Raw genomic sequence first — 144,179 nt, forward strand, 5'->3', positions numbered from 1 at the left:
CTCCCTGCTGAGCAGAGAGCCTGATGCGGGACTCGATCCCAGGACCCGGAGATCATGACCTGAGCCGAAGGCAGCGGCTTAACCCACTGAGCTACCCAGGCACCCTTTTAAAAAAGATTTTATTTATTTGACAGACAGAGATCACAAGCAAGCAGAGAAGCAGGCAGAGAGAGAGGAGGAAGCATGCTCCCTGCTGAGCAGAAAGCCCGATGCGGGGCTCAATCCCAGGACCCTGAGATCATGACCTGAGCCGAAGGTAGAGGCTTTAACCCACTGAGCCACCCAGACGCCCCACTAATTCACTTTATTTTAATAGTTTGTTTTGTTCCTTTAGAATCTATCCACATAGTAATTTCATCTGAAAATAATGGCAGCTTTATTTCTCTCATTCCAATATTTATAGGTCTTTATTTTCTTTTATTTCTATAGTGCATTTGCCAGAACTTCCAGTATAATTTTGAAAATAAGTGATAGTGGACCTCCTTGCCTTGTTCCTGATCAAGGGAAAGTGTTTGATGTATCACTATTAAGTATGATCTTATCTATAGTTTTTATAAATATTCCTTATCTGATTAAGGCAGTTCTCTTCCATTCCTAGTTTCAAGGGTTTTTTACCATGAACAAGTCTCAAATTTTTATCAACCCTTCCTCTGTACCTTTTGAGAGCATATGATTTTTTATTCTTCTGTAATGTGGTAAATTACTCTGATTTTTGAATGTTAAAACAACATTACATTTATGAAATAAAACCTTTGGTCATAATGTATTATTGTATTAATATATCTCTAAATTCAATTTGATAATATCCAATTTAGGATTGTTTGCACCTACGTTAATGAGATATATTGTAACATGACTTTCTTTTCTAGTGCTGTCCTTGTCAGGTTTGGCTACTATGTTTAAGCTACCTTAAAAACTTTTGAGAAGTTTCCTTTCCTATTTTCTTTTTCTTTTTTTTTTCATTTATTTATTTTCAGCATAACAGTATCATTTTTTCACCATATCCAGTGCTCCATGCAATCTGTGCCCTCTATAATACCCACCACCTGGTACCCCGACCTCCCCCCCCCCACTTCAAACCCCTCAGATTGTTTTTCAGAGTCCATAGTCTCTCATGATTCACCTCCCCTTCCAATTTACCCCAACCCCCTTCTGACTGCCCATGTCCTCCATGCTTTTTGTTATGCTCCACAAATAAGTGAAACCATATGATAATTGACTCTCTCTGCTTGACTTGTTTCACTCAGCATAATCTCTTCCAGTCCTTTCCTATTTTCTAAAAAAAGTTTGTGTAGAATTTGCACTAGTTCATCTTCAACGGTTAGAAAAACCTACCAGTGAAGTCATTTGGGTGTGGTCATTTTTTTCGATTTTTAAAAATGCCTTCAATTTATTCAAGAGATATAGGACAATTATAATGTTCTATTTCTTCTTAGATCAGTTTTAGCAAGTTAAATGTTTCAAGAAATTTATCTATTTCATCAACATTGTCAAATTAATGGCATAAGGTAGTTAATAGTAATCTCTTATTTTCTTTTTAATGCTTTAAAATTCTGTATTGATGTCATCTTTTTCATTAGTAATATCAGTGGGTTCTTTCTCTCAACTGGGTGGGTCTTGTTTAGGGGTTAATTTTAATCTTTATAGAGTATCAACTTTTTCTTGATTCCTTTTTTTGTATGTTTGGTTTTTATTTCAATGATTTATTCTCTTATATGTATTAGAACCTTACTTTATTTTCTTTAAGTTTAATTTGCTAGGGAGGAGTCAAGATGGCACAGGAGTAGCAGGCTGAGATGACATCAGGTAGCAGGAGAGCAGCTAGATAGTTTATCAAAACATTCTGAACACCTACATATCCAACAGATCGACGAGAAGAGCAATTGTAGAAACTGAAAATGGACCACTTTCTGAAAGGTAGGACCTGTGGAGAACTGAATCCAAACTGGCCCCAAAGGAATGGGGCCAGCTCCCGGCAAGGGGTGGGGCAACAGAGCACAAAATCAGAACTTTTAGAAGTCTGCTCCACTGAGGGACATTGCTCCAGAGGCTAAGCGGGGGTGGAGCCAACATGGGGACAGTGTGGTCTCAGGTCCCACGGGGTCACAGAAGGATCGGGGGTGTCTGAGTGGAGTAGAGCCTGCTGGTGGGGAAGCTAGCTACAGAGACAGAAGCAAGGAGTGAGCTCTCAGCTCGGGGTTACCTTAAAATGTGATCCACAGCACAGTCAAACCACTGCTCTCTGAACAGGGACCCCATAAGTGGCAGATCCAGGGAGACACCCCTGGAAGATCGGCAGGTATCTGCTGGGTTTGGAGACTCCAAATGAAGCTGTGTTCCGGAGACAGAAATGCTCGGTCACAGGCCAGGTGAGCTCAGAGCATGGCCAGAGACCAGGGAGACGGGAGTGACTGAGTGCTTTTCTCTGAGGGCACCCTAAGGAGTGGGGCCCCAAGCTCTCACCTCCTCCAGGCTGGAGACTGGGAAGCTGCCATTTTCATTCCCGTCCTCTGGAGCTCTATGGAAAGCGTTCAGGGAACAAAAACTCCCAAGACTGAAGCTGAGCCGATTACTTAGTCTGGCACCTGGCAAGGGCAGCACAATTCTGCCTCAGGCAAAGACACTTGAGAATCACTACAACAGGCCCTCCCCCAGAAGATCAGCAAGAAATCCAGCCAAGACCAAGTTCATTTATCAAGGAGAACAGCAGAATTCCAGAGGAGGAGAAAGCAAAGCATGGAAGTCATGGCTTTCTCCTCATGATTCTTTAGTCTTACAAAGTTATTTAATTTTTTTTCTTATTCTAATTTTTAAAATTTTACTCTTTCCTCTTTTAATGTCTTTTAACTAGTTTATCTTAACAATACCTTTCATTAAAAAAAATATTTTTGAACCTTCATTATTATAGTTATATTTTATCCTTCATTGTATCTAAGTTTATTTTTTGTATACACATAGGGTTTTTTCTTCTAAAAAAATTTGGGGATACAACTTCTTCTAATAGATCAAAATATACCCTAAATCTAGCACAGAGCTTTGTTCTAGTCTCCAGCCTGAACAAACTGTCTCCACCTTCCTTTTCTTCTTGTTCCCAACCAACTTATATTATCAACTCCATTTTAGAATTTTTTTAAAATTTGTATCCATATAGTCATATTTCATCCCTTCACCATGTTTACCCTTATTTCTGTGTGTGTGTGTGTATACATATATGTATATGTGTGTGTGTGCATATATATATATTTTTTTTTTCTTCAAAATTTTGGGAGGTAGTTTCTTCTAAGAGACCAAAATACTCCCCAAATTAAGTGGGTGGCTCTGTTCTACTCACCAGTCTAATATATATTTTTTTCTTTTCCTTTTTATTTAAAAAATTTTTTTGAACTTCTTTTTATCCCCTTCCTTCCCCCCATGATTTGGGGTCTCTTCTGATTTAATTAATGCACATTTTCCTGGGGTCTTTGCCACGCTTTTAGTAGTTTATTCTCTTCTTCATATATTCTTATCTGGATAAAATAACAAGGCAGAAAAACTCACCCCCCAAAAAAGAACAAGAGGCAGTACCAAAGGCTAGGGAAATAATCAATACAGACATTGGTAATATGTCAGATCTAGAGTTCAAAATGACAATTCTCAAGGTGCTAGCTGGGCTCGAAAAGGGCATGGAACATATTAGAGAAGTGCTGCGTGGAGAAATAAAAGCCCTTTCTGGAGAAATAAAAGAACTAAAATCTAACCAAGGTGAAATCAAAAAAGCTATTAATGAGGTTGCAATAAAAAATAAAGGCTCTTACTAATAGGACAAATGAGGCAGAAAAGAGAATTAGTGATATATAAGACCAAATGACAGAGAATAAAGAAGCTGAGCAAAAGAGAGACAAACAACTACTGGACCACAAAGGGAGAATTCAAGAGATAAGTGATACCATAAGATGAAACATTAGAATAATTGGGATTCCAGAAAAAGAAGAAAGGTGGGGGGAGATATGCTGGAGCAAATTATTGTACAGAATTTCTGTAATATGGCAAAAAGAACAAGCATCAAAATCCAGGAAGTGCAGAGAACCCCCCTCAAATTCAATAAGAATAGGTCCACACCCCATCATCTAATAGTAAAACTCACAAGTCTTAGTGACAAAGAGAAAATCCTGAAAGCAGCCCAGGACAAGAAGTCTGTAACATACAATGGTAAAAATATTAGATTGGCAGCAGACTTATCCAGAGAGACCTGGCAGGCCAGAAAGAACTGGCATGATATATTCAGAGCACTACACAAGAAAAACATGCAGCCAAGAATACTATACCAAGCTAGGCTGTCATTGAAAATAGAAGGAGAGATAAAAAGCTTCCAGGATGAACAAAAACTAAAAGAATTTTCAAACACCAAACCAACTCTATAGGAAATATTGAAAAGGGTCCTCTAAGCAAATAGAGAGCCTAAAAGTAGTAGATCAGAAAGGAACAGAGACAATATACAGTAACAGTCATCTTACAGGCAATACAATGGCACTAAATTCTTATCTCTCCACAGTTACCCTCAATGTAAATGGGCTAAATGCCCCAATCAAAAGACACGGTGTATCAGAATGGATAGAACACCAAAATCCATCAATATGCTGTCTACCAGAAATTCATTTTAGACCCAAAGACACCTCCAGATTTAAAGTGAGGGGGCAGAAAACAATTTACCATGCTAATGGACATCAAAAGAAAGCTGGGGTTGCAATCCTTATATCAGATCAATTAGATTTTAAGCCAAAGACTATAATAAGAGATGAGAAAGGACACTATACCATACTCAAAGGGTCTGTCCAACAAGAAGGTCTAACAATTTTAAATATCTATGCCCCTCACATGGGATCAGCCAACTATATAAACCAATTAATAACAAAATCAAAGAAATGCATCAGCAATAATACGATAATAGCAGGGGACTTTAACACTCCCCCTCACTGAAATGGACAGATCATCCAAGCAAAAGATCAACAAGGAAATAATGGCCTTAAATAATGCCCTGGACCAGATAGACATCACAGATATATTCAGAACATTCCATCCCAAAGCAACAGAATACACATTCTTCTCTAGTGCACATGGAACATTCTCCAGAATAGATTATATCCCGGGTCATAAATCAGATCTCAACCAGTACCAAAAGACTGGGATCATTTCCTACATAGATCACAATGCTCTGAAGCTAGAACTCAATCACAAGAGGAAATTTGGAAAGAACCCAAATACATGGAGGCTAAAGAGCATCCTTCTAAAGAATGAATGGGTCAAGCAGGAAATTAAAGAAGAATTGAAAAAATACATGGAAACAAATAATAATGAAAACACAACAGTTCTAAATCTGTGGGACACAGCAAAGGCTGTCCTGAGGGAAAAATACATAGCAATACAAGTCTTTCTCAAGAAACAAGAAAGGTCTCAAATATACAACCTAACCCTACACCTAAAGGAGCTGGAGAAAGAAAAACAAAGTAAGCCTAAACCCAGCAGGACAAGATAAATAGTAAAGATCAGAGCAGAAATCAATGAAATAGAAACAAAACAAAACAAAACAAAAACAAAACAAAAAAACCACCACCAACAAAGAAAAACAATAGAACAAATCAATGAAACTAGGTGCTTGTTCTTTTAAAGAATTAAGATTGATAAACCCCTGGCCAGACTTTTAAAAAAAGAAAAGAGAAAGGACTCAAATAAATAAAATCATGAATGAAAGAGAGGAGATCACAACTAACACCAAAGAAATACAAAGTATTATAAGAACATACTATGAGCAACTATATGCCAGCAAATCTGACAATCTGGAAGAAACGGATGCATTCCTAGAGACATATAAACTACCACAACTGAACCAGGAAGAAATAGAAAACCTGAACAGACCCATAACCATTAAGGAGACTGAAGCAGTCATCAAAAATCTCCCAACAAACAAGAGCCCAGGGCCAGACAGCTTCCCAGGGGTATTCTACCAAACATTTAAAGAAGAATTAATTCCTATTCTCCTGAAACTATTCCAAAAAATAGAAATGGAAGTAAAACTTCATTTTATGAGGCCAGAATTACTTTGATCCCAAAACCAGACAAAGATCCCATCAAAAAAGAGGATTACAGACCAATATCCTTGATGAACACAAATGCAAAAATTCTCACCAAAACACTAGCAAATAGGCCCCAACAGTACATTAAAGGATTGTTCACCACGACCAAGTGGGATTTATTCCAAGGCTGCAAGGTCGGTTCAACATCCACAAATCAATCAATATGATACAACACATTAATAAAAGAAAGAACAAGAACCACATGATACTCTCAATAGATGCTGAAAAAGCATTTGACAAAGTACAGCATCCTTTCCTGATCAAAACTCTTCAAAGTGTAGGGATAGAGGGTACATACCTCAATATCATCAAAGCCATCTATGAAAAACCCATAGCAAATTATCATTCTCAATGGAGAAAAACTGAGAGCTTTTCCGCTAACGTCAGGAACATGGCTGGGATGTCCATTATCACCACTGCTACTCAAGATAGTACCAGAAGTTCTAGCCTCAGCAATCAGACAACAAAAAAGAAATTAAAGGCATCCAAATCAGCAAAGAAGAAGTCAAACTATCACTCTTTGCAGATGATATGATACTTCATGTGGAAAACCCAAAAGACTCCACTCCAAATCTGCTAGAATTTGTACAGGAATTCAGTAAAGTGTCAGGATATAAAATCAATGCACAGACATCAATTTCGTTTCTATACAACAACAAGAGAGAAGAAAGAGAAATTAAGGAGTCAATTCCATTTACAATTGCACTCAAAACCGTAAGATACCTAGGAATAAACCTATCCAAAGAGGCAAAGAATCTGTACTCAGAAAACTATAAAGTACTAATCAAAGACATTAAGGAAGACAAGAAGAGATGGAAAAATGTTCTATGCTCATGGATTGGAAGAACAAATACAGTGAAAATGTCTATGCTACCTAAAGCAATCTACACAATTTACACAGGGTTTAATGCAATCCCTATCAAAATCCCATCAATTTTTTTCAAAGAAATGGAACAAATAATTCTAAAATCTATATGGAACCAGAAAAGACCGCAAATAGCCAGAGGAAGGTTGAAAAAGAAAGCCAATGTTGGTGGCATCACAATTCCAGACTTCAAGCTCCAGACTTCAAAGCTGTCATCATCAAGACAGTATGGTACTGCCACAAAAACAGACACACATAGATCAATGCAACAGAATAGAGAGCGCAGAAACAGACCCTCAACTCTATGGTCAACTAATCATCGACAAAGCAGGAAATAAAGACCAGTGGAAAAAAGACAGTCTCTTCAACAAATGGTGCTGGGAAAATTGGACAGCCACATGCAGAAAAATGAAACTGGACCATTTCCTTAGCACACACAAAAAGAGACTAAAAATGGATGAAGGACCTCAATAAGAGAAAGGAATCCATCAAAATCCTTGAGGAGAATACAGGCAGCAACCTCTTCAACCTCAGCCGCAGCAACTTCTTTGTAGGAACATCACCAAAAGCAAGGGAAGCGAGGGCAAAAATGAACTACTGGGACTTTTTAAGATCAATAGCTTCTGCACAGCAAAGGAAACAGTTAACAAAACCAAAAGACAATTGACAGAATGGGAGAAGGTATTTGCAAACAACATATCAGATAAAGGTCTAGTACCCAAAATCTATAAAGAACTTATCAAACTCAACACCCAAAAAGCAAATAATCCAATCAAGAAATGGGCAGAGGACATGAACAGACATTTCTGCAAAGAAGACATCCAGATGGCCAAGAGACACATAAAAAACTGCTCCACATCACTCGGCATCAGGGAAATACAAATCAAAACCACAGTGAGATACCACCTCACACCACTCAGAATGGGTAAAATTAACAGGAAATGACAGATGCTGATGAGGATGTGGAGAAAGCGGAACCCGCCTACACTACTAGTGGAAATGCAAGCTGGTGCAACCATTCTGGCAAACACCATGGAGGTTCCTCAAAAAGTTGAAAATAGACCTACCCTGCATCCCAGCAATCACAGTACTGGGTATTTACTGTAAAGATACAAATGTAGTGATCTGAAGGGGTATGGGCATCCAAATGTTTATAGCAGCAATGTCTGCAATAGCAGACAAAGTACGTAAATAACCTAGATGTCCATCAACAGATGAATGGATAAAGAAGATGTGATACACACACACACACACACAATGGAGTACTATGCAGCCATCAAAAGAAATTAAATCCTGCCATTTGCGACAACATGGATGGAACTACAGAGTATTAAGCTTAGTGAAATAAATCAGAGAAAAAATTATCACATGATCTCCCTGATATGAGGAAGTTGAGAGGCATTATGGAGGGTTTGGTGGGTAGGAAGGGAATAAATGAAAGAAGATGGGATCTGGAGGAAGAAAACCATAAGAGACTCTTAATTTCACAAAATACAAACTGAGGGTTGGTGGGGTAACGGGGTAGGGAGAGGGTGGTAGGGTTATGGATACTGGGGAAGGTGTATGCTATGGTGAGTGCTGTGAAGTGTGTAAACCTGGTGTTTCATAGACCTGTACCCCTGGGGCTAATAATAGCTTGTATGTTAATTAAAAAAATTTAAAAAATTTAAAAATTTTTTTAAAGTTTTTAAGATTTTATTTATTTATTTGACAGACAGAGATCACAGAGAGGCAGGCAGAGAGACAGAGGAGGAAGCAGGCTCCCCGCTGAGCAGAGAGCCCGATGGATGCGGGGCTCGATCCCAGGACCCTGGGACCACGACCCGAGTCAAAGGCAGAGGCTTTAACCCACTGAGCCACCCAGGCGCCCCAAATTTTTAAAGTTTTATTTCCTATTCTGTTCTTCAGATTTTTGAGATGAAAACTCAAATAATTTATTTTCAACCTCTTATTTTATAATGCATGCATTTAGAAGCCAAAATACAACTTTAAGCACTGATTTGTCTTCATCACATACACACATGAATGTTGTACATATTATTATTTAGTTCAAAACATTCTCTAATTTTTTTTAAAGATTTTATTTACTTTTTTGTTAGAGAGAGAGAGAATGAGCGAGTGCAGAGACGGGGGAGTGGCAGACAGAGGGAGAAGCTGAGCAAGAAACCCAATGCCAGATTCAATCCCAGGACCCTGGGATAATGACCTGAGTTGAAGGCAGACACTTACATGACTGAGCCACCCAGGCATCCCTTTAATTATTATTTTAATATTTTCTTGGTCCATTAGGTATTTAGAAATGTGATGCCTGTGAGTATTTGGGGACTTTCTAGTTCTCTTTCTGTTATTGCTATCTAGTTTAATTTTATTGTAGCCAGCGAGCATGCTGTATATGATTTCAGTCCTTAGAAACTTGTTGAGACTTGCTTTATTGTGCAGAATATTGTCTGTTTTGGTAAATGTTTGAATTTAGTAAAAGAAAAAAAAACTTGGTAAAAGAATGAATATTCTGCAGTTGTTGAATTTAGTTTTCTATATATATCAATTGGGTCAGTTTGTTTTATTTATTCAAATATTTCTCTATCTTTACTGATTTTTTGGGTCTGTTTTTTCTAGCCATTACTGACAGAAGTTTGTTAAAATATTCAACTATTATTGTAGGTCTATTTCTTATTTTTGTTATGTTAGTATCTTTTTCTTATTAGACACATACAAAATTAGAATTGTGATAAATTCCCATCAAATTGACTATTTCATTTGTTATGCAACATCTCTTCCTTTAAATTCTATTCTGCCTGGTATTGGAATAGTTATGCCAGCTTTTTTTAGTTGGTGCTTACACTATATAGCTTTTCTATTATTCTACTTTCAGACTTTCTGTCCATATATTTAAAATGTGGCTCTTTTAAACAATATATAGTTGAGTTTTGCATTTTTCTTCACATCACACTGTCCTTTAATTGGAGTGTACACTATTATTGACATAATTGATTTAAGTCTACCGCATTGTTATTTGCCATCTATTTGTTCCATCTGTCTTTATTCCTGTATTTCTCATCCTTTGTCTCATTTTAGATTACTCAAGTTTTATGTTATTGTATTTCCACCATATCAGCTTTTTATTTATGCATTCATATATGAATCTTTTAGGAATTAACTATTTATTTTGGGATATGTCTTTCAGAAATTAGTATTTTTACTGCTTCACAAACGATGCTAAAAACTAAAAAGGTTTTTTTCTTTTTTTTAAAGATTTTATTTATTTATTTATTTATTTGAGAGAGAGAGAGAAAGAGAGAGCATGAGAGAGGGGGAGGGTCAGAGGGAGAAGGAGACTCCCTGTCAAGCAGGGAGCCTGATGTGGGACTCGATCCCGGGACTCCAGGATCATGACCTGAGCCGAAGGCAGTTACCTAACCAACTGAGCCACCCAGGAGCCCAAAACTGAAAACAGTTGAATTCTATTTTCTCAACTCTAACCCTCCTATACTAGTTATCATATATTTCATTTCTACATAGGTTTTAAAGCCAACAAATCTTCATCACATAATTGTTTTAAAGATCCAATATTTATCTATATTTATTCATGTATATTTACCCTTTCCAGTATGTTTTTTTACTTCCTGTCATTCTGTGCTCTCTTTGAGATGATTTTCCTCTAGCCTATAGAAATTCCTTTAGTTTTTATTTTAATGCAGCTCTCTGGCAATAAACCCTTTAAGCTCTAGTTGACTGAAATGTGTTTTCTTGCATTTTTGAAGGATATTTTAGCTACTACAGAATTTTAGGTAGGAATGTTAATATTTTTTTCTTATCAGCACATTAAAGAAGACAATTCATTGGCTTCAGTTTCCACTGAAAAATCAGCAATCTATATTGCTGTTACTGTCTTAAATGTAGTATAGTATGTCTTTCCTCCAGCTAATTTTAGATTTTATTTTATTTTATTTTTAATTTCCAACTGGCTTTTCTGTCTAGGTGTGGTTTTCTTTGTATTTATCCTGCATGGTTTCACAACGTTCTTTGAACGTGTTGTTTAACACTTGACAATTAAATTTGAAAGATTTTTGGTCAGTAATTTTTCATATATTTCTTCTACCCCATTCTCTCTCTCTCTCTCTGGTATTTCAATAGCATAAATACTTGACATTTTCATCATGTTCCATATATGTCTTGTGCTTTTCCCTCCCATTTCCATTTATCTTCCTGTATGTTCTTCACTCTGGATATTTTTTAATTGCCTTATATTCCACTTCCCTAATCCTTTTATGTGATATCAATCCCATCCATTTGATTTTTTTTTTTTTTTTAGATTATTTTGAGAGAGAGAGAGGGATGACTGGGTGGCTCAGTGCGTTAAGCCTCTGCCTTTGGCTCAGGTCATGATCTCAGGGTCCTGGGATTGAGCCCCGCATTGGGCTCTCTGCTCAGCAGGGGGCCTGCTTCCTCCTCTCTCTCTGCCTGCCTCTCTGCCTACTTGTGATCTCTGTCAAATAAATAATTTTTTTAAAAGATTTTTTATTTTAGACAGAGCACATAATCAGGGAGAGAGCGGCAGGCAGAGGGAAAGGGAGAAGCAGGTACCCCCTAGCAGGGAGCCGCATGTGAGCTCAATCCCAGGACCCTGGGATCATGACCTGAGCCAAAGGCAGACACAAAGTCAATTAAGTCACCCAGGTGCCCCTCATCATAACTATTTTAAGTTCCTTTCTGATTATTCAGTATCTGAATCACAAGTGGTTATTTCTTTCTCTTGTATGTTTTCCTCCTGTTTTTTTTTTTAAGTTTTATTACTTTTAAGCATGTTTCGTAACTTTTTATTGGATACCAGATATTATGAAAAAGTGTACGGAATAGTGTTGTCTACCTTTAAAAGTGTAGTTTCCTCTGGCAAGCACACAGTTTACCAGCAAATTACCATAGTCCTGTTTAGGTGGGTTAAAGCTGCGCTTTGTTAGAGCTGGATTATTTCAATTCTGACTTGATTCTTGGGTCATGTTCTTATTTCAAGGGAATTGCTGTAAACTGAATTGTATGTCCCCTGCCCCAAATTCATATACTTAAGGCTTAACCCCCAATGTGACAGTATTTAGAGACGGGGACTTTGGGAGGTAATTAGGTTTAGATGAGTTCATGAGGAAAGAAACTTCATGTTGGGATGTGCGCCTTTGTAAGACAACACACTGCTTTCTCTCTCCACAAGTGCACAAAGGAGAGGTCGTACAAACACACAGCAAGATGGTGGCCACTAACAAGGCAGGAAGAGAGATCTTTACCAGAAACTAACCATGCTGGCATCCTGATCTCAGACTTCCAACCTCTGAAACAGTGAGAAAATAAATGTGTATTGTTTTAACTACCCAGTCTATAGTATTGCTTTAGCATTCGGAGCAGGCTAAGGCAAGCATGGTTCTGACTCCTAGGGCCTGTCCCTTCTGTGAGATATTAATAGAAAGCCTGGGGTGTTTTCCAAGGCCCATTTAGCTTGGCAGGACTTGAACTCTAACCTTTATGTCCCTAGCACTATGAAGCTGCTGAAAATCTTGTTCAATTTAGCCTCTGGTCTGGTCTTGCCTGTGGGTTTCTTGGAGTCTGTCCCTACATACATATGGTTTAGTCATCAGCCAATCATTGGAGTGTAATATCAATGGATAACTTTGGGGTCACTTCTTTATAGCTCCCTCCTTTCTGAGATTTTGCTCTTCAAGTTCCAAACTCACGTCCTCAGTGAGACTGCTACTTTCTGCTTAGGTTCTATTATCCCATGCATAGAATTAGATATAACCCCAGAGGAAAAGCAAGGAAATTAGCTCTCTAATGCCTTAAGTCATTTCATGTATTTTGTCCATTTCCATTATTGTTTTCAAAGGCAAAGGAATCATTCTGAATGTTCTGTGAAGACCAGAATAGGAAGTTCTTTGGAGACCAGTTCCATGCAGACCAGAATACTCATATTTTAAGATTCAACCTAAATGTGACTTCCTTTGTGAAGTTTTTCCTGATTCTTTTGATCCAGAATAAAATTATCATCTCAAGTGGAACTTTTCCAGTTGCCATAGAACCTGGAACATACCTCTGTCATTACCCTTACCAGATAACATTTCCATTTTTATGGAACAATTGCCTCTCTAAGGGACTCACCTATCAATTTCACTCCATTTTCTGAAAAATTCCTTCAAAGACCTAATTATATTCACTGTGTCTCATTTTTCTCCCCATCTCCTCCAACTTTTCCTTGAATGTACTCCCAACTTGCTTTTGCTCCCATCATACCACTTAAGTTTACATTACTGTAGTCACTGACCATTTCCATGTTATCAAATCCAATGGTGAATTCTCAGGCCACATCTCACTTGACTTCTTTGCAGCAATTGGCACAACTGATCACTCTCTTAAGGATGCTCCCTTGACCTAGGTTTCCACCACTTTCCTAGTGGCTCCTCTTCATCCCGACCTCTAAACACTGTAGAAGCTCAGGGCTCATTCCTCAGACTCTCTTCTTTTGTATCAACACTCCCTTTCTGGAAGATCTTGTCTCTTAGTTTTAGATACCATCCATGTGTTGGTAACATTCTAATTTCTATTTCCTACCTGGACTTCTTCCCTGAACTCCATACTCACACATATATATGCCTACTTGACATCTCCACCTGGGCATTTAATAGACATCTCAAACTTTAACAAGCTCAGGGTTTCTGATATGTCCACCAACATGCTGTTGTCACTACTCTTTCTCTTCTCCATCAGCAACTCTGTCTTTCCAATTACACTCAGGACAGAAAAGTTCTGGTTTCCTCTTCATTTCTCACACCCTGTTCCTGATCTCCAAGCTAATCATCACTTCCACCTTCCTATTTTATCTAGAATCTGACAATTCCTCACTATCTCCTTTGCTATCACTCTCATTCAAGCCATCCTTATCCTGTCAACATTACTGTAACAACCTTCAAACTTGTCTTTCTACTTTATGCTTGTTCATTTTATTTTTTAAAAGATTTTATTCACTTATTTGAAAAAGAGAACAAGTAAGCAAGAAGGGGGAGGGGCAGAGGGAGGACAGAATCTCAAGAAACTCCGCACTGAGCGTGGAGCCTGATGCAGGCCTTGATCTCTACAACTCTTGAGACCATGACCTGAGCTGAAATCAAGAGTCAGACTCTTGGGGTACTTAAATGGCTCATTTGGTTAAGCTTCTGACTCTTGGGGAAACTTGGGAGATTAAACCTCCCCACCCCACATGCTCTTGCTCTAAAAAAAAAAAAAAAAAAGACTCATGTTTTAACCAACTGAACCAACGAGGCATCCCCTGTTCTTGTTCCTTTTACTGTATTTTCAACTTAGCATCCAAAATGATCCCATTATAATTTGGACCATGATTTTTTCCACACAAAACCCTTCAATGACTCCATAATTCAGAGTAAAAGGCAAACTTCTTTAAATCATTTACAGAGCCTCACATAGTCTTCCCTACTCCCTACCTACCTTTTCTGACCTCATCCTCTATTACTACTTTTTATCTTCTTCCCTTTTAGGCACCTCCTTGCCATGCTCCTATCCTGAGCCTCTGTCCTTGCTTTCCCCCTCACTTCCTTTAGTTATTTACTCAAATATAATCTTTGCACTTGGCCACCCATCTAATACCGTGAATCCACTCTCCATACATACATGCACACTTTCAATCCAACTTTGGTGCTCTTTTTTCTCTCTTAGCACTAACCACTAATGTACCACTCACTTTCCTCACTCATCTCCCCCGCTAGCATGTGATCTCCACAAGGGTAGATATTTTTTATTTATTCACAACTGAGTCTTTAGTGTTTACAAAAGGTGCTCTGCAAATTTATTGAGTGGATGAATGCCTTTTTTGATCACTTCTATCTACCATCAGATATTCTTATATCTAGTACCTGCTTAGTATACATTAGTCAGAAATGTTTGTTGAAGAGGTATCACCTTCATCTTTTTTATAGGTATTTTAAAAATAAACAAGTTTTTTTTTAAATAGTTTTAGTTTCAAAGAAAAATTGAGTGGAAAGAGCAGAATGCTACTGCGTATTTTATTTCTTCCCCTACCTGCAAAGACAGACTACCCTGCCATCAACATTCTGCACCAGTGTAGCATGTTATGTTAATAATCAATCAACCAACACTGACACATTATCATGCAAAGTCCATAGTTCACATCTGGTTTCACTTTTTCTTGTACTTTTGTGGGTTTTGACAATATATAATGTATTCACTATTATGGCATTATACAGAATAGTTTTGCTGCCCTAAAAATCCTGTGCTCCACCTCCCTGCAAACCTGACAACCCCTGATTTTTTCTGCCTCTGTATTTTCACTTCCTCCAGAATGTCATATAGTTGGAATCATTTATTATGTACCTTCTTCAGATTAGCTTTCACTTAGAAATAAACATTTAAGCTTCCTCCATGCATTTTCATGGCCTGATGGCTCTTTTTTTTTTTTTTAAGATTTTTATTTATTTATTTGACAGAGAACACAAGTAGGCAGAGAGGCAGGCAGAGAGAGAGAAAGAGGAGGAAGCAGGCTCCTTGCTTGAGCAGAGAGCCCAATGCGGGGCTCGATCCCAGGACCCTAAGATCATGACCTGAGTCGAAGGCAGAGGCTTTAACCCACTGAGCCACCCAGGCGCCCCCCCCCTTTTTTAGTGAATAATATTCCATTGCATGGATGAACAAATGTTTTTTTGCATATTCACCTACTGAAAAACATCTTGGTTGCTTTCAAGTTTTGGCAATTAGAAATAAATGTGCTATAAACATTCATGTCAGATTTTTGTGTAAACCTAAGCTTTCAACTTATTTGGGTAAATACCAAGCCATGTGGTTTCTGGACCATATGAATGGTAAGATTATTTTCAGCTTTTAATGCCCAACTCTCTTCCAAAGTGGATGTACCGATGTACACACGCACCAATAATGAATGAGAATTCCTGTTGCGCCACATCCTCACCAACAAGTATCATCAGTGTTTCAGATTCTGGCTATTCTAATAGGTATGTAGTGGTATCACACTCTTGTTTCAAATCTGCAATTCCCTAACGACCTGTAATGCTGAGCACTTTTTCCCATGTTTGTCATCTGTGTAAGGCGTCTGTTCAGATCTTTTGCCCTTTTTCTAATTAGGTTGCTCCTTTCTTTATTGTTGAATTTTTAGTATATTTTGGATAACAGTTCTTTATCAGATGTCTTTTGCAAATATCTTCTCCAGCTTGTGGCTTCTTATTCTCTTGAAGTATACATTTGACCCTTGAATACAGGGGTTGGGGCACCAACTGAACCCACACAGTTGAAAATTAGTGTAAAACTGACTCCCCAAAAAGCTTTATTAATAGCCTACTGTTGACTGGAAGTCTTACACTAACAGTCAATTAAACACATAATTTATATATTATATATATATCATATACTGTATTCTAACAGTAAACTACAGAAATGTAAATGTTTAGAGTATCACGAGGAAAATACATCTAGAGTTGTCTACTGTATTTACCCAAAAATATCCACCTACAAGTGCTCCCGTGCGGTTCAAACCCCTGATGTTCAGTGGTCAAGTGCCTACCTTTCTCCAATATGTAATCATGTATGTATGGTTTGCTTTCTAATATAACCCTATGGCACTTCCCATTTTGCTTGAGACTTCCCAATCACCATTCTAAAGGGCTGAAGATAAATATCACATTTCTTCCTTCACAGCGCGATTATGCCCACTTCACGGATGAGGGGAGATAAGAAAATGGTAATTTGCCTAAAGTTGTAGGGCTGATAACGCGCAGAGCTCGGAGCGGGAGTTGCGGGGAGTGGTGGAATCTGCCCAGTGCTTACCCCTAGACCAAGCTGCTTCTCCCCAACGGCGGCGGTTTCTATGATTAGGTAACATGTCCTCTTTTGGCCTCCCGGCTGACTCTAAAACAAAGTAAAGTCACGATACTCGGGGTGACATCTCCGGGAATTTTAAAATCTGGGTGCAAGGCACGGTTGGCCGCGGGGCAGGCGCGCCCTCAGCTTTCCGATCGCTGAGCCCGCGGAGGCGGAGCGAGCAGTCCACGCCCTCTCGCCGGCCCCACAGCCCTCATTCAACACCCAGAGGGCGCGGACACCGGACCAGAGCTCCCGGAGCGCGGCGGTTTTGGCGGGCCCGCGTCTCGAGGTGCGTCAGCCCGCCGTCCCGTGCAAGCAGGGAGCCCGAGCCGCGCGGCCGGACGCGCACTGACCGGCGGGGCCCACGGAGCCGGGCGCGGTGAGCGCGCAGCGGGGCGCGGCCGCTCTGCGGCTCGGCCTTCCCGAGCTTCACGAGCTCCATCCCCGGCGACCCCCGTGTCAGGCTCGGGCGTCCGCCCCCTGCCTGTCCCGGCGAGGCTGTCGCGGCGTCGGAGTAATTCCGGGGCCTCCCACCGCTGTTTCTTTCCTTCCTTACCCAGGCCTCGGGAAGTTTGCCGCGGAAACGAAAGTAAATAACTCGGGGCGCGTCTGCGCGGAGGAAGCAGCGGCCACAGCCAGGTTCGCTCGGGACCAGCTTCCAGGCGGGGGTGGGGTTTCCTGACTAGACCGGCGGGCGGTGGGCGGGGACGGCGCTCACCGGAAGTCCACTCTTGACTGGGCCTTTCGGTTGGTGGGCGGGGCTTGCGGCGGATGGGGAAGTTGAGTTGTGGGAAAGCCGTCGGTATTCCCGGAAGTAGGGCGGCCGGCTAGAGGCGTGGAATTTCCCTGAGTGCGCTGCAGAACTGTCAAAAGCCCAGCTGCGCTCCTTTCTCTCCCACCAGGAGTTAACCCCGTCCGAGGGCGCAGACCTGGCCTCGGGCCAGGAGGACGCTGGTGGCGTTGGGTTGTTGCTATCGTTGTTTCGTAGCGGTGTTGGGTTTTTATTACAGTATCATTAAGATACGGTGGCACGTGCTCTCCTCGTAATAGGATGACGTACCAAGCCTTTGAAAGGGCTTTTACTCTTGCCCTTGGGGTCGCGCGCGGGAATCGCAGAGAAAAAGCATTTTGCAAAGCATTTCCGCATAATCTTAGATGTGAGCTGGCAAATGAGGAAGAGGGATACACTGCCACAACGACAAAAGGGATGAATGTCATAACCCTAAAGACCTCCCAGGTAGTCAGTGGCGTTTGCTTTTACGAAGTGCTGCAAAATCTCGTTAGAATTCGAAGAGGTTAAGCTACGTCCTCCTTTCCTAAGCATCTGACAAAACCCCAGGGGCGGGGCGGGGCGGTTTTTTCTTGTCTCTTGCTGATCGTTTGGCTCCTCCTTGCCCTGAGCTGTTGGGTGTTTTGGCAAAGCTCGAGTGTGTTACAGTCAACCAACTTTTCAGAAGTCCTTGGGTCTTTAGACCACTGTTAAGTCTTCCCTTGATTACACCTGAAGAAATCAAGGCGCAAGTAACCTTTGGAACATAGAGTGACTTAGTAGTTGATCTGCATTTTGTAAACACCAGGTAGATGCCAGAGGAAGGAGGAGATTGTAGTCCGTTAAAAATGTGGTGCCTGGGTGGCTCAGTCCCTAGGCATCTGCTTTCAGCTCAGGTTATGATCCCAGATTCCTGGGATGGAGCCCCAAATCGAGCCTCCTTCTCTCTCATCTACTCCTCCTCCTTGTGTTCCCTCTCCCACTGTGTCTCTCTCTGTCAAATAAATAAATAAAATCTTTTTAAAAATGGGGAAAACTGCAATTCTTTTAAACACAGAAAAGTGAAGACTAAGTTTGTTTAAAAACTTTAGGGTGTATGGGGTACCTGAGTGGCTCAGTTGGCTGAGTCTCTGCTTTGGGCTCTTACCACCATCCTAGTGTCCTAAGACTGAATCCAGCTCTGGGCTCCTTGTTCATCGGTGAGTAGGCTTCTCCCTCCGCCCACTAATGTGCGATTACTCTCAAATAAGTGAATAAAGTCTTTAAAAAAATAAATAAAATTTAGGGTGTATCATTTTAATTATTACTAATAAAACAGTAGTGATTATTTAATTTTCATTTTCCTCTGCACTATATTGAGCAGCAGAGATATGTTGTACTTTTTTAGGAGGGCGGAAGGAGCAGAACAAAAGAGAATCTTAAGCAGGCTCCACTGCCTACTGGAGCCCCATGCAGGACTCATTCTCACAACCCTGAGATCATGACCTGAGCCAAAGTCAAGGGTCGGGCTCCCAACCAATTTAGTCACCCAGGCTCCCCAATATGTTGCACTTTTAGGAATGAATATTATTCCTAAAATATCAGTTTCCAAAATGGCAAATTACTACTGGGTGCTTTTTAATTAATAATATGTTAATACCGCCAATATTATCTGGGACTTGAAAAAAAAAAAATATATATATAGGTTCCCATACTTTGGTTGGATATTTTATTCTGGAAAAATGATTGACTGCATTTGCCTGTAAAATACTGATTTTGAACCACATATTTTGTTATGTTTTAAAAATTTGGCCTATGCATTCCCCATGTTTCTGACTGTAGCTTATTCATTTAATACAGGTGAGCAAGGTTATAAGCTTAAGTCTTTGAATGGGATTTTAACAAAGATTATAGTTCCGCTATCTAGGGAAGCTGTATGTGTGGGCAAATTGATAGCCGAAGTTTGAATGAAGAAACAAAGGTTCAGTGCCAGGATCTGGTACTTTAGGTGAATCATTTAACTCTTCAGATTTTAGTTTCCTTATTTCTGAATTGGGATGATAAGAAAAAACTTATTTCATGGGGTCATAATGTGCTAACTAACATATATGATAATACCTGGTTGAACTCTTCTAGTCCTGTCCTTTACTCTTCTTTTGGTTCTTCCTCACTCACAGCTCTTGTTTATCTGATCAAGCCGTTAAAACTAAAGAATCTTAGAGAATTCCACGTTGAATACTTGAGTAAAATCAGAATTCTGTTAGCAGGGGAAAGGAAGGCAGTGATAGGTAGGCAACTGACATTTTCTAATTCTTGAATTCTTGAATTCAATCATCATTGAAAAATTGAGAAATAGTCTTCTATCACTGAAAGGTAAGTATGAATATTTTTAAAGTCTTTTTAAAACTTTTAAAATTAAAGTATAACAATCAGTGTGAAATGCACATTTCATAATTGTACAGCTCAATGAAGTATCACAAAGTGAACATGACCCAGGTTAAGAAAAGAACATTGCCAGTATTCCCAAAACCTTTTGTGCCTTTCTCTTCTCATTCACTATCTCCTGTTTTCTATCTTATAGTAACCACTATCCTACCTCTTAGTATCAGGAAATAATTCTGCCAGTTGTTCTTGGTATTATTTATTTGTATTTACCCCAGTTTTATTGAGGTATAATTGACAAACAAAATTGAATATAGATGTGAGTATTTTGATATATAGACTATCTGCCTTAGAAGACATTTTAGAAATTTGTGAAATTTTTTGAAATTGTGAATGAATTTCAGTGGACAAAATTTGCTTTCTTGAGTCCCTGAATTAACATCCATTTATGAAAAAAAATTAAATTCCATTAAAATGGGCATGATTACATTACTCGTTGAAATTAATTAACATAAGATGGTATTAGAGGGCAGTGTGCTTTTGTTAATTACTCTGTAACATGGCTTTATAAGGTGGTTTTTTTACCTGCCTACATTCAATGTTTTTGAGACTGTTGGGTATCTAAACCACTCAAGACCTTCCTAAGATATCCAGTGCTTATAAAGTTGAATTGTTTGTGGTGGGGGAAAAGGATCAAAAGCGGTAAAAGCAAAAGAAATCTCTGGGAACCATGCAAGAGGTGCGTAAGATTGAAGTTAGGCTAAACCAGCGAACTGCAAGACTGAGAACTGATTTGGGTCAGGAGCCAGCTTCAAAAAGTGCAGTGGAATCAGCAGGAGGCCTCCTTGCCCTGAGGTCCATTGTGCTGGCAGGAGGCACTGCAAATCCTAGTTGGCCCTGGCAAATTCCAGGAGACAAGATCTTGACTGAAGGAGAGTGAGCAAGTAGAACTCCTCAAAAAAGTTGAAATCTTATACTCAGATGGCATATTTCAGTTTAATTCCTTCCTGTTTCTTTACTCTCTGAGCCTTTTTTAAAAAGGTCATATACAACAGTATTTTTGAAAACTGCTATAGGTATTTCAGAGTATGGATGGGCTATAACTTATTCTCTCTTCTGTGTATGTAAATTGTTTTACATGTTTTTGCCATTCTGTGTAATGTTGCCAGGACCATTGTTATAAATAATCTGTCTCATCATCTCTGATTTGACTAAAGAAATACTGAGTGAAGTAATTATTGCCTTTAAAGAAACAAGTTTTATTATAAAATTATAAATGTAATTAATCTTTATTGTAGGAAATTTGAAAAGGTAGAAGTGTACAGAAGAAGTAAGAATCATCCTTCTATCCAAATATAATCCTTGCTAACATTTTGGTGTCTTTTTTCCCCCTGTATGTATGTGTATATGTATATGTGCCATCTACCTGTAAATATATTTTTTTATTTTTACCTGTAATTTTGAAAGGTTATATGATATTCCATTTTATGAGTGTCATGTAATTAATTTTCTCTATCCTTTATTTTTGGACAATTAAGTGTTTCTTTTTAAAAAATAATTACCCATTTAATGATCGATTACGACATACGGAATCTTCATGGTTTCCTATATATAATATCATGTCTTCTGCAAATAGTGACAGCTTTGCTTTTTTTCTTTCTAATTTTGATGACTTTTATTTATTTTTCTTGCCTAATTGCTGTGGCTATGACTTCCAACATTACTACGTTGAATACAAGTGGCTACAATAGGCATGCTTGTCCTGTTCCTGATCAGTGCTTAGGACAAAACCTGCCATATGTCTGGGCTTTTTTTTCCCCCCCTAGGCAATACAGACAGTATACAAGGTAGTTTCCTGCCTCCTGTGTAATTTATTAGAAGTAATTCTCAAATTACAGCTATCTTAACTGTTTAAAGGAGAAGTTAAGGAAGCTCTGAGAATGTCTGATGGGAAGACCTAGGATGGCTTCCTTGAGGAAATGACACTTCATTGAGACCTGAAAGATGAGCAGGATGAGCCTGGAGAAGAATGTGCCTTTAGAGGGTTGTAGGGGAGAGTGGAACAAATTACTTGATTTCCCCCCCTTTGCCCCTTACCATTCTCACAAGGATGAATCAGTAGAGAACTGCTGAGCAGAGGATCCCAGCAGCACACTGGCATTCTCAAAGTCCATTGAAATGGGAGAAATGGGGATAAGGGAGGGCAGCTGGTCCAAACATAGCCAGAACCTTTAAGCAAGGAACAAATCTGTTTTCCTTTCAGAAATGAGGAAATTGAGGCTTTTGAAGTTACACAAGTCATGGGGCTAATACATTACAGAGCTACAGTTCATACTCACAAAAGAAAGGCCTGTGTTCTTTCCATAGTAATACGGCTCTGTTACCTCTCCATCAGTGCCTGCCTCAGAGCCATCACGGCCCTTTGCATCTCATCCTCCATGCCTTTATCTGGGTAGCCTCCCCCACCCCCATCTACCCATACATAGATAGGCTTCTTTCCAGAGGCTGATTCCTCTTGTTTGGCAATGTCTTGTTACAGAAAGATGGTCCATAGCGTTGTGTACTTTGCTGATATGTGAGCTTTGCTGGAGTGACATGGTCTGCCCACAGCCTTTGTACACGTGCAGGTGGTAACCTGGGCCAGAGTGCCAAAGGCCACTACACAAGACTGCCATCAGGCCAGACATTTTCAGAAATCCCTCAATTACTTTCTTTTTTAAACTTCCTGCTTCCCAGTACTTTATTATGAAAAATTTTGAAGTGAGAAGTTAAAAAGATCTTACACCCACAATTAATATCACACTCAGTAGTGAAAAATTAAAAGGCTTTTCTCTAAGATCATGAACAGGACAAGAATACTTTTATTCAACATAATATTGGAAGTCGGGTACCTAGGTGTCTCAGTCAGTTAAGTATCTGCCTTAGCTCAGGTCATGATCCCAGAGTCCTGGGGTCAAGGCCCACATCAGGCTCCCTACTCAGCGGGAAGTCTGCTTCTCCCTATTCCTCTGCCTGCTGCTTGTACTACTTGTTCTCTCTCTCTCTCTGTCAAATAAATAAAATCTTTGAAAAAAGTGTCCAAAAACCCCCATAATTTTGGAAGTCATAGCCACAACAATTAGGCAAGAAAAAGAAATAAAGGCATCAAAATTAGGAAAAAGCAAAGCTGTCACTATTTGCAGGAGACATAATAATATTATAGGAAACTATGAAGAGTCCATCAAAAAACTATTAGAATAAGTGATTTTTGATACTATAATAGGATATAAAATCAAGATACAAAAATCTGTTGAGTTTCTGTATGCTAATAATGAACTATCAAAGAGAAATTAAGAAAATAGTTATGTTTACAAATGCATCAAAGGAAAAGAAAGTGCCTAGGAATAAATGTAACTGAGGAGGTGAAAGATTTGTGTAATGAAAACTACAAGATACTAAGGAAAGAAATTGAAGAATGCACAAATAAATAAAGAGATATTCCATGCTCGTGGATTAGAAGAATTAATATTGTTAAAATGTCCACAGTACCTAAAGCAGTATACAGATTTAAAGCAATCCCTAATAATATCCCAATGGCATTTTTCACAGAAATAGAACAGACAGTCCTAAAATACATATAGAACCACAGAAGACCCTGAATCAGCAAAGCAATCTTGAGAAAGAAAAGCTGGAGGCATCACACTCTCTGATTTCAGACTTTATTACAATGCTATAGTAATTAAAATAGTATGCTGTTGGCATAAAAGGAGACATATAGATCCATGGAGCAGAATAGAGAGCCCAGAAATAAACTCACTCGTGTGGTCAATTAATATATGGCAAATAGGCCAAAAATATACAATGGGAAAAAGACAATCTCAAGAAATCATGTTGGGAAAATTGGACAGCCACATACAAAAGAATGAAACTAGACTACTGTCTTGCACCATACAAAAAAATTAACTCAAAATGGATTAGAGACTTAAATGTACCATCTAAACCATAAAAATTCTAGAAGAAACTATAGGCAATAAGCTCCTTGACATAGGTGTTGGCAATGATTTTTGGAATCTGACACCAAAAATAAAAGCAACAAAAGGAAAAATAAACAAGTGGGACTACATCAAATGACAAAGCTTATTCACAGCAAAGGACACCATCAACAAAATTAAAAGGCAACCTACTGAATGGGAGAAAATATTTACAAATCATATATCTGTTAAGAGGTTAATATCCAAAATATATAAAGAACTCATACAACTTCATAGCAAAAAGAAAAAAAAAGATTCAACTAAAAAATGAGCAGAAGATCCGAATAGACATTTTCCCAAAGAAGACATCCAGATGGCCAACAGACACATAAAAAGATGCCCAGCATCACTCATCATCAGGGAAATGCAAATCAAAACCACAATGAGATACCACCTCACACCCCTTAGAACTGCTGTTATTGTACAGACAAGATAACCAGTGTTGGCAAGGATGTGGAGAAAGGGAACTTTTGTGCACTGTGAGAATGTGAACTGTTTTAGCCACTATGGAAACAGTATGAAGTATGGAACAGTACGAAGCTTTCTCAAAAAATATTTACTCAAAACAAAAACACTCAAAGAGACATATGCACTCTTAAGTTCATGGCAGCATCAATTACAATAGCCAAGATATGGAAATAGCTTAAAAGTCCATCAATATATTAATATATAAAGAAAATGTGTGAGTGTGTGTGTGTGTGTGTGTGTGTAAATTCAGCAGTAAAAAAGAAGAAAGTCTTATCATTTGACAACATGGATGAACCTTAAGGGCATTATGCTAAATGAAATGTCAGAAAGATAAATACTGTATATGATCTCACTTATATGTAGAATCTTTTTTTTTTAATATGTAGAATCTTTAAAAAAAAAAAAAAAAGTTCATAGATCCAGAGAACAGATTGGGGGTTGCCAGAGGCAGGGGCTGGGAGAAATGGAGGAAGGGAGTCAAAAGGTTTTAAAAAATTAAAAAATCATGAGCTACAAAAAGCAATGTAGTATTCTGGGTCAGATCCTAGAACAGAAAAAGGGCATTTGTTAAAAAAAAAAAATGGGTAATATCATAATCAAGTAGGGTGTTTTGTTAATAGTAATGTACAATGTTGGTTTTTTAGTTTTGACATATGTACAATTAGGAACTGGGTGAGGAATATATGGGGGAAATTAGTAAATAAACATAGAAATGTAGAAACAAATTTAAAAAAAACTTTACAGTGAACTTTTATGTGTCCACCATCAATATTACTTTATTCAGTCTGCTTTATTACAGAATATCTGTTTACCACACTCTTTATCCACAAGTCTGTCTGCAAAATAAATTGCAGATATCAATATCCTTCCTACTAAATATTTTCAGTATGCACACCACTAACTAGAGTCAGTATGTTCACAAATTTTTCTTTTTCTTTCTTTAAGATTTTATTTATTTATTTGTCAGAGAGTAAGAGAGAGGGGACAGGCAGGGAAAGCAGCAGGCAGAGAGACAAGCAGACTCCCCCCTGAGCAAGGAGCCTGATGCTTGGCTCCATGCCAGAGTCCTGGGATCATGACCTCAGTTGAAGGGAGACGCTTAACAGCCTGAGCCACCCAGGCATCCCCCAATTTTTTCTTTTGATGCCAGATTTGCCTACAGTACATTTACTGAGTATTAACAATGCTTATGCCTGTGTAACTCTAACCCCCACCGAGATAGGAGAGCAGTACCATCACACCGGAAAGTTTCCTCCTGCTCCAAAGCATGCAGTCCTTACCCTGTCCCTGGGCTATCTGTTCTGGAAAAGTGCTCCTTTGCCAACACAGATTTCTTTGTTCAAGAGCTTAATATAGGTGGAGTTGTACAGTATGTATTCTTTTGTACTAGGCTCCTTTTATTTACCATCTTTTGTGATTCATCGATGTTGTGTGTGTTGGTAGTTCATTGCTTTTTTTGCTGAGTAGTAACCCATTGTACGAATATACGATCTTTTTTTTTTTTAATCCATTCTCCTATTGATGCATCACTGTTTCCAGTTTGGGGCTATCCTGAATAAAGCTGCAATGAACAACAGAAGTCTTTGGGGACATATGTTTTCATTTCTTTGGGGATTAGGATTGCTTAGCCATAGTTGAGGTGTATGTTTCGTTTTATAAGAAACCTCTAGACCTTTTCTCACAGTGGTTGTACCACTTTATATTCCCACTCACAATGTATGAGAATTCCAATTGTTTCTTATCTTCCCCAGTATTTGGTGGTGTCAGCCTTTTTAACTTTGGATATTCTGGTAGGTGCGTAATGGTATCTCATTAGGGTCCCCCATGGGTTTTTATGCTTCAGTTTAGTTTGGGGAAAATTAATGGAAGAAGGGAAGAATGAGAAGGAAACAGTTGTTTTGGGATTATATACACTGTAGACTTCATAGCACTTATGTACAAATTCTCCAAATCCTCATCCTTTTTATACCTTTCTATTCTTTTTCGATAATGCATTGTTCTTTCATATTCTTCAAATTCATTCTTTGTGTTCATAATTACCTAAAACCTATTATTTTCTAAGAGTATTCAATACTCTGAAATTCTTTAGTGCCTGATACTGCTCTTGTATCTGCTGGATTTGGCTCATTTGAACTTTGTGCTTTATAATTTTGGAATAGGAGCTGATGTTGTTAGAATTTATTTGTGGGAATTCTGTCTGGTCTTCCCTGAGGGTGTTTGTTTGCTTTACCCTTAATTCAGTGATATCATGAGCCTGTAGCCACTTTGTTTTTTTTTAAAGTTATTCGTTTGGGCCATTTCAGCCATAGGAGGAATAGAAATTCAAAGCCCAGATCTATTAGAAGATGGGCCCAAGGTTGTGAATTCACTTCGAGACTTTTTTTTACACTCCATGTCCTATCTAAGACAAGCAATTGCCACTGCTAGTGGACTAGCTTTTCCCCTGTCCATCCTTTCATTGATGAGTGCTGTGTTCAGTACGGGGGGTATCTCTGTTTCAACCCTCTTTTCTTGCATGCCATGATCTCGTCTCCTGTCCCTGGCTGCATTTTAGACCTTGACCTTTGGATGTCAAGATTGGCCTTGCACAACAGGGACACTGTCTCAGTTCAGCAAGTTATTGACACATATCACAAGTTATTGACTGGGGGGCTTAAACACTGGACATTTATTTCCCACAGTTCTGGAGGCTGGAAGTCCAATATCAACGTACCAGTAGATTTGGTGTCTGGTGAGAGCATGCTTCCTGGTTTGCAGATGACTGTTTACTTCTTGTATCCTCACATAGTGAGGGCGAGAGAGAGAGAGAGCGAGAGCGAGCTCTTATATCTTTTATAAGGACTCTGATCTCACTTGTGAGGCTTTCACTTTCATGACCCAATTGTCTCCCAAAGACTCCACCTCCTAAAACTATCACAGTGGAGTTAGAGCTTCAACAAATGAACAAATGACAAACGTTCAGTCCAAAGCAGCCCCCATGTGGGACATTGCCCTAGGCCCAGGGTCTGTTCTTTTTTTAGTCATAGAGTTAATTCTCCTTTCTCTTGGGCCTGTCTGTGCATCTGAATGATGTTTGTGTTATGCTATCCTACACAGATAGGTCTTTTGCAGCAGGGAGGTTTTAAAATTTTTGTTTCTCCATGTTGCCAGAAATGGAAGCTTAAAGGAATAAAACTTGTGGTTTTCTCTGATTCTTGAAAATACGACAAACAGTTCATCTTACAATGTCTGTCCTCAAAAAAAAAAATTTAAGGTACACTAAGCACGTGGTAGAACTTTGCATGTTTTTTGGATAATGACTCTTTGCACTGAGATGCCTTCTTGTTTTTGTTTTGTTTCACAGGGCACAGCTCTGAGTGGGAAAAAGTGGTACATTTCTGAACATTCTCAGGATCCACAAGGAAACCAACCATGTCCTTGGATGACATTAAGATGAAAACTAGTGACTTACTGGAGAAGGAGTACCTGGACAGCGGGGGTTTCGGAAAGGTGTCTCTGTGTTTACACAGATGCCATGGACTCGTAATACTGAAAAAGGTGTACACGGGCCCCAAGCGCACTGAGTGAGTCAGGAGCAGAGGCGGTTGGGCCAGATTACAGCCTGGCCATGGGAAAAATTACTGTGGAGATGCAGGGCAGGGCAGTGGATAAACATGGCCCAGGCGTTAGAGGGAGACAGACCGCGGTGTGTCAGTGGGCACAGTTTTTGTCCAATAACGCTGAGAGCTGGTTATTATTACCCCTGTACTGCTAAATGGGGATTCTGAGGCTGGTTAGCAAGAAGCTCCCAGCTAACAGACAGTGGAAGAGAAGCGAAGAGAAGGAGTTAGAGAAAGGGAAGGAGATGAGGAGTGATGAGGGAGGCAATGAGATAGACTCCTGTACTTGCTGCAACGTTTTGGCGGGGACCAGCCCTACCTATAGAAAAAAAAAGGGGGGGCCATTAATTAGAAGTTCCAGAAGCCCTCTCTTTAAAGCAGTTGGTAGATTTGTTTTACTTCCCTCTTTTCTTTTCAGAGTTGTTACCAAGAGAGGCTGCATTTTCTCTTGTGCCATCTGCTCAGGCTGCCTCTCCTTGTGGCTCTCCATGTGCTTTGCATTCATTCTTTCTTTGCTCTGATGTTTCTCAAACGCTCACTACCCATCACTGGGAAGGACTGAGAAATTCCTCTACCTGTGGATGCCCACTGTCTGGGCCTGGAAGAGATCAGGGCACGCACAGGCATCAACACCAGTGTGTGATGCGTTGGAGGCGTGCACTGCATTTCTTGGGGGCACAAGGGACAGGGGTGCGAACTCTGCCCATCTTGACAGCACCTTTCTGTCCCACAGGTACAACGAGTCCCTCCTTGAGGAGGGCAAGATGATGCACAGGCTGAGACATAGTCGGGTGGTGAAGCTGCTGGGCGTCATCATAGAAGAAGGGAACTACTCCCTGGTGATGGAGTACATGGAAAAGGGCAACCTGATGCACGTTCTGAAGGCGGAGGTAAAGATGGCTTCGCTGCGTGCTCAACCCGCACCGTGCCCTAGGCGCTGCTCTTCTGTGATGGTTCTCACTGTCATAGTTGTTGGTGTCAAATAACCCCCTTATGAGTTTGAATTTTCTGAAGTCAGTACCGGGTGAAAAGGTCTCGAACTTTCCCTGCCCAGAATGTGGTCTTGCTTTCCTGTCAGTCATTGCAGATAGCTGTCTATACCCCTCACTTTGGGGGGGGGGGGTCCTCCCTGTGTCTTAGTGCTGGAGCTGGCCTTGGTCAGCCAGTCCAACATCCACAATTCAGGGGTAGGCACTGTCTTCCAGAAGCCCGTGGTCTGACCCGAGGCAGATGCCTGCTGGGTAGCCAGGAGCTGACCGACTGACTGAAGGATGTATACTAGACATGACTGTCTGTGGAGACAGAATCTTAGTGATTGCTCTTTGATGCCAACTGAGAAACCTAGAGGCTGAATATAGAACATCAGAGGCAACAACACTGGATAAGTAAGACTTACAATAAAAGAAAAATTGTGCATGCAAACCACATCACTTTAATAAAGCATTTTTTAGCGTTTATTTACCTATTAAGGACAAGGCCTCGTGCTAGTCACTGGGGAGGCAATAGCAAATAGAGCAGACACATACCACGGACAGTTGAGGAGGGAACAGTATGGCGTAATGGGGTTTCGGTAGACATCTCCCAGCATGCTGTTGGGAACACAGGGGAGAGGCGCTCGCTTTCATGTGGAATAGATAAGAAGGGATTCCAGAAGGAGGATGCTTGAGCCAAAGCCTGAAGGACAAGCAGAGATTTAGGAACATGTGTTCCGGTGAGAGAATGGCAAAGCAAAGAGACTATGCCAAATTTGGGACACTGCAAACAACTGGATTTGGCCAAAGCATAGATTGCTTGTGGGAATGGTGGGCTGTAGCAGTCTGTAGGGCAAATATCCCCCCCTTTCCCCTCACCCTACAGCTCTTCTCCCTCACCCTACAACTGCCTGAGGTTATGTCCGTTCTTCAGGTCTTCAAAGCCCCAGACATCTCTCGCAGACAGTTGTGGGAAGGGTAACAGGTGTTCACTGATACACATTGTGTTATAATTGAGTTAGACTGTTCTTCTCGCCCAAACTAGGCGAGACCAGCTGCTGCATGAAGTAAGTAGGCATCTTGATTGGGAGATAAATCCTGTGTGACACCAGGTGTCCTGCAGGATGATGTGAAGATAAGGTGGACTAGTTTGGGCTCCAGAGGAATTCAGGAGGGTGTGAGGGAGAAAAGCAGAGCGGGGAATGTGAAAGGGATTTCCTTTGCTTGCTCAGAATTTGTTCCGAAGGTCAAAGTTATACCAAGGAAGAAGGGAAAATCTCTGACTCTTTTTTGGATGGTGGTGATCATTGTGGGTTTTAAATATGGTTTGGGGGGATTCACTTGAGATTCTAACTTCCGCCATTTAAATTTTGGTGTTTACCAACAACCAACATATACATAAATTTTTAGGAGACAGCCCGTTTGTAAACCAGAGACTGCACGTGTGCATGCACACACAGTTTGCACTTTTCAGTGTTAAGCAAAACTAATGTTTTGGAATGCTCTACATTAACATTGATATTTGTGTAACTAGAATAGAATTGTTCAGTAAGAATGACTTGCGAATTTACAAGGACCTGAAGTATCTGATAACAGATTACCAAATAACTAGTAAATTCACTTCCGCATTCTTTTAACATCATGATATCTCGCATGTTAATCTTTCTATGTTTGTAATCAGTGTGAGCACACTGAGAATCTCTTGTATTCTTTTTTCTCAATATTATTTCATTTACACACTGCTGTGACATTGTTCATCCATTTAGTATATAGTAGCATATATTAATGCACTGTGGAAAATGCCTGTTTTTTGTTTATTTATTTATCCCTTCATTCAACAACAATTCTAGGCACTATGCGAGGTAGTAAAGATGCATATATTCTAATCATCATTGTGTTCCTCTCTCAAGAGGCTTAATTAAAAAAAATTTTTTTTAAGATTTTATTTATTTACTTGAGAGAGAGAGAGTGAGAGAGAAAGCATAAAAGGGGAGAAGGTCAGAGGGAGAAGCAGACTCCCCATCGAGCAGGGAGCCCGATGCGGAGCTTGATCCCAGGACTCCAGGATTATGACTAAGCTGAAGGCAGTTGCCCAACTAACTGAGCAACCCAAGGGGCTTAATTTTATAGCATTTTAATATATTACCATATTGGCATGAAAGTTTTATTTTTACATGACAAAACACAGCATTAATACTGTTAGCATGTGGAAGAAATCTTTATTTCAAAGGGGGCCTCTTTTAAAATGATGACATTGTTGCAGATCATGATAGAAGGACTCCTGGTAGCTACAGATGGACCCTAACCTGTGGTTCCACTTAAGATTTTTTTCACTTTATCATGGGCAAAGCAATGGGCATTCAGTGGAAACCATACTTTGAATTTTGAATTTGGATCTTTTCCTGGGCTGGCAGCATGCATTACGATCCTCTCTTGTGAGGCTGGGCTGTGGCAGTGAGCCACGTGATGACATGGGGGACAACTGATATCCTCACAACCATTCTGTTACTCACACAGCCATTCACTTTCTCACCTGCTGTTCAGTATCAGTCAATTACATGAAATAATCACCAGTTTATTGTCAAATAGGCTCTGTGTTAGATGATTTTGCCCAACTAAGGCTAATGGAAGCATCCTGAGTAGGCTTAAGGTAGGCATAGGCTAAGCTATGATGTCCAGTACGTTAGATATATTAAACACATTTTTTACTTACGATATTGAGAATGTATGATGTGTTTATAAGGATATATCCCCACTGTATGCTGAGAAAGATCTGTATATCCTCTAGTTCAGGTCCCACTACTTTGGAATAAAACAGTTGCTTTGGCCCATTTGACTTACCTTTCCTTTTCACAGACTTAATGTCACTTGTTTTAGGTCAGCATCCCCCTTTCTCTAAAAGGAAGGATAATTATGGAGATCATTGAAGGGATGTGCTACTTACATGGACAAGGCATAATACACAAGGACCTAAAGCCTGAAAATATCCTCGTTGATGATGACTTTCACATTAAGGTAAATCGTAATCTGAAGGTTTCTAGAAGATTGGGGTGATTTGATTTTAATTCTCCATTGTAAATCCACTTCTGTACCTGGTAGACCTCTAAAGGAAGACCTTATTCAGCTTAGAGCTGGCAACAGTGGAGCCAGTGGAAGGGTCTGCTGAGCATTGACAAGAAAGTTATGGACTTGATGGAGTTCATATTACTTATTTACTTATTCTAATCTACATTTTTTATCAGTTTTTTAAAATTTTAAACTGTAACTTACTCCATTGTAGTAAAGGGAACAAGGGGAAGAGGTTTTCCTTTTGTTTACTCAAGAGCAAACTTAACTAGGTGGAACGTCACATCTAATTGGTTTTGGCAGCAGGAATCCAAGCATGAGAATCTGAAAGGGGAAGCAGCACTTGGGGGAGAACTCAGGAACTGCTTACGCAGGCATCTTTCCACTACAAGATTCTGCTTCTAACACTTCCTTCTAGTCTTGGACAGATTTTATTCCTACAACATTGAAAGAAGCTTCCTTCTTTACATTAGTAACATCTTTTATGTATCTCCTGTGTTACAATCTTGGGATTTTAGATCATCACACGCCAAAACCCATACCCATAGGCTTGGATTCCTAGAGGTGAAAGTGAAACTCTCATCTTTGATTTCTTCTTAACTGTATTGTTCTATTGTTCCACACTTTTGCCCTTGCCTCCTCTCTCTGTTCTGCGTCTGACCTTTGTATTTTTCATCTTGCTTTCTTCTCTGTTCCCCCCCACCCCTTTCCTATCCCATCTTCTCTTAGGTTCAGGCTACCCACTCAAAACAACTAGCACTGCTGTCCTTCTCAGGACTTTGGAGTCCTTAGAATCTTGCATCCATGGGCTTCAGGACACCCTTTGGGAAAGCTAAAGGTGTGGTATGTTGTCACCATTGGCTGTACAAATTTGCTGAGAAGAAAATACGTTTTCTTCCTAGCCCCCAAAATAGTTGAAAAAATATGCAGAGTAAATGAGGAATTCAAATAAACATGTTTTGCTGTAGTTCATGTCAGAAATGACTTCTGCTTTTTCTCTCCCCTCCCCTGCCCCTAACCCCACTAGCAGATTCCATGGTTTTATTGCATAAGACTCTGAGATACCAGAATTTCACATGGACATTTCTTAGGGGACATTGTCCAACTAGTTGAAGAAGCACAAAGTTTCTATGAATTTGTTAAGAATTAGCTGCTCTACCTAGTGGAAATTTCTGGAAATCCACTCTACCTCCCATCTATTAGTTAACCCCCAAATTTAAAGACAAGTCTGATTTGCCTGTGGCTCTCACAGAATAATCCCATTTGCTCTCTTGCAGATAGCTGATCTTGGTGTTGCTTCCTTTAAGATGTGGAGTAAACTGACTAAAGAGGAACATAACGAGCAGAGGAAATTGAATCGAGTCTCTAAGAAAAACGGTGGAACCCTTTGCTACATGGCCCCTGAGCATCTGAATGACATCAACGCAAAGCCCTCAGAGAAGTCAGATGTGTACAGCTTTGGCATAGTACTTTGGGCAATATTTGCTAATAAGGAGCCCTACGAAAGTAAGACATTTGTAGAGGAGTGAGGTGTTAATCAGACCTGCTGAGTAAAATAGCGGCCTTCAGTGAAGTCGGTTAAGACTTATCATGTCTGTTCATTTCACATCTTTCTCACCCACTAGACCATAAGCTACACAGGGTCTGGGACCATATCTGATTTCTTCAGTGCTACTTTACCAGTATCTGCCCACACAGTGCCTGGAACACAGTAGGTGCTCAACACAATGAGGTTGAATAAAAGTAATTTCAGTTTGGGAATCAGGGATCATAGGACAAGTAGGAGACTTGATGATGTATCTGAGTTCGGAAGGTGCCATAAAATTCCGGGATTCTTCCTGGACAAGAAAGCTTGCTTGCTTCTGCTTATGAGACATGTACTTCATACTTGATTCATTCACTTGCTCCCTTACTCGAGAATCATTTCTTTTCAGTACTTACTGTGGGCACTTTAATTCAAATTAAGAATGAAGAGGTGAGAAAACACATGGTTCATGTAGGAGAACAGATACAGAAGTAGTCATTCTTTAGATTAATGGATATTCTCTGGTCCCATTTTTTTGGGGTGATTATCAGCTCCCCTGGTTTAATGATCACCCATTGCCAAGGCCTCTAAAATCTCTTATATTTAGCCCTGGCCTGGATATCCACTTATCTGTTATGTCCATTACACTTACCAGAGGAACCCCAAAGCAACATCCCCTAAATAAACTTATCTTCTGCATGTTCCCCTTGTAGTCCACTCAGCTTTGCTCTTCTCATGTTCAGAAAATGGCATTACCATCTACCTACCAAGTTGCTGGACCAGAAACCTTATGCATCCCAGTCTCAGCTTTACCCCTTGTTTCCCACATCCAATCAGGCATCAAAATCTATGAGTTCAAGGTATTCATACACTTCTACCCCCACCAAACTCTCTGCTGGCCACACCCTCTATTTCTGCTGAAGCCTGCTTATGCCATTCCCCATTCACACTGCAGCCGAGCTGGTCATCCTAAAAGGCAAGTATGACCATCTCTCATCTATTTAAATCTTTCCAAGGCTCCCTGGGCCTTTAGGATAAAGTTCAAATTCTTCAGTATGGAATACAATGCCCTCTCTGATATGGCTTTTCTGTCTTTCTCTATCCTTATTCCTTATCTCTCTTTTCTTAGTCCGTATGTCCAGTGAGAATGAACTACTCATAATTCCTGGGACACTTCATGATTTCGGGGACTTCCAGTCTATTCATATCCTGCTTCCCTAGCCCGGAATCCTCCTCTCTGAGTCCTCCTTCCTGATTCTTTACGTGGATAAATCCTGCTTATTTTCTTGAGTCAGCAAAGCCTTCTCTGACCTTCTAGTCACAGTTGTGTTAGAAGAACCCTTTGTACTCCTTGAATAGCAGTTAACCACTCTATATTCTCAGTCACTCTCAATAGACTGAGCTCCTTACAGGTAAGAGCTATACCATATTTGTTTTTGTATTAAAATCTGGAGTATGCCTTTGGTTTTATTTATATATTCTATTTGTTCTATCAGGTGGCCACCTTGTGATGAATTCTGTCTCTCCTTGCCAAGGTTAAATGTTGTTTGATCATCTGGACAGTAGACTATGTCAGTGCCTTGTCAGGGGGTCATTCTGCCTCTATCGGATGAGGCATCTGGACTAAAAGCACAGCCTAGGGAGAGAGATTAGCAGCTTTGTCCAAGTTCTGCCACCTCCCTACCTGAGACACAGAGGACTTGAAGAGAAAGTCAACTTAAATCCTTCTTTGCTTTATAGATGCGATCTGTGAAGAGCAGTTGATAATATGCATTAAATCTGGGAACAGGCCAAATGTGGAAGACATCCTTGAATACTGCCCAGAGGAGATAATTAGCATCATGAAGCAGTGCTGGGAGGCGAAACCAGACATTCGACCAACATTTATTGGTAAGGGCATCTTTCATGACCTGAACATTGCCAGTGAGGCGATTTTTTCCTAGGAAGATGTAATCAAGAAGTTGCTTTAAGTTTTCAGAAAACTCAGTTCCACTGGTGATTTCAAATTGATTTTCTAGATTTCAAACATTTTGTTCAATGAAAAGATACCATCCCTCTCAAAAGCATGAAGGCCTACAAGGTGCTCTTATTTCTTTTTTGTTTCATAATTAACTTTTTAAAAATTGTGTTAAGATTGGGGCATCTGGGTGGCTCAGTGGGTTAAGCCTCTGCCTTCAGCTCAGGTCATGATCTCGGGGTCCTGGGATAGAGCCCCGCATCGGCTCTCTGTCAGCGGAGAGCCTGCTACCACTGCCCACACTCTTTGCCTGCCTCTATGCCTACTTGTGATCTCTCTCTGTCAAATAAATAAATGAAATCTTTAAAAAAAATTAAAAAATGAAATTTCTAAAAACAAAAAATAATTGTGTTAAGATATACGTAACATCATTGACCATGTTAACCTTCTCTTAAGTGTACAGGTCAGTGGCATTAAGTACATTCACAGTGTTGCGTGTCTCTCGCCACCACCCATCTCGAAAACTTCTTCATCTTCGCCAACTGAAACTTTGTACCCATTAAATACCAACTCCCCATTCCCCTTCCCCCAGCCCTTGGCAACCATTCTAACTTTTCATCTCTCTGAGTTTATTGTTATTTCTATTATTACATAAACAGAAAGGTACTACTCTGCGTACCTCATGTAAGTGGAATCATACAGTATTTGTCCCTTTGTGCCATGCTTAGTTCAGTCAGCATAATGTCCAAGCTTCCTTCATGTTATAGCCTGTGTCAGAAGTTCTTTCCTTCTTATCACTGGATGGTATGTATTCCGTGGTGTGTATAGACATTTTCGTTACTCATTCATCTGTCGATGGATACTTGGGTTGCTTCCACTGGCCTCTTTGTCTCTTAGCTTCTATTATTTCTTCTCTCTCCCTTTATGTAGCTGACATCATTGGAAATGTATGTTCTCATTTAGATTGGGCCTGTAGTAGAGGAAGAGGAAAAAGGACATGGATGTTTTGTCACATCCTTGCACTTCTTCCCACTCCCCTAGGTTACCTAGGATCTTGCTAAGATCCTAGATGCAGAGGAAACATGGAAATTAGAGGAAAGACAATCAGTTGAGCAAAAAATAAATAGCAAGAAGTCACTTAGGAGCCTGTTTCTGCTATGAGAAAACAGAATTAAAGCCCCGCCTACAACTACTACCAAGGATTAGAGGGTTAACTTTGGTTTATTTGCTTGTTTTCTTACTCTCTTAGTTGGTCAATCTTCTCCTGACTTGGTCTTGTCTCTTGTTTTATGCCTTTTTCACTTTTTTAAAATTAAAGTTCTTATTTTGAGGTAATTGTAGATGTACGTGTGGTTGTAAGAAAAACACAGAAGGGTACTGGCTGCCTCCATTGGTAGAGTGTGGGACTCCTGATCTCAGGGGTTGTAAGTTTGAGCCCTAGGTTGGGTAGAGACATTACTTTAAAATCTTTAATTAAAAAACAAAACAAAACAAAACAGGGGCACCTGGGTGGCTCACTCAGTTAAGCCTCTGCCTTTGGCTCGGGTCATGATCCCAGGGTCCTGGGATCAAGCCCTGCATTGGGCTCCCTGCTACGTGGGGACCCTGCTTCTCCCTGTCCCTCTGCCTGCTACTCCCCCTACTTGTGCTCTCTCTCTGTGTGCCAAATAAGTAAAATAATATCCTAGGGGGGAAAAAAGAAGAAGAAAAGAAAAGAAGTAACATAAATATTCCTTATCCTTTTACCAAGTTTACTACAATGATAACATCTGGTCAAACTATAGTATGGTATTACAAGTAGGATATTGGCATTGATACAGTCAGATACAGAACATCTCCATCACCACAAGATTCCCTTATATTGCCCTCTTATAGCTACACCCACTTTCCTCCCCAGCCCCACCCCCCTTCTTCACCTTTGTCAATTACTGATCTGTTCTCCATTTCTATAATTTTTTTTGTCATTTCGCAAACGTTACATAAATAGAATCATAAAATACTTTTTGGAAACACTTCAGGATTGACTTTTTGCCACTCAGCATAAATCCCTGGAGATTCGTCAAGGCTGTTGTGTGTATTAATGATTTGTTGCTTTTCCTTGTATTGTATGGTGTGAATGTACCACAGTTAGTTTATTCTCACCTCAAAGGAAATTTGTTCCCAGTTTTTGGCTGTTAAAACAAACACTGCTGCAAATATTCATGTTACAGGTTTTTATGTGAATATAAGTATTGACTTCTCTGGAATAAATACCCAGAAGTGAGATAGCTAGGTTGTACAGTAGTTTCATGATTTTTTTGTGTGTGGGGAGGGTTTTTTTTGCCACTGTTTTTCAGTGTTTGTACCATTTTTTGTTCCTGGCAGCAGTGTCAACCACCAGTGATCCAGTTTCTCTGCATCCTTGCTAGCATTTGATATTGTCACTATGTCATTTTAGCCATTCTGATAAGTATGTAGTGAAATCTCACTGTGGTTTTAATTTGTATTTCTCCAATGGCTAATGATATTGAATATGTCTTTTTTTGTGCTTATTTGCTATTTGTCTATCTGCTTTGGTAAAATATTGCTTTACTAACTTTTGCCCATTTTCTACTTACATTGCTTGTTTCTTTTTAACTATTGAATTTTGAATGTTCTTTATATATTCTATATAGTATTCCTTCATTGGATATGTGGCTTGCAAATATTTAATTCCAACATGTAGTGCTTCTTTTTAATCCTCTTAGAAGCATCTTTCACAGAATAAAAGTTTTTGATGAAGTCTAGTTTATTAATTTTTCCTCTTATGGATCGCACTTTTGGTGTCCAACCTAAGAACACTGTCAGGTTTAGCTTTCAAAGATCTTATAATGTGTTTTGTTCTAAAATTCTTAAAGTTTTACATTTAAGTCTGTGTTAAGTATTTTTTTCTATAATTGTCAAGGAAAATTTTTAATTGATAACCAAAGAACAATAGCACAGAACTAAATATTTGATTTGTCTTTCTTACCTGTTACTCAATTTATATTTTATTGGAAAAATAACACAATCCATTTTGAGTGAATTTTTATATAAGATGTGTGGCTTAGGTTAAATCTCATTTCTTGCCTATCAATATCCTCTTGTTCAGCACCACTTGTTGAAAGTCTTTCTTTCCAGGCTCAGTCGGTTAAGTGTCCACCTTCAGCTCAAGTCATGATCCTGGAGTCCCAGGATCAAGCCCCACCTCAGGCTCTCTGCTCAACGGGGAGCCTGCTTCTCCCTCTGTCCCTCACCCCACTCATTTATTCTCTTTCAAATCAATAAATAAAATCTTAAAAAAAAAAAAAAAAGAAAGTCTGTTTTTCCTCTATTGAATGGCTTTTTCTTCTTTGGCAGAAATAAGTTGGGATATTTATATGCACTTATTTCTGAGTTCTCTATTCTGGTCCATTGATCTGTGCATCTATCCCTCTGCCAATACCCAGTCTTAATATAATGGTAAGTCTTAAAACCGAGTAGACTGATTCCTCCCATTTTTTTTTTAAATTTAAAAAGTTCTTTTAGCTATTCTAGTTCCTTTGTCTTTCCATATAAAATTTAGAAAAAATCTTGTCTATAAAGAAATCTCACCCTGATTTTGATAGAAATTATGTTAAATCAGTATATCTATTTGAGGAGAATTGAGATCTTTACTATATTGAGTTTTGTAATTCATGAACACAATATGTCTCTTCATTTATTTATATCTTCTTTGATTTGTTTTATTGGTGTTATATAGTCTTTAGCAGACCAGTCCTATATATTTCTCTTTTTTGAGCAATTGTAAGTCAGTTGTATTTTAAATTTAGGTGTCCATTTGTTCATTGCTAGAATATTGAAATATAGTTGGTTTCTTTGTGCTAATCTTATCTTATGACCTTATTGAACTGACTTATTAGTTCTAGGAGTTTTTTGGGATATCTTCTTTAGATTTTCATGTCATCTCCAAATAGAGACAGTTTTCTTTCTTCCTTTCTGATCTGTATGACTTTTATCTCCTTTTCTTACTTTATCACATTGGCTAGAATTTCCAGCATTATCTTAAATAAGAGCAGAGAGAGCAGACATCCTTACCTTTCTCAGTATTAAAAGAAAGCACTCAGACTTTCAGTATGAAGTATGTTAGCTGTAGATATTTTGTAGATACTCTTTATTACTTGATGAAGTTCACCATATTTATTCTTATTTTTCTGAGAATTTATCATGAATGCGTTTTGAATTTTGTGAAATGCTTTTCCTGCATTGATTGGTATGGTGGTATGTTTTCCCTTCTTTTAATTGTTAATATGGTGAATTACACTAATTGTTTAATACCTAACTAGCCTTGCATCCCAGGAATAAAACCTATTTGGTAATGGTGTGTGATTCTTCTAATATATTGATAAATTCCATTTACTAATATTTTGTTAAGACTTTTCCAAGTATAGTCATGAGGACATTGATCTATAACTTTCTGCTTTTTGTATTATCTTTGTCTGGTTTTGATATCAGATTAATATTGGCTTCACAAAATAGACTGAGAAGTTTTCCCTCCTAATTTTTGGAAGAGAATGGGGGTAAGTGATGTTAATTCCTTTAAAGTTTGGTAGAATTCTCCCAGGAAACTATCCAGGCCTGGAAATTTCTTTCTTTCTTTTCTTTCCCTTCTTTTTTTTTTTTCTTCCTGGAGTTTTTAAATTGAAAAGTTGATTTCTTTAGTAGTAAAGGAGCTATCAAGATGATCTGTTTTACATCAGAGTAATCTGTTTTATATCAAAGTAGTGTATCAAATGGCTTGGTAGTTCTACTTGTGGTAGTTTGTATTTTTTGAGGAAATGACATTTCAATTAAGTTATCAAGTTTATATATGTAAAGTTGTTTGTAGTAGCTCTCATTATTGTTTAGATATCTGCAGTGTTTGTAGTGATATCCCCTGTTTCATTCCTGATACTGGTTATGTATGTCTTCTGTTTTCTTTTGTTAGTCTTCCTGTTGATCTTTTTAAATAACCAGCTTTTTGTTTCATTGATTTCCCCTATTGTTTTTGTTTTCCATTTCATAGATTCCTGTTCTTCATCATTTCCTTTCTTCTACTTTTTGTTTGTTTTGTTCCTCTTTTTATAGGTTCTTAAGGTTGGAACTTAGATTACTGATTTTGATTTGAGACCTTTTCTCTTTTCTAATGTGTGTCTAATGTCCTTCTCAGCACTGCTTTAGTTATGTCCTGCAAATTTTGATATATTGTTATTTTCATTTACTTCATTGCATTTTTAAATTTTCCTTGAGACTTTCCCTTAGATCTATGCATTATTTAGAAGTATGTTGTTTAGTTTCCAGGAGTTTGGAGATATTCTTGTTATCTTTCTGTTACTGATTTCTGGCTTAAATTCATTTTAGTCAGAGAATATGTTCTATGTGTTTAACATCTCAAATTTATTGAGGTTTATTTTTTGGCCCAGAATATGGTGTATCTTGGGATATGTTCTGTGGACACTTGAAAGGAATGGATTATTCTGCTGTCTTTGGGTAGAGTGTCCTGTAAATCTAGATTAGATCCTATTGATGATGTTGTTGAGTTCTTTTATGCCTTGGCTGATTTTCTCTCTAGTTCTTTGAATTACTGAGAAAGAGATATTCAAGTCTACAACTATAATTGTGAATTTGTCTATTTCTGCTTTTAGTTTTATCATCTTTTGCTTTATAGATTTTTCCATCTCTGTTGTTTGGTGCATATATATTTAGGATTGCTGTGTTTTGATGGAGTGATCCTTTTATCATTATATAAATGTCCCTTTTGTATCCAGCAATGATCTTTGTTCTGAAGTCTACTTTTTTGGATATTAATATAGCCACCCTTCTTTCCTTTTATTAATATTTATTTATCTTTCCCCATCTTTTTACTTTCAATTGTGTATAATCATGTGAAGTGAGTTTCTTGTGACAGCATGTACTTGGGTCATGTTTCCTTAATCTGTTCTGTCAATGTCTGTCTTTTGATTGGTGTTTTTAGACCATATTAATTTAGTGTAATTTTAATATGTTAGAGCTCACATTTGCCATTTTATTTTGATTTTTATTTGTTCTTTGTTTCTCATTTCTCTGTTTTCTTTTTGTTGCCTTCCTATGCATTCTTGAACGTATTTAGAAACCCATCTGAATTTTTCAATAGTATAGTATTTTTTTTCTTTCTTTTCTTTTTTTTTTTAGAAAGAGAACATGCATGTATGAGCAGGGAAGGGGCAGAGGGAGAGAATATTTTTTTAAAGATTTTATTTATTTATTTGACAGACAGAGATCACAACCAGGCAGAGAGGCAGGCAGAGAGAGAGGAGGAAGCAGGCTCCCTGCTGAGCAGAGAGCCCCATGCAGGGCTCGATCCCAGGACTCTGAGATCATGACCTGAGCCGAAGGCAGCAGCTTAACCCACTGAGCCACCCAGGCACCCCGAGGGAGAGAATTTTAAGCAGGCTTCATGCCCCAGCACAGAGCCCAATGCGGGGCTCTATCTTACAACCCTGGGATCATGACCTGAGCTGAAATCAGGAGTCAAACACTTAACTTACTGAGTCACCCAGGCTCCCCTGAACTTATCGATAGTATATTTGAGGATAGTTTTTCCAATGGATACTCTAGGTGTTAACATTGTCTGTACATAATTTATCACAGTATATTGATGTTATTTTACCAGTTTGAGTGGAGTATAAAAACTTTACTTCCTTTATTTTCCTTTACCTTCCTCTGTATAAAATTGCCTTAAATATTTACTCTACATATATTTAGAATACATTGACATTGTTACAGTTTTGCTTCAACTGTCAGTGATAGGTGGTGGCTATTATGGAGGGCATGTATTGCATGGAGCACTGGGTGTGGTGCATAAACAATGAATTCTGTTACACTGAAAAGAAATTTAAAAAAAACGCAGTCCTTAAATTAAAACAACAACAACAACAACTCAAAAAGAGAAAGAAAGCCTATTGCATTTACCCATATTTTTGATTACTGTGTTTTGGGGTGTTTTTTATAGTACTACTTCTGACACTAAATGTGTCACAACTAGAATTCAATTAAATCTTGACATTAACCACCTGGAATTATTATTAGACTCCACAGGTTTAAGGGCTTAGCCCAGCTGTAAGATTGTCTCCACTTTAGACACCAGGTGCAGATAGTATGCCCAGGTTACCCACACTTCTGCTCCACAAAATACAAATTTGAGAGTCCTCATAAAACCGTCTTAAGGTTCAATAATTCACTAGAACTCACAGAACTCAGGAAAGCATTTTATTTACATTTACTGGGGTATTATAAAGGATACAACTCAGGAACAGCCAAAGGAAGAGATTCATTAAGTTATTGGTGGTGGGATTGGTGTGCCACATAGCTCCCATGCCACTTTCCCAACAGTGTACTCAACGTAGTCACTACTGGAAGCTCTCCAAACCCCATTTTTTAGAGGTTTTCATGGAGGCCTCACTAGGTAGGCAATATTAATTAAATCACTGGTCATTGGTGACTGAACTAAATCTCTAGTCCCTCTCCTCTCCCTGGAGGTCAAAGAGCGGTACTGAAAGCTCCAATCTTATAATCATAACTAGGTGTTTCTGGTAACAAGCTCCCATCCTGAAGCTATCTAGCCTCTCTACCTCATCCCTCTAGCCAGGAGCTGTCTCATTAACATAGAAAAGACATTCTTACTGCTTAGGGGATCCCAGGGATTTTGAGAGCTCCCTGCCATGAATCAGCTGAAGCTGGGAGAAAGAACAGATATTTATTTTTTAATTACACCACATGTGTTCTTTCTTCCTCCCTGATGGTCCAAGGTATCATTTTTTATCATTTCCTTCTTGTTTAGGAAGTTCCCTTAGCCATTCTTTTTTTTTTTTTTTTAAAGATTTTATTTATTTATTTGACAGACAGAGATCACAAGCAGGCAGAGAGGCAGGCAGAGAGAGAGAGAGAGGAGGAAGCAGGCTCCCTGCTGAGCAGAGAGCCCGATGCGGGACTCGATCCCAGGACCCTGAGATCATGACCTGAACCGAAGGCAGAGGCTTAACCCTCTGAGCCACCCAGGCGCCCTCCCTTAGCCATTCTTTTAGGGTATGTCTGCTAGGGACAAATTATCATAGTTTTTCTTCATTTGAGAATGTCTCGAGCTTACTTTCATTTCTATAGGATTTTTTTGCTGGGTATAGGATTCTGGGTTGACAGTTCCTTTCTTTTAGGACTTAATAAATACTGCGCCACATACTCTGGCCTCCATGGTTTTAGTTAAGAAATCCCTTTTTTTGTCTGGGTGCTTTCACAACTTATTCTTTATCTTTCAGAGGTTTAATTATTATTGGTCTTGGTATGAATTTGTTTGGGTTTATTCTGTTTGAGTTTTGTTTTGATTTTTGAATCTATAGGTGTATGTCTCTTCCTAAATTTGAGAAGCTTTCAGCCATTATCTCTTAGAGTACTTTTTTCAGTCTTTATCGTTTCTGAGATAGGGATAACAAAAATGCTAGATCTTATGTTATAGTTTCACTTGTCCCTGAGGCTCTCTACACTTTTTTTCCCACAGTTTATTTTCTTTCTCTTGATCAGGTTGGTTTATTTCTTTCATTCTGTTTTTCAGCTGACTGATTGTCCTTTTCCCCTTTATTCTGCTGTTGAACTCATCCATTTTGGTTTACTATATTTTTCAGTTCAAAAATCTCATTGAACTTTCTTTTATATCTTGTTTCTTTCTTAAGACTTCCTATTTTTTTTTAAGATTATTTATTTGATAGAGAGAGAGAGCATAAGAAGGGGAATGGTGGGCAGAAGGAGAGGCAGGCTCCCTGCTGAGCAGGAAGCCCAATGGGGGACTTGATCCCAGGGTTCTGAGGTCATGACTTGAGCCGAAGGCAACCACTTAACTGACTGAGCCACCTAGGTGTCCCTCTTTTTTCATTTGTTTTAAGCTTATTTGTAATTGCTTATTGAAGCATTTGTATCGTGGCTGTTTAAAAAGTTTTAAACAGTGAATTTTACTATCTCTGGTATCTTGCCATTGGGATCTATTGATTGTCTTTTTACCTTCAGTTTTAGATCTTCCTTGTCCTTAGTGTGATGAGTGATTTTTCTTTTGAAACTTGTACATTTTCATACAATGTTAGGAAATTCTGGATCTTCTTCAAGCTTTCTCTTTTACCTGGCCATTTCTGACATGGCTTTGGCAATGGAAGGCGCTGCCACCCTGTTTGACAGGTAGAAGTCTAGGTTTTCTACTGAGCCCTGTTGACACCTGAGTTGGGGCGGGGGCTCTTTATTTGTACTGGTCAGGGCGGAAGTTCCAGGGGAGTCCACCTGGTCTCTATGGACACTGCAGTGGATGTGAAAGTTGTGACTCCCTGTGGGGCCTCTCCTGACACTTCTCCATTAGAATGGGTGGGAGTGCCTTATTACTGCAAAGTAAGGTTTTGAGTCCAGTTTACGCTCATAGTCCATTGATACCATGGAGTGGAGGGGCTCGTTACCATCTGGCAGGAAGGGTAGCCCTGGTTTCCCATTTGGCCTTCTCTGACATCACCCTGGGGGGGTATTGGAGTATCCTGTTACTGTTGCATGAGGTTGGAAGTCTTAGGTCTCCTTACTTGGCCTTTGCTGGTGAGTTAAGAGTGGAGCCACAGTGTTTTCTGTGATATTTGGCTGGAGAATGGTTATTGACTAAAGGTCTTCTGTCTTCCTAGGCTACCCCTTGCTTTGTCCTTTGGCTAGAAAGAGCAGGTTTTTGTTAGGGGTTTTTTGTTTGTTTGTTTGTTTTGTTTTGTTTTTATTGTTTTGTTGTCAGCTTCCTTGTCTGGGATCTTAGAGGCAAAAAGAAATCCTGGTGAAGTCATCACCATGTCTTTCCGATCCCAAAGTCCCTAGTTGGTTTGCTCTTTCCTTTCCTCCTTTCAGACTCTTTTTTATGTTTGTTTTCATGTGTGATATCAAGGGGGTTCTTGTGCTTAGAGGGAGAAATGAGGAAAAGTATGTCTACTCCATCTTCCTGAAAGTGGAAGTTGCCTTTTTCTTTTAAGACTAGCAGCTTTTAAGTCTTTATATCAAATCCCTATACTAAGTATTCTGTCCTATAATAATTCTGATTCCAGAGAGAGAGAAACAAACAGTCTGTCCACCCCTGTTGACTTGGAGAGGAATTTATATTAGATAGGATTTTGTGTTACAGCTGCAGAAACATGCTATTAGGCAGCATCTCCTGGTTTCCAGTGTTATTTTGTCCCTCCTTCTGTACCCCTAGTTATTAGGCTTATTAGTCTCTTCATGTAAGTTAGTGATCTGGCATTAAAGTTTTGTTTTACTGCTCTGTCCACAGATTAAGGTAAGTAATTCAAAGATAATAGATTACTAATATTTAAATTTTACTTTAGAAAATACCTAAGAAGTTTAAAGTACTATTTTTTTAATACAGGCCTTGAAGAAAAATTTAGGCCTTTTTATGTAGATCAATTAGAAGAAAATGTAGAAGACGATGTGACAAGTTTAAAGGTAGGTAACCTAGCAGGTACTCAATGCATTAACAACATATTAAAGCATATATATTATCAATCTTGAAAATCAAAGCAATATAATTTGTTACCAAGCTTTGAGGTAAGCGAGCTTGATAACCACGTGTAACAAAATTAGCAATTTTATACAGAAATCATCAAGTTGGCATATTGGACCCATTCACTGGAATAGAATTAAAAGTACCATAGGTGGATTGGTCATTTTGAGGAATTCTTGAATGACAGAAAGCCAACAGAATTATATTTGCTGAGTCATAGAACAGAAAAAGAAAATGCTAACCCGGGAGGAGTCAAGATGGCGGAGAAGTAGCAGGCTGAGACTACTTCAGCTAGCAGGAGATCAGCTAGATAGCTTATCTAAAGATTGCAAACACCTGCAAATCCATCGGCAGATCTAAGAGAAGAAGAACAGCAATTCTGGAAACAGAAAAACAACCACTTTCTGAAAGGTAGGACTGGAGGAAAAGTAAATCCAAAGCGACGGGAAGATAGACCCCGGGGGAAGGGGCCGGCTCCCGGCAAGCGGCGGAGCAACGGAGCACAAAATCAGGACTTTTAAAAGTCTGTTCCGCTGAGGGACATTGCTCCAGAGGCTAAACTGGGGCGAAGCCCATGCGGGGTCAGCGTGGCCTCAGGTCCCGCAGGGTCACAGAAGGATCGGGGGTGTCTGAGTGTCACAGAGCTTGCGGGTATTGAAACGGGAAAGCCAGCTACAGAGACAGAGCCGACAGTAAGCTCACAGCTCGGGGTTACCTTGAACCGGTCGCAGGCTCGGTGAGCTTGGAACGCGGCCGGAGGTCAGGCAGATGGGAGTAGCTGGGCGCTGTTCTCTGAGGGCGCACTGAGGAGTGGGGCCCCAGGCTCTCGGCTCCTCCGGGCCAGAGACCAGGAGGCCGCCATCTGTAGTCCCGTCCTCCGGAACTCTACAGAAAGCGCTCAGGGAACAAAAGCTCCTGAAAGCAAACCCGAGCGGATTACTCAGCCCGGATTACTCAGCCCAGCCCCTGGTAAGGGCGGTGCAATTCCGCCTGGGGCAAAGACACTTGAGAATCACTACATCAGGCCCCTCCCCCAGAAGATCAACAATAAATCCAGCCAAGACCAAGTTCACCTACCAAGGAGTGAGGTTTCAATACCAAGGAGAGCAGCAGAATTCCAGAGGAGGAGAAAGCAAAGCATGGAACTCATGGCTTTCTCCCTGTGATTATTTTAGTCTTGCAGTTAATTTAATTTTTTCTTTTTCATTTTTTTTCTCTTTTTCTGCTAAAATTTTTTTAACTTTTACCCTTTTCTTTTTTAACGTTTTTAACTAGTTTATCTAATATATATATTTTTCTTTTTTATATTTTTCTTTATTCATTTTCTTTTTTTAATTCTTTTCTTTTCTTTTTTTTTTCTTTTTCTTGTTTTTCTTTCTTTCTTTTTGAACCTCTTTTTATCCCCTTTCTCCCCCCTCACGATTTGGGATCTCTTCTGATTTGGTTAAAGCATATTTTCCTGGGGTTGTTGCCACCCTTTTAGTATTTTACTTGCTCCTTCATATACTCTTATCTGGACAAAATGACAAGAAGGAAAAATTCACCACAAAAAAAAGAACAAGAGGCAGTACCGAAGTACCAATACAGACATTGGTAATATGTCAGATCTAGAGTTCCGAATGACAATTCTCAAGGTTCTAGCTGGGCTCGAAAAAGGCATGGAAGATATTAGAGAAACCCTTTCGGGAGATATAAAAGCCCTTTCTGGAGAAATAAAAGAACTAAAATCTAACCAAGTTGAAATCAAAAAAGCTATTATTGAGGTGCAATAAAAAATGGAGGCTCTCACTGCTAGGATAAATGAGGCAGAAGAAAGAATTAGTGATATAGAAGACAAAATGACAGAGAATAAAGAAGCTGAGCAAAAGAGGTACAAAGCTACTGGAACACGAGGGGAGAATTCGAGAGATAAGTGACACCATAAGACGAAACAACATTAGAATAATTGGGATTCCAGAAGAAGAAGAAAGAGAGAGGGGAGCAGAAGGTATACTGGAGAGAATTATTGGGGAGAATTTCCCCAATATGGCAAAGGGAACGAGCATCAAAATTCAGGAGGTTCAGAGAACGCCCCTCAAAATCAATAAGAATAGGCCCACACCCCGTCACCTCATAGTAAAATTTACAAGTCTTAGTGACAAAGAGAAAAAACTGAAAGCACCCCGGGAAAAGAAGTCTGTAACATACAATGCTAAAAATATTAGATTGGCAGCTGACTTATCCACAGAGACCTGGCAGGCCAGAAAGAGCTGGCATGATATTTTCAGAGCACTAAACGAGAAAAACATGCAGCCAAGAATACTATATCCAGCTAGGCTATCATTGAAAATAGAAGGAGAGATTAAAAGCTTCCAGGACAAACAAAAACTGAAAGAATTTGCAAATGCCAAACCAGCTCTACAGGAAATATTGAAAGGGGTTCTCTAAACAAAGAGAGAGCCTACAAGTGGTAGATCAGTAAGGAACAGAGACAATATACAGTAATAGTCACCTTACAGGCAATACAATGGCACTAAATTCATATCTCTCAATAGTTACCCTGAATGTTCATGGGCTAAATGCCCCAATCAAAAGACACAGGGTATCAGAATGGATAAAAAAACAAAACCCATCTATATGTTGCCTCCAAGAAACTCATTTTAAGCCCGAAGACACTTCCAGATTTAAAGTGAGGGGGTGGAAAAGAATTTACCATCAGAAGAAAGCAGGAGTGTCAATCCTTATATCAGATCTATTAGATTTTAAGCCAAAGACTATAATAAGAGATGAGGAAGGACACTATATCATACTCAAAGGATCTGTCCAACAAGAAGATCTAACAATTTTAAATATCTATGCCCCCAACGTGGGAGAAGCCAACTATATAAACAAATTAGTAACAAAATCAAAGAAACACATCAAGAATAATACAATAATAGTAGGGGACTTTAACACCCCCCTCACTGAAATGGACAGATCATCCAAGCAAAAGATCCACAAGGAAATAAAGGCCTTAAACGACACACTGGACCAGATGGACATCACAGATATAGTCAGAACATTTCATCCCAAAGCAACAAAATACAAATTATTCTCTAGTGCACATGGAACATTCTCCAGAATAGATCACATCCTCGGTCCTAAATCAGGACTCAACCGGTATCAAAAGATTGGGATCATTCCCTGCATATTTTCAGACCACAATGCTCTAAAGCTAGAACTCAACCACAAAAGGAAGTTTGGAAAGAACCCAAATACATGGAGAAATCCTTCTAAAGAATGAATGGGTCAACCGGGAAATTAAAGAAGAATTGAAAAAAATCATGGAAACAAATGATAATGAAAATACAACAGTTCAAAATCTGTAGGACACAACAAAGGCATTCCTGAGAGGAAAATATATAGCGGTACAAGCCTTTCTCAAGAAACAAGAAAGGTCTCAGGTACACAACCTAACCCTACACCTAAAGGAGATGGAGAAGGAACAGCAGGAGAAGAGAAATCATAAAGATCAGAGCAGAAATCAATGAAATAGAAACCAAAAAAAGAATAGAGCAAATCAACGAAACTAGGAGCTGGTTCTTTGAAAGAATTAATAAAATTGATAAACCCCTGGCCAGACTTATCAAAAAGAAAAGAGAAAGGACCCAAATAAATAAAATTATGAATGAAAGAGGAGAGATCACAACTAACATCAAAGAAATACAAAGTATTATAAGAACATACTATGAGCAACTCTACGCCAACAAATTTGACAATCTGGAAGAAATGGATGCATTCCTAGAAACATATAAACTACCACAACTGAACCAGGAAGAAATAGAAAGCCTGAACAGACCCATAACCAGTAAGGAGATTGAAACAGTCATTAAAACTCTCCAAACAAACAAAAGTCCAGGGCCAGACGGCTTCCCGGGGGAATTCTACCAAAATTTTAAAAAAGAACTAATCCCTATTCTCCTGAAACTGTTCCAAAAAATAGAAATGGAAGGAAAACTTCCAAACTCATTTTATGAGGCCAGCATCACCTTGATCCCAAAACCAGACAAGGATCCCATCAAAAAAGAGAGCTATAGACCAATATCCTTGATGAACACAGATGCGAAAATTCTCACCAAAATACTAGCCAATAGGATCCAACAGTACATTAAAAGGATTATTCACCACAACCAAGTGGGATTTATTCCAGGGCTGCAAGGTTGGTTCAACATCCACAAATCAGTTAAAGTGATACAACACATCAGTAAAAGAAAGAATAAGAACCATATGATACTCTCAATAGATGCTGAAAAAGCATTTGACAAAGTACAGCATCCCTTCCTGATCAAAACTCTTCAAAGTGTAGGGATAGAGGACACATACCTCAATATCATCAAAGCCATTTATGAAAAACCAACCACAAATATCATTCTCAATGGAGAAAAACTGAAAGCTTTTCCGCTAAGGTCAGGAACACGGCAGGGATGTCCATTATCACCACTGCTATTCTACATAGTACTAGAAGTCCTAGCCTCAGCAATCAGACAACAAAAGGAAATTAAAGGCATCCAAATCGGCAAAGAATTCAAATTATCACTCTTCACAGATGATATGATACTATATGTGGAAAACCCAAAAGACTCCACTCCAAAACTGCTAGAACTTGTACAGGAATTCAGTAAAGTGTCAGGATATAAAATCAATGCACAGAAATCAGTTGCATTTCTCTACACCAACAACAAGACAGAAGAAAGAGAAATTAAGGAGTCAATCCCATTTACAATTGCACCCAAAACCATAAGATACCTAGGAATAAACCTAACCAAAGAGGCACAGAATCTTTATTCAGAAAACTATAAAGTACTCATGAAAGAAATTGAGGAAGACACAAAGAAATGGAGAAATGTTCCATGCCCCTGGATTGGAAGAATAAATATTGTGAAAATGTCTATGCTACCTAAAGCAATCTACACATTTAATGCAATTCCTATCAAAGTACCATCCATCTTTTTCAAAGAAATGGAACAAATAATTCTAAAATTTATATGGAACCAGAAAAGACCTCGAATAGCCAAAGGGATATTGAAAAAGAAAGCCGAAGTTGGTGGCATCACAATTCCAGACTTCAAGCTCTATTACAAAGCTGTCATCATCAAGACAGCATGGTACTGGCCCAAAATCAGACACATAGATCAATGGAACAGAATAGAGAGCCCAGAAATAGACCCTCAACTCTACAGTCAACTAATCTTCGACAAAGCAGGAAAGAATGTCCAATGGAAAAAAGACAGCCTCTTCAATAAATGGTGTTGGGAAAACTGGACAGCCACATGCAGAAAAATGAAATTGGACCATTTCCTTACACCACACATGAAAATAGACTCAAAATGGATGAAGGACCTCAATGTGCGAAAGGAATCCATCAAAATCCTTGAGGAGAACACAGGCAGCAACCTCTTGGACCTCAGCTGCAGCAACATCTTCCTAGGAACATCGCCAAAGGCAAGGGAAGCAAGGGCAAAAATGAACTATTGGGATTTCATCAAGATCAAAAGCTTTTGCACAGCAAAGGAAACAGTTAACAAAATCAAAAGACAACTGACAGAATGGGAGAAGATATTTGCAAATGACATATCAGATAAAGGACTAGTGTCCAAAATCTATAAAGAACTTAGCAAACTCAACACCCAAAGAACAAATAATCCAATCAAGAAATGGGCAGAGGACAGGAAGAGACATTTCTGCAAAGAAGACATCCAGATGGCCAACAGACACATGAAAAAGTGCTCCATATCACTCGGCATCAGGGAAATACAAATCAAAACCACAATGGATATCACCTCACACCAGTCAGAATGGCTAAAATCAACAAGTCAGGAAATGACAGATGCTGGCGAGGATGCGGAGAAAGGGGAACCCTCCTACACTGTTGGTGGGAATGCAAGCTGGTGCAACCACTCTGGAAAACAGGATGGAGGTTCCTCAAAATGTTGAAAATAGAACTGCCCTATGACCCAGCAATTGCAGTACTGGGTATTTATCCTAAAGATACAAACGTAGTGATATGAAGGGGCACATGCACTCGAATGTTTATAGCAGCAATGTCCACAATAGCCAAACTATGGAAAGAACCTAGATGTCCATCAACAGATGAATGGATCAAGAAGATGTGGTATATATACACAATGGAATACTATGCAGCCATCAAAAGAAATGAAATCTTGCCATTTGCGACAACATTTATGGAACTAGAGCGTATCATGCTTAGCGAAATAAGTCAGGCAGAGAAAGACAACAATCATATGATCTCCCTGATACGAGGAAGTGGTGATGGAACATGGGGGCTTAAGTGGGTAGGAGAAGAGTCAATGAAACAAGATGGGATCGGGAGGGAGACAAACCATAAATGACTCTTAATCTCACAAAACAAACTGAGGGTTGCTGGGGGGAGAGGGGTTGGGAGAAGGGGGGTGGGGTTATGGACATTGAGGAGGGTATATGCTTTGGTGAGTGCTGTGAAGTGTGTAAACCTGGCGATTCACAGACCTGTACCCCTGGGGATAAAAATATATGTTTATAAAATATAAAAAATTAAAAAAAATTAAAAAACAGAAAAAAAATAAATGAATAAGTCACAGGAAAAAGAAAATGCTAACCTAACACAGTTACAAGTGTTGGCTCCTCCCCCTGGTTCCCTCACACTAAGCAACAGATGGGAGCCAAATCTACCTCAACCTGAAGCGGATTTGGTGTCTGAGGCCCAAGAGGTATGTCAAAGGTTGTTAACAGCTAAGTAAGAGAAGCAAAGACCTTCCCTACATGCATACTTAGGAAACAAGTTGCTGGCATAAGTCTTACAGCAACATGCTGCTATAATCATGAGGGGAAGACTACAGTAAATAAAACAGACAGGTATATGGAGTTTTAAAATCAAGATACAAAATGAGTCAAGAATTACCACTTTTGAGGGATACCTACTCCAAAAGGAGAGGTATCCAATGGAAACTATTCTTGGGCATCCAAAGGCCATCAGGAAGGACAGATAGTCCCTAAAGCTAAAAAGCATTACCATAGTAGTCAGGAATATTTCATAATGATAAAAAGTTCAATTCACCAGGAAGGTAATAGCAGCTTTAAATATGTATATGCCCTTAATAACATGGTTTCAATATATACAAAACAAAACTTGACAAAACTCAAAGGAGAAATAGACAAATTGGAGATTTTAATACAGATTTCTTACTGATAGAACAAATGGACAAAAAAATTAGTAAGGATATAGAAAATTTGAAGAACATGATTAACATTTGACTGAATGGAAATAAATAAAACGCTGCATTTAATAACTGCAGAATGCTTACTTTTAAAGGCTTTTCAGGAACATACAGAACATACTTTACAATTGACCATGTCTTGGGAAATAAAACAATTATCAACCAATTTAAAAGGATTGTAATCATGGGGCATCTGGGTGACTCAGTGGGTTTAAGCCTCTGCCTTTGGCTCAGGTCATGATCTCAGGGTCCTGGGATCAAGCTCCACATTGGGCTCTCTGCTCAGCAGGGAGCCTGCTTTCTCCCCTTTCTCTGCCTGCCTCTCTGCCTACTTGTGATCTCTGTCTGTCAAATAAATAAATAAAATGTTTAAAAAACAAATAAAAAAATAAAAGATGGTAATCATATAAAGAATTTTCTCTGATTCTATTTTAGTTATACTCTGATTTAGTTATTTAGTTATGCTCCAATTTTATTTTAGTTATCTTAAAATTAGAAAATCTCGTGTGATTAGAAGTTAAGAAATAGGGACGCCTGGGTGGCTCAGTTGGTTGAACGACTGCCTTCGGCTCAGGTCATGATCCCGGAGTCCCGGGATCGGGTCCCGCATCGGGCTCCCAGCTCCATGGGGAGTCTGCTTCTCCCTCTGACCTTCTCCTCGCTCATGCTCTCTCTCACTGTCTCTCTCTCAAATAAATAAATAAAATCTTTAAAAAAAAAAAAAAGAAGTTAAGAAATATATATATATATATTTTAAAGATTTTATTTATTTATTTGACAGACAGAGATCACAAGTAGGCAGAGAGGCAGGCAGAGAGAGGAGGAAGCAGGCTCCCTGCCGAGCAGAGAGCCCTACGCGGGACTCGATCCCAGGACCCTGAGATCATGACCTGAGCCGAAGGCAGTGGCTTAACCCACTGAGCCACCCAGGGCCCAAGAAATATATTTTTTAAATATTTTATTTATTTATTTGTCAGAGAGAGAGAGCGTGCACAAGGACGCAGAGTGGCAGGAAGAGGCAGAGAGAGAAGCAGGCTCCCTGCTGAGCTAAGAGCCCTGTGTGGGACTTGATCCCAGGACCCCGGGATCATGACCTGAGCAGAAGGCAGTGGCTTAACTGACTGAGCCACCCAGGTGTCCCAAGAAATATATTTTTAAATGCCCTGTGGATCAAAAAGGAAATCACAATAGAACTTAGAAAAATTTAAAACTGAAGACTAACAGAAACACTACATATTAAAACAAAATGAAAATATGACTAAGAAAAAAACTTAAAGGAAATACCAAAATGTTAATTTTGTGCTTGAAATGGAGGCAGTAAATGTAGTTTCTTTTTAAATATAATTCTGTATCTTTTCTATATTTTCAATAATGGATAATACCACTTTTATAGCAAAAAAGAATTTCTTTATCTCCTTTTTTTTTTTTAAGATTTTATTTATTTATTTGGGAGACGGACAGTGAGAAAGAGCATGAGAGGGGAGAAGGTCAGAGGGAGAAGTAGACTTCCCATGGGGCTGGGAGCCCAATGCAGGACTCAATCCCAGGACTCTGGGATCATGACCTGAGCCTAACTGAGCCACCCAGGCACCCTCTTTTTCTACTTTTTTATATTTTGGTAAAATATATGTAGCATAAAACTTGCTACCTTACCCATTTTTTTCTTTTCTTTTTAAACGATTTATTTATTTTAGAGAATATGTGTGTGCACATGATGGGGGAGGGCAGAAGGAGAGGGAGAGAGTCTTAAGCTGACTGGGTGCTGACAGTAGAGACTGACACAGGGCTCGATCTCATGCATGGAGATCACGACCTGAACTGAAACCAAGAGTCAGTCGCTTAAAAGACCACACCACCCAGGCACCCACCATCATACCCATTTTTAAGTGTACAATTCAGTAGCATTAAGTACACTCACAATCTTGTACAAACACTGCTAGTATCCATTTTTAAAAATCCCAAACAGAAACTCAATTCCTATAAAATAAGGGTTTCCAGCCCCTGGGAATGCTTAATTCCAGTTTCTGTCTATGAATTTGCCTCTTCTAGGTACCTTACAGACATGGGGATCAGACAATATTTGTATTTTTGTGTTTACCCTGTTTCACCAAGCATAATGTTTTCAAGGTTCATCCATTTTGTAGCCTGTGTTAGAGCTTCAGTCCTTTTTAAAACTGAATAATTCTACATTTTATGTGTTTATCACAGTTTGATTATTGATTCAACTGTGATGGATACTGATTTGTTTCCACCTTTTATCTATGAATAATGCTGCTATGAAACATTGGTGTACAATTTTTTTTTGAGCTCTTCCATTCAGTTGTTTTGGGTATATACATAAGAGCAGATTGCTACATTGTGTGATAATACTATGTTTAACTTTTGAGGACCCATCAAATTGTTTTCTATAATGGCCCTGCCATTTTACATTCCACCTGCAATGCACCAGGTTCCAGTTTCTCTACATTCTCAAAAAGACTGTACATTCTCTGGGTTTTGTCTTGTTTTTGAAATAATAGCCATTCTAATGAGTGTGAAGTCATATATATCTTACATGATGGTTTTGATGAGTATTTTCCTAATGACTCATGATGTTGAGTCTTTTTTCATGTGCCATTTGTATATCTTCTTTAGAGAAATGTTTAGTCAAATCCTTTGGTCATTTTTGAATTGGGTTATTTATGTTTTATTGTTGAATTGCACGAATTCTTTATATAATCTGGATATTCATCCCCTATCAGAGATATATGATTTCAGATATTTTTCTCCTATTCTGTGGGTTATCTTTTCACTCTCTTGATAGTGTCCGTTGATGCACAGAGGTTTTAATTTTGATGTAGTCGCATTTATTTATTTTTATTTTGTTGCCTATGTTTTTGCTGTCCTATCTGAGAAATTATTGTCAAATTGAATGTCATGAATCATTTCCCCTATGTTTTCTCCTAATGTTTATATGGTTTGGGCACTTAAGCTTCAGTCTTTGGTCCATGTGAGTTAATTTTTGTATGTATTAAGGGTAAGGGTCCAGCTTCATTCTTTTAGGTGTGGATATACTGTGCTCTGCCATTGCATGGTCTTGGTACCCTTGCTGAAAATCAGTGGGCTATGCACCGGTTTATTTCTGGGTTCTCTATTATCTTCCATTGGTCTCTGCCTGTCCTTAGACCAATACCACACTTTTTCGATAACTGTAGTCTTATAGTAAGTTTTGAAATCAGGAAGTTTGAACCCTCCAAATTCGTTCTTCTTTTTAAGCTTGTTTTGGATATTTGGGGGGGGAAAGTTTATTTTTTAAAAAAGCTTTATTCCTTGTAAGAGCTATATGAAATCTCTACCATTTGAAAAGATTCATTTTTCTTATAAGAATTTTCTGGAACTATTTTCTACTATTTATACTAAAGTATACATTTATGCTGTTAATTACAGAAACAGTATCCAGACCCAGACCAGAGTTCATTTGTGAAGAGAATGCATTCTCTCCAGATTGACTGTACAGCAATACCTCCAAGCAGGTCAAATTCAGGTAACATCCTATGATTGAAAGTAATGTATTCACTTGCTTGTTCATGCATTCACTCTCTTCTAGAAAATACTCTTCATGACTGTAAAGAAACAGAAGAAGCTATAAAATTTAGGCCCTGCCTTAAAGGAATTTATAATGTATTTGGGAGTAATATACATATATTTGAAATACTAAATAACAGTGTATTCACCAAAATCACAAAGCATCCTGAACCTAAGAGGCCTAATATACCAGATAGGGAGAAAGCGACGGCTCAGGAACAAGAGGGGACATGTGTCCTTGAGGTCCTTGAGGTCAGGGATAATAGATCCAGAGAACAAGCAGAGAAGTTGATCTCAGATTCAAGGAGGGATACTTTTTTCATTATAACAAAAGGAAAAACAGAGTATAAGATATTGAAACCACTTATTAGCTATCTGTTCTAAGGCAAATTAACCTCTTGTAAACCCTGTCCATCAAATCATGATAATAATTGCTCCTACTCTTACAGGGCTTTTAAAGAATAAAAGAACCCATGAGAAGTACTAAACACCAAGCTGCTCCTGTTCTCATTTTGTAGCCCTGCATCACACCAAGGAGACAGCCACCTTCTCTGCTACAAAACAAGTCCCTTTCTTCCTTGGTCATTCCCATGACACTCACGTTTGTTGCCTGTTAAAATTTCTCCAGCACTCTTTCACCACCATGCAGGGACTTCTACAAATTACCTATATAGCTTATAGGAAGAGGACCATCAAGTAAATGCTTTTTTATTTGTTGTCAAAGGTTTCAGTATTTTATTTTGAGATACAGATGTGTGATGGTGCTCAGCTTTTATTTTACTTCTTGTTGCCTTATGAAACTCTTTCCAATGCTGATCATTTCTTTTCAGCCCCAGAACAGCCCAGCTCACTGCACAGTTCCCAGGGACTTGGGATAGGTCCCGTGGAGGAGTCCTGGTTTGCTCCCTCCCTAGAGAACCAGCAGGAGGAGAATCAGCTCAGCTTGCAGAGTAAACTCCAGGAGGAAGCCAACTACCATCTTCATGGCAGCCGCATGGACAGGCAGACAAAACCACTCAGACAGAATGTGATTTATAATAGAGAGGAGGAAAGGAGACGAAGGGTCTCCCATGACCCTTTTGCACAGCCAAAACCTTATGAGAATGTTCAGAATCCAGGAGTAGGCCTTCCTTACTCTAGTGCAACCAGTCCTGGTAATGCACTACACCAACCAACAGGGCCAACCAGCCAACCCCAAGTACTGTACTGGAACAATGGATTGAACAATCCATTCTCTTTTGGAACAAGACCACAGGATCTGGGAGCAGCAAGTTCAAGAGCTTGGTATGGGCCAAATCCAAACCATATGCCAAGTGTGCATAAAACTCCAGTGCCTGAGACCAACCTACTGGGAAACACAGCCACCCTTTCATTCGGCTCCTTCCCATCAAGAGGTAAGCAGTTTTTTAGCTACACCATTTTTAAAAAATGTTTCTGAAAATAAAGCTCTCTTGTAGACTGTAAGTTGACAAGGGTGAGTTGCTTGTGGCCTTCAGCTACCAGATGCAGTATGCAACTATAGATAGTCTCCATGAGATCACTTGGCCTCAGTTTGGGTGGGATTCATTGGAGCTGCCCACAAGTATTGGGTTACAAGTCCTTGTAACCAGTAGGTATCTTCTTCTATAATCTGCATCACAGTTATACCCATTATACCCAATCTCTGATGGAAGTGAAGGTCACTGCTTGAGTTCTTTTACTTGTTTGCTGTTTTCTGAAGGTTAAGAAAGAAGTCTTGGATATTTTAATTTTTATCTTATAGAACTCAAAGACCACCATTTGTGATGAAAGCAAAATGTTGGGCTACCGTCCCCACCATTTATCTCCAGAGCTCTTTTCATCTTCCCAAACTGAGACTCTGTACTCATCAGACACTAACTCCCCATTCCCCTCCCTCTAGCCCCTGGTAGTCAGCATTCTACTTTGCATCTTTATGAATTTGACTACTCTGGGGTACGTCATGTAAGTGGAATCATACAGTCTTTGTCCTCTTGTGACTGGCTTATTTCACTGAGCACAGTGTCCTAAAGGTTCATCCATGTTGTAACATGCGTGAGAATTTCCTTCCTTTTGAAGGCTGAATAATATTCCATTGTCAGTATATAACACATTTTGTTTATCTGTTCCTCTGTTCCTCTGTTGATGGACACTGGTGACTTCCACTTTTTGGCTCTTGTGAATAATGCTGCTATCGATATGGGTGTATAAATATCTGTTCGAGGCCCTGCACTTAGTTCCTTTGGGGTAGATACCCAGAGGTGGAATTGCTGGATCTTAAGCTAATTCTGTTTTTAATTTTTGAGGAACCTCCATACTGTTTACCACACCATTTTGTATTCCCACCAGCCGCACACAGGGATTCCAGTTCATCCACATGCTTGTTACTTTGATTGTTTGTTGTTTTGTTTTTTATAGTAGTTGTCCTGATGGATGTGAGGTTGGTTCAGCTACATTTTAAAGAAGAAAATTTCAAAGGTTGGCATAGGATAAAGAATTTAATATATGTCTGGAGTAAAGCTCTGCCCTTTTACCATGTTGTATTTATTTCTCTTGCTTTCGATCTAGCTATACTTAGCTGTGTGTTTCACTCCTTTCAGATGAGTCTGTGAAATGTTCCATACGCAACAGTGCTGGCATTCAGATTGGAGACCATAATTACATGGAGATTAGTGGAATGAGTTCAGTGCCACTGGACATGAACTTTAAAGAAGAGCCAGCTGCTAAGTACCACGATATCTTTGGTAAGATTTCCTTTAAGGACCTGTTGTCTAGCAGCCTTGAACTTTCGTACTTGTTTAGAGGGGTATTGTGGAATCCTGAAATTTCCCTGATTATTCTCCCTGAAAGTTGCCCCATGTTTTCTCTATAACATGTCTCTGTAATTTCTGTATAATTCCTTTGTGATTTATTTATATTTATTATGTTTATTATTACAATATCTAATTAACTGATTTGTTAAGAAAATTAAATGAGTCAATATGTATAAGGAGCTTAGAACACTGCCTGGCACGTAGTAAGGTCTATGAAAGTGTTGAACTCATCACCATCATCATCACCATCATCATCACCATCATCATCAGGATCAATATCACTACTTAGACCTGGGAGAGGCAGCTCCCTCCGATCTCATCAAAGAAGGAATAGTCTTCTATCTTGTCAGAAGATAGAAGACTATGCCCTCAACAGCACCTCTGTAATAAAAACAAGAGAGCTTTCTCTTAGAGGGTTCCACTATGTAACTTACATGTAACTTATGTAACTATGTAACTTATATGTAAGTCTTATAGGGTTCCACTCATAACATTAATCCCAAAACACAAAGGTGGGGGTGGGAGGGGGGAGGAACACAGGCATGAGGCCCAAACAACAGGATTTAAGAACCTGGTCTTAAGATTAACCCCAGGATTGGTAAAATGTTTCTATCATATTTACTGGATAGTAAATATTTTAGGTTTCACTGGCTCTGAGGTCTCTGTTGCAACTACTCAGCTGACATTGTAGTGAACAGCAGTCACAGACGATAAGTGCATATGTACATGGCTGTGTTCTAATACAAATTTATTTATTTATTTATTTATTTATTTATTTTTTAAGATTTTGTTTATTTGACAGACAGATCACAAGCAGGCAGAGATGCAGGCAGAGAGAGAGTGGAGGAAGCAGGCTCCCCGATGAGCAGAGAGCCCGATGTAGGGCTTGATCCCAGAACCCTGGGATCATGACCTGAGCCAAGGGCAGAGGCCTAACCCACTGAGCCACCCAGGTGCCCTCTAATACAAATTTATTTACAAAAACAGGCAGCAGGCCAGATTTGGCCCACAGGCCATCGTTTACCAATCCCCAGCCTAATCCAATTGAAGACTAGGCCGCCGTAGAGAGGAGGTTCCTAAGTTTTCAGGTGACACAGGTTCCTTTGAGAATCTGATGAAACCAGGGTCCCTCTCCCAGAGAGGTATTGACAAAACTTGGCAAATTTCTTGGGAGGTTTTTGGACTGCTGCCATCCAGTGGTGGTAACAGAAGCTGCATTGTGGGGTGCTAAGAAAAGAATGGGAGATGGTGGTGGGGGAGTAGAGCAGGAATGAAATGTCTTTTTCCTTATATTTGGTTATTGGGGTGGGCTGAGGATCAAGGAAAATGTGTGTGGTGGTGGTTTTATACTTTAGTTTCTTTTTGTTATTTTTATGAAGGCCTAAGGAGAAGGGACCAGTAGAAAGCGAGGGTATGGCTGTAGGAGAAGAGAAGATAGCACTTAGGGTAGAGGAGAGAAGAGTCCCAAAACAGACCTTGAAAAGTAGATACCTCATTCCTTAAAAGACAAGGGAAGGCAGTGTAATTGAATGAGTTCACCCTTGATGGTCTTGGCTTCCCTAAGCGGAAAGTGAATTGTTGGGTGCAGGGGATCGAGAGTTGGATGACCTTGATTCTGGCCAGATATAGGTAGACAATACGAAAAGGAACAAAAATGGTGTTTTTCCCTCTTCACATCAGGAAGGTCTGATATTAACAGGGCCACTGGATAAGGATGTATAGAACAGCTTCATAGCCAAGCTGGGCTTTCATTCCCAAAGCCATCAGCTGTGGCTCAGAGAGGAATCTGCTAGGAGGAAGAGGTTCTCTATTGTCTTCACATAAACACCCCAGATGGGCTTCCAGAAACATAAAGTATCACCTCATGGGTCAACAACTCATAATTAAGAAGTTATCTTTATTTTACTGTCTCCCGATACTCTTTATATGGGTTTTTGAAACTAGAATGTTCAAATGGATTATAGCCTGATACCTTCTTCTCTTTTCTGTTTGGCAGAAAATATCACTAGTCTGACTGACAAACATCTGGACCCAGTCAGGGAAAATCTGGGAAAGCAATGGAAAAACTGTGCCCGTAAGCTGGGCTTCACTGAACCTCAGATTGATGAAATTGACCATGACTATGAGAGAGATGGACTAAAAGAAAAGGTTTACCAGATGCTCCAAAAGTGGCAGATGAGGGAAGGTAATAAGGGGGCCACAGTGGGAAAGCTGGCCTATGCGCTCCACCAGTGTTCAAGAATAGACCTCCTGAACTATTTGGTACATATCAGCCAGAGCTAACTCCTGGAGGGGCTATGGCAGCATGAGGTCATCTCCTCGCCAGTAAGTAACCCACTGAAAGTGTGCTGCCTCCGATCCTGCAGAATTCTTTCCTCACTGATATAGGTTCTCTGCATGAAAATCTCCCGCATTCCATAGCTGGAGAATGGGAAAGAAATCTACAGCAAACAGCTTACTAACCAGGAAGACCTATTAATGGCCAAGGCCCAATCCAGAAAGAAGCCTAATTGGGTTTTGAAAGAGAGAGAGATGTTTGAGAAAGATAATTTTCTTTCAGTTCATTCCATAACCTTCAACAACACCATTCATTTACTTTTCTGGAGTTTTGTTCCAGCAAGAAAAAAAAAAAAAATTCAGGGGACACAAACAAAGTCAACCTTCTTATTTTATGCTCTCTTTTCCATATAGACTCCTGTTATAACCAAAGTATGGTGAAATTGTGAGTTCTCTTCAACTAGGGTTTTTTTTTTTTTTTTTTTGGTTATGTTTGTTTGTTTGTTTTTGTATTCTAGCCACAGTTCATTCCAAAACTATAAGATCTTTTAACTTCAGTATCAAATGTTGTGTTAGGTAGTACAGGCTTCAAGAATTACATATAGTCTCCACTCCATAAATTAACTGAAGGGATTTTCAGTACTAAAACAGAAAAAAAAATAATAGAGAACAAAAATATCAGAATTTTCCAATGGCTGTTGCAAGGAATTGCTACTAATTGTGGTGACTACATCAATTCTTAATGAAGTGTTTAAGTTCTTTCCTAGCATTCTGATACTTTCCCAACTTTTGTGCCCTGCGAAAGGAGCATGTATGTATTGATCTCTTCATAGCTGGTTGTGACTGGAGCCTCAGGGCTGATCACTGTCGAGCAGCTTCCTCAGATTACCCCAGGATATTGTAGAAATATTTTCACTTTTTTCTGTGAGCACCTGTGATGTTTAAAAAAAAAAAAAAAAAAGGGTGCTTCAAAGCCTGATAATTGTGCCCCTAACACTCAACCTTTCAAAGCCCACTCGATACTCAGACTGGAATACTAGAAGACTGAAGGCAAGCAAACCATTCAGAATCATTGCCTGCACGTGGCTAAACAGAGAGGGTGTGTCATTGTCATTGTGCTCAGCCCTTCCAGGAAGGAGGGAGTGATGAATGCAGTATGGTGCCTCGGGATATCCGAATAGATTCTACGGTCTGGTGGGCTGATAACAATTTTGTGGTTCTGATTCTAAAATCCCGCTAGCCCCAGCTGACAAACACATACACATACACACACACACACACACACACACACACACACCTCTACACTTTAAGTGGGACTATAAAACAGAATTTCTTAACTTTGCACTATTGGCATCTTGGGCCAGATAATTCTTTGTTGTGGGGGCTGTCCTGAGCACTGTAGGATCCGGATGTCTGAAAGTGTCCTCTACCCACTAGAAGCCAATAGTGCCATTCTTCCCTCCTCCTGTCCTGGGTTGGGACAAGCCAAAATGTCTCGAGACATTGTGAATGCTCCTTGGAAGCGCCCAGTTGCCCCAGCTGAGAAGAGCACTGCTACAAAGTAATGAAGCTCAGTCTCTTATCCATATATATCCAGGCCCACTACTTTGTTGCCACATAGCATTAGGTCATGTAGACCAAAACAAAAATTGGATGGAGAGAGTCCCAGGCTTTGTTAGAGAGGAGTGGATGGATGACTGCTTTTCTACATGTATCCCTTGTACCTCTGTCCTAAGTGTCTAAATTCTCTAAATTCCAAAGCAATTAGATGATCAAGTTTAGAGGCAAAAATGGTATTTTTAATGGACTTTTAAAAATAAAATTTTGTACCTCAAATACTGAAATGATGTGTTTGTATAAATGAAACCGTTTGGGCTTCTTCACTTAGGTTGGCATTTCCTATATGTATTCTCCGTTTCGCCCTCCTCTGTTAGCAGGCAAGAGGAAGCTGATAGTAAAAAGAGAAGTTTCTGGACAGCTTTTTGGATCTCAGGATGAAATCACACTGCCTTGAGAGCCTGCAGCCCCACTGTCTTTCAAACACAGTCGGAAGGCTTTCCTTTAGCCCCCACTGTCTTAAAACTGGGCTGAAAAGAGCCAAATTTGTATCTAAAGAGTTTCAATACAAGAAAATCAGTTGGGCAGAAAATTAAGTAAGTGAGATGACACAGACTACAAAATGAGAAGACTATCCATACTTGGCTTCAGAAAAGATACTCACACCCTAAGGTTTCTACTGGTAAATAATGCTCACTCCCAGCTCTTACAATCTTGTGCAGTCAGTGGCTTTTCCACTTGGCTATGCTTACAATATGTGTTTGGGGTCCATCATATGACATTAGATCTTCCAGAATAGTTCTTTCTTTCTCAGAAAATGTTTACTTTTTATTTTTTTAACTTAAATATTTTTATAATTTTAAATTTTAAATATTTTTTTAATTTTAAATATTTTTTAAAAAATATATTTTTTATTTATTTGACAGAGAACTAGCAAGAGCAGGAACACAAACAGGGAGTGGGAGAGGGAGAAGCAGGCTTCCCATCAAGCAGGGAGCCCAATGTGGGGCTCCATCCCAGGACCCTGGGATCATAACCTGAGCTGAAGGCAGATGCTTGGACTGAGCCACCAAGGCGCCCCCAGAAAATGTTTTAAATCGTATTTCGATGTACATTTTAATGTGTCTTATTTATAAAGGTTTTTCTCTTACAATAAAATAAATAAAAGTAGGTGTTTACTAAGATAAATGACTTAGCCAGTTGCAGATAAAAATGGGCTATGTCAGCAGCAGGCTGTGACCCTACAATGGAAGACAAGCTCAACCTGACTTTATGTAAAAACTTCCTTGCCAGGAATATTGTTAATATTGGTTTCTCGCCATACAAGCGTAACCATGTCAACAAGATTATTTTAGTCACATCTGTTCTTGTTGGATTAAAAAAAAAAATCTACTAACTGCCAAAACTGATTTTAATACATCACGGTTTAAATTTCAAGTTTATTTTAACCCATTAGGTTTTAGTGTTTTAAGAGTAAGAAGTGAAAGATTAATGATTTTTACCCATTGCAGTCAGGCAGGGTTAATGTGCAATTTCACTGCAAGGGACTTAAGTCAAGAAAACAACAACAAAAGAACAAATCAAAGCAAAACTAGGTGTCTATTTGGTGAAGATTTTAGAAGTATCTGATCACAAAGAAATAATCATTTAAGTCCTAATGTTATTCTAGTGAGTTCCATAACATAATCCAAGTACAGGCTGTGGAGCCAAGCAGGCTCCACAATCTCCTCTGCTACTCTTTTGCTGGGTACAGAAGGCCTGCTTCCTAACCTCTCTTAGCCTCAATTTTCTCTTCTAGAAATAGAGCAATAAAGTTGATGTGAGGACCAAAATAATGCATCATAAGGTGCCGGCAAAAGTTATTTTTAAAACTATATGATAGTGGGGCACCTGGGTGGCTCAGTGGGTTAAAGCCTCTGCCTTCGGCTTAGGTCATGATCCCGGGGTTCTGGGATCGAGCCCCTCATCGGGCTCTCTGCTCAGTGGGGAGCCTGCTTCCTCCTCTCTCTCTGCCTATCTCTCTGCCTACTTGTGATCTCTGTCTGTCAAATAAATAAATAAAATCTTTTAAAAAAACTGTACAACAGTGTTATGCATAAAGGACTAGTTCTCAAGTATGCACTTAAAAATCAACTGTGACACCAATAACCTAAAGCCTCATAGTGCTACCACTTTTGCTTCTCGGTAGGGTAACATGTTAAAATTGTATAATTGTTTTTACTCTCATGATCTCTGACCAGAAATCCCAAATCAACATCTCAGGAAAAAATAAGAATTGTTGACCCACCAAAGGTTTCTAAAGTCAGATGATAGTAGACAGCTGAAATTATTTCTCTTTCCTTCTATGCGGGAAATTGATGTGACACATTAATGTTGAGAGAATATTTTTGCATAATCCATTTGTAGGCCAGCCTTGCCTTTATTGCTCAAGAAACTCAAATGGCCAGTGAGGATACTGCTATTACAACAGCGGGGTCTTGTGGAGGATAAAGAATGCCATATGCAAGGAAGCTATTGCTATCCTGAATAATTGGAGCCAAGGATAAACAGTGATGGTGAAACTGCCAGTTATTTCCAGTTTTTTCTCCACTGAATTGTGAATGCAGGCAATGTTTTATAACCTTTAGAAAGCTTGAATTATATGATCTGAAGAAGAAAAACACTTTGTGATAAAATACTAATAAAATTTACCATCTTAAGTGGATAGTTAAGTGGCATTAAGTACACTCACATCATCTTGCTACTACCACCATTTCCATTTCCAGAACGCCTCTCATCTTACAAAACTGAAACTCTGCACCCATTAGACACTAACTCCCCATTCTCCCATCCCCACCAGCCCTTGGCAAGCCACCTTTCTACTTTGTCTCTCTGAATTTGCCTACTCCAGTTACCTCATACACATGAAATCATACAGTATTGGTCCTTTTATGACTGGCGTATTCACTTAGCATCATGTCTCAATGTTCATCCATATTATGGCGTATGTCAGAATTTCCAACCATTTTAAAGAATTCCATACATATAATTCCATTATATGTATACACACATTTATACCTTCATCCCTCCATTGACATTTGGGTTGCTTTCCGCCTTTTCGCTGTTGTGAATAACGCTATGACCATGGGTGTATAAATATCTTTGAGGCACTGTTTTCAATTCTTGAGGGTATATAACCAGCAGTGGAATTCCTGGATCTTATGGCAGTTCTGGGTATAATTTTTTGAGGACCCACCATACTGCTTTCCATTGCCACTGCACCATTTTACATGGTGCACAGTGTTCCAATTTCTCCACATCATCGCCAATACTTATTATTTTCTGGATTTTCTTCCTTTTTTTTTTTTTTTTGTAATAGCTATACCAATGGGTGTGAGATGAAGAAAAATTTTATGAAGGAAAATTTTAACCCCAACATTCTTAGAAACAAATGCATTTCACCCCACCGATAGCAGCCAGCCTGAGCACCCCCCTTTCTCCACCCACCCCTCCCGAGCCCCGCCTTGCCTGGCCGCCCGCCTCCCGCTCCCCGAGAGATGGGCGGAACGGATGGATGAGGGCTCGCCTCCTTGAAGGGGCGGGTCACCGTGGCAACGAGTAAGGTAGAGCCGACTCGGACGCGCTCCTCGTGAGCCAGAGCTGGCACCCCGAGAGAAGACGATCTGTGTTGTAGTATCCGTGGGACCCAGAGTCCAGTTTCTGTCAAGGGTCAGGAATAACCCAGTGGGCTACGCGGCCGAGCACCCCGGAGTGACAAGACTTAGACTGGCGAAATGTCACCAATGAGAGCAGGTCCCGGCAGAAGTCCCTGCGCATGCGTGTTCCCGGGCAGCCGAACGGAGCGGTCTTCGGCGCATGCGTGTTTCCTAGCGACTACGCGAGTGGGGCGGGGCTCAGGCAGCAAGTGGGGCGGGGCGCAGGCTTGCTCCCCCGCCGGGCAGCCGAGGCTTCCCAGGGCGGTGGGTGGATCCCGGCGCAGGCGTCCTGCGCGCCTGGCGCCACCTGTGAGCATGGCTGCGGCGCTAAACAGTCAGGTTTTGCGGAGGCTGCGGATTCTCCTGTCGGCTCTGAAGCCCGGGAACCAGGTCTCGCGTGCCAGGCCTGCAGCCGCGTTCGGGTAATGGTACCCGCTTCCCTCCGGGAGCCCGCGCGGTCTGGTCCAAGTTCTGCGGGGCGGGGGGAGAGGAGCGCGCTAGCCTGGGGGCAGGCTGGGCGGTGCGGGTGGCGGTCTGGAGCGCCGCGTCTCCGCCTTCTGGCTTTTACCCTGCGACCGGGAGCCTGCCCGAGGTGGGTGCGCGGGAGGCGGTGGAGCTAACGTCCACCTCTGCGCCTCCGGGACTGCAGCCATGCATCGGCTTCAGTTCTGTGACTCGGGAGCTTTAAAGGACTTGGGTGATGGAGTTCAAGCCCTTCACTGTGCAGACCAAAGAGACCCAGGGAGGTAACGTAATTTGCTTTTAGCCGCAGACACTCTCACGCCAGAGATTAGAATTCCAGACGCTTCATTCTTATTCGATGCTCTGTCCAGTCTCTTCACACCTTCATGGCTCTGATCTCTCATGCTTCTTATATAAAAAACCAGCCTGAGGGCGCCTGGGTGGCTCAGTGGGTTAAGCCGCTGCCTTCAGCTCAGGTCATGATCCCAGGGACCTGGGATCGAGCCCCGCTTCCTCCTCTCTCTCTGCCTGCCTCTCTGCCTGTTTGTGATCTCTCTCTGTCAAATAAATAAATAAAATCTTTAAAAAAAAAAAAAAAAAAAAAAAAAACACCAGCCTGAGAATGTCCGTGACCTATTAGCTCTCATTGTCACGGGTCTCGGGTCCGAAGTCTTCGCGTCGTCTTTTTTTTTTTTTTCTTTTTCTTTCTTTTGCTGATTTTGAATTTTAAGGTGCAAAAGAATCCCCCTGAGCGCCTGGGAAAATTCAGAATCCTTGGCCTGACTCTGAGGTTCCGATGTAGCCGGAAAGGCCAAGAATCTGCCTTTTTTTCTTTTCTGACTCTCTGTCCCCCATCCTCACATACTCTTCGAGACAAAACAAAACAAAACTAGATTAATCTCTGGCTTACTGTCTTAAAAATGGGTGCCCTTGGTCCCAGGAGATACTAAGCAGAAAATGTGGCTAGAGCAGCGTGAGGCTTACTCTACTTTATTCCCTGCACACCTACTCTACACTACACACATGGGGACACGGGGCATGTATGCAGTTAACTGGTGAGGGGTCAGTTCCGTTTATAACTAGGAAAAGCCAGATCCCAAATGGGTACCTGGCATTTAGAACTTCAGTTGATCCAATGGGGAAGCGTCTTATTTGAAATTTTAATTTGGAAGGAGAAGGGGAAAATCTGACCAGCTTTAAATTTTTATGTTGTGATCAACTAGTCCCTGAGTTTCATATTTGATTTAAGTTCTTTTTTATTATTATTTTATAACTTTTAGACTTTCAGGACTGTCTTAATACAGGTGGGGAAAAAAATAGGCCAGTGTTCACAGCTGTGTAAATCAACATTGAAAAGTGGCAATTTATCCAGTTTCCTATTTGGAGAAAGATTGAAATAAGGTTACTATGTACCAATACCCAAGTTAAGATAGGTTAGTTAATGGTTGCAGGAAGGCCCCATCGATTCAGTGCAAATCATTCTTCCCATAACTCTGAAAGACAGGTTTCTCTGGATTTTGAACTGCCATTTTGTAAATGCAGTTGCAACTTGATATTACATGTAATCAGAGGAAACCAGCAGTGGTATCGGTCGTCCTGAAATGAAGCTGCAGCCCAATACAAGGAGGAGAAAACACCCCTTTAAAACCTTTGCTTCTGAACAGCCAGTACCCATCCTACACTTGAGTTGTGTTCCGGAAGCTTGTTTTGTCTGTGTTTTGGAGCTCTGACTCTTTTTTATTATCTGTGACTCTCTTTTTTAGTTTGTAGTCTGTAAACTGGTTTGTTCCGGGACAAGGTTAAAAAAAATAATAATAAAATAAATAATAATAATAATAAAATTTTAAAGAAAAAGCCTTTCGTACCTGCAGTTGTATATGGAGTACAGTTCTAGTATTGATGATTTGCAGAACCTAACAACCTGCCAGAAGAAAAATGTCTTCTGAGTTCAACCTTGGGATGCTCTGCCTAAGAACCAGAGACCCTCCTTTCCCTGGCACCTGCCACCACCTTCTTTCTGCTGGCAATCAGGGTAGGTGGGGCCCCTTTGGAAGACTTTGTTCACCCATGAGGTGACAAGAGCATGGAGTCTGGTCTTTTACGTGGCTGCGTTGCCACTTCTAGCTGCGCAACTTTGAGCAAGTTACTTAACTTCTCTAAGCCTAGTGCCTTGCAGTTTTGTTCTGAGCATTGGAGACAATAAATGTGAAGGGCCTGGAATATAATAAGAATTCACTAATTGGTAGCTGCAGTTAGCACTGATATAGATTTGACTATCTTAGTAGTAATGCAGTGTAAAAGGTCCAAAGTAAGTCATCAAAATTCTTTTAATTCCAAGCCCTAGGGGTAGCTGCTACTCTGTTGTAGCTGATGGTTAGTTACTTTGGAATAAGTATACAAAATAATTAGCTCAACATAAGATAAACGGAGAACATGTAGGACTTTCAGAGTGAGGATGTGTCGTATTAATTGGCTCCATTTTTATTTCTTTTTTTTTTTTAAAGATTTTATTTATTTGACAGACAGATCACTAGTAGGCGGAGAAGCAGGCAGAGAGAGGAAGGAAAGCAGGCTCCCTGCTGAGCAGAGAGCCCAATACAGGGCTTGATCCCAGGATCCTGGGATCATGACCTGAGCTGAAGGCAGAGGCTTTAACCCACTGAACCACCCAGGTGCCCCTCCATTTTTATTTCTAAGCAAAGGCAAAATGCCAAAGGTGCTGATGTCAGACACTTAGGTATAAATTACCAGTAATGTGACTGGGGCCAGTTGTTGAAACACTCTAATCCTCAGGTTTATCAACGATAAAATTAGGGTAAGTGTAATGTACATCACACGGCAAAACAAATGAGATAAGTAAGCTCTTAATAGAGTTGGTTACTGAGCTTAAGTAATGAAACTAAGTGTTAGTTTGTTTTCCCCAAGTTGTTAGATTCTTAAAGGAAACTTTCCTTCTTGGAAGGGAGTTAAGGCCCCCTCGGTCAAGGAGTTATTATCATTGTATTGCTTGTGACCTCTGTCCCATTCACATAATTGCTTATCCAGCTTCCCTGAGAAAGAGAGTCAAAGAATAGAAGATAAGGCGATTCTAGATGAGTATGCCCTCCTACAGGCTGTTTTTATTTTTATTTTTTTAAAGATTTTATTTATTTGACAGAGATCACAAGTAGGCAGAGAGAGAAGAGGAAGCAGGCTCCCTGCTGAGGAGAGCCCCCGATGTGGGGCTCGATCCCAAGATGCTGGGATCATGACCTGAGCCGAAGGCAGGGGCTTTAACCCACTGAGCCACCCAGGTACCCCTAAAACTCCATTTTTATGCTCCGAGTTAGTGAACTAATTACTAGCAGGGAGAAAGTGGTGGTAAAGAGGGATGGACACCCCGAAGGAAATATTCATTTTTGGTCTTTAATATCCTCTTTCCTGTGTGACAGTTTGGGAAATTTGGTCTCTTGATTGTGGGTCAAGTAATAATACACATTTCAGGGCCACTGAAGCCTGGTCTCTCTGTAGCCAGATTTTCTATCAACAGACACATAAAATGAGGCCTGACATACTGTCTAAGAGCCCCTTGCTAAGCTGGAGAGAAGAATGCTTCCCTCATTTCAGTGTTCTATTGATGATAAATAAATCATTCAGTAAATGATTTGATAACTATTTTTTTAATTCAGCAACTTTTTTTTAAATAAAATTTTTTTCTTGCATTTGAAATTGATTTGCTTTGATTTACTTTTGTTCATAAACACTTCCCTGTCCTGTTTCCCTAACCTGGAGATCCATGAAAGGTTGTTGATAGCCTCCATTAACCCCATGGTGTGGGCTGATATGACAGTGGGGCAGGTACCTCTGGTATGGGGACACATAGGATGTTGATGACAAGGCACTAGGGACATGTTATTTTTCCTTAGCCTAGCTGCGGACCTCTTCAACATTCAGCCCAAACCTTCCTCTCTGTCTGACTCCACACTCCTGTCAGGCTGAACATTGCCTTGTCCCCACATAAATATGTCCTTTGCTCTGGGCCTTCGATCATGCTATTTCTTCTTCCAGAAAAACTCTCCACACCATATTTTTTTCAAAATTTTACTCCTTTTGGAAGTTCAACCCAAATGCTACTTCTTTCACTCTTCTCCAGTTACCTCTGCTACCCCATATGGTCTCTGTCTTTCTTCTAAAACTATCTTCAAAGTCTTCTGCCTTAGTAACCTCCCTGACATTGAGTTCCTATTAAGCCAAATTCTAGACCACATGGTTTTGTTTTTGCCTTCATCTTGGGCAACGAAAAGATGGGATGGGGATAATTCGGGGATGAATTTTGGAATGGGGAACCAAAACACAAATACAGCAAAACGCAAAGGGAGGTTAGAGGTTTTTTTGCATTAGAGACTTTGGAATGATCATGAAAGCTGAAGGAAAGGATGCCTATTATGGCAGTGCCCTTGCCGGAGACCCGAACACTTGCAGACAGGGAGAGTCAGCAGTGTCCAGCCACAAAATCCTACTGTCTTGGATGTTGAGAAAGATGCCGTGGGGAGTGGGGTTCCTCTCATTGTATGTGCCATCTTCCCTGCACAACAGGATTCCTATATGCATGTCCTTGAATGCGGCAAGGAAGGGGAACCCCTCAAAAATCTTAGGACACGAGGTACAACAAAGACACACATCATCGCTAACATTAGCCATGTGAATACAGGTCATCTCTAGCTAGTTGCTGCCTCATTCCTGGGTGGTGAATATGGGAAATCCTACTAACTAGTTCTAGCCATGCTTCTTGTGCTCCTGGCCTTGGTCATCACCTTCTCTCCCTGGTGGTTTGCAGAGGGAATCTCTTGTCTCTTTATCTTCTCTCCCGCTAGACTGTGGGCAAAAATGAATATGTCAGTTAATGTTTGCAGAGGTGAATCTTTATTCCCGGAGTATTATTTGCCTTTATCTGGATCCTAGAGCCACCTTAACAGTGAAAATGAATGACTCCGAAGAACTTGGCAGTGACAGTATGATAGCACAGTTGCTCAGTGGATTTATTATTGCTCTTCATGATTTTTCTGTAGATAAGGAGCTTATAGGTATGTCAGGCTTTATTACCACCCAATTCTGTTACATTTGCAGAAATTGTGTTAAGACTTAATGTACCCGTATACAACACATTTGTTTCTGCATTCTCATTTGAAACTGGTGATGAGAGGAAACCAAAAGAGGAAAGAGAAGCTCATTTTTTAAAAGAAGTTTTTATTTATTTGAGAGAGAGAGAGCATGAATGGGGGGAGGGGCAAAGGGAGAAACAGACTTCCCGCTGAGCAGGGAGCCCAATGCAGGGCTCAATCCCAGGACCCTGGGGTCATGACCTGAGCCAAAGGCAAATGCTTAACTCACTGAGCTACCCAGGCGCCGAGGACCTCATTTTTTAAAAAATGCTTAATTTCTGTAAGCATTTTGACTAATTGCAGTCAGGTAATAGGGGTAGAAAATACACGAAGAAAAGGGGGGCAGTGGTTCATTTAAATTCCTTAACATTGTGCCAGGAGAAGAGGAGCACCTCCTTCCAGCATCTGTCCTGGCATGCCAAAATGTCCTTTCCGCACGTCACCCAGCCACCTGGGAAATCCGTGGGGAGGCTTTTAGAGCCTGATTCAGGAGTCTTGTGTGTGTTTATTGCTATGTATCCCTGCATAGTCATTCTGGAGGTTCTGGAAGAGCCGCAGAGGAGAGGCTCATCAGAGCGGTACCCTTGATGTGGTCGGTACACGCATCAGTCCAAACAGACCTGGGCACACTCCTATGCCAGCATGTCCAGTTAGATACTAGGTCATGGGTGGTGTTGGGCTAAGGAAGGTCAGCAGTCCAGGGAGCACTCTTGACACGGAAGGTTATGGACCCCCGTGTTTAATCATCAACACACATATTGCAACATGTTAAAAACCAGGCCGGCCGTAGCAGTGCAGACAGGCATTCCCTCCAAGAGCCCTGCAGTGACTGGCCAGAGAACACGACAAGCCATATGCCTAAAGGACTGCCTAGGGACCAAGGCCTTCTCTGTGGACTCCTGAGATCAGACTTGCCCCAAGGAACACTGCCATGCAGCAGAAGTCCCAGGCCACCCCTCTAGATCTGCAAAGGTCCTGACCAGTGACTCCAGGCTCTATGTCCTGGTTGCTCAACCTCGCATGTCATTGAGTGAAGCTAGTGTCCGCCTGCATTCTTGGCACCACTGGCTTCCAGCTCACCAAGTGTGAGCCCTTGAGGGTGTATGGCTATTGATTTCAGCAACCTTTCAGTACTGTCATAGGGTAAGCCCTGGGCTGGCGGTGTAGGGCATTCAAACATGAAGGCATAGTTCAGACCTGCAGTCTAGTGAGTGGTCCCCTGTTAGGTTTGGGAAACTTAAGCACAAATCAAAGGAATCCAAGAAGACTGAGAAGGGTACTGGAGGTGACTCGGGGATAGGTAAGGGCAGTTTGTTCACATTACGCTTATACTGCTAAGTAATCTTTCTTTGGGGGTGGGATTTTTCTCTTGCAGCACCTCAGTAACCTCTGCCAAAGTGGCTGTGAATGGTGTCCACTTGCATTATCAGCAGACGGGAGAGGGAGAACATGCAGTCCTCCTGCTTCCTGGAATGCTGGGTCTGGAAGTTTTTTAATGGAATTTGTGTGCTGTGTAGTCTATGATGCATTCACGTTATTAGATGCCAAATATTGTTTATTGATTTTAGTGCTTTGTTAAATGCTTTAATATTTGCTACAAATTTAAGTGACAGAAAAGAAAGGTAACTTTCTACTATATGTATTCTTTATTCCCTTAAATACCCAGGTGTTTTTTTTTTTCATGCAGTTACACCCTGTAGTTACCTATAATTTGGGAGAATGACAGGAGTCCAGGAGAAGGGTGTGGGCAGAAGGGATCGACTAACTAGATGAGCTACTGACCAACCATCCCAGTGAGCCTGGAATTGAGGGATTCCAGGATGCAAGACTGCCAGTGCTAGAAGGTGGATTAATCCCCTTGTTGCAGTTGATTATATGCTCAATTAAAATAAGAGCTAAGAGCAAGACTTAATTTAAAGCTTTTTGGAAATCAAAATTAGATTGGCATGAATGGAGCATAGTAAAGCCAACTGGATCTCGATTTTATCTTCCAGATAAGTAATTTACCTGTATCCAGCTCAGGGAGATAATATTCAGTGATTCCAGGACACTCAAATTTGGTTTTAAGGCTTTTGGTATTGTTTTAATTTAGTTAAAGAATACCAATATGTATTATTTCCTTGTGATTTATTTTCTTGTAAAAGTTAAATGCTAAAATGCCTTTTCAAACTTATATACACACGTGTGTGTGTAGAAGACATATATATGTGCAAAAACATATGTATACTATGTATATATATACGAAACATTATATACACATATAATGTATGTATTATAGCAACATTGTAGCAATGTGATACACATCTAAGTTTTGTTGTTTTTTTTTCAAGTAGGCTCCATACCTTGCGTGGAGCCCAACACAGGACTTGATCTCACAAACAGGCCAAGACCTGAACTGAGATCCAGAGTTGGACATTAAACTAACTGAACCACCCAGACACCCTCTCCATTTATATTTTTGCCTTAGGTTTTCTGATATTTACCTGATATTCAGAAAGGTAGATCTTCCCAGAAAGAATCGTGGTCCTTGATATTGTTAAATACCATCTTAAAAGACATTTTGTAATAATAACTACTTTATCAAACAAGATGTTTAGTATCTGTGTGTGGCCTGAGCTACAAGCCCTTACCAGCTAAGCAGACTTTAAAAACAAAATGCTGACTCGCCCCTGGACTGGGCTCTTTGGAACCTTCCATGCCACACACGGTAGGTGTTTGCACACAGTGGCCATGACCTCGTGGTCAGGCTGGGAACTGCCAGTCAGCTCCACCACAGCCTCAAGAACGGGGTTCTACTTGTTAACATGCTGTTGTTTGAATGAAACAAGCGAATCTGATTACTCCCCTCCACACCCTGCCCTCCCTCTCATTTTAATGTTTTAGTTGAGTTTTCTGGTGCTTACTTATAACCAGAAAATAAAATCTGCAGGGCTGTTCACATTAGCCTAGTTAAAAAAAACCTGGGAATTTAAAATTCTACTTTGAATAACTTGGATCAAATCATATAAATTCGTTGACAGATCATATTAGGATCTCTCTCATTTGTAACAGTCACTTTTTATTTTTATTTTTTTTTTAAGATTTTATTTATTTATTTGACAGAGAGAGATCACAAGTAGGCAGAGAGAGAGGAGGAAGCAGGCTCCCTGCTGAGCAGAGAGCCCGATGCGGGACTCGATCCCAGAACCCTGAGACCATGACCTGAGCCGAAGGCAGTGGCTTAACCCACTGAGCCACCCAGGCGCCCCGTAACAGTCACTTTTTTAAAAAGAAAAAAAAAAATCACCCAGAAGCATACCGTATTAGTAAGTCAATTTCTATGCAGTTTCATGAATTTCTTTTTTTTTTTAATTAAAAAAATTTTTTAATGAAGATTAACTGGGAATGTATCAAAAGTGCTGAAGTAATAAAGGATCAAATGAATCCTCAAAGTAGCCACTAGGAGGAGACAAAAGGCAAGTCTGAACTCTACCAGGAAAGGAAGTCAGCGTCTCAGGAAATGGATTTTATTTATTATCACAAGGCTACTTTGCTGACTGCATCCTGCTGTCCAACTTTTGAGTAGAAACTAGTTACTTTGTTTTAAGATTGCAGTTGTTTCTGCTTTTACCTTAACATGCTTGAAATAATGAAATCATTCACCTGAGGGTAACCGAGTGGCTATTTTTAGGAAGTGGAGAGACTGATTTTGGACCCCAGATCCAGAACCTGAATAAGAAGCTCTTCACAGTGGTTGCCTGGGATCCTCGAGGATATGGACATTCCAGACCCCCAGATCGAGACTTCCCAGCGGACTTTTTTGAAAGGGATGCAAAAGATGCTGTTGATTTGATGAAGGTGGGTCTCTTAGGGAAGAGCCCAGAGGAGGGAGGAGGGCTGGGCATGTCTTCATCCATTTTTTTTTAATTTTATTTCTGTAAGAGTAATACTGTGTAATTCCTGCAGAAAGTTCAGGGAGTTCAAATAGGTATGAATTAGGAAGTAGAAATATCCCACAATCCAACTGTTTAGAGATACTCTTGCTATGACTTTAAGACTGCCTTTCCAGTCAATCTTTTTTTTTTTTTTTCAATCTAGTTAACATATAGTGTATTATTAATTTCAGAGGTAGAATTTAGGGATTCATCAGTTGCATAAAACACCCAGTGCTCATCACAGTTGTACCCTCCATCGCCCAGTGACCCCATCCTTCCACCCACCTCCCCTCCAGGGACCCTCAGTTTGTTTCCTAGAGTTAAGAGTCTCTTGTGGTTTGTCTCCCTCTCTGTTTTCATCTTATTTTATTTTTCCTTCCCTTTCCCTCTATTCATTTGTTTTGTTTCTTAAATTCCACATTTGGAATCATATAGTATATGAAATCATATAGTATTTGTCTGTATTTTGCTCAGCATAATCCCCTCTAGTTTCTTCCATGTTATTGCAAATGGCAGTGGAATAAAAAAGATTTCATTCTTTTTGATGGCTGAGGGACATCCCATTGTATGTATAGACCACATCTTCTTTATCCATTCATCCATTGATAGACTTCTGGGCTCTTTTCTTATTTCGGCAATTGTGGACACTGCTGCTATAAACATTGGGGTGCGTGTGTCCCTTTGAATCACTGTGTATCCTTGAGATAAATACCTAGTAGTGTAATTCCTGGGTCATAGGGTAGCTCTATTTTTAACTTTTTGAGGAGTCTCCATTCTGTTTTCCAGAGCAGCTGCCCCAGTTTGCATTCCCACCAACAGGACAAGAGGATTCCCCTCCAGGCAGTCTCATTACATATATAAGTACACAGTTTTGTATTGACGGCTTCATCCTTACCCATAATGTTTTTCCAAATTACTGTTCTTTGAACAGTTTGTCAAGGAGATACTTCCATGTAAATAAATAATGGGTTCAAGTAAGTCTTTAATCGTCACACAGTATTCCATTGTGGGGGTGCCCTGTCTTACCTCTCTCTAATGGCAGATAAATACTCAAATTTTTAAATTGCTTTTTTGTGTGATCATAAACAGCAGTGCAGGAAACACTGTTTTATCCGTGGACATTTTTGGTCTCTTATAAACAATGTGGTGTGGACACCCCTGGACCTGTCCCCTGGTGCACAGGTGTAGGAGTTCCTTGCATATCTAGGGGACAGTGCTGGGGTGTAGAAGACACAGATGTTCCTTTTACAAGATAGAGCCAAATGATTATCCATGCTACTTACAGCAATGTATAGTCCCCTCAGCATCTTGGGCTGATATTTGTTAAATCTTTCATTTTCCAAATCATTCTATTTTTACTTCGAGGCAGCATCTCTCAGATGTAATCTTAATTCAGTTTCCCTGTCGAACACGTTTTCAGAGCCTGATTGATTTAAGGATGAACATAACCTCCCCGTGACACCATTCTCCTCCACCCCGTTCTTCCCACAGTTGCAGTCAGTGGTCTTATCAGATGCGATGACTTCATTCCACCCAGTAAATATTAAGTTTCCCTCTCTAATCTGCATGACTGTTCTCAAAGCCTTCGCTCAGGCGTGGGTGTGTGTGCACATGTTACTTGTCATTCCCAAGGACAGCTGATCGCCACTGCTTCCAGAGATTCTGTCCAACCAGAAGATGTGGTTCCCTCATTAATTCAAAACAATACTCTGTACTTAGGGTTTTTTTAAAAAATTAAATTTAATGAATATATACTGCATTATTAGTTTCAGAGTTACTTAGGATTTTACGATACTTATATTTACCCCAAAACTAATTTAGGAAAACACATTTGTATCATCAAATGACAGAGTCTAGCATTTTTCTTTAATTGCCAACGGCTGCTCCAAACCTCACAGCTGTATTGATTTTGATGATTGTCAGTTTCGGGATTCCTTTAGCAGAGAGGAGCAGTCGGCTGTGCTATGTGTTTCGCTGTATTCCTTGCAGACGCTGAAGTTTCAGAAGGTGTCTCTGCTGGGGTGGAGTGATGGTGGCATCACCTCTCTCATTGCGGCTGCAAAATACCCATCATACATCAACAAGATGGTGATCTGGGGAGCCAATGCCTACGTGACTGATGAAGATGAGAAGATTTATCAGGGTAGGTTTCACGAATCAGAGATGTCATGACAATGGCACCTTTGCTCTCCCCTTCTCGGGACTTAACTTCAATGTGTATTGACAAGTCAGTCCTGTCTCATCTGCTTCCAGTTCTCAACTCTGAGTTGGAAAAGTCATGAGGTCTCAGAAAAGTCCTGCAATTCAACCAGTCTGTGTCTTAACACTTTCCACCCAGCTGTGGGATTTGCAGAAGCGACACCTTAGTGACTCAGGAGAAGGTTCTAGAAAATCCACGTTCACATTTCCGACTACTGATAGTGAACTACAAGGAGGGAGGGCTTGATGGAAAGTGTTCTTCAGAACCTCATTTAAAATTATGGGAGCGTAAAAAGGAACATTGTATTCAAATATGAAACCTTATATTTTGATAAAGAAATTTTGTGCTGTTCACATCTCATAAGGTTGTCCTTCAAGCTTATCTTTGAAGTTTTTAGAAGCAAGAGAACGGGGCCTGGCAAATTTCAGCCTGTGGGCCAAATCCAGCCCATCTGTTTTTGTAAGGCTAAGCAACGATGGAGAAGACCAGTGCCGTCAGGCCTAGAGATCAAGCAGGGGTGCCCCTTCCATCCCCGTTTCCTCCTCTGCACCCAGATTTGCTGCCCAGTTCTTGTGCTGGTGGCTGCTTACACACTGGTGACTGCTGGCCATTCCCCGGCACCCAGCTGTGGGATTGCGGTCAGCAAATTGGTACTTGCTTAGCCTCCAGCAGGCTGACCAAACTGAAATTTCTCAGCTCTTGGGAGAAAAGAAGGGCACATTGGAATCTGGAGGTGTCTGGGGCAAAACACAAAACTCCCCTGGGCTACTGCATCACCAGCATCTGCCAGCTTGACCCACCAGGACCCTCTTCTTCAATCTGATGGCTTTTTATTATGAGTATGTTTCTACTGGATCCCAGATGGCCAGGCTCAGGCAGTTGGGGTCAAGCGGGTCAGAGGTCTCTCACCTTAAATCTACCTACCTAATACCTTTGATTTTGCCTTTTGGCTTGCAAAGCCAAAAATACTCTCTGGCCCTTGACAGAAAACATTTGCAGACCCAGGCACTTGAATATGACAAGTCTAGTTTTATTCAGCTAGTTCTGCAAGTTACCTGATTTTAGTAAGCCATGAAATGGCAGTGTTCTGTTACAGAATCTTAGTTCTTTGCACTGTTTGGGAAAGGACAGTGAACCTCTTAAATGATGAGTCTGAAGCAGTCCCCCATCCTAATCAGTACTCCTGCTTGTCCTTGTTGTATCCCTACCAGGTTCAGAGGGAAGAAAATCCTCTAAAGGGAATGGAGATGCCTGTGACAATGCCTGCCTTCTCTGTCTGATAATGCCGATGTCTGGGTCATCTTAGGGTCAGAATTTGCTCGTTGTCTTTTCCCTTGAGAATTGGTCAGATTTGCTTCTTTAGGGGTTGTAGAGTTTCTTCATTTATTTGTTGGTTTTGTACTTTGCTTAATTTGGGACTGTTTTTACTGTACTATGTTGTGACTCCATATCCTGTTAAAACTCTGAGGAACATTGATATATATATATATATATATATATATATTTTTTTTTTTTTTTTTTTTTTTTTTTTTGTGGCATGCAGTCAGCCTAGGTAGGTTCATACTGCAAATTCTGTTTAGCCTTCTGTGGGCTGTAGTTCCAGCATCAGGTCCATTCTTGAGGACTGGGCTACACTTCCTCGTGTCTGCCCCACACAAACCCCACTCAGGCTATGCTGGGACGTAGGTAGTGGTTCATATGGTTGTTCAGTTCTTGACGCTTATGCTGAATCCTTTTTTGCATCTTTCCCAGGCACAGAGAACTCAGGGGTGATCCCAGGACTTGAACCATTTTATCAGTTCATATGCAGAATTAGGGACCCAGCTCCTATGACCAGAAGCACAGACTTCCCTCAGAAAGACAGGTCTCAGCCTCCCCCTGATCCCCTGCTATTGTGCAGTTCATGCAACTGGAGCCATCTTTAGGGAAAAACAGCCAGAGAAAAGAGATAGAAGAAATAACAGGGATTTTGATTACTATGGTCCCCTTTTTTCTGGTACCTTCAATCAGAGAGATAGCGTTCTCTTGGGGCTTTAGGGGCCTGCCAGCCACCAGACTAGTAGTGCAGGCCCATGGACTAGAGTAGGAAGAAAGAGAGAGAGAGAAACAGTTTTCCTCAAGCAGGGGAACCTGGTTCCTGGTCCCTGGCTAGCTCTAGGGGTCTTCCCCTGAAGTTTCGCTTTCAGCAACCCCCAGCCACATGTGTGATTCTCCCCTCACCCTGTGTCTCAAAGTTGAGACTCGAAGGAAGAAAAGGGAAATAAGAAACTCATCCCCTTTCTGGGTCGTTACTTAAGGTTTAACTGTCCAGCCTCCTGCTTTTACCCCTTTTAGTTGCTCCTTGTTCCGTCTGGAGTCCAGCTATAATCTCTGAGCTGGGGGCTCACGCCAGCTTAACCAGCACCCACACCCAAAAGATACTGGGTGCTCGCTGGAGCAGACATCTTACAGCTTCTGCTATGACTAGGGGTGATGTTCTCTAAACCACTCTTTAGCCAGACTCCTCCTGAGCCCTTGAGCCAGACTTATATCTACTGGCTGAGCACCTTCCTCCAGATAGCCTGTAAACAGTGTGTCTGCCTTGAACTCACTACCTCATAACTCTCGACTCTTCCCATACCCCAGCCCATAATTTTTGTCTCATGAGTGGGGTCAGGTCCCCCTGGGAGGCAACCCCTCCTCTCTTCCTGCCCACCGTTTTCCTGCTTCAGACCCTCGGCCTCTGAGGGCGGTTGGTCTTCCACAGAAGAGTCTCCTCACTAAGGCAAAAGCCTGGTCCTTGGATTCTGTGACTTAAATTCCTTCAGTGACTTCAGTGACATCCAAGCACCTGGGCCCGGCCCGCCTCATAGCCAGCTGCTCCTTTCCCCTCAGCCTTCCTGTGCGGCTCCCACGTTGAACAGCTGCCATTCCTGAAACAGGCTTGCTCCTTTGTGCCTCTCCGCCTCGGCGTCTGCTCCCGTGCTTGCCTACGTGCCCTCCTGTCCAGCCCAGTGTCCTCACCACACACGGCTGCTTCAGCCACCATCTGAGCTCTCGCGGCCCAGCGCCAAGCACCCAGTGGATGCTTGTGCCTCTCGGGCTCTGGAGCGCTTCACACATCCTGTCACAGGGCCAATTGTCCTGGGCGCTGTCACCCTATGACACCTTTCCCTCAGTCACTACTGTGTGAACTCCACATGTTCAGTGACTCTGACTTCCCTCCTTTATGCAGACAAATCCTGAGAAGCTCCCTCTTCACCTCCAACTCCTCTTTCTGTTACTTTCTGCTGTGTTTCAACTGTGTTTTGGCTGCCCTTCCTGGCCGCCAGGCCCTTCCCTCACGCCCCACTCTTTCCCTGACTTTTGCCGGGGCTGGGAGGTGGCGTCTGACCCACCAGCCTTGTGGAACCCGGGCCTCTCTGCTGCCAAGCTCCTCGGATGCTTTATGGCCCTTCAGCTCCTTGGTCGTTCTGCGGCATTTGAAAACACACACGTGCTGTAATATTGATCCCAGCCTTCTCCTCCTCCCCCTCCCCCTCCCCCCCCTCCTCCCCCTCCCCCTCCTTCTTCTTCCTCTTTTTTTTTAAGATTTTATTTATTTATTTGACAGACAGAGATCACAAGTAGGCAGAGAGGCAGGCAGAGAGAGAGGAGGAAGCAGGCTCCCCGCCGAGCAGAGAGCCTGATGCAGGGCTCCATCCCAGGACCCTGAGATCATGACCTGAGCCGAAGGCAGAGGCTTAACCCACTGAGCCACCCAGGTGCCCCATGATCCCACCCTTCTTCTTGAAACTTCCTCTGGCTTGAGGTTCTCACCTCCACGTGCGCAGCTTTCCCCTTACCTCTGCCTGTTCTCTGGTTCAACACCTTCCCTGCTCTATCTGCCGGCCACCATCCAGAAAGGAGCTCTCTGTTCCTCTTCCCGTTCTTACAACCAAGAAACTTACCTCGTCCCTTGGCGTCCTCAGACTCCCAAATTCCAGATATTCAACTTCGTGTCCATTCTTCTTACCTGGTTGCCCCACTGGCCCCTTACCTTCAGTGTGTCCAAAGTTGAAGTCATAATCGTTCCTCCACACTTGCTCCTCCTGCTGCATTTCCCACCTTGCTAAGCGACAGTCAGTTGAATGTATTTTTTCTTCTGCAAAAGAATATTTGAATTATGATGCATGGAATGGCTGCTATGAACTCACATTAACATAGCTACTTATGACTCAACTTGAGGCTCAGACAAGCGAAGAAACCTGTGTTGATGGCCCCGCTGGGAGGTCTGCCAGTAAAGCCCAGCGTTTCATGTCTGCAGCGTCGTGTTCCCGTCCTCCGAGTTCTTCCAGCGTTCTGCTGAGCTCTGTCTGGAAGCCGTCTCACCTTTTCCGTTCCTCCTGCCAGGCCCCAGGTCCAGGCCTCCCCATCTGTCTCCACTTAGCTCCACCAGCACTTTCCAACCTGCCCTGTCTTTACTGCCTTTCAGTCTACTTTCCAAACTGCTTGGATGGTAGTTTGCTAAGATGTAAATCTCATTATATCTTACTTGAAAACCCTCCAAGGTCTTACATAGCTTTCCAGTTAAGTAGAGTTCAGACTCCTCTGCTTTGCTCACAGAGTTTGAATGAGCCTGGATACCCCGTCTTTCCAGATCCTTCTGTGCTGCTTGGTCTCCTCTACCCCCACGTGCCCATCCTTTTCTCTGGACACCTGGAAACTCCTGACAGTAGTAGATGGCATGGCTCCCATATTTGCTTGCTGGCTTCTGTTCTCACAGACTTAGACCTCCTCCAGGAAGCCCACCACCACTGCCACTTCCTGCCATTGCCCCTCTGAGCTCACTAACCCTCCACCATCCTCCCCCAGCCTCTTCCATCACATCTATCCCACTCTTCTACAGAGGTTGTTTATAACTCTAGACAAGAAGGCTCTTGAGGGCAAGAGACCAAATCTCATTGAAATTTGTACATGCTGTGACCCACGCTCAGCCCCCTTCAAATAACGTTTACTGGATTAATTCACTAATTAATAGTGAAGGAGTTTTCTTCTGGTGCTTAGCACAAATTATGCTCAAAAAAAGAAATGTATCCATTTTGGGGGTGATACAAATTATATCTATTTTGCATCAACAAATAGTTTGATTCAAATAGTTATTTTAGGAACTTAACTGTGAAACATAATTGCTACTTATTTTTTGGTGGAAATTATGCTTTGGGGTAAAACTGGCTTCCTCTTGAAAAAAAAGTTAACAGAAGTAAGTATATAAATACATAGAATATTTTCGAGTGTTTGTTATGTGCTGGGTACACATTTCATATGTAACTTATTTACTCTTTTTTTTAAAAGATTTTATTTATTTATTTGACAGAGAGAGAGATCACAAATAGCCAGAGAGGCAGGCAGAGAGAGAGAGGGGGAAGCAGGATCCCTGCTGATCAGAGAGCCCAGTGTGGGGCTTGATCCCAGGGTCCTGAGATCACAACTTGAGGTGAAAGCAGAGGCTTAACTCCCTGAGCCACCCAGGTGCCCCACTTACTTACTCTTTATCTCGGGTTATTATAATTCTCATATTTCAGTTGAGGAGACTGACACAGAGAGGTTAAGGAAATTAATTGCTCAGGATCACAGAGGTAGCAGGCACGAGTGCTGGATTCAGACCCAGCCAGGCTGACTTCTGAGCCTGTGTGCTTAACCACAGTTCTTGGGGTAAACATCTGCTTGCCCAGCTACTGCTGGATTTTTCTGCCCCTTGAGATTTAGATAGTAATGTCCCTAAGAGTCTGAAGCCATGCCCCAGAATTTACATACTAATAGATCCCCCTCACTCTAGTGCCTGCTTTTACTAAGTTAATTCACTTGGAGAAATCTCTCGTTATCCTGAGGAGGCATTTACATGTTAGCAAGAAAAATGTCTTCACATTGAACATTAGCCAACTTGGATCTTGAAAGATCTTGGCCTTCCTGTCACAGCAGAATTTTTTTATTTTATAAAAATATATATAATTTTGTGGAAAATGTTACACTTACAGTACAATTAATAACATTAAAATATAATAATAAAACATTGTATTATATTAAATATAGATATATTTACATTAAATATATTTGTGTATCTTATAAATATATAAATTAAACATGAATAATATATATAATACTATATATTATATAAGGCATATAGTATATATTTAAATTTTATTTTGTAATTTATTATATAATATTTTATGTAAATTTATTATTTTATAATTGAATTTTATTTAATTGATTGATACACATAATGCAACACATGTGACCCTGTAACTTATGGACACCCATGAGCCCGCCACACATTAAGACTAATCACTGTTCGTACCTTCACTGTATGCTCATGCTTCCTCCCCAGTCCACCCCTGCCTGTAGCTGAGGCCTATGATCATCCCTATGCCTTTTGGAAAACACTTCTGTCACAACTGTTTATATTCCTAAACAATATGTAATTTAGTTTTATTTGTTTTCGGGCCATACAAAGTGACTTCATACTATGATCATCTTCTGTGACTCACTGTTTTCAATGAATGTTGAATTTCTAAGCTTCCTTCCTGATACTGCTGTATCATATTCTACTGGGCAGCAGTATTTTATTTTCCATCTCTTTTATCAATGGACTGTGGGTCTGTTTTCACTGTCACTGTGAACATTCATGCGCATGTCTCCTGGGGCCTATGAGCCGCAGTGTCCATCTGGGGTATAGGCCCATATGTGAGATTTGCTGAATATTGTCATGTGCAGATACACCATGTTGCAAGTAACCAGCTGTTTTCCAACTACATAAATGCATTTCCACCACCAGCATATTAGATTCCTTAATTTACATCCTCAACAAAAACTTGGAATCATCAGACTTCTTAGCAGATGTGAAATGGTACCTTACTGGGGGACAGAATCTGCATCTTCCTCTTTCTGAGGATTGAGAATCTTTTTTTTTTTTTTTTTAAAGATTTTATTTATTTATTTGACAGAGATCACAAGTAGGCAGAGAGGCAGGCAGAGAGAGAGAGGAGGAAGCAGGCTCCTCACTGAGCAGAGAGCCCGATGCGGGACTCGATCCCAGGACCCTGAGATCATCATGACCTGAGCCGAAGGCAGAGGTTTAACCCACTGAGCCACCCAGGTGCCCCGGATTGAGAATCTTTTTTCACATGTATGCACCACTGTGGTTTTTTCTCCTGTATTGTACCTATTCATGTCTTTTTGTTTCTTCTTGTTGATTTTTATATATCAAAGGTTACATAAAAGTTTTAAAATGGTATGTTTAACAGGCATACCGTGTGAAGTCTAACAACAGGACCCTCCACCCAGCCTGAGACTAGACCACTTCCAATATTATGATGATGTTACTGATTTGCAGGATGTTTGCTGTTGGACAGTCTGATTATCCCCTTGCTGATTAGTAATTGCCTTGGTCCTTAGGCAGCATAGCTTGTGCCTTGTCCTTTCGCTTCCTTTACACACAGAACTAATATTAACATAAAAAAATGTTCCAGCATTCTGTTTTCTCATTAGTTTGGCATGTTTGTGTGTTTTCACTCTTATGGACACATTCTTCAGTTTCTTGACTCTCCTTTCCTTCTTTCGTCTCAGATATTCTTCCCAAGCTCACTTCTCTTTCTTCTCGAGTAATTTTTTAGAAGTTTTTCAAAGGCAGTTCTGATTTTTTTTTTTATTAACATATAATGTATTATTAGCCCCAGGGATACAGGTCTGTGAATCGCCAGGTTTACACATTTCACAGCACTCACCATAGTACATACCCTCCCCAGTGTCCATAACCCCAACACCCTCTCCCTACCTCCTACCCCCAGCAACCCTCAGTTTGTATTTTGTGAGATTAAGAGTCTCTTATGGTTTGTCTCCCTCCCGATCCCATCTTGTTTCATTTATTCTTTTCCCACCCCCCAAACCCCCCACGTTGCATCTCCACTTCCTCATATCAGTGAGATCATATGATAGTTGTCTTTCTCCAATTGACTTATTTCGCTAAGCATAATACCGTCTAGTTCCATCCACATCATCACAAATGGCAAGATTTAATTTCTTTTGATGGCTGCATAGTATTCCATTGTATATATATACCACATCTTCTTTATCCATTCATCTGTTGATAGACATCTAGGTTCTTTCCATAGTTTGGCTATTGTGAACATTGCTGCTATAAACATTCGGGTGCACATGCCCCTTCGGATAACTACATTTGAATCTTTACAGTAAATACGCAGTAGTGCAATTGCTGGGTTGTAGGGTAGCTCTGTTTTCAACATTTTGAGGAACCTCCATGCTGTTTTCCAGAGTGGTTTCTCCAGCTTGCATTCCCACCAACAGTGTAGGAGGGTTCCCCTTTCTCTGCATCCTCGCCATCATCTGTCATTTCCTGACTGGTTGATTTTAGCCATTCTGACTGCTGTGAGGTGGTATCTCATTGTGGTTTTGATTTGTATTTCCCTGATGCCGAGTGATGTGGAGCAGTTTTTCATGTGTCTCTTGGCCATCTGGATGTCTTCTTTGCAGAAATGTCTGTTCATGTCCTCTGCCCGTTTCTTGAATGGATTATTTGTTCTTTGGGTGTTGAGTTTGATAAGTTCCTTATAGATTTTGGATACTAGCCCTTTATCTGATATGTCATTTGCAAATGTCTTCTCCCATCCTGTCAGTTGTCTTTGGTTTTGTTAACTGTTTCTTTTGCTGTGCAAAAGCTTTTAATCTTGATGAAGTCCCAATAGTTCATTTTTGAAGGGCAGCTCTGTTAATAGTGATCTCCGTTTTCACCTCAAAATGTCTTTGATTCCACATTCATTCTTGAAAGATTATTTGGCTAAGTGCAGAAATATAAATGGCAGATTATTTTCTCTGCCATTCCACGGTCTTCTGCCTTCCTCGACTGCTGTTGAGAGGTTTTGCCCATTTAGCTTCTCCCCCTCTGGAGTGATGTGTCTCATCTCTGGCTGTCCCAGGTTTTTTCTCTCCTTGATGTATTGCTGTTTTACTATTGCGCGACTAGATGCGAATTCCTTTTTATTTATCCAGTTTGGGCTACATTGATTTTTGTCTGTGGACCCTTACCTTTGATCAGTTCTGGAAATCATTCTTGCCCATGTCCTCCCTCCTGTACTGCATCTCCTCTGTTCTCATGTGCTATCTCCCACTCTCCCCAGTCCGGGACTGATCGGACTTTGTGGGCCTTGCCTTCCCATCTTTCCTCTCATTCATCTTCTTGTCTCTCTGTGTGGTGGGCTCCATCTTTTCGTAAGCTTTCTCTTCCAATATTCTAGCTTTTTCATTAGCTTTATGAAGATTCTGATTGTTTTGTGACCTGTGATTACAGCGAATATCGGCTTACTCTTAATCTGAAAACACACACACACAGACCATGCGTACAAATTGATGATACTTTCCTTCACAGAGGATTTACATTTGCTACTCTAGCGAAGCACAGGATCATACCAGGTTGGGGCCATTCTCATCTCCATTTAATCTAGAAATCTCATATTTGGCTCTACCCACCCAGTCCCAACTACCAGTTCCATTTCCCTCAAAAGCAACCCTGCCTTTTGAGTAGTCTCACCAGTCTTTGCTCTCTTCTTAGGTTCTCTTTCTCACACACACACACACCTCCATATGATAGTTTCCATTAATTGCTGCAACTCCAACAATGCAACAGTAAATTTGTTTTATGAACAGTCTAGCCATAGGGACACCTGGGTGGCTTAGTTCATTGAGTACTGTCTCTTGATCTCAGCTCAGGTCTTGATCTCAGGGTCATGAGTTCAATCCCTGCATTGCGCTCCACATTGAGCATGGAGCCTACCTTAAAAAAAAAAAAAAAAAAAATCTAGTCATTCCCCAGAAGGGCACGTTGCAGAGGGTGTGGTCTGCAATAGAGCCCAAAGTAGAAATACCTGTGGGAGAGTTCTTTATTGGCCATCTTTATGACCTCTTGCTGGCTCCTCTTTCCTCTCCCCTCTTCCACCTCTCCTTTTTCTTCTTCCCAGATCTCCTCTGTCCCCTCTTAATTTCCAGACTTCTCTGCACCCCTCTGTGAAGTCTTTTCACTCCTGTGCAGAGCAGCTCAGCTTCCCTGGGCTTCCAGGTGCACCGCTGGGCCTACTTCTGCAGGCGGGTACCGATCTGGCGCTGGCTGTCACAGCATCTGCCAGTTGTGGTTGTAAACAGCACTTTCCCCTCCACTCTGTAATCTGCATTCACTGAGTGCATACAGGCTGCGTGCCCGGGTCCTCACGCTGTCGGGAGCTCTGCAGAGGGGTTATTTTCAGTATGAATTCATGTCATTAGTCATGTGTTGTCTTTTGAGGTATGTTGTGTAGGAGAAGCACCATGTTAAAAGCTGACATTAAGCAATGTGTAATGGGCTCAGAAGCATTAGAATTATCAGTGTGTTTAAAGAAATATGGAAAAGGGTGGGCTGAGTAATTGAGTTTGTTCATGAGGTTTTTTTTTTTTAATATTTTATTTATTTATTTGACACGGAGAGAGAGAGAGATAGGGAGAGAGGGAACACAAGCAGGAGGAGTAGGAGAGGGAGAAGCAGGCTTCCCCCTGAGCAGGGAGCCCGATGCAGGGCTCGATCCCAGGACCCTGGGGTCATAACCTGAGCTAAAGGCCAACACTTAATGACTGAGCCACGCAGGTGCCCCAAATTTTATTTTTTTGAATATTTATTTATTTATATATTTGAGAGAAAGCACAAGCACAGGGAGGGGCAGAGGGAGAAGGAGGAGCAAACTCCCCACTGAGCAGGGAGCCAGACCCCAAGATCATGACCTGAACCAAAGCCAGACACTTAACTGAGCCACCCAGCTGGTCTGTTATTTCCTTTTCTGAGAGTGAATCATCCGTAATATAGTTTCAAGTTTGTAGTTAGCCTTTTACACCCATATTTCTTCAGAAACAGAAACTAGAATGAATAATTTGTCTGTTTTTAGTGTACCTGATCACACTTCAGAAAAAAACTTTTTCTTTTATAAAAACTTTTACTCAGATAACTCTAATTGGGGAAAATCTTTTTATATATCTTTAACAGAAAGCATAAAAGCAGATCTAATTTCATTTAGTGGATAAAAACTTATTTTGTGCCTCTTTTGTGCCAGGCACTGGTCTAGGCTCTGGGGGTAAGTGGGAAACAAAACAAAGCCAAGTTCCTTAATCTGGAGCTTTTGTCTTAGTAAGGAGACAGACATTTGGCCATGGACACAGAAAATGCTACAAAGCACTGATGGGTGCTAAGCAGAGTAGATGGAGGGAGGGTGCTCTTTGTGCGTGGGTGTGTGTCGGGGGGTGCTGTCAGGGAAAGCCTCACTGACCTGGGTGAGGTGAGGAGTAAGCCATGTGAGAGCACACATGGCTCTGGAGTGGACTGTATTTGCAATATTTAAAGATATTTTATTTTTTAATTAAAGTTTTAATTAAATTTAATTAAAATAAATTTATCTATTTAAAGATATAAAAGATAAACCTTACTTATCATTAGACTAAACCTGTTTTTATTTTTCTTTAAGGTCTTATTTATTTGAGAGAGGGAATGAGAACATGGGCGGGGGGAGGGCCAGAGGGAGAGGGAGAAGCGAACTCCCCACTGAGCAGGGAGCCCCACGGGAATCAGTCTTGGGACTCGGGGCTCATGACCTAAGCCGAAGGCAGATGCTTAACTGACGGAGCCACCCAGGCACCCCTAGACTAGACCTGTTCTTGTCAATACTTCTATTTTTCAGGTATCCGAGATGTTTCTAAGTGGAGTGAGAAAACAAGAAAACCTCTCGAAACCTTATATGGCTATGACTACTTTGCCAAAACCTGTGAGAAGTGGGTGGATGGCATAAATCAATTCAAACATCTCCCAGATGGTAGGTTATGTGAACTGTTTAGCTGTCCCTTTGCTTGCATTCCTCCCCTGGTGTTCCAGAATTCCCTGGCGATGAGTGCCCTCAGCCACTGTCCTTTCATGCTGATGTGCCAACAGAGGATGCCAGCGATCGTGCGCCATACACGCTCTTGTGTAGTAAATCTGCCTTAGCAATGCTGTACGTACAGCATACACACCTGCTCCATGTATCAGGGTTCACAGTGGGAAGTCTTAAATAGCAGACAGTTCCTTTCTCCTTCTGATCCTTTGTGTGTGTGATGACAGACATTCTCCAGAAGCCTCAAATAGCGTTTGTTTCTTTCTAATTCTGGAGTGGGTCGTCAGAAAACAAACATGCTGTCCTGTGTACTACATTTTTTTTTCACATTTAGGCCCATTACCCTGCTGTATCCTCTGTTCCCAGGACAATAAAGAAGGGCCTTTGTGTCATGACCTTCAGCCCCAGCAGAATTTGCCTGAGGAAGAACGTTCAGTTTATTCCCCACCTTCAGAACTCGGTTATGTGACTGTAACTCCCTGTCTTCGGCTGAAAAATAGCAGGAAGAATTGACATCATTTAAGAGAAATTCTGAAGTAAAGTGTTTTTCAGTAGTTTTACAGTGCTTACCTCTCACTCTTCTATTTTAACTGCTGAAAGAAAAGCAGGGGAACTAAGATCGAATCTGGGAGCACATTGGTGACAAAATGGCGACTGCTGAAGGATCAGTTTGATCTATTAGGTAATCATTTCCAGAGTGAGTCACCTATCAAAACTTTCACAATGAAAAGGACATTTGGAAATGTTACTTTTCTGGTTCAAGCAAATATATCCTGTTCCAGGGCAGTACCCAACCGTGGAAACAGGTCTTTGAAAAATGTGTCTCCCTCAACTCTTAAAACAAAAAAATGCCATAAAAAATGTCTAAGACAATCCTCCATTAAAGAAGGCAAATTTTGGAAATGTAACCTTTTATGCTTTCCTGACTGGGGAGCGGAAGGGGTAGGAAGACTCAAGGGTAGAAGCAGAATTAAATCAGCAGCTCAAAAATATGTCCTATGTTTGTTAAAATTTAAAGTGTCCCTTCTGCAAAAGAGCCTGTTAAGAGTATGAGAAGACAAGCCACAGACTGGGGAAAATATTGGCAAAAGACATGTCTGAGGAAGCACTGTTATCCAAATGTACACAGACTCTTAAAACTGAACAGTGAGAAAAGAACCTCATTAAAAGACGAGCCAAATAATAAGATCCCAGTACTCACCTGTTAGAATGTCCAGAACAGAAGTTTCAGGGATGAGAAGACACTCTGTGATCCTACAGTGATGGCTACATGCCACTACACCCTTGGTTGCACAGAATGTGCAACCACCAGGAGTGAAACCCAACATAAACTCCAAACTCTGGGGGACAATGACGTGTCTGTCCATGCAGGTTCATCAGTTGTAAAAAAGTCCCACTCCGGTGGGAGGTGTTGATCCTGGGGAAGCCTGTGCATGTGGGGAGCTGGGAGACAGGGGAGATCCCTAAACCCTCCACTCAATTATGCTGTAAACCTGAAATTTAAAAAAAATCAAATATAGTTTTTTTAAAAAAGAAAGAGAGGGAAATATGTCAAAACATAGAGGAGTTAGCGGTGTATAGCAGCAAGTCTGTGAATAAACTATTTCTCTCCCCTGCACACATTGATAGGAGGCCTTTTTTTCATAATTGTTTGAAATTATTCTTGTAGCATTCTTGGATACTTGGTTTAGCGTAGGGGTTAAGGAGTCAGGCCTGGGTGTGAGGTCTGGCCTCACCGCTTGGTTGCTGTCAGAGTGACAGGCAGACTCCTCAGCGTCTCCAAGCTGTGAACCGAAGAAGCTAAGAACTACCCTGTAAGGTGCTGTGAGGACCAAATGGGCTTCTGCACATTCAGCTGTGGTGCCCTACCAAGTACAGGGTCAGCGCTTGATGAAAGGTTATTAGGACCCTTATTATAAAAGTACTGGGCCTGCCAATAGTTGTACAGACCCGGTGAGCTAAAGCAGGTGAGGCCGTGTTTCGTGAACATCAAAGCACATGAACAGTGTCTGACCCGTAGTGCTCAGCGATGAGTGCTCTCTCCGTCCTCTGAGCATGCGGTTAGCAGGTGTGTGTCATCCCAGGGACAGAAGAGGGCAGCTTCTGAGTCCTAGAGAAGTGTTTCTCAGGCCAACCCATCATCTCATTCAGCTGGTAGTGCCCCCTGCCCCAGCCACTGAGGGGGAGGGACAGGCCAGGTGCCTGGGCAGCACCCCAGTGAGCTGGCTCCCAGCTTTCTCAGGGCCCCAGTGACCCCCAGGAGGAGGCAGAGGAGGAAGGAGCTCCCTTTATGGAGTACCTGCCCGCTGCCCAGAACTGTAGATAAGACATCTCTTTTTGGCCTCCTGGCCACTGCAGAGAACTAGAATTATCCCTTCTTTGCCCAGGGGGGAGGCTGAAACTCATCCCTGAGGAACCACCAAGATTTCCCAGCCAGGAAACAGCAAGATGGACCAGAGCCGGTTGTTCCTCATCTGCCTTAGAAATGTTGTTACAAATGGAGAGGGGGGTCCTATCGTCCCCAGAGTTGGTCAGTCAGGAACATATGGAGGCAGGAGGAATGAAGAGAAGCCCATTTGCTCTGTGTAAATTATAACTTCCCAGGAGGTACAGAAGCTCCGAGGGCTGGCTGGAGCCTCAAGGACCACTTAGGGCATTATTTAAAGGGAAAACTTTTTTTTTTCTTTTTTAAGATTTTGTTTATTTATTTGACAGAGATCACAAGTAGGCAGAGAGGCAGGCAGAGAGAGAAGGAAAGCAGGATCCCTGCTGAGCAGAGAGCCCGATGTGGGGCTCGATCCCAGGACTCCGGGATCATGACCTGAGCCGAAGGCAGAGGCTTAACCCACTGAGCCACCCAGTTGCCCCTCAAGGGAAAGCTTTTCAGATGCCAAGCATCTGCCTTCTTTTTGCAAACTGGGATCTACTCTCCATAATATAAAGAGTTGTGGGATTTTTTGTTTGTTTATTTTCCTGTCTTGCATGCATTATGCATATAATCAGGCAAAACTTGTTTACTAGCAGAGCTTTCCAAGGGGGTTGGGGGGGAGGAAACCCAGCAGAGAACCAGAAAAGGAGGCCCACAGATTGGGAGAGCTAGAAGACCCCTCAGACCCTGTCTAATGCAGACCACCTCTTTTAGGGACGGGGCACCAAGTCCAGAGGGAGGATGGATGAGCCCCGGCTCTCTGCTGCTCCTCTGACTCCCCTCACGGGATGGTCACAGGGAAGCAGAGTCTCAGTGCTGTTTGTCTTGCAGGGAATATCTGTGGGCACTTGCTGCCGCTGGTTCAGTGCCCCACCCTGATCGTGCACGGGGAGAAGGATCCGTTGGTCCCACGGTTCCACGCCGACTTCATACACAAGCACGTGAGAGGGTCGCGGTAAGTGTGGTCCCTGCCCCAGAGCTCTGCCTAGAACCTGAGGATGTGCATGCATGGAGGGAGCTGTGGAAGGAAAGGAGACCTTTGGGGTGGGGATTTTTTTTTTAAGATTTTATTTATTCATGAGAGACAGAATGAGCAAGCACAGAAGCAGGGGGAGCAGCAGGAGGGAGAAGCAGTCTCCCTGCTGAGCAAGGAGCCTGATAAGGTGCTGGATCCCAGGACCCAGCAAGCAGGACCTCACCCAAAGGCAGACGCTTAACCAACTGAGCCACACAGGTGCCCCCAGGTTGGGGGTTTTTAAGGTCCCCCCCCTTCCCAGTTTCCCAAAATCAGTAAATAATATTGTTCTGTTTAGGGTTCCAGGAAAACACAAGGGCACAAGAAGCCAGGATCTGTGAGTAACCAGAAACGAAAGGAATTCTTAGATGAACCTCTTACAGTTTCTAGGAAGACAAATGTGCTAATAGGTACTAAATTCTATAATACTGCAGACAGTTTAGATTTCTAGCTATCAGTGTTAACAAACAGTTTTATATAATTTGGGGATTTTCAGATGGGTTTATCATTATAAAAGTACTATCTACCGAGGAGAGAAAATGTGTAAAATCAAAAGAAGAAAACAAATTGCCTGCTGCTTGCCACTCATTTAAATAATTCTGCTATTAGCATTTTTTAAAGATTCTATTTATTTGAGAGAGAGCACACAAGCGAGGGTTGGGGGGCAGAATGAGAAGCAGACTTCCTGCTGAGCAGGGAGCCTGGGATCAGAACCTGAGCAAAAGTCAGACCCAGGTGCCCCCTGCTATTAGCAATTTCAATGTGGTTCTACTTTCTAGTATTTTTTAAGCATAAATATAATACTATTCTGTAGTCCGCTCTGAATCCTGCTATTTTCCACTTAAAAATATGTTGTAAACGTCTCGTGTTGTTTCATCCTTAAATATGTACACATCAGATGGGAAGCCTGTATTCAGAATCACAAAACACCAACATATACCAAGCCATGCTGGTGGCTGACTCGATTAGACGGCAGATACCTGCTACTTGCTCTCTGCGTTCTTGTGTCTGCCAACCAGCCTTGGACACTGATGAAGCTTATTATACATGTCAGCAGAAATTCTGGTCTTCAGTCCCGTGCATTTTTGTGTGGAACAGAAATTTGTATTTTAAATACTTTGGCAGATGCAGGACCAGCTTTTGCTGGTACTTATATAGAGACGAAAATTTAAAGTTGAATAAATTTGGTATTCCCTTTCCATGCAGTGGATGCATCCCCTGAAGGAGAAAGTGAAGTGTGACCAGGGGATAGTGACCTGCTTTTTTTTTTTTTTTTTTTTTAAACCAAACATGCCAGAGGATCAACACCCAAGTGAGCCTTTCTAAGGGGGTGTATCAGTTCCAGGGATACTGTCATTATTCTGGCCATCTTTAGAATTCTATGGAATTCTTTTGAAATTGGCTTTATTAATGACTTAAGAAAATCCTCTTTCCCTCCCTCCCTCCTTTTCTTCCTCTCTGCCTCCCTCCTTTTCCCCTTTCCCTCCATGAGCTGATTTCTGATGCCCACCTTGGGCCAGCACTGCCTATCCCTGTTCTGAGAGCTCACACAGTCTGATAGGGAAACCAGACTCAGAAAACAGTTCCACTACTGCTTTGTTTTGTTTTTTAAATTCCAATGTAGTTAACATACAGTGTTATATTAGTTCCGGGTATACAGTATAGTGGCTCAACAATTATATATGTTACTCAGGGCTGATCATGATTAAGTGTCCCCTTCATCCCCATCACCTGTTTCGCCCATCCCCCCACCTGCCCTCTGCTAACCATCCGCTTTTTCTCTATAGTTAAGAGTCCGCTTCTTGGTTTGTCTCTTTTTTCCCCTCTTTGCTTGTTTCTTAAATTCCACATATGAGTGAGATACTGTGGTATTTGTCTTTCTTTGACAGACTGATTTCACTTAGCATTATCCATTTACAAATGACAGGATTTCGGGTTTTTTTTTTTTTTTAATGGTTGAGTAACATTCCTCTGTGTACAATATCTAACTACACTTCACAACAAACTTACGAAAAAAATGTAGTCCCCATATATAGATGAGAAAATCAAGATTGAGATAAGTAATCTTCCAAGGTTGCATAGCTAGTAAATGACAAATCCTAGATGTTTTTACCTCCTAATATAGCACTTTCCCCCCACAGCGCAGCTGCCTCTCATAAACATACTTGTATTTTCATACGATGTTAAGATGCCTGGATTATATACTTGCTGACCTGGTTAATTGTCTTCTAGTTTCAGAAATGACAGGTTTTTGCACACTGACGCTCGTGATAAATGCAGTGTGTTCTTTTAGAGAGCCAGATTCAATAAAAGTCAGTCTGCAAGGAAGTTTAATTTAGGAATTCTGTTCCAAACCCATCTCCTAGCAACAGAATACATCAATATAGGGAAAAAAAATAGCCCCTTCCCGTTCAGATGTTAATTATTTCAGGAGACTATTTGGTGGAAGATCATTTTCTGAGAGCAGGAGCCTTTGGAACAAATGAGTGGAAGGTGAAGTGCTGTTGGCAATGATTGTCTTAAACTGGCTTGCATTTTACACCTGCTGCCTTCCTCTGCTAAAATGGGCCAGAACCCACCTAGAACATAGGTGTTTTTTTTCGGACCCCAGAAGAAGGAGGTAGATGCCTTGAATACCAAAGTCCTCCTGAGATTCAGTACCACAGGTCACATGACAATAGGAAAGCAAGGTAGAATGGCAAGTTTTCAGTGACCTGGGTGTTTCATTACCTCACCAGGTACATTTATAATTAAACTTAAGGATACGGTCTATCCCTTCAAAGATTCTACCAACAAATAGATAATCACATATGAGACCAATGCCTTTCTCTCCTGAGAAGGAGGCCAGCTGAAGGGTGGGGTTGTTCAGGCCTGCCGAACAGGCCTGGGTTAATTTGTCTCTCTTTTTTCTCTTTGTGAGGAACAATGGTAGAGTCTCTTGGACAGAAGAGGCCTTCACAATCATTCAAGTTCAGTGGTTTTAAAGTTTGCTTTTAGGCAGCTGAGCCCTTCCTCCTAACAAACTCTTATGTAGAAGTCCAAGACATAACATAGTCCAAGACATAACCTACAAAATAAGAGCTACTCCGATTAGAGCTGGGGTTGGGGGGTGCACCCCTGCCCCTCTGATTCCAGCCCCTGTGCCTTCTCTGCTCATCCGGCCCTCCCTCCTAGACTGCAAAGCCCTGACGCTGCCCTCCACCTCCTTGGCTAGCTGCCTGCTTCTGGGGCACCATCTCGCGTTCAGAGGATTTGCATTGAGCTGAGGCTGACAACCAGGAGACCCTTTGGGGTTGCAGCAGACAAGCCTTGGGAGGTCGTGGGGCTGAGTCAGCTCAGAAGACGATGTGGCTTCACAGCTGGCCAAGCCACATGTGTGTCACTCTGTGTATGGGTCAACAAGTGCCACTGTAATAAATATCAGCCGTTGAGTGGCTTAAACAGTAAAAATGTATTTCCTCTCTCAGTTCTAGAGGCTCTAAGTCTGAGATCGAGGTATCAGCGGGCTGATTTCTGCTTAGGCTTCTTTCCTTGGCTTATAAATAGTCCTCTTCTTATAAGGACACCAGTGCCATTGGATTAGGTCCCACCCATATGATCTCATTAGTCACCTCTCCAAAGATCTTATATCCAAATAAGGTCACACTCTGGGGTGCTGGGAGTTAGGACTTCAACATATGGATTTGCAGGACATGAAATTCAGTGCATGAGCCTGTGTTTCTGTGGAGGTGCTCAGATCTCAGGAATGAGAGGACCACAGAGACCAGGACCCAGTTCTAGACCCAGCTGCAAATGACCAGCACCATGCCCGGAACCCCTGTCCACAGCCCTCCCCTCCCCTCAACCCCTCCCCCCTGACCCCAGCCATTGCCCAGCCAAGTGCACTCATCCCTCCAGTAGCCACTCAGATGTATCCTCCTGCAGTTACTCATCGTTTGGAGACCTCACGGTCCTCTTTAACAGTTGTGAGCATATGAATTTAATTTTCCTCCTATTGAGCATGTCAACACTGGTCCCAGGATGTGGTTTAGTGCATTTTAAAGTGCTTAGTACATTTTGAAAGAAAGAGAACATGAGAGGCACACAGAGGCCATTGACCGGTGACTCAGCCCCAAAAAGTGTGGTGCGGTGTCCAGCTTCATGCTCTGGGGCCCGGGCCAGAAAGCCAGATCAGGTGGGAAAGAATAAGGGGTAAAGTCCACGTGTGCAAAGACTTGGTGCCAAGGGTTCAGTTGAACTAACAGGGAGCAGTGGGAAATGGAGTCTCGCCTGGAGAGCTGGGTTGGCCCATTGGGATCCTGAGAGGCGTTCGCAGTGGGGTTAAGAGCACGGGCAGGGACTCCAATAGCCCTGGGTTTGAGTGCTGTCGCTGTCCCTAAGTGTGCTCTTCAGCAGCGTGCATGTATTTCTGTACTTCTGTTTCCGTGTGTGTAAGATGGGGATGATACCTACCATTTCAGAATATTTTGTAGATTTAGTAAAAGGTCAATACACGGTAGCTGCCACTGGGGCAGGTGCAGGTGATCCGGGGTCCCAGGAGGCAGCTGGGCTGTTGCCTGATAGGAGGTCAGTGGCAAGCTGCTCTCTGACCTGACTTCCAGACCATTGTCAGGATAGCTGTGGGGGGGGGGGTGTATTAGTGTTCTCCAGAGAAACAGAACCAATAGATATACACAACAGACACATATACACACGAGGTTGATTTATTTTACGGAATAAGGAATTGGCTTATGCAGTTATGGAGGCTGAGAAGTCCGAGATCTTCAGTGGGCCAGCTGGAACATTAGCAAGCTGGGGTCCCAAGAGAGCCAGTGGTGCAGTTCCAGCGTGACCGAAGGCCTGAGAACCGGGGAGAGCCAGTGTTTCTGTGTGACTTTTTCTCTACCTCTCCCCATCCCTTCGCCTGCCCAGTACTGCTGTAGTTCCTCATCCCTAGCTGCTTGCTGCTTCCCTTCAAGGTTGAAGGGAAAGCAGTCAGCTCAAGACCTCACTTTCGGGGGCACCTGGATGGCTCAGTGGGTTAAAGCCTCTGCCGCTTGGGTCATGATCCCAGGGTCTTGGGATCGAGCCCCGCATCGGGCTCTCTGCTCAGCAGGAAGCCTGCTTCCCTTCCTCTCTCTCTGCCTGCCTCTCTGCCTACTTGTGATCTGTCTGTCAAATAAATAAATAATTAAAAAAAAAAAAAAAAAAGACCTCACTTTCCGCCGGAGACCAAACAGGATTAGCCTTGTCCTTACAAAGCTGAGTCCTGAATACTTTAGAGAAAGTGGGGTCTCCTCCTTTCTGGACAAATCTTACCCAGGACATTTGTAAAACCTCTCTTGAGAATCTTCCACTTGGAGTGGATTATTTCAGCCAAACGTAAATAAATTATGATCCCAAATCAGAGCATTTCATACATCCAGAATTAAAATCATTATGAGGATTTTTGCATATTGTAAAGTGTTAACTCAAATAGAATAACCAAATAATAAAAAAAAAAAAAACAATTTATTGCTCACTGTGTGCCCAGAGATCCCGTACATTGTGCTTTATGTGCATTTTATAACTTTGTCCGGAATAACCCTGTGGGGTTAGAAGCTATTTCTTGTCCCCCTTTTTCCAGACGAGAAAGTATAACTCAGGGAGATGAAATAACTTGCCAGCCTGAATCCCACATTGATCAGACTGGACATGTCCTGACCCCATACAGGCCGTGCCTTTAACCCTGTGGTACAACCTCCAGTTACATTCTGCTGTGACTCCAAGCTCTCAGTCCAGTTGGAAGGCCCCAGCGTGGCCCCTGCCATCCCACAGGTTTGGCAAGGCTTGTTTCTCTGTATGCAAGTTAAAAGCATCAATCTGGCAGACCAGGACAGCCCAGAGTTGGCCCCTCCTAGATGTGCCATTGCCAGAAAAGCTGCCGCTGAGACGGTTTGGTTTCTTTCTAATGCTTGAGATGTTGGTTGCATTTGAGAGAAGAAACTTCTCAGAAGTCTACTTCCCTTTCCCAGACCTCTGCTGGGCTCTCAGGCTGAGGGGGAGAGCCTGCTGGAGAGGACACAGGCTGGGAAGCTATGATCTACATGCCCTTTTTACCAGCTTGAGGGGGATTGTGGCCTACCCACTATTACCCTTTCCTTCGATGGGCTTTCTGAAAGGAGCAGAGAATTAAGAATATTTATTTAATTATGTATTTGTTTGTTCGTTTATTTATTTAGAGTGCAACGTGGGGGAGGGGCAGAGGGAAAAAGGAGAAAGAAAATTCCAAGCAGGCTCTATGCCCAGTGTGGAGCCTGACGCAGGGCTCTATCTCACGACCCTGAGATCATGAGCTGAGCCAAAGTTAAGAGTCGAATGCTTAACCAACTGAGCCACCCAGATGCCCCGAGAATGAAGAGTTAAAAAGGGATGCTGTGGGGCCCCTGCTCTGTGGTTTAAAGACTCTGCCTTCAGCTCGGGTCGTGATCCCGGGGTCCTGGGACCAGTCCCGCATAGGCTCTCTGCTCAGCGGGGATCCTGCTTCCTCCTCTCTCTCTGCCTGCTTCTCTGCCTACTTGTGATCTCTGTCAAATAAATAAGTAAATCTTTAAAAAAAAAAAAAAAAAAAAAAAGGGATGCTGTTAGCAACCAGGTCTGGATAGCCTTGGAAGGAATGTCTAAAAGTGACCAAGCCTCCCTGTTAGCGACGTGGCTGTCCAGTTGTCACCGTGGAAGAGATCAAGGTACAAAGAACCCACAGCCCACTTTGGTTTGCAACTAAAACAAAAACGCTCACAGACTGGACTAGCAGCTCGATGGGTTCAGATACCACTAGAGTTTTATCACATTGAAAATGAAGGGAAAAAATGCTATGGCACATCACTTAGGGGCTGCTCCTGTCTGTAGCTCCCACAGCTTAATTTGAAAGCTGTCGAGGGTTAGACTGAGGAAGGAAAGGTTGTATGGTGCAGTCACTGTGTTTGTCCTTGGCCACCTCATCTGTAAGGAGCATCCTAGGAGGACCCTTCCCAAGCCCAGGTAAAGTGACCATTGAATTTACACTGTAAGGTCAGACACATTTTAGCTCCTCAGAAGATCTAGAATCAAATCTCTTCTTCCAAAGGTGCCAAATGCAGGTAGGAACCTGCCCCCAGGAAATAGGTATTTGTATTTGCCCCCACGGAGGCCCCTACATTTCCAGTTGCACCATGTGTCTGATGGTGGGGGACTTGCTACTACTTTTCCTGGAAAATGCGATTGTTTGAAAGCCACTCTCCATGGAGCATGTGATTAGTTCCTTTTGTTGTTTGGGTGAGAACCTACCTCAGCAGTACATCACTACGTTGCCCTGACAGCTTGTCCAGGGGACTGTTCCCGAAGAGGAACACATGACAGGTTTTAAGTATAGTGAATCTTGTGTCAGACCTAAAGAATGAGGATATACTGAGGACCTTGAAATGACCCCCAAAACATATCAAGAAGAAGAGGAATTTTCTTTATAGCCCCATCCATCCATCCATCCATCCATCCATCCATCTACAGTCCATTGCAATTCTAAATGTAGATGCCTGAAAATGGGCCTCCCATATTTTTAATGAAGAGGACCTAGTTTTTTATTTCCCTAAGACCTAGAGATTACCATAGGAATAGTGCAGATACACTGAGGCTAAAAAGAAGAGATGTACAGCTGGTATCTCACCTTCCTTTTTGGGAATTGAGCAAATTGTAGAAATGGGGTAGGACCTGTGATAGCCAGCTTGGCTACCCACAGAGAGGATGTCCAGCTTTGGTAGGTCAGGGTCCCTCTGCTTCAAAGTTCAGCTTAGCACACATTAGGGGACACAGTTATAGCCTAAACATGTCCTTCTGTGAGCTCTCAGTATCCTTGGCAGTTGCTTATTTTCTGCCTTCTAAAAATGGAGGCCCTTGAGCATCCCGACCAGCTCTGCTCCTTATGTAGGGCAACTGGGATCCTGTCTTTGGGGTTGGTGTGGCTGATCCTTTTTTTTTTCCTGAACAACATAAAAATTGACTTTGGAATGTTCCAGCTGTTATTAATGGCATTATTAGCTTTTCCAAGGGCCCTCAGAAAATGCCAGCGATACATCCTTCTTTCAAGTAGATAATCACGTGTCTAGGTACCCCTACCCCACACCCCATGTGGTTGAGTTACAGGGGACCCGACATTGTCCAAGGACAGCTCGAATCCCCCAGCTCCTTGACCCTACAAATCCTCCCTGAAGTTCTTAGAGCTCTCAACCCCCAGTTGTTGAAAGGTATAGTAACCAGCATTTGCCCCAATAGGATCCATTTAATGTCCCATTGTTACTATAGACAAAAGAGCTTGAACTTGTACCTATACCCTAGAAGCTTTGATGAACACTTTGTTTCTGCACCTTTACAGCCAATATTTAAAACACAGAACTCAAATTAGACTGCCTATATTCAAGAAATTGCAAACCAGCCACATTTGACCAAAAGCTTATGAAAGAAGTCTTATGAACACAGTGAGGTTTGCCACAAGACATGTTGTGACAGCTGCAGAACAAAGAGTTGCTGAGGCCGGCCCCAGCTGCCCTCATGGGCCCCAGAACACTTACTTGCCCTTTGTATGTGGCTTCTATTCAGACTTCTTCAATCCTGCAAAAGTGACAGGGTGGTTCTGAACCTTAAATGGCAAGCTGCTGGGAGCTGCAATTTCAGATCTAGGCTTTCACTCTAGGATATCCGAGAAAGCTCACCTGTTACAGTCCAGTGGATTCTGGACATTTCATATTTTTCTTGGCTCTCCAGCCTGCTCTCTTAAAATCAACCTTATTAAAATGGGGTTTCCCCTCTTAGGTAATGACCAGATCACATCCCCTACTCTCAGTCAGATTTAAAGTCAAACCATTTGCTACATGATACAGCTCCAAATTCCAAATACAATGTGTGTGCACTGTTAAGTCAACCCCAATTTGGCTGTAAATGCCCCAAGCAGCTCTTTCCCTCAACATTTATCTATATTCAGGGAAAGTTTAACTTACCTTTCCTCCCTAGTAGTCATCATGAAAAAAAAAGATCAGGCAGGTTTTTACTTGAGACTTTCACCAAATGTTAGAAAGGTTTAGAGTTTTAAATGATGTGCCATTTAATCACAAACTTTTTTTTTTTTTTAGGTTGCATCTGATGCCAGAAGGCAAGCACAACCTGCACCTACGTTTTGCAAATGAATTCAATAAGTTAGCAGAAGACTTCTTGCTGGGAAAACACACCTGAGAACAGCAGGGACCTGGGGATTCCTTACTGTGGGGCTCGAGCCTGTTGTTGCCTTAGAAACACACTGCTGTCCCTCCTAAGCTCACCTGCCTCCCCATGCTTTCTATACCTCCCTGCAAACTGCTCCTGGTCACATAGATATAATGACATATTAAAATGTTTTCTAGTTCTAAGTGCTACAAAAATTAAAGCTGATTTTTTTAACATTAGAGTTGTGAATTTCTACCATTCTGATTCTGATACACTTTCTCTCCAGTGAACCTTAGGTGAAGCCTTTGGAGTATGTAAGACTGTGATTTCAGATCCCTTGACTCTAGAATTATGTTGTCCCTTTCATCTGAGAGGTATTCACTGGTCTTTTTACTTCAATTTATCACATTGTCGAAGTAGAGAAACAGAAGAAAGCCCTTGATACTTCATTTTCACAAGAGTTGCTGGAACTACAGCAAATAAGGTAGGCAGGTTTGCTCTGTCCTTAAATCTCCATTCACTCAACACATTTCCTGGGTTCCTTTACTTTCATGTTGGGCCTGTGAAGATGAAAAAATGTGCCTCTTCATCTGTCTTCCCTAAAAGAGCAGAAAGGCTATTAATTAAAAACATTAAAGCAGAAATCCTAGTTTTGTTAAAGTTACTAAACCCAGAAGCATATTTAAGAAGCATTCAGTGGAAGAATAAGAATTGCCTTAAATGAAATTAAAGAGACTACAAAGTTTTGGACACATGCTTTTTTATTAGTATAGATATCTTAGACAATACTGTAATTTTTAGGAGTTCCACATTATTACATCAACAGTGTGAATTTCTGACAGAGCAAAACGGAGCACCATAGTATACAAATAGAAAGACCATGCTTGATTGAGGACAACAGAAGTTCACTAAAGATGCACGATTTATCTGAGAAGTTCTTAAGCCTCATCCTCGCCCTCCTCCTCCTCGAACTCCCCCTGTTCATCGGCCGTGGCGTCCTGGTACTGCTGGTACTCGGACACCAGGTCGTTCATGTTGCTCTCGGCCTCGGTGAACTCCATCTCATCCATGCCCTCGCCCGTGTACCAGTGCAGGAAGGCCTTGCGCCGGAACATGGCCGTGAACTGCTCCGAGATGCGCTTGAACAGCTCCTGGATGGCCGTGCTGTTGCCGATGAAGGTGGCCGACATCTTGAGGCCGCGCGGCGGGATGTCGCACACGGCCGTCTTCACGTTGTTGGGGATCCACTCGACGAAGTAGCTGCTGTTCTTGTTCTGCACGTTGAGCATCTGCTCGTCCACCTCCTTCATGGACATGCGGCCGCGGAAGATGGCGGCCACGGTCAGGTAGCGGCCGTGGCGCGGGTCGCAGGCGGCCATCATGTTCTTGGAGTCGAACATCTGCTGCGTGAGCTCGGGCACCGTGAGCGCGCGGTACTGCTGGCTGCCCCGGCTGGTCAGGGGGGCGAAGCCGGGCATGAAGAAGTGCAGGCGCGGGAAGGGCACCATGTTCACGGCCAGCTTGCGCAGGTCGGCGTTCAGCTGGCCCGGGAAGCGCAGGCAGGTGGTGACGCCGCTCATGGTGGCCGACACCAGGTGGTTGAGGTCTCCGTACGTGGGGGTGGTCAGTTTCAGGGTGCGGAAGCAGATGTCATACAGGGCCTCGTTGTCGATGGAGTAGGTCTCATCCGTGTTCTCCACCAGCTGGTGCACGGACAGGGTGGCGTTGTAGGGCTCGACCACCGTGTCGGACACCTTGGGCGAGGGCATGACGCTGAAGGTGTTCATGATGCGGTCTGGGTACTCCTCCCGGATCTTGCTGATGAGCAGCGTGCCCATCCCGGACCCCGTGCCGCCCCCCAGCGAGTGGGTCAGCTGGAAGCCCTGCAGACAGTCACAGCTCTCTGACTCCTTCCTCACCACGTCCAGGACCGAGTCCACCAGTTCGGCTCCCTCTGTGTAGTGACCCTTTGCCCAGTTGTTTCCCGCACCACTCTGGCCTGCCAGACGGAAAGGAGAATATTAGGCACTTAAACATTAGGAATTCTGAATTCTGTCATCTGACTGTAGACGAATCTTAAGTTTGAGATTCATCTCTTTTAGATACCCTTTTTTGACTATGGAAAATTTTCTAATACATCAATGATCCTCAAAAACACTGGACATCATAATAAGATAACAAGCAAGTTTGGTTCAGATATGCAGTTATTAACTGATCAACAAGATGGTTTAGCAAAACCCAACTGGGTGTTTTGTTTTGAAAGACAGATTGAGCTAGAGAGAGAGCACAAGTAGTGGCACAGCGGGAGGAAGAAGCAGACTCCCCGCTGGGCAGGGAGTCCGACTCAGGGCTCAATCCCAGGACCCTGGGATCATGACCTGAGCTGAAGGCAAACGCTTAACCAAGGCATCCCAAAACTGGACTGGTTTTAAAATTAGGAACAGGAACCTTCTGTAAATATTTACATTAGGTACCCTAAATGGGCAAGGGCAAGGGCACATTATGATCCGAAGAGAACATGGGCTCCAAGCCGCTGGTCCCACTCTGGTCATAACCTGTGCCTTTGGCCTTTGGCTTCCTGACATGGTTACTTGCGGGCCCTGGTCCTCTGACATCACCAGCAGCCCATCAACCCCTGCAGCAAGGTTAGCCACTGCTCTGTATTCTTCATGGGTCACAAGCTCCTCTGCAGTGGTGGTGGTGGGGGATATGGGCCCTCTGCAGGCTGACACTGTTCCTTGAGCTGCCCAGAGAAGGAGTTGCCCCAAGATTCGGTGGAATCAGGCCAGGACTCAGGGTTCCCTGTGGACACACAGTCTCCACCTTGGCATTCAACCCTAAGAGCGGTGACTCAGTGAGGGAGACTCACTGAGCCAGCTGCCACTGATCACGACTACATACCGAAGACAAAGTTGTCTGGCCTAAAGATCTGGCCGAATGGCCCAGACCTGACGGAGTCCATGGTGCCCGGCTCCAGGTCCACCAGGATGGCCCGGGGGACATACTTGTTACCTGTGGGGAACAGAGGCAGACTTAGATGTGCAGCCGCAAAGGCATCACAGACAAGGCTGTGCCTATGCGCCTTTCACAGCAGTATCATTAGAGAAAAGTCTAGCATCTGACACAAAAGTGAGCAAACAGAGGTGCTTTTCTGCCTCAGAAGAGGGGATAATGGCATGCTTAGTCATGGCCAACATGCAGGAGTCGTGAGGAACTATCTAACGTGTCGTTTTTAGCAGTTGACATTTAAAACGAATGCAAGAAGCATCTCTTTGTCATTTATCTGTTCCTCATCCATTCTGTCTGCCACAGTATGCAAAGCAAGCTTGACTAGGCAAAAACATTCAAATAATCACCAGCAGCTTCATTGTAGTACACGTTGATTCTCTCCAGCTGCAAGTCACTGTCTCCATGGTAACTGCCAGTGGGGTCGATCCCATGCTCATCACTGATCACCTCCCAAAACTGGGGAGAAAGAAAAAAAAAAATCACATGATGGGCTGACATCCTAAACCTCAGTAGGGATGGCCCTTCTCTCCCTCTCTTGTCCTTGGAACAGCGGCCACTGTGGTCAGCCAGTGAAGGAGTCCTAGAGCTGCACCCCCATTCCTCCAGGGGCTGCTGCAGAGGGGCTTGGAAATCCGCAGAGCACTGGCCATAGGATGGCGACAGACTGAAAAGCTGGGAAGGGCGCGGAGGGTGGGCACAGCAGCTGCCCTCCTCCAAAAGCCATGGATGCTGGGGAGGCCAGCAGCCCCAGGCAGGGTGAATGTCACAACATCCCAGCTGATGGGTGGGTCCTGGGAGGATCCAGGACCACTTGGACCCCGCCCCTCGACTGCCTCCAGGGATCCAGGTCTCCTGGTGCAAACCCCACCCAGCCCTCCAGGCAGAGCGGTTTTAGACCACTGACATCCACAAAGTCTGCCGCCCCTACCCAGGGGCAGGGGTGGGTGGGGAAGGACAGGTTGGAGCAGTCTGGGATCCCCACCGGGGACAGTGGGTAGAGCTGGGCACGGTGAGGCACAGGCTTCATTGTGAATTAGTAGCAGGAAAGGGGGCGGGGAGGTCGGGGTGGGCAATATGGCGGTTGTGAAAGAGACCACGTCCTTGTCCAGGGGCCCGCCCACACCCTTGCACCAGGCTGGCTCCTGCCTCACCCACTGTGGTCGGCAGTCTCAGCGCCGGGACGTCACCTGCCGCCTCTTAGACAGGAAGCCAGACTCCGACATGATGTCTCATCATGTCGGTGGTGCTCATATTTGGGAAATTATCTAACATCCTCGACTTTGAAACCCAACAAGAAGTCTCTCTACCATGTCACCTCAATGACACTGCATATTTTTCATTCAAACTACAGAGGAAAATGTAAAAATTAAATTCTACATAAGGCCACTGGATTAATATGAGCGTTCTCCCTATCCAAATTCTAGAGAGTAATACACCCAGGGAAATGCCGACTACCTCTCGCATAACGCATGTGTCCGAGGAAATTTCAAAGGGCCTTGATTAAGGCACACACCACTGCGTTGCCGCGCGCATCGTGGCAGGTTGTGTGGTTTCCTGGGCCCCGCCCGGCGGCCCCGCCGAGAATGCGCCACCGGGGCCGGCGAGAGCCGCCGCCACCTCCCCGCAGCCCCTGCTCTGGCCCGCGTCCTGGGGTCCCGCCACCCCCGCCCAGGTCGCACCCTCCGGCCCTGCCTCCCCTTCCCTGGCCCCTGCAAGGCGACGCGCCCACCTTGGCGCCGATCTGGTTGCCGCACTGGCCCGCCTGGATGTGCACGATCTCACGCATGGTGCCGGCTGCGGAGGGGGTGGTTGCGCTGGCCCTCGGAGCTGTGCGCGCGGCGCGACCGGCGGACTCCGCAGCAGAGACCAGTCGCCGCCCCCCAGCCCGGCTTTTTATAGCAGGGAAGTCGCCCCTCCCCGGCCTGGCCCGCGTTGACGTAATGGAGGGCGGGGCTGGGGGCGGGGCCGCGCGGACTGCGGCACCACGAGGGGGAGCTGGGGCGCGGTGCGAGGTGCGGGGGCGCTCGGGCCCGAGTCCGCGCCTGTAGGCTCGCGAGAGGGCTCCAGCCCCCGCGTCCAGCCGCCGAGGGCGGTGTCCCGGCCTCCAGCACCGCCAGGCCGGGTCGGCTTGAACCACGGACGCGGCCCCGCCCTTGCACTGACTTCTCCAGTAACACCGCATCCCCACCCACCCTTCCACTCTGGACACCCGAGAGGGGCTGGAATCCTGGGTTCTGGGACGGAGGCGGGGGGCTACCTCCAAAAGGGTCCTCGCCTCCGGGGGGAAGGTGAGACGCAGCCAGGACCCTCTTGGAGTTGGGAGTCTAGAATGGTCCGTGGGCCCTACAGCTGTTCCTTAGGTTTCCTGACTCCCTTGGGCAGGGGTCCTGGACTCCGGGCCACGTTCTCTTTCTGTTCTGGGTGGGAATAGTCTAAATGTGGGGAGGGGATGGAGGATGGGGGAGGGGGGGGCTCCCGGTGACGGCAGATGGGGACTATGTTTGAGGAAAGCGAGGGTGGGGGAGGGGTCAGCTTTTACTTCCACTTGTGAGAAAGATGGTCGGTTTGGAAGATGCTGGATTTGTCTCATGTCTGCTTTGGGCTCTTGGGTCCTTGTAAAGGGCATCTAAATGTGGAAAATGCTGCGTGCGTACGTGTATGTCAGAGAGGACAAAACAGCGGCACTTCAGCCCCGACGTACCCTTACCTTACGTTCAATATGTCACCTAATTCTGAGCAGCACAGTCCCTTCAAAGGCGACTAGACACGTGTAACTACTGAAGACTTGAAATGTGGGTAGTCTGAATTGAGATGTGCTCTCAGTTTAAAACAGTCACTGGATTGCACTGGATTAACTTAACTCAGTTAAAAGGCTGTAAAATACTCCATTACTAATTTTGTATATTGATTACAGATCAAAATAACATTTTGGATATATTTTTAAAATTAATTTCACTGGGTTTTTTTTGTTTTTGTCTTTGTTTTTTACCTTTTTCAATGACTTCTACATTAGTAGTGACTACTGGAAAAATTTGTTACCTGTGTGACTCACATTGTATTTCCATTAAACAGTCCTGCTCTAGAGTATACATAATTACTATCCCAGTTTTGCAGCTCAGAAAAGGAGGCTCAAAGAGCTGACTAGCTACAAAGCTAGTAAGTGAAGGCATCTAGATTCCTTCTACAAAGACAAAACCCAGGTGAATTTTAAAGGCTTGGTCCCAGTGAGGTAACACCCAATCTTAATTGTTCTCCAAGATGATGCTGAACATTGGGCTAGGTGAGCGGGGACCCGGGGACTGTTTTTGTTTGCTTCACATACTCCTTTTCCTCTCTGGGGCCAGTTTCTCCAACTATAAAATGATGATAATTATAGGTGCCCTGCAGCCAGCTTTGTGAGTAGGAAATGAGAAGCTCTCTATGAAAGCAGGTCAAGTTTATGGAGCAAAAGTGCCCCCATAAACCCAAAGGTGATGCTGTCGGAGGTGGGCAAAGTCATGGCTTCATCACGCCAGCTTAAGGGAACCAGTCCATTGGGGTCCTTTCAGCTCTGGTCAGGTGCCTGATTCCCTGTCTCAGCAGGGAGTGGGGGCGTGCTCCGGGATGGGTAAGGTTTCCTGGCTCTCTCCTCTTCTCTCCCCTCCCCATACAGCTGGGCCCCCAGTCCATCCCACTGATGCTGCTCCCATGTTGCGAGTGCTTGGGCCTCCACCCTCTCCCCATCTCTACCTCCAGTTCCTATTTCTTGGGCTGTTCATAGCAGCTGGAGCCTTCTAGTTGCTCTCCAGAGAATGGCCCTGCTCCAGGTGACTTCACGGATAACATAGCATGCATGCCATAAAGATTTTCTGGAGGTAATTGCTTCTTAGTCTTTGTTGTTTCCTTCAAGATGGGGATTTGGGACCAAACAGGCGCAGAAGATACGACCTGGAAGGGATGATATTAGGATATTAGGCGGGCATTTCCCTACCTGTGGAAGGAAAAGATCCCCTTCATGGATGGTGCCCACTCTGCTTTGTTCTATTTGGGTCCTTAAGCAAGTCACTTACCCTCTCTGAGGCTCTGTTAGCACATCTGAAACATGGAAATCTGGTTTTGTTATGCGGTGAGCCTGAGAGACATGTCTGTGAACTGGACATTCGGTACACACGCAGTCAATAAATCAATGATGGCATTGATTACAGCAGGCCCGGGGACAGGAGGCCCACCCAGGGCTTACAGGCAGCAGATGTCCTTGCCATGGCTGCCTCCTCCTGCCTTCCAGTCTGCACCAACCTGCTTTCTCATCTGCTCACTCCTCCCCCAGTACCCACCCTGTTGTCTGTTGGAATATAATCAAAGAGGCACACAGGCAGATTTTAAATAATGCCTGCCCAGCCTAAGGTGACTCATCCGACGGCTGTGAGCTCCTACTCCACTCCATGTGGGCTCTGCCAGCACCAGCCCGCTGTCACACAGCAATGCTCTGGGGCACAGCACCTGGGGTGGGAGAGAATAGGAGGGAATGGGGCCGGCGGATCCTCCCCTCCCCTAGAATAGGCTTTTGGCAAGCTTTGGGGAAAGGTGGTCCCCACCCCCCCACACACACCCCCTGCACGCCTGTCCAAAAAGGAGCAGCTATCCTGGCAGGGTGGCCAGGGGGAGGGGCCCCAACATCCTCCAGCCACATGTCATTTCCTGCTTTGGACCTGATGTCACTGACATCACGTGTGTGAGCCCTCCCTTCCCAGAAGGCACTTTGGGGTGATGATGACAAAATTCAGACCATAAAGGAAAGGAGTGAATTCCCGGTAGAAGGCTGGGCCTTGCCTGCATTTTATAGACGGACTCAGGATCTTCCTTTTCGCTCTGTCTGCCCTTCATCTCCTGCCATCTGTGAGAGGATTCTAGCGAAAGTGCCCTCTGGGATGCCCTTTCTAATGGGACATGTGCAATCAGGTTCAAAGAAATTTCACTGGGATCCTGACATTTTGAAAGTATCAGTAGGTAGAATGATGAAAACCCAGGAACCATTCCAGCAATCAAGTTGCTTGAATTATTCTGGAACAGTCTCCCAACCTATTTGTGCCCCCAAAGAGGGTCCAGCGGGCAAAGCACCTCAATTTTTCTTTCCTGTGAAGTTCTTTTAGAACAGTCCTGCCTGCTCCTTCGACTGTGAGCAAACATTTTCAAGCTTTTAATAAAAGCATCTCTTCATGAAGATGAAGGAATTTTATTTAAAGCATTAAAATGCTTTCTTTTTTAAAAAGACTGCTTAAAGTACAGTCTGAACCCCAATTTCACTTACTTTGAAAATATCAATTCCACTAAGTTATAGTTTGTAAATTTTTGCACCAGAGAATAATAATTTGGAGTAATATATGGTAATGTTTTTCAGCCCCCTTCTGGAATGTTTCATGTCCCAGTATGTGTTATTTTTACCAGAATTGTCAATCTGGGCCTTTCAAAATTGAAAACAACAAATTGTGTGTGTGTGTGTGTATTATACACACACATTATATATACATACATATTTTATTATGGTAATAAAATTTATTTTATATATATATATATATATATATTTTCTGACTATGAAATCAGAAACTTTAGAAAATACCAAAGAGCATAAATATGTCTTTCTACTCTTCCCTGTATGTACTTTTTTTCACTGTTTATGTTTGATGCATTACCTTCTTTTCTTCTTCCTTTTCCTGGTCATTTGGATGTTTTTGTTTGTTCTTTTTTACCATCATTTCAATTACGTTTGCCTTGGACATTAAAAAATGAAGAAATACTGCATTTTCTTATGCCATTAAATTTTCAAACATGTGTAACCTTGTCCCAACTGCTATCATTTTCCCTATAATCCAGAGCATTTGGAATGTACCATATTCTCTAAACAAATGCTTCATACAGCCAAGGCTGTTCACATGACCAGAATGAATGTCCCCCCATTCAGCCCACTCCCACATTCGCTGGATGGAGTTAAGAGCACAGGCCGTGGATGGAGTGGGTGCAAATCCTGATTCTGACACTTACTAGCTGTGTGAATGAGAGGAAGTTACTTATGTCTCAATTGCTTCATCTGTAAAATGGTAATAATAATAGCACCTACGTCCTAGAGTTGCTACAAGGACTGGATGAATAGATACGTGAAAACACTTAGAATACCACCTGCTCTGTAGTAAGTGTTTCATTAATCTTAGCTATTGAAATTAGTATTATTATTTCCTTCCTTCCTTCCTCCCTCCCTTCCTTCCTTCCTTCCTTCTGGGGGAGCTCCTCTCCACAAATCCGGTCTCAACTCCAATGTCTCTTTCTCTGTGATACTCCCTCCTTTATACCTCATCATATGGTGTACACACCTTCATATTATAATCCCGACCCTTCATCCCTGAGATTAATTTAGCAAGGAAAAGCACTACTGTAGAAAAAAACATGTAGAAGAACTGAGCAGGCAGTGAGCTGAGACTCTGTTTGGATGCTCTCTCTCCCCCTCCCAGTCCCAAGGGTCTGCAGGTCGGTGGATGTCGCCACACTCTGCCAGAAAGTCGGACCTGAGCACCCCCACGGGACTGGACCAGCTCCTGGAGGAGGCGTGGAACCCAAGAGAGCCCAATTCCCATCACTTTCCAACTTTCTGGTTTCCTTGCTACCTATTTTCTGAATATAGGTTTTTTTCACCCTCAAATCTGAGTTGCAAAGAATCTGGGTGAGGCCAACCACACGGACTCCCTTGAGGCCAAGCGAGGTGCACAAAAGGTGTGAGTCATTTTCTTGGAAGCTCCAGGGCTCAAGTGATGCTCTCTTTCACTGTCAAGGCGAGTGGCGGTTACGGAAAGGTTGACGTCAGCATTTTCCTCCTGGTGGTGAGAAAGCCATTAGGTTGTGCAGAGCCTAATAATTCTGCCTTCTGCCCCAAGTGTGCTGGGGAGAGGCTTCCAATGGTGGCCGGTGGGGAGTGGCAGGAGTTGCTGCAAGTTCCTGTTGCACAGGAACTTGTCCCGTGCATTCTCAGTGCCCCGCCCCAGACTGCCAGTGTTTTAGCCCATAATGTAGGAGCCACCCCTTCTCTGCCCACCACCAGCATGGTCTGCCCAGCTTGCTCGAGAACGGGCTTGGCACTAAGAGCAACAACCACCACCACTCATTAAATACCCAGGGTGAGGGGAAATGCACTCAATGTATGAAGTGCCTATTTTTTAGCTGTAAAATACTACTGAGGTACATTTTTGCCACGTGTTTATTGGATCGAGCTCATCTAAATTGTGGAAAACTACAGCCTGCTGGGGTCTGCTACATTATATAGCTGGGACTCTTCAGAGAAACCCTGAAATTGTTTCTCATTCCTGCTGCCCTCTTTTTTCCCAACTAAGTGCCAGAAGTGCTTAATTTGTCTGTACAGAAATATGGTCATTTATTTGTAATCAGTTTTGCTTTATTTTATTTTTACTGGAAGCCTGTGTGTGTGTGTGTGTGTGTGCGCGCGCGCACATGCTCGTGCACGCGCACGCTCACATGCCACATCTTCCTTATGCATTCTTCTATGAACCCTCAGATTGCTTCTGTATCTTGGCTGTTGTAAGTAATTCTGTAATAAACAGGGAAGACCAGTGTTTTCATTTTCTTTGGATAAATACCTAGTATTGGAGTTATTGGGTCGTATCATAATTTTATTTTGAATTTTTTGAGGATCCTTCCTACTGTTTTCCACAGTGGCTGCACCAATTTACATTCTCACCAGCAATGCATGAGGGTTCCTTTTTCTCCACATCTTTGCCAACATTTGTTGTTTCTTGTCTTGTTGCTTTTTGCCATCCTGACAGGTGTGAGGGGATAGGTCATTATGGTTTTGATTTGCATTTATCTGAGGATGAGTCATGTTGAGCATCTTTTCATGTGTCTTCTGGCCATTTGGATGTCTTCTTTGGCAAAATGTCTATTCAAGTCCTCTGTCCATATTCTAATTGGATTTTTTTGGGTGTTGAGTTTTATAAGTTCTTTATATGTTACAAATATTAACCCTTTATCGGATATCTGCAAATATCTTCTCCCATTCAGTAGGTTGTCTTTTGGTTTTGCTATTTCCTTCACTGTGCAGAAGCTTTTTAATTTGATGTAGTCCCAATGGTTTATTTTTGCTTTTTTTTCTCTTGCCTCAGGAAACATTTCTAGAAAATATTTTTGCAGCTGATATCAGAGAAATTGCTGCCTTTGCTCCCTTTCCGGTTTCAGTCTCACATGTAAGTCTTTAATCCATTTTGAGTTTATTTTTGTGTGTGCTATTAAACAGTGGTCCAGTTTTACTCTGTTATGGTTTTCCCAACACCATTTATTGAAGAGACTGTCTTTTCCCCATTGTATGTTCTTGTAATCAGTATTCTTTATGTCTAGTTGTCATGTAGCACAAAAATAGTAATAGCCTGCATTTCAAATATGTGGTAGATTAGGTTTGTTAAATTTAGTATTTGACTGTACCAAATTTCTGGATAACATGCTGCCAATATTCTTTGGTTTTTCATAATTACAAGGAATATTTATTTCCACTCTTTTAATCTCCCCAGCAAGGCCGATTTTACCCATTTTACTATTTTACCCCTATAAGCATTGCACTTACTAGTTTTCAAGACCTGAGAAAATGTTTGAGATGAGTGTGGGGGGAGATAAAACTCCAAAATGTGAATATGAAAAGAAAACTGCAGTAGTAAAATTAGTAAATGTTCAAAGACATGTCTATCAAACATAGCATATCAATTAATCAAATGCAATTTAACTTCTATATTATAACATAAATTACAATTAGTGTAAACGTTTTACAAAATAGATTATCTTCTGTAAATAACTGATTATTTACAAAGAAATAATTAGGGTTTGTTTTGATAGCTAGAAGAAAGAAGGAGATTAAAGAATATGGAGGAAAAATATGTTCGAAAAGGCATCCTCTGAGAGAGATCTAACAGAGTTGTGAACATTGATAGAGGAAAGGGAGGAAGGGGCATCAGTTGGTTAAACGCCTGCCTTTGGCGCAGATCATGACCTCAAGGTCCTTGGATGGAGCCCTGTGTCCAAATCCTTGCTCAGTGGTGACTCTGCTTCTTCCTCTCCTTCTGTGATCTCTCTTGCTTTTGCTGTTTCTCAAATATATAAGTAAAATCTTAGAAAGAGAGAAAGAGTGAGAGGGAGGAAAAAAGAAAAGCAAGAGAAGCAAGAAAAGCAAGCAAACTAAAAAGGAAGGAAGAAAGAAAGGGAAAGAAAGAAAGAGAAAGAAAGGAAGGAAGGAAGGGAGGGAGGAAGGGACATGTTGGTGCACAACGACCTTGGTGAAAATAAGGATGTGTGATCCTTGACCAGTCATTTCCCCTCACTGGTTGGCAGGGGGCGCACTGGCCAAGGGTAGCTTAGTTGTGGGGGGTGTGGGGAAAGAGGGGAAGGTAAGCCCTTTGGTGAGTTGTAGGATGAGAAGCAATGTGTAACCAGAAATTCCTATGTATTGGGTGTTTCAAAGTCAAATTTTTGTTAACTCAGGGAATACTGTACTGATTCACAGATGACTTCTTTGTTGTTGTTGTTGTTAAGATTTTATTTATTTATTTATTTATTTATTTATTTGACAGACAGAGATCACAAGTCGACAGAGAGGCAGCCAGAGAGAGAGAGAGGAGGAAGCAGGTTCCCTGCTGAGCAAAGAGCCTGATGCGGGGCTCGATCCCAGGACCCCGAGATCATGACCTCAGCTGAAGGCAGAGGCTTAACCCACTGAGACACCCAGGTGCCCCTCACAGATGGCTTCTAAGGTTGGATAGTTTTGCAATTAATGAGGCATCTGGATCCCATTGAGATACCAATATTGATAGCAGAGCAAGGAAGCTGAAAATCGGGCCGCGGTGGAGAGTCTCCGCAGTGGGAGAGCCCCCCATAGGCTGAATACAGGAACAGTAAGAGAGGGAAAGGGCCCGACAAGACCGGGAGATAAGTCAACAAATGAACTGTCAAGTCTGACGGCATAATGCTGGGACCAGAACCTGCAGTCCAGTCTGTAGCTGGAGCCGAAAGGAAGTGATGGGAAACCCAGACAGGGAAACAGGGAAGTGCATGTGAGAAGAAAGAATGGGCTCTCGACCTGCAGGGCTGCCGCAAAAAATCTCATGTTGCTACTCTGAGCCCAAGATAGAAATTTCCACGGTAGCCGCCTGCAGTTGCAAATATAACTTACTGAATTGGAACTAGTTCTAAGGCAAATTATAAGAGGGATTAGGTTTCTCTTTTGATTCTTTCTCCACTTCTTGCTACTCTTTCCCAAATTTGAGCACATGGGCTCCATCCCCTTCTGAAATTCTGTACCAAAGAAATGATTTAATACTAGTCAATTAAGGCCTTATTTTGATGCGTATATTAATTCTTCCAAGAATATTCACGTAGATCCATAGATTTCCAAAGGGACCTGGTCAAAAGGGACCTGAAAATCACATATACTAAAGTTAAAAAATATTCCAAAATCTATCTATCTTGGTTCCCCCTCTCCTGCAGAATTCCGAACAAGAAGTCATACAGTCTATCCTTGAACACCTTCGTTAAGGGGACACTCATTACAACATCCACTGTTGTACTGTTGTGTGACAAGTACTTTCTAGTGGTTACTTCATTTAACCCTTACCTTGACCCTCTGAAGTAGATACTATTAGAACCATTTGTTTGGAAAAAGAAGCTAAGGCTTGGAGAGATTGAATACTTGCCCAAGGCCATACAGCTAGTAAATAGAAACATCACTCAGTCTGCGAACATAGGTTCAGATGTTGGAACCCATTTCAAAGACCACGTGTTTTCAATTCCCCCAAACGGCCCATTCGTGGTACGCAGAATTCTAACACAGCCCTGGGAGCCACCCAGCCCTGGTGTGCACATAATTTTCCCAGTTGTTCTAACACTCATATAGGTACCCCGGTGAAGGGATTTTGCAGATATAACTAAGATTCCAAGTGCGTTAGCCTTAAAATAGGGAGATTATGGGGGTGGGCCTCCTAGAATCCGATGAGTGCTTTTAGAGCAGAGAATTTCTTTCTGGCTGGTGACAGAAGAGGACATCAGAATTTCAAAGCAGTAGAGACACTCTCCTGCTGGCCTTGAAGGAGCAGCTAGCCTGTTGTGGAGAGGGCCATGTGCAGGGAACAGCAGGCAGTCTTGCAGAGCAGAGAATGGCCTCTGATCACAGGCCAGCAAGCAAACAGGAAACTCAGACCTACGACCACGGGGAACTGGATTCTGCCAACCACCCGAGGGCCATGGAAGAAGGCCCTGGGCTCCAGATGGAGCAGCTCAGGGTGGTCAGTTGAGGACACGAGCAGGAGACCCGCGACTCATGACCACAGAAACTGTAAGACAACTGTGACACTTTAAGCCACTGAGTTTGTGGTAACTTGGTACATAGCAATGAAAAACGATAGCATCTCCTTTTTGGTGAGTGTCTCAGGTCAGTCCCCCAGAAGCCAGCCTGAGACAAGGGTTTGAGTGAACTTTACCCCAAGAAGCAGGTGGAGGGTAGTAGGAATTGAGCCAGGAAGGGAAAGTCCCTAGATTGCATTTGCAAGCAGGTGCTGGGGTGGGCATAGAGCTCCCTGTAAGGGACGAGGATGACCATCACCCAGAGTGGTCCCACCAAAAGCCAGGGAAGCTAAGCAATTTAGCCCCTTGTCTGCCCTTCGGTAGTCCTCCTTCCAAAGGGGGCATGATGGGTAGGACACACAGCAGGGAGTCTAGAAAGAAGGGACTAGGGAGTCCCAGGAACATGGGCAAGTACCGACAGCATCTGTTATAAAGACATTACTTAGAAAGTTCCTTCATATCTATTGACACATACCCTTCAGCCATTGGTCCCCGTTTGGTTCCTTGGTTAAAAATGTCTGTCTTCAGTATCCTCTGCAGATGCCTATAATTTCCATACTCCTGAGGTGTTGCTTCACTAGTTAAAATTTCCAGTCCCTTCCTGGACTCCCAACCCACAGCCCCATGAAACAGGATATTGAGTTCAGAACTAGTTCGATGGTCTTGATTGCGAGCTATGAATGCAGCCCTGACCTCATCAGCTTCTGGGCAGCCTTGTCCTGCTGATGACTCATGTGAGGCTGTCCTCGTTCTGTTGGGGAGCTGCTGAGAACCCTCTCACCCTGCCTCTTCCTCTTATTAGTGTTTAGATTGTAGGGAGGGACGTTTCACCTGGGGGAGCTTTGGCCCCTTTAGGGGATTGCTAAAGGCACTGTGTTCATGACTCATTTGCACAGGTCTGCATTCAGTGTTTAACAGATCTAAAGTAGATAAAATGAATGGGCGAGGGCAAAGGCACATTATGATCCAAAGAGAAGATGGGCTCCAAGCCGCTGGCCCCACTCTGGTCATAACCTGTGTCTTTGGCCTTTGGCTTCCTGACATGGTTACCTGCGGGCCCTGGTCCTCTGACGTCACCAGAAGCCCATTAACTCCTGCTGCAAGGTTAGCCACTGCTCTGTATTCTTCACAGGTCACAGGCTCCTCTGCAGTGGGGGGCATATGGGCATATGGGCATATGGGTATATGGGTATATGGGCCCTCTACAGGCTGACACTCTTCCTTGAGTTGCCCAGAGAGGGGCCAGAGAAGGGGCTGACCCAGGATTTGGTGGAATCAGGCCAGGACTCAGGGTTCCCTGTGGACACACAGTCTCCATCTTGGCATTCAACCCTAAGAGTGGTAATTTGCACAGTGCTGAGAAGGGAGACTCACTGAGCCAGCTGCCACTGATCACGACTACATACGGAAGACAAAGTTGTCCGGCCTAAAGATCTGGCCGAATGGCCCAGACCTGACGGAGTTCATGGTGCCCGGCTCCAGGTCCACCAGGATGGCCCGGGGGACATACTTGTTACCTGTGGGGAACAGAGGCGGACTTAGATGTGCAGCTGCAAAGGCATCACAGACAAGGCTGTGCCTATGCGCCTTTCACAGCAGTATCATTAGAGAAAAGTCTAGCATCTGACACAAAAGTGAGCAAACAGAGGTGCTTTTCTGCCTCAGAAGAGGGGATAATGGCATGCTTAGTCATGGCCAACATGCAGGAGTCGTGAGGAACTATCTAACGTGTCGTTTTTAGCAGTTGACATTTAAAACGAATGCAAGAAGCATCTCTTTGTCATTTATCTGTTCCTCATCCATTCTGTCTGCCACAGTATGCAAAGCAAGCTTGACTGGGCAAAAAACATTCAAATAATCACCAGCAGCTTCATTGTAGTACACGTTGATTCTCTCCAGCTGCAAGTCACTGTCTCCATGGTAACTGCCAGTGGGGTCGATCCTGTGCTCATCACTGATCACCTCCCAAAACTGGGGAGAAAGAAAAAAAAAAAATCACATGATGGGCTGACATCCTAAACCTCAGTAGGGATGGCCCTTCTCTCCCTCTCTTGTCCTTGGAACAGCGGCCACTGTGGTCAGCCAGTGAAGGAGTCCTAGAGCTGCACCCCCATTCCTCCAGGGGCTGCTGCAGAGGGGCTTGGAAATCCGCAGAGCACTGGCCATAGGATGGCGACAGACTGAAAAGCTGGGAAGGGCGCGGAGGGTGGGCACAGCAGCTGCCCTCCTCCAAAAGCCATGGATGCTGGGGAGGCCAGCAGCCCCAGGCAGGGTGAATGTCACAACATCCCAGCTGATGGGTGGGTCCTGGGAGGATCCAGGACCACTTGGACCCCGCCCCTCGACTGCCTCCAGGGATCCAGGTCTCCTGGTGCAAACCCCACCCAGCCCTCCAGGCAGAGCGGTTTTAGACCACTGACATCCACAAAGTCTGCCGCCCCTACCCAGGGGCAGGGGTGGGTGGGGAAGGACAGGTTGGAGCAGTCTGGGATCCCCACCGGGGACAGTGGGTAGAGCTGGGCACGGTGAGGCACAGGCTTCATTGTGAATTGTAGCAGGAAAGGGGGCGGGGAGGTCGGGGTGGGCAATATGGCGGTTGTGAAAGAGACCACGTCCTTGTCCAGGGGCCCGCCCACACCCTTGCACCAGGCTGGCTCCTGCCTCACCCACTGTGGTCGGCAGTCCCAGCGCCAGGACGTCACCTGCCGCCTCTCAGACAGGAAGCCAGACTCCGACATGATGTCTCATCATGTCGATGGTGCTCATATTAGGGAAATTATCTACCGTTCTGATCTGAGAAATCTGCAAGCATCAGACATCAATCAGAACAGACCTTTACAGGCAGAAATGGTCAGGACTGGCAGGGATTGTATGGATGAGAAGGGAAAGAGACGTGGGGCTGTAGGTGCATAATCAGGTTGCCCAGCCAGAATATTTTTTCTCCATAGTCAGCAGATTCTCAAACTGAACTGTTAAGGGGACAACAAGTTCACCGGTATGCTTGTTTAAACTTGGTGCAAGCCAAAATTTATGGGCTGTGGGTGGGGGAAAACCTGCCTACATTTGGGTGAAGCAAAGCAGAGGGTAAGAAATGGGCAATTGTGAACAGCCTTCATTGTTTCAGAGCTACCATATGCTATTAAATGCTGTGGGGGATGGAATAATGGTCTTGTGAGGTTGGTGTTGGTTCAATTAGTTATCAGGAGTGGGATGACTCCCACTGTTGGCTCTGAAGGACTAGCTGTTATCATCGGCTGGGCATGTCCCTATACTGACAGGTAGGTGTTAGAAGTCTTCAAAATCAGGGGTGGTCATAAGAAGTATACTTGGGAAAATACTAAAAAGAATAATGACTGAGGGTTAAATTAGGGAGTAAACCACAATTCGGAGTTTGTAAGGGAGTTTTTTGAGCAGGTTCTGAGATGTTGGTCTTCAAGCATACTTAATGGAAGAAATGAAGAGGATGGTGGCAATTTGATGGATTTCCTGATGTGCAGTAAATATTTCTGGTGGTGGCATAGACATTTGTGGGAACTCATGCACAGTGGTTACTTCTGCTCCTTTGGGAAGCCAGAATCATGGCCAATGCCAGACACCTGTTAAGGTCTATTTCACTGGGGTTCTCCATAGTTCTCTGTGATAGTGTTGGGTCTTTGGTAACACTGTCCATAGTTCTGGTCATGTCCTGAGGCAGAACATAGAAAATGGAGATGTTCTGCTAGACTTTCTGAATGGCTCACATAATCACAGCTCCAGGCACAAAGATTGCCCACATGTGATCTGCTGTACCAATCAAGCCCTCTGAGAGTCCTCTAACCCCCTAGCCTCTTTTTCTAAGGCTTCCTAGTAACCTGGCAAGGAACAAAGGTAAAGCCTCTCTGGGGCTGGGATTCCACCTTCAGGCTTGTAGATGTAACATGCTTTTGTAAGCCTTTTGGATCAACTAGTGCCTGCAAAACTGAAGTCAGAGGGGAGAATACAGCTATGGGGAGAAAAGCAGGCAGTCCACCTGAAGATCTTCTATGGGCTCATATGATTAGCTCAGTAATAGATACTAGATCCTCAATAACAGAATCTATTCCAACTATAGGCATTCTTCTCTCTTTCTTTTTGAATGCCCCTCCCGCTGGGAGACATTTGTCTAACCAAGAGATCATATGCACCCAGAGCTTGCACCCCTCTTTTTGACCATGTCCCATATCCTAGGATGTCTGAATTTCCTGCCCAAACTTCTCTGAGCCCACTTCTAGTGAATGTATAAGTCCCTCTTCCAAGTCTTCCTGCGGACAGATCATGCCTGCTGTACGCGCCTTTAGGACCAGGGGAGACTCCAAATGAAGAGGGATGATGAAGTTTGGTTGTGTGCACTGGGACATCCACAAACATGCACATGAGACACAACAGAAACTCTGAACCCTGTAGTTCAAATGAGCTTCCCTGGTTGGCGATACTCCATGCACATTGTCACACATCATAGCGGTAAAAGTAACATGTCCTGACTCCATGGAGTGACAACAGAAACTCTGTGTATAGTCTTCCTCTGGACTCTGGCTTTTGTACCTTTCCCTTGGTTAATTTAATCTGTAGCTTTGATAGACGTTACCTATTAAAAAAAATCTGTAACTGTGAAGATAAGAGCTTTCAGTAAGTTCTGTGAGTCCTTCTAGTGAACTATCAAACTTAAGGGTGATCTTGGAGATCCCTGACCTTGTGGCTGGTGTCAGAAGTAAAGATATTCTTGGGGACTGTTCCTTCTGACTTCACAGTTGGCTCAAATGTTTCTCAGTTTGTGTCAGAAGTGGGACTCGCTAGCCTGACTCATGAAACATGGTTCAAGAAGAGAAGGAAGAATGGGTGGGGGTTATTCAGGTGGACACAGGGGTCCCTAGAATACAGGAGAGCTGTGCTGCCTAGAGATTAGAGGCAAAAGTTGGCAAAAGAGAGGCGCCTGGGTGGCTCAGTTGGCTAAGGATCTGACTCTTGATTTCAGCTCGAATCATGATCTCAGGGTTATGGGATCCAGTCCCACGTTGGTCTCTGTGCTCAGCACAGAGTCTGCTTGCTCCTTTTCCTCTGCTCTTCCCCACTCCTGCCCCCCATGGCACTCTCTCTCTTTCAGACAAATAAATAAACAATAAAAAAATTTTTTTAAGTTGTCAAAAGAATTTAGAAATGACAGCTGCAACTCCTGAGAAGTGGGCTCACTGGGTGTATAAGGAAATGCAAAGTAACAAGAAACAAGCAAATATTAATCCCTTGGTTGTGATTATTGCCAATAACCAAAATGAAAGGTAGATGTTGGGTGGATCTTCAGGCGGAGCCAAGACTGGAATCTGAGTTATCACAGGACTACCACCAAAAGAAATAGTTTTAGTGAAGCCACAGATAGGCAAGACTTGAAAGATAATGGGGGGGAAAGGCAAAGGGGTGATGTGTGGGGTACAGACAGAGGCTCATGGCAAAAGCCTGGGAGTGCCACTGAGCAATGACCCCTGGGATTGCTGTTTGAAAATTCCAGAACATTCTCATTTAAAAGACAATTATAACTTGCTATTTGACATTGATTGAAATTTTTCCTATGACTGAAGAACATAAAATAATCTTTAAATGCTTGAAATTTTGAAATAATGTCCTGGGTAGTGTCAAAAATTACTGTAATGGGGAGGGGAGTGCTCAGAAAATTTCCATATAATAAAAAGGATGTTTGCATAGGAAATGGTACCAAGGGAATCTAAGGAGAGGTACTCATGAGCAGAGAGCTCCTTCTCCTTTAGAACTGACTTTGGAACCATCTGACGTGCTGCTGGACACTAAAGCCACTTAGGTGTAGTCATATAAGCAACTCTCTATTGATCAAGAAAGAGCTGCTTGATTTATGGATAGCAATTCCAAAGTGAGCATTTCCAAGCATCCTGTTTGGAAAGCTGCCACTCTTATCAAAGAACGTAAAAACAATTCAGCTTAGTGGGATGGAATGTATGCTATTTGCCTCTGTGTTTGTGTTCTGATTCATGATGGTGGCCAATAGCTGGGCCATGGGATCAGACAGATGGACTATGGAAAGCTGACCTATTAAAGGAATACCATATAGGGCACAGCCATATGAAAATCACTATGAGAATTTGAGAGGGTACATCAAAGTAGGACACGTCATTGCCCATGAGAAGGACCTCCTCCTGGTATTGGAAGTGGCCGGAGTTGGCAAGTAGCAATCCTTGAGATGACCATAGAATAATACATTCGTAGGCCCTATACCAATGCAGAGATGGGCAAATTTAGACACATTTCTCCTCTACCCTATAAGGCACAAAATGCCAAGTATACAGTCTGTCCATAAGAAAGAAAGAGGCTGTAGGTGGTTCTGAGGCAGCCTCCAAGGGGAAGGCACACACATAGCTATCAAATCGGACTGATGTGAGCAGCCCCTGGGGACTACAGCCAGGTTCCTGCTGTAATAGACACTTGCTCTGGATTGGGTTGTGGATACCTGGTGGTTGAGGTGAATGTTCCAAATACCAGAAAAGCACTGGACTAGAAGATTTTGTACCAATTTGAACCATCAAGGCACATTTCCTCAACTTTGATCAACTGTGAATATACTTTGATCCTGATAGTTTGAAGATGATTAGAACAGACAATGATTAAGGCACGAAGGGCAGGCTTACATGCCCTCATGAGTCTGTGCTGTGTTACTACTCTACAGTTCTTCCCCATGGAACCTCCACTTTATTTTTTCCTACCTGATATAGTGGCCCTGGGAGCACAGCCACAACCACAGGTGCCAGTGGCAAGGATGATCCCTAAACAAAAGACTGTCACTATACCTTTAAACCTTCTGTCAGAATTACTAAGGGCCTGATGGAGCAGGTGGTACATTTATCTCATCTTGCAAAATTGAGAAATTGAGATTAACAGTGAATGCAGCTATATTGCCTAGGGGTGAAGAAAGTCCACTATTCCTGTACGTATGTAACCCTATGTACCTGTATTGGAATGAGAGTGGATTGAGGGGAGGTACTTGCTGAACTGGTATTCCTAATGGCAATCTAGACCAGCACATTAGCCAAACCCAACATATTTTCCCAAAAGAGGTGGAAACGCCTGGTAAAATTAAACTGGTAAATGTGGAGTTCTATACAATGAAGGAAATGCAATATTATATTGGTGCCTTGAGAGACACTCTGAGCAAGAGATGGTATTGTCTCTTAGCTCAATTATACTTGATGCGTTGAAAGGTGGTCCCATACACTGATGGACTACTCTTGCCTTTGGAAGCTTGACAAGGTCAAATGGAAACCTACAAAATGAGAGCGGTGCGACTCAGGGAGACACCATGAGATAGCACAATGGACTGGACTAATTCCTAATGACTCAGTGGGGCTCTGGTAGTGTGGCATATTTCTGGCTTGCCACGCTGGGATATGACGTACCACTGGTCCTGTTGATGAGATTCAACCATCTAATGTAAACAGGTCTTCCAGTAATACTGATACTCATAATCAAATATATTGAGAAATTGAGTTAAAGCCTCATTGGGATTAATAAAATCACTATTTTGGGGAACAGCTGGATTTAACTCACCATAAACCAATATTTCTGCTAAATAGTTCTGTACGAGGTTATTATAAGGTACAAACAGCAACACATCAAGAGAGGACAAAGAGTAATCAACCTAGTACAAAATGTGAATATCTATGTCATGGTTTTATAGGGTGAATTAGTTGTTTGCCATTGCTTTGTCTAGTAAATACTGTATTAATCATGGATGCCCAGACAAAGGTGATGGTTTTGCTATAATAGAGTCTTAGCTAAAGGTCAGGGGGTGGTCTGTATAGTGAAGACTCAATCTTATCTGAAGAGGGGTCTGGCCTTCTCTCTTGGCTCCTGGGAGGTGATTTTTTGGTCCTTGGAATGTCTAATAGGACCCTCTTTATTTGCTTGAGGGTTTTGGCCATCGGACAGTCTGTCAATGTGCTTTATGATAGGGGCTTTGGTACTAGTTCAGATCTCCAGGAACTAGAGACTGAAGGTATCCGCTCAACCTCCAGGATGGGCTGGAGACTAACGGTTGGCCACGTGAGCAGTATGTGTCCCTGGTGGCAGGAGATAAAAGTCCTCCCCAAAATTCTGGACACCAGAGGCTCAGGCGAACTTCCTTGGTTGGAAATCCTTGGTGTATGTGGTCATACACAGATGCTAGGAATGAGCATTGTCCCTGACACCGCAGGGAAGGGATGACTGGAATCTCGACATTCGGATCCTTTGGGACTCTTCCCCAAGTGCCTTCTTTCTTGGCTGATTTTAATCTATATACTCTCCCCATAAGAAACCATGAACATAACAACTTTCAGTGAGTTCTGTGACTCCTTCTGACTGGCCGCACTTTGTTCAGTGGATGAAGTGAATATTTACACTATGAATGCTGAAACTTCCAGCCTTCTACTCATCAAGCAAAAGACTGGTGGCCAGGCAGAAGAAGCAGGATATGGGTGGGGATAATCTGGGCTATATGATCATTTCAAGAACAAAGATGTCATAGTAGTGATTATGTAGGCTATCTTTTGCTGCACAAATCCCACCCCAATACTTTGTGGATTGAGACAAATCTAATTATAGATTTGAGGTCAGCCGAGTGGTTTTGTGACAGGCCAGTTCATCTGGGACTTGATGTTCTGGGGTAGCTTCACTCACGTGTCAGTTGGTTGGCAGGCTTGTTGGTCTAGTGAGGGGCTTATGTCATGTCTGGCAGTTGGCTTGATGCCAGCAGGAAAAACCATGTGCCTTGCCTCATCAGGCTAAATACGCTTGTTTATATGGTGGCAAAAGGGTCTCCAGTGGCAGGAGAGGGCGAGCCCCAATCCACAAGTTCTTTTGCTACTCTTCCTTGTATCACACTTGCTAATGTCCTGTTGGTGAAAGTAAATCATGTAGCCCAACGCAGATTCAAGAGTCAGAGAAACTGACTCCACCTCTTGATTGACAGAGTAGCAAAATCACATTGCAAGATTGTGTATTCGTCGGTTTCTCTAGAAACAGAACCAATAAAGCCTGAACTCTGTAGAGCAGGCTGATGTGCTGGAAACTCGAGCAGGTTTTCTAGGTTATGGTCTTGAATGGATTCATCTGTGGGAAACCTCAGTCTTTGCTCTCAAGGCCTTTGACCATTTGGATGAGGCTTATCCCTATGAAAGGTAATCTGTTAAAATGTTAAGTAAACAGATTGCAGTGTGAGTCATGACAAAATACCTTCCCAGCAGCATCTAGACTAGTCTGTGACTGGATAGCTGGGTTACATAGCTTAACCAAGTCGACACACAGACTTTCACCATCACAGAGCAAATAGTCAGTTCTCATTCAGTCTTGTATGCTGTTGCTGATAGTTCCCAGACCATATAACCAGACAGACTGCTCTTAATTCACCCAAGGAACCCCATGCTCAAAAGGCTCCGTGAGGGGGCCTACAGATTCCAAATAGCCTCTTAGTGTCTCTCTCTTAAAAATGAGCACACAACTGAAGATGACCGGGTACCTGGAAGACAGAGGCTCAAACAAGTAAGCCAAGATTAAGAACAAAGAAAGAAACATGGAGAAAATTATGAAGGGAAAAGGGAATGTCCTTTAAAAATCTTATGAATCTCGCCCGAGAAGAGATGATAGTGTACCCATGAAATAACAGAATACGTAGAAAATGAAATTAAAGAATTGAGAAATAATCTTAGAATTTAAGAAGTATCAAGAGTGTGATTGAAAACCCAGTTGAGATACTGGAAGATAAAGCCAAGCAAATCTAAAAAGTATTGGAAAGAAGGGCATGGGATAGAAACTAGGAGAGAATTTGATTAAAAAATTAGAGGATTAGCCAGAGGTCCAAGATCAAATGAGTAACAGCTCCGCAGAGAAGCAGCTGAAGGGGGAAAAAAAGGGGTGGGGGGAATGATCATACAAATATATGAAGAAAATGACAGAAGAATGTGAGTTTCCAGATATAACTCTGTATGGTGGAGTCTACCACCTCCTGACGATCTGAATGCATGATCCAGTTACTTGAAAATTCCTTGTCTCCCGTTGGTCTCTTGGGAAACAGACTCGGAAAGATTTGCACAAGGAGCATATTGGAGAACGAAGGGAGCCGGATTAGGCGAAAAGAGAAGTTGAGGTGTGGAGTCAGGGGAGGCTCTGGAGCTCAGATGACTCTTCAGGGACGTCCCAGTTTGAGGCAAGGGGGCTAAACCTTCACACCCTCCCCTCACCAGGCCTTGTATATGCAGCAGGTCCCCAGGGAAGGGACCACGCCTGTGGGTGAGGCAGTTGGCTAGCTGAGGGCAGCTCAAAGAGCAGAGCTCTGCTGAGGCCGCATCAGGGGCCCAGCCGCCAGGAGCCCCAGAGTCCTGAAGGGGGAATTCACTTCCCTAATTCACCTGGAAACTTCTACTTTTAAGTCCTTTGAAGTTCTTAACGCACACGTGGTCAGCAACCTCTTGTTCCGCTGCATGGCTTGGGTGGCAGTCTGCCTACTGGGGGAGTGTGGTATGGGGTGCCTGTGCCAGGCCCAGGCTTGGCAGGGAGACCCAGCCCTGGCCGGGGTGCCAAGGCGAGGAGCGGCCCCAGTTATGGGCACTGCCTGGGGTGGGAATGTGAAGTCTCTCCAAGGAGCGGCCTCAAAAGCCCCATTGTTGTCACACAGTCAGTAATACGGTTTTGTTTTGTTTTTTCAAGATTTTATTTATTCATTTGAGAGAGTGAGAGACAGAGACAGAGAAAGAAAGAGCACAAGCAGGGGGAGAGGCAGAGGAAGAGGGAGAAGCAGACCCCCTGCTGAGCTGGGGGCCCACCAAGGAGCTCGATCTCAGGACCTGGAGATCATGACCTGAGCCAAAGGCAGACACTCAACCGACCAAGCCACAGTCGCCCGGGCGCCCCAGTAAGATGGTCTTTATCAGTAATAATGCTGCTATTTCTCCGTCAATATGTCCGACTCCCGCAGCCAGCCCTCACTCTGTCTGAATCCAAGCAGACAACAAGGGAATGCTATTGATGGGCTCTTCAAAGCCTACTGTGCGGCTGTGCTGATTCAAAGAGCATCGAAGACATTTTAAACATTTCAGATTTATGGAGGGGATAAGCAAGTAGTATTTGCATTTTTTAAAAGATTTTATTTATTTATTTGACAAACAGAGATCATAAGTATGCAGAGAGGCAGGCACAGGGGTGGAGGGGGAGGGGAAGCAGGCTCCCTGCTGAGCAGAGAGCCTGATGTGGGGCTTGATCCCAGGACACTGGGATCATGACCTGAGCCAAAGGCAGAGGCTTTAATCCACTGAGCCACCCAGGTGCCCCAGTATTTGCATTTCAAGTGATTTTTTCCATTTGCAAGAGACTGATCATCTAATGCCACATAATAACATTCTTATTACGTGTTAAATACCATTTCAGTTACAAAAATTGAAAGACCATCTCATTTCTTACCAAAATGTTTCTGTATTAGATCTCTGTGCCATTTATTCAGTGGTGCCTATTCCGTGCAACATGGTTGAGAGATGAAGGGAAAAGAAGGGAGATCCACACTGAGCTCCTTCTGTACTCTACAATCAACTAAGACAGACGCTTTACACACGCATGCACACGCACACACGCATGAGGTAGAGATAATCTCCTCCTGGTGCATGAAGACATTGGTTCGGAGGGGTTAAGAAAATGGCCTGGCATCATGCAATGCCAGCAAAAAACTCAGCACTTCCCTCTCGTGCCGCCTGACAGCACATTTTCTGGAGTTTCACATACATAGTTTCCTAGGTAACCAGCACACAGCCTCCAGGACTGCCTGCATGAAAGGGAAGGGGGGGGGAATCCATCTACTCTTCCCCTCATTTCCTGCATCAGCAATGCCACAGCCCTTTGTTGGGGTGTTAATGTGGCGAAAACAGAAAGCCCAAATGCTTGCCTGTGGGATTCTGCTTCCAATGAGATATTTCTACTCGCTGAAGGACCAGATGCATTAAGAAACTTGCCTGTCAGAGCAAGGAGCCTGTTTCTGTTTTTATTCACTCCCCTGCTTTTTCCTTTTCTCTTGGGCTTTTTGTCCTTGTAGCAAGTTCCCTTTATTAGTGGGCAAGAGTAGTGAGTACCCCTTATTCAAATGAGCCTGTGCCCTTGAGAAATGCCAGCATCTCTTCCGCTTTGGGCAAAGGGCTCTGGAGCGTCCTTACAGTTTTGTGGACCAGCCAGTGACCAGGACAAGGGCCAGGGCTGGCAAATGTCTGTGTCACCTGACCCATTCACCCTGACATGGAGTCTTTGCTTATTATCTTCCGTCTGTGATGGTCATTGCAGATGGCCCTTGGGACCGGAAGAATTTGCTCTCCTTGGCCTGCTGCAAGAGACAGGCTTAGGCTGGGAGATTAAACAAGAAAGGGGAAGGAGAGTTGAAGCAGTTCACTCCTTCAGCACCATCAAGAATTTGATCTTCATCAATTCAAAGCATTCCCTTTACTAAAAAGCTGAAATGCACTTGGCTTTTATGAGCAGCTCTCTTATGATAGAAAGAATAATGAAATTTAAGCTCATGGGTGGTACTGCTAAAAACCATTTTGTTTCAGTAGTGTTGTGCTCAAGGAATAAATTGGAAATGTCTATGCCCAGCCCTATTACATATGGTTACATCTTCCCTTGTCATTTGAAATATCAATGAACAGCTATAGCATGGCCACAGGTCAAGGTCAAGAGGCATCAGCCTAGCTGCAGGGCAAGCCCGCAGAGATAGGAAATGTGGGCTCAATTTTTAGGGATGTGGGAAGGCATCAGCATCCAGGGGTCTGAGCTGATGGATGAAGGTGGTTGGCACCATCTCTGAGCACGGACTGTGCCACAAGTCAGACTTCTAGTTTTGAACAGGCAGTGGACAGGGCAGGGACAAGGCTCAGTGCCCAGGCGGGTGGGGCTGGCAGCCAGTTCCAGCAGGAAGATGGGTGGAGCCAGTTCACAATCCCAGGACTCTGCAGCTGGCAGCTGGATATTAGGCGATCCTCTTGAATTAATGATGTTTCCTGGGAGTGGTAATAGCATTATGCTTATATAAGAGAATGTCTTTGTCCTTAGCAGGTGTATACTGAAACTTTTAGGAGTGAAATGTTAAGATTTCTATAATCTACTTTCAAATAATTCAGCAAAATAAAGTACACACGCACACAAGCAAATGTTACACAATGGGTAAAACATGAATAACTGTTGAAATTAGAAGAAGGGTATTCAAGAATTTACTGAGCTATTCCTTCATCCTGTAAATTTTTAAAAAATATTTTATTTATTTATTTGATGGAGAGAGAGAGCACGCGCACAAACAGGGGGAGCAGCAGGCAGAGGGAGAGGGAGACGCAAACTCCCCGTGAAGCCGGGAGCCTGATCTGGGCTCCATCCCCAAACCCTGGGATCATGACTTGAGCCAAAGACAGATACTTAACTGACTGAGCCATCCAGGTGCCCCCATCTTGTAGGTTTTAAGTGTTATTGTTTAAACACTTTTTAAAAAAAGGGTTAATGATTAATTCCAGACCTGAAACATAAAAGAGACTTTTTAAAATACTAAGTGGTGCAGTTAGTTAATGTTTTGCTGACTTCCCCTTTATAAACACGGTATAGTCCAGAAAGGATAGAATAAGGTAAAAATGCTATGGTTAAATCCACCATTTAAAAAAATGTGTTGCATAAAGCAGGCTGGTGTGTTCTATTTTTAGCTTGTGTTTCCTTGTTCTCACATTTTCAACGTTTAATTGTTTTCCTCATTCAGAAGAACGTTTTATCTGACTACCCATCCTGTGGCAGGAAGTAGAAGGGAGTGCTGTCTGGAGATTAAACCACAAAAGAGGACAGCAAGTCTTCCAGATCCCTGTCGTGGTTCTGCTTTTCTAACCCTGAGGAAATAACGCCATCAACCAAAACACACAGAGCTGCCACATTTGTACCTAATTAGCAAGATCATTAAAAAAGGGGGGAGGGCATTTCTATTTGGTTGCTTATGTGGACAGAACACGAACACACGGCTCAAATGGGTCAATGTGTGACACTCACATGATGATATCTGTCTCCCCTCCTGGACTTAATATCCTTAAGGGCAGGAACAGTGTCTCTTCTACTTATATTTGTATTCTTATTGCCAGCTCCATAAATATGTGTTGAGTAAATGAGTAAGTAAATGAACAAATGAATGAGCGAAGAAAGTAGAATTAGGAGATGTGACAATATTTAAATTTCACATTAGCCAGGGATTGTGCAAATCCACAATACGATTGTTTTTATGTTTTATCACATTCGTAGACTCAATATAATAGACCATTATAGGAGAAATGCTTAGTTAATGACATAGCATGATACGCATTTAAAATATCTGTGGAGTGGGGCACCTGGGTGGCTCAGTGGGTTAAGCCTCTGCCTTCGGCTCAGGTCGTGATCCCGGGTCCTGGGATCGAGCCCTGAATTGGGCTCTCTGCTCAGCAGGGAGCCTGCTTCCCTCTCTTTCTCTCTCTGCCTGCCTCTTTGCCTACTTGGGATCTATCTCTCTGTCAAATAAATAAATAAAATCTTAAAAAAAAAATTTAAAATATCTGTGGAGTTAAGCAATGATGAAAGCTAATATTAAAGAAATGAAACTAACTTCTGTTAGAGCAGTGGGATTTCAGGCAGCCTTCTTTAGTCTGTGTACTGTTTGTTTTTAATCAGAACAATTTATAAATGGGCATGACCCCTGCAGGCAAGCAAAACACAACTATTTAATATATAAGAAAATTGCACAACATGGAAAATTAGATTCAACAACATGAGGAATGCACAACATGAGGAATGTAGATTCAAAGGACATGTTTATTTTTATTAAGATATTGGGAAGGAGAAGAGAGATTCGGGAAGTAACAAAATCCTGAATCACATGGAGCCTAGTGCCCTGGCCTTGGTTCCAGAAGCCAGAGTTGATTCGAAGGCATAGGCAGGGCAGTGCATATAGGAAAACCAAATGTAACTTCCATGATAAATAGCATCACCAACGAGAGGGTAGAAGGTCAACTTGAAATGGAGGAATATGTCTCATGAGTGGTCTGTTTGATGCTGGACAGACTGTAAGGCTCGTCATTGTGAGGGTTAATGTCGTGGTCCCCAGGTGGGCACAGGTGAGCTCATCTGCAGATCTGAACCCGCAAATGTGAGCTGAACTGCACTCAAAGGCACTGTGGTGGATTCCGGTATGATGTCCCCAACATCTGAGTGATGCTCATCCTCACCCATAATTAAGAAATAGAAATAAAAATAAAAATCGGGGCACCTGCGTGGCTCAGTGGGTCAAGTGGCTGCCTTGGGCTCAGGTCATGATCTCAGGGTCATGGGATTAAGCCCCTCATCAGGCTCCCTGCTCAGTGGGGAGTCTGCTTCTCCTTCGGCCACCCTTCCCCCACCCGTCGCTGCTCATGCTCTCTCACTCGCTCAAATAAATAAAATATTTATAAATAAATAAATACATATGGGGTTGAGGTATTTTTCATCAGGTTGGTCAAATTTTTAAATCTGATTGTCCATTGTTAGAAAATACAAACTTTTAGAGACACCTGGGTGGCTCGGTTGGTTAAGCGTCTGCCTTCGGTTTGGGTCGTGATCCCAGGGTTCTGGGATCGAGTCCAGCATGGGGCTCCTTACTCTTCTCCCTCCGCATCTGCCTGCTGCTACCCTTGCTTATTCTGTCTCTATCTCTCTCTGACAAACAAATAAATAAAATCTTTTTTAAAAAGAAAGAAAATAGGAATTTTAGGACTTGAACACAGGTATACAAAAATTTTTAAGTTTTCCTAAAATTCATCTTCATTTCTAACTCAAGAGCTGTTGTTCTGTTTGGGAGAAACAACAACTTCAACATAGCCCATGTAGGTTTGTGTTTGTCCAGTTGGGAGAACCTCAGTCACCTCAGGGCTCTTCCCCTCCCGCGTCCAGTAGAGGTGGTGGTGATGCCAGTCCGGGGTGGGGGTGCGGGGGTGGGGCTTGCCAGAGAGGGGCGTCCTGCCCACCCTCTCTTCTGCCCTCCATCCAGCGTCACCCGCCTTTGGAGTCTCACATTACAGAGTTCTCCCTGACCTATCCTGTCTCAACTCATTGTGATGGTTAATTTTATGTGGCATCTTGACTGGACCGTGGCGGGGGCAGGGCAGATATTGGGCTAAATGTTATTTCTGGGAGGGTGGGCCTGGATGAGATTAGTGCTTGAGTCGGGAGACTGAGCAGAGCAGATTGCCCTTCCCAGTGTGGGCAGGTGTATTCCATCCATTGGAGGCCCAAAGAGAGGAAAGAGATGGAGGTTGGGAGGATTTGTTCTCTAGCAGACTGTGGGGGCCGCGATGTCTGCCTTCTGCTCTCAGACACCGACTCGCACCGTGGGCTCTCTGGATCCTCAGGCCTTTGGACTCAGACTGGAACTACACCCCCGGCTGTCCTGAATCTCCAGCTTGCAGATGGTGGACCGCAGGACTTTTCTGTCACTGTAATTTTGTGAGCCAATTTTTTAAAAAAGATTTTATGTATTTTTGAGAGAAAGAGAGAGAGCATGAGCAGGGGGAGGGGCTGAGGGAGAAACAGGCTCCCCGCTGAGCAGGGAGACCAAAGCAGGGCTCTATCCCAGGACCCCGGGATCATGACCTGAACCTAAGGCAGATGCTTAACCGACTGAGTCACCCCAGGTGCCCTGTGAGCCTCTTTCTTTCTTTCTTTCTTTCTTTTTTTTTTTTTAAACAAATGTCTTTATGTACATATCCTATTGGTTCTGTTTCCCTGGAGAACCCTGACTCACATACCACCTGTCTAGATAATGAGGACTCTGGCTACTTCTGTTCCTCCTGTGAAAACATGAAATTTTCTGAGACTCTCTTGCAATATTCTGGGGCCCCACAAGGCTCCCAGGGGCTGCCTCAGGACCTCTCAGTCCTGACATACAATGCAATTTCTACTCTACTGCTACACATCAACCTGGTGGGAGGGAACGTGGCTGGGTATGATGTGCCATTTCTCAAATCCAAAATAGAAGCCAGTATGCAGATTTCTGGCTTGTGAAACTACCTAGGACTTCATCGGCTAGGATGTTTTTGTCTAGGGGGAATGGAAGATACAACTGAAAATGCCTTTCACAAGAAGAAATGTGTTATCCCATATAACAAAAATATTATAGGAGTGGTTCTCAAAGTGTGGTCTAGTGACCCCTGGAGGTCCCTGAAACACTTTCAGGGACCTCTGCATGATCAAAACTGTCCATTCCCAGTGCAGGATAGACCAATGGGTTTTAATTGTCATAAACCAGAAGTCATGAGTTATTTACGAAAAGCTTATTTCAAAAAAGGTTCTGTAAAAGTTTTATTGAAATACAACGACACTCATGTGTTTATGTATCATTGTAGCTGCCCTTGGGCTACACGAGCTACTTGAACAGTTGTAACAGAAACATCAAGGCCTGTAGAGGGGAAAATACTTATTATCTGACCCTTTATGGAAAAATGTGTACTGAGCCCTGTAATAAAGTATAGGTATTTTTGGAGATCATTTCGGAGTCTGCATTATTAATAACCTTTAAGGAATTACAACTTGTTAAGTTTTTGGTGTCTACCAAAGAAGAGTACCCACAAATATCTGAACACAAATAAAAATACTCCTCCTTTTCTCCACTATGGATCTGACTGAGGCCAGATTTGTTTGTTTGTTTGTCCTTCAACTGAAACAACAGATGAGAACAGATTGAATGCAAAAGCAGTTACAAAAATCCAGTTGTCATGGGACTTAAGAAAAACCAGACATTAAAGAGACTCACAAGGGATGCCTGGGTGGCTCAGTGGGTTAAAGCCTCTGCTTTCGGCTCGGGTCATGATCTCAGGGGCCTCGGATCGAGCCCCGCATTGGGGTCCCTGTTCAGCAGGGAGCCTGCTTCCCCCTCTCTGACTGCCTGTCTCTCCGCCTGCTTGTGATCTCTTCCCGTCAAAATAAGTAAATAAAATGTTAAAAAAAAAAAAAAAAGGATTCGCAAAAATGTAAAACAATGTCACTCAGATCCCTAAGTTTTTTTTTTGTTTTATAAAACACTGTTTTTCATAAAAAATGTTTGTTAATGGTAAAATGTAATGGGTTTTCTATGCGACCATAAATTAATTATCTATTTAAATTCATAATCATTGCACCTTTTTAAATGTTCTCAATTTCAATTAATAATATGGTAAATATTGACGGCGATAACCTGCATTCACAAAAACTTGTTGGGATTTTTGGTAGTTATGAGGAATGTCAGGGGGCCCTGAGGTTGACAGGTTTGAGAACAGCTAGTTCAGAGCTAGCACAGGTCCAGGGTTGGTTATTCCATCTCACTGTCTTTACCACAGACCCAGGTGTTTTCTAGACTCTTACTCTCAGCACGCTCTTGGCCTTCCCCTTATGTTGGCTTCCCTCATGAAGCCTATGGCAATGTTTCGTGACATCACATGCTTTCAGAGGCAGAAAAGGCACTACTTATTTTTGCCCAACTATTTTTTAAAAAATATTTTATTTATTTATTTTACAGAGAGAGAGAGAGATCACAAGTAGGCAGAGAGGCAGGCAGAGAGAGAGGGGGGAAGCAGGCTTCCTGCTGAGTAGAGAGCCCAATGCGGGGCTCGATCCCAGGACCCTGAGACCACAACCCGAGCCGAAGGCAGAGGCTTAACCCGCTGAGCCACCCAGGCGCCCCTGCCCAACTATTTTTAAGAGCAAGGAAAACCTCCCTCAGAACTAGAGTACTCTTTGGTTTTTATTTATTTTTTTCTTTTTTAACCACATAATAACCCCCCCCTGCAAAAAAAAAAAAAAAGCCTCATTAAAAGGAGTGTATGGGAAGTAAATTGATTCCAGACCAACCCTTGTGCCATAAACAATGAGAGTACTGGACAAAATCTGTGAAGCAACGGTTTTCAGTCCCTGGAAAACAGACCCAGGAGGACTGATTGTACCTTCTGGAAAAAAAGAGAAACAAATGAGGTGAACCCTCCAATCACTTGTGCTTTCTGCCTCAAGAACCTTCTGAACCATGGCACAGAGAGAAGGTATCCACTTGGAGCCCAGCTGTCTCGCTGAGCTGAGAAGACAGAGACTCCCTTGGAACACTGAGGGAGGTCAAAGTGGCAAAGCCATGCAAAGAAATTGCCCCATAAATCTGCAGGGCACCTTTGAAGGTTCTGGCTGAAGGCTGGCTTTGTGATAACAGGTGAGATTCCCCAAGGTCAAGCAAAGATCAACCACCATGGGAAAGATCTGCTATTTGGTAATTATTGCTCACATGGGACTGGAGACGTTTGAGTTGGGACCAGCCACACAGAGATATTTCAGTGAACTACCCAGGATATCCCACAAATGTCCCACCCTAGGACTAGAACTCAAGTAGCACTGAAGGAAAGGCTACTCCAAACCCACCCAACAGAGCTTGGAAACAAGGCTGGGAAGGATCACGCTGATCTAGAAGTACATTAACTACCTGCAGGGGCAAAGCCCAACACTCTTTGCAAGAAGACAACCAAACCCACATGCTTAAAAGTGAAACATCTGCAATGCCCTACATTCAATTAGAAGATGCTAGACGGGAAAGGAGGCAAATGTGATCCGTAATCGGGGGGGGGGGGAATCAAGACAATAGAAAGAGAGCCAGAAATGACAGATTTTTTTAAATGTCAGTATGAGACAAGGATCTAAAAACAGCTGTTATGAATATATTGAAGGATTTCAGCGGTCGGCAGAGCAGGGCTTGGGCAAGAGGCCGTGCTGTTCTGGCAGCCAGTTAGGGGGCAGCTCTGTGTGAGATTGGTGGGAGCCTGCAGGGCCGGCGGAGCCCAGGCTGGGGCTTCCATTGGTTGTGGAGCTGGCACCACATCCCTATGTGCTGCAAGTGCGTGTGCCCCTGTGCAGTCTCACCACGATGCCTTCCACTGAGAACTCTTTCTCCTCTGCTACCCAGAGCCATGGGGGCTAAGCCCGCTGTGAGTCTTTAGGAATCAGCTACCCTAGAAAAAGTTTTACTCATCTGAGCCCCCTTCTAAAAATCATCTCCCACAGACAGGAAAATCCTGGTGCCTCCAGCTGGGGTCTGGTGCTCCTCTCTGCAGGGCCTGTGGCTGTCGGTTCCCCCAGACGTGCCCTAGCTGTCACAAAGCACATTACTGCAGTAGGTAGCTTCCTAGTCTGGACCAGAGACTAGGACGCAAGCAGGCTTATTCACCAATCATCTGGACAAGAGAATTCCAGACTGCCACCTCCTCTTTCCAGGACTTGAAACCAGAATGGAAACAGAAGATGGGGTTACACCTGAAGTTGTAGAAAAGGATGATGCTGCAGAGATGATAGAAAGCGTGGGAGAAGCGCCTGAAAGAGAACTGGATGCCCTAGCAAAACATGAATCCAGGGAAAATAGCACTTTGCAGAAGTTAAACCCAGAATAGCTTCTGAATCGGGACAAATTCTCAGAGATTGGCAGAGGGATTGTCCTCATCTGGATTCCTGGGGAAAAGAGCTCTCAAGTAAAGGGTATTCCAGTTTTCCCCTTTTGTGCCAAGAGAGTATTTGAATTCCAGACCTGTCTCAGTGGCTCAGGTGCCTTGGGGCAGACACATGGGGCACGCATGTTGACGAGGCCACCTGGCAGGGCTCCCTGGAGCTCAAAGCTATAGACTGGGCACTGGCTACACAGAGAAATTCGTAGGAAGCAAGATGTAACAGATTCATCTTAAAGACATTGTTGTAAAACCTTTAAAATGTTGCTAATCTCTTTGTCTTCCAAAAATTCCATGTCTTGGACTTTATCCTAAAGAAAAATGATGCCATAGACACAAGTAAAAAAATGTTGTCTTAGGTATTGCTTACGATGCCTAAAAATTACTGAAACAGAAATTTCCAGTGACAGGGAATTAAATAAATATTGGTATATCCATGCAGTGTGAGGCTATGCTTTTTAATCTCTTTATTGTAGAGATTTAATCTCTTAATTGTAGAGACCTGTATGGACACCACATAAGATATGGATTTAATTGACATCAAGATACCATTATGAATGGTAGTTATAGTATGATCGTATTGTCGTAAGAATATTTATACATAGGTATGTGCGTGGAAATAAATCTGTAAAGATCAGCACTAGGCATGAACTGGTTACCTACAAATGGTGGGACTGAGTGAAATGATCTTTTCACTTACATGTATATGTCTATCTACAGTAAAAATGCATAATGTGGGGCACCTGAGTGGCTCAGTGGGTTAAGCCTCTGCCTTTGGCTCGGGTCATGATCTCAGGGTCTTGGGATCGAACCCCACATTGGGCTCTTTGCTCAGCAGGGAGCCTGCTTCCTCCTCTCTCTCTGCCGGTCTCTCTGCCTACTAGTGAAATCTCTCTCTGTCAAATAAATTTTTAAAAATGTATAATGTGTCTAATAAGGGAAAAAGAAGTCTTTGTTTTGTGGTGTTGTTGGGATGTGCGTGAGGTTTTTGAATGGGGGTTGTGATTTCAAAAGTGGATCAAGAAAATTAAGTATTTTCTAAAACCCTTTGGAAGAATGGATTTTTAGCAATCCAAAGATGTAGAATGAAATGGTTTACAAAACTGTCAAACTGGGAAAAATTAGCCATGCCAAACATTAGGCGAAGCAAGGTAGAACCAGTTTAGAAGGTGCAAAGCATTTAGATTCCTTATCCATTGCTTTATATCCAAAGTTGAGAAATTTCCAGGGCAGGAACAGATCGAAAATTCCTGACCCTCTCTGTCTCTAAGTGCTTGGCTTTAGACATCAGCACCCTTCCCTCCTGTCTTTCCCTTGCTACTTTGTATTCTCCTCACCCTGCACTGACAGGGTTTTAATTGATCCTGTCCCAACAGCTGGGCTGTAAAAGCCACATAGCACGGATGACGCACGTTCACCCTGGAACATTTTTCATTCCTCAGCAGTCTGTCGCCCAGCCCTTCACCAGCTGCTGTGAGGCCAAAACTAATGACTTGGAAGCAGGTCAAAGTCCATGGGCATCTCGGATGGAGAGACCTGCCAGCAAGGAGTTCCTACCAGGACGCATAGTACTTAATACCAAAATGCAGTTCAGCAAAAAGTGGCCGATGGGGCAATGGTTGAGACATTTCTCTACGCTTAAGAAACTTCAAGTTTAGCGAAGAGAGAACTGGAATTTCAACGTAAAATTGTCAGAACAGGGGGTTCAGACAAATCCACCTGGTGTCCAGAAAAGAATTCCTGAAAAAAGTGGTGGGGAGTCACTTCTGGAAGCAGGTAAGTTAGCCGTGAATATTAGATTGGATTCTATAGATGGTCTGTAGGAAAAGGGAGCCGCTCAGCAGGAGACTGTGGGGACAGGTTTCTAGAACTGGGCAGGGCTTGAGGTGGGTGAGTGGACTGTGAGAGGATACCTGTGAGCAGGTATCTGAAAGGCCACATTAGGGCCCTTGCACTTTATATTTGCAGAAATAGAATTGTAAGAAGAGAAATCATAGGGTCAGATTTCCTTTCCAACAATTACTCCTACCACAGTATGAAGCCTGGGTTGGGATTTTTCTTCATTACACAGTACCTCTGACATGGTAGAGGCTCAGGAAAGATCTGATGAATGACAGATCAGTGAAGAAAGGAAGGAAAAAATTCTTTTTTTATAGGCTTAGTGGGTTTACAAGAACAACAACAACAAAGTGGGTATGGAACTCTCCAGACCCGTGGGGTGGGAGTGGAGAAATGGGACAGGGATGTTATATGCACACCTGGCTGCCACTTGGTTTTATTTTGTTTTTAGTATGCTAATGTTGCATGGGAAAGATTCGTTCCACCGGCTTCAGAGCTGGAATGCGTTATAGCTCTACCGAGGACGTTCTAGAGCCTGCTCTGCACGGGATGGTCTGGCGGCAGAGGCATCCCCAGCTTGCCTGTTGGAAATGTAGAATCGCCAACCCCACCCCACTGACTGAGTCAGAGTCTGCATTCTAATGAGCTCCCCGGGAAGAGTAGGCAGTTTCATGTTGGAGGTGCCAGTCTGGATGCAGAGACTCTGTCCTACGGGAAGAGTCACCAGGAGAACCTGGGAAGTGAGAAGATCTGGGAATCTCCCTTTGGCCAGTTCTCTGCTTGAGGCTAAAAGTGGGACCAACAGGAATCTACGGTTTTCTGCCCAAGCTCCAGCAATTCCACATTGCTGTTCAACCCCATACTCGGTCTGTTTTTTATTTTGCGCGTGTTTTTTGGCGCATGAATATTTATTACTGTCTGTGTGCACCACCAAACCTGTGTTCTTGGTCTTTCCTTCTTGCTTTCTATGAGGCCAAAAGAGAGACACTGGCTACATTGACATCTTTAAGTCTCCAGGAATGTCACTGACAGCATGACTTTTCCAGCCCAATCCAGCAACAAGAACCTGTTCATTTTCTTCCAATCCAGCAACCAGACTTGCTCATTTTCCTCGATAAAATTAGAAAAACCATCATTGGGTACAAAGGCTGTGGGTTTTGTTTGTTTGTTTGTTTGTTCATTTTGTTTTGGGCATTTTTGCTCAGCTGGACCCTGACCTACTTCCTGATGGTGGAATCTGCGTCACCCACGTACTGCTCAGCCCCCAAACCACCCGGTGGGCCGTCCATGCGTTGGATGCTGCCGCCTGAGACTCCTGATGGCGGAATCTGGCTGTTTGGCTTCAACCTCTACTTTTTCCAGCACAAGTCCCTTTGTGTGGGAAACACCTCCAAAAGGGTTGGCCTTTAGAGCTGTGCCCAAGTGGCCTTTCTTGTACTGTTTATAATGCCACTTCTGATCTCAACGGTGGCTACAGAGCGCACTGCCCTTACGGAGACCGCAAAAACTTGCCCATCTGGCCAGCATCACAGGCCTGAGCAAGAGAGCTCAACCTCACACTTTGGAAGCGCCCAGAATGAGACCCACGTGTCCATGACTTCTCCTCACGCAGCTACTGTGCGCTCATGCGTGCACGTACAGGTTGTCACCCTCCTCCTGCTCTCCGACCTGAGCGCCATGCTTCTTGAGGAGACAGGTAGGAGGCATGCCTAGAGGATCCCTCTGTCTAAGAGATGATAGTTTTCCTGCACTGTCTGTAATGCTCTCCAGAGCTGGTGACCACAACCAGTAATGGTATCAAGCCTGCTGTGTAGCAGGCACTTTTCTAGGAGCTCATGTGTATGTCACCTTACGGTACCAGCATAATAACGGTTCCTATTTTACAGATGCAGAAACTAAAACCCAGAGAGGTTACGTAACTTGCCAAGTCCCACAGTTTGAAATCAGAATAATGCCTGTTTATCACCAGAGCTGCTCAACACGCTAGTGGACAGAACCTTTAGCAAAAGAGCTTTTACACTTATTGCTGGACCTAGGAGCTACAAGCTAGAGAAACCACTCAGAAGGAACTAGGGACTTAGTGAATGGTTTAAAAATGAGTTAAAACCAGGATATGAAACGAATGTGGTTATCCATGCTCCTGCAGGGGAGATGTGTTCCCAGGAACCAGGGTGCTCTGCCGAAGTCCCCGTAACTGTAGCCTAATCAGTTCCAAACTCCAGCCCATGCTACTGGGGACGAATAGAGGGGTCTTACTGAAGGATGCAATTATCATGAACAATCAGTCAGCTGTGTGTGTGGAAGGCTGGAGAGCACCAGGAGAAATGGAGGGAAGGTGGGGGAAGAACACCAGGTCAAGGTCACAAAGCCAAAGGATTTGTTCAAGAAGGTTTAAAGCCCCGAAGAGGAATACTGATTGTCCAAAGGGGAAGTATCTTCTGCACCACTGGCTCAGGGATCCCTGAGAGAACACAACAGAAATTCCAGAGGTCCCACCTCAGGCCACGCCCAGAAATGAGAGAGAAAGAAGGAAGCCAGTACCTGGGGGGACAGAGGGTTTTGTCTCAGGTCCACTGTACCCCAAATGACTGAGTCCCTCTGCTCTGTGCCCAACTCAGGAAGGGCTGAAGTAAGGAATACATGGAGGAACCCGAGTGGGTTGTGCCAGCTGAGCCAAGCTGCAAGACAGTTGAATTAGGACAAGAATATTGTAGCTCAGGGCACCCAGGGGATCAGTCGGTTAAGCATCTGACTCTTAATTTCAAATCAGGTCATGTTTTCAGGGTCCTGGGATCAAGCCCTACATCAGGCTCTGTGCTCAACATGGAATCTGCTAGAGATTTTCTCTCCCTCCCTCTCTTGGCCCCTCCCCCACTCTCTCTCTTTCTCAAAAAAGAATCTTGTAGCTTCTAAGTCTTTTGCTTCTAAGCTTTAAAGTTTCTAACTTCTTTTGTGAAGTTTCTAAGATCATCTTTTGGAACTGTCATGCAAAGGGGCTCCCTACCTGGTGAGGAATTGGGGTGTCAGTGAGCCCCTAGATTGTAGGAGCAGTGGTGAGCCAGCAGTGAATGGCCTGAAGGCTAGGGTAGGGGAGCTGGCATAGGGACAGTGGGGTCCCCAGAAGGGCCAGGGTGAGAAGCAGGTGGGAAGGCTGCTAACCCCTTGCCTCCAGGACTTTGAATTGTCTTCCCCTTCCTTCTCTTTTAGCTTTGGGGTATGCTTATCCTTAGCAGGCTCCCCTTTCTGGAAGGTCATTACTGGGGCTCCCAGAGAGAAGGCCTTCTTTGGCCACATCCTCCTTTTTCCCACCTCTTGCCTGGCCTCAATGTGTTACTTTTGAGCCTCTGGTTCTGTAGGAAGCAACAGCATCACAGACCAGAATATACTGCCAAAAATAACCACATCTTCTATGTTTTTAAAGAAATTTCTAGTTGAAACCTTGCGTAATTGAATACAGGACTCAACACTTTAAAAAAAAAAAAAAACCATTCTTATGAATAGAAGTGAGACACATACATTGGTACTGTATAATGAATATCTTCCCCCAAAGAGTGCTGTGGGTAGAAGCTGGGTAGATGGCAGCCTTCCCTCCTCCTGCGCCAGCACACACATCAACCCATTGGCTTTATGAGCAGATCCAAACGAAGGGACTCGACTGTGTGAAATGCCAGCCTGGCTCCTTTGCCAGCCTGCAAGTCTCCCCAGGTGATGGGGTGGTGCTGGGCTGGAGGGTGGGGGTGAACATCACAGGTCAGGAGAGCAGGACTGCTTAGTACAGGACTTCTCTTCCAGCAGAGGAAGGGAAAGCTATAATCTGCTGTGTCTCCCATGAAGAGAACGAGATAGGATCTACACCAAGCCCCAGCCATCCTGTCTTCCTCCCAGAGAACTGTCAGCATTGCCAGGGGAAGAGG

The 144,179-nt window shown here is 42.8% G+C and overlaps 4 protein-coding genes across 7 annotated transcripts; 2 read left to right on the top strand and 2 right to left on the bottom strand.

Moving 5' to 3' along the window:
• Positions 1 to 17,040: 17,040 nt before the first annotated feature.
• RIPK1 (receptor interacting serine/threonine kinase 1) lies at positions 17,041 to 63,868 on the top strand. Of its 2 annotated transcripts, none has more exons than XM_004753625.3 (11): positions 17,041 to 17,149; positions 27,812 to 28,031; positions 28,801 to 28,957; positions 31,916 to 32,053; positions 33,382 to 33,610; positions 35,370 to 35,519; positions 46,007 to 46,083; positions 56,800 to 56,896; positions 57,768 to 58,331; positions 59,535 to 59,678; positions 61,744 to 63,868. In XM_004753625.3, exons 2-11 carry the CDS (start codon positions 27,880 to 27,882, stop codon positions 62,028 to 62,030), a joined length of 1,995 nt encoding a protein of 664 aa, XP_004753682.1. In that variant the 5' UTR covers positions 17,041 to 17,149; positions 27,812 to 27,879; the 3' UTR covers positions 62,031 to 63,868. The 2 variants fall into 2 exon arrangements, with proteins under 2 accessions (XP_004753682.1, XP_004753681.1); XM_004753624.3 differs by lacking the exon at positions 17,041 to 17,149 and adding an exon at positions 17,362 to 17,499.
• A 3,622-nt stretch (positions 63,869 to 67,490) lies between these two features.
• Positions 67,491 to 103,779, top strand: BPHL (biphenyl hydrolase like). 3 transcript variants are annotated; one of them, XM_004753627.3, is made up of 7 exons: positions 67,491 to 67,698; positions 74,255 to 74,358; positions 76,550 to 76,716; positions 78,783 to 78,936; positions 90,720 to 90,851; positions 94,168 to 94,291; positions 94,650 to 94,707. In XM_004753627.3, the coding sequence occupies exons 1-7, from the start codon at positions 67,592 to 67,594 to the stop codon at positions 94,690 to 94,692; spliced, it is 831 nt and encodes a 276-aa protein (XP_004753684.1). In that variant the 5' UTR covers positions 67,491 to 67,591; the 3' UTR covers positions 94,693 to 94,707. The 3 variants fall into 3 exon arrangements, with proteins under 3 accessions (XP_004753684.1, XP_004753683.1, XP_012912233.1); XM_004753626.3 differs by lacking the exon at positions 94,650 to 94,707 and adding an exon at positions 103,471 to 103,779 and having other exon boundaries at positions 67,494 to 67,698; XM_013056779.2 differs by lacking the exons at positions 67,491 to 67,698; positions 94,650 to 94,707 and adding exons at positions 67,783 to 68,022; positions 103,471 to 103,779.
• Positions 103,780 to 104,283: 504 nt separating this feature from the next.
• Positions 104,284 to 108,430, bottom strand: TUBB2A (tubulin beta 2A class IIa). Its single transcript, XM_045067036.1, has 4 exons — positions 108,279 to 108,430; positions 106,897 to 107,005; positions 106,442 to 106,552; positions 104,284 to 105,539 (listed from the first exon to the last, which is right to left on the bottom strand). The coding sequence occupies exons 1-4, from the start codon at positions 108,333 to 108,335 to the stop codon at positions 104,479 to 104,481; spliced, it is 1,338 nt and encodes a 445-aa protein (XP_044922971.1). The 5' UTR covers positions 108,336 to 108,430; the 3' UTR covers positions 104,284 to 104,478.
• Positions 108,431 to 119,290: 10,860 nt separating this feature from the next.
• Positions 119,291 to 119,884, bottom strand: LOC123388064 (tubulin beta-4B chain-like; the record flags this gene model as incomplete). Its single annotated transcript, XM_045067037.1, has 2 exons — positions 119,291 to 119,424; positions 119,770 to 119,884. Coding segments are annotated over 2 exons (234 nt in total), but the record flags the coding sequence as incomplete, so codon positions are not given.
• Between the last annotated feature and the right edge of the window lie 24,295 nt (positions 119,885 to 144,179).

The sequence above is a fragment of the Mustela putorius genome, unplaced genomic scaffold, assembly GCF_011764305.1.
Source record: "Mustela putorius furo isolate JIRA1106 unplaced genomic scaffold, ASM1176430v1.1 tig00003870_pilon_pilon_pilon, whole genome shotgun sequence".
NCBI classification, from domain to species: Eukaryota; Metazoa; Chordata; class Mammalia; order Carnivora; family Mustelidae; genus Mustela; species Mustela putorius.

Excerpts from the sequence above, each read along its gene's own strand:
- RIPK1 (XM_004753625.3), top strand. The coding sequence starts at position 27,880 with ATGTCCTTGGATGACATTAAGATGAAAACTAGTGACTTACTGGAGAAG. Across the intron at positions 28,958-31,915 it reads TGCACGTTCTGAAGGCGGAG|GTCAGCATCCCCCTTTCTCT; the intron begins GTAAAGATGGCT and ends CACTTGTTTTAG. Across the intron at positions 59,679-61,743 it reads TAAGTACCACGATATCTTTG|AAAATATCACTAGTCTGACT; the intron begins GTAAGATTTCCT and ends TCTGTTTGGCAG.
- BPHL (XM_004753626.3), top strand. The coding sequence starts at position 67,592 with ATGGCTGCGGCGCTAAACAGTCAGGTTTTGCGGAGGCTGCGGATTCTC. Across the intron at positions 78,937-90,719 it reads AGATGAGAAGATTTATCAGG|GTATCCGAGATGTTTCTAAG; the intron begins GTAGGTTTCACG and ends TCTATTTTTCAG. Across the intron at positions 94,292-103,470 it reads AAGCACGTGAGAGGGTCGCG|GTTGCATCTGATGCCAGAAG; the intron begins GTAAGTGTGGTC and ends TTTTTTTTTTAG.
- TUBB2A (XM_045067036.1), bottom strand. The coding sequence starts at position 108,335 with ATGCGTGAGATCGTGCACATCCAGGCGGGCCAGTGCGGCAACCAGATC. Across the intron at positions 106,553-106,896 it reads GTACTACAATGAAGCTGCTG|GTAACAAGTATGTCCCCCGG; the intron begins GTGATTATTTGA and ends TGTTCCCCACAG. Across the intron at positions 105,540-106,441 it reads GCCAGACAACTTTGTCTTCG|GCCAGAGTGGTGCGGGAAAC; the intron begins GTATGTAGTCGT and ends TCCGTCTGGCAG.